Source organism: Thalassophryne amazonica, chromosome 18, assembly GCF_902500255.1.
Source record: "Thalassophryne amazonica chromosome 18, fThaAma1.1, whole genome shotgun sequence".
In the NCBI taxonomy this organism is placed as follows: domain Eukaryota; kingdom Metazoa; phylum Chordata; class Actinopteri; order Batrachoidiformes; family Batrachoididae; genus Thalassophryne; species Thalassophryne amazonica.
The window spans coordinates 38,658,353-38,802,531 of NC_047120.1; the positions used below are offsets into that span (position 1 = coordinate 38,658,353).

General features: G+C 41.1%; 1 protein-coding gene across 1 annotated transcript; it reads left to right on the forward strand.

Annotated features, from left to right (window-relative positions):
* The first annotated feature begins 19,099 nt into the window (after positions 1 to 19,099).
* LOC117531318 (heparan sulfate glucosamine 3-O-sulfotransferase 3A1-like) lies at positions 19,100 to 105,547 on the forward strand. Its single transcript, XM_034194389.1, has 2 exons — positions 19,100 to 19,664; positions 104,001 to 105,547. The coding sequence occupies exons 1-2, from the start codon at positions 19,183 to 19,185 to the stop codon at positions 104,620 to 104,622; spliced, it is 1,104 nt and encodes a 367-aa protein (XP_034050280.1). The 5' UTR covers positions 19,100 to 19,182; the 3' UTR covers positions 104,623 to 105,547.
* Positions 105,548 to 144,179: the final 38,632 nt, after the last annotated feature.

Sequence of the window (144,179 nt, forward strand, 5' to 3'; positions counted from 1 at the left end):
AACGTTTTTCTAATGTTTTAAAATATCTCTGAATAAAATATCAGTAAAATAATCAAAAGATAATTTGGGTATTCAATGTCATGCAACTGTTGTGATTTTTTTAAACAAAATGTAGTTGTCCCACACTATTGCCGTAATTTCCACCACAACACTGTAATGTCCCTAAACAGTTTGTATGAAAGATTGTTTGGGTAGTTTCTATGGAGATAAACAGTGACATCAGAGCACATGTATATAGCGCCAAATCACAACAAACAGTTGCCCCAAGGCGCTTTATATTGTAAGGCAATGGTGTGGTGGAAATTACATTTACAAGGCCAATAGTGCCCGTAGTTAAAGAATCACCCTTTAGCTGAGGAAGCTTCTGTGATTTGAAGCGAAACGTCCTCGCGTCAAGCAACCCAGTCCAGTCGAAGATTCAAGCTTCTCTACTATGGAACCCACTTAGATGTGCATTCATCTCATGATGAGGCCAGTTTATTTGACTCTCTTTTCCTGTTCACAACAAGGCCGGCCAATGACGCTGAAGAATCCAAACTCAACGGCTGGCCAACAGCTGTGGAGACAAAATGTTTCACTGAAGTGGAAGAAGCACCTTGTTTTCATGAAACAGTGATTGTCCTGTAAAACGTGGCTATGTGGTGTTATCATATAACTATAAATGATACACCAATATGAGTGGATAAAACACTAAAGAATAAATAGCGGTACACCCTTTTCGCGGACGGGTAATATTTTTTATACCACCAGAGTAATCAGCCAATCCAGACAGCGGAGCGGCGCCACGACGAAGAGGCGCAGTCAGAGGAACTGTGAAACACTGGTGAGTCACTATTAATAATTTCTTATGTGTCCAACCTCGTAGGTTGATTGTTAAATTTAAATTCGTTAGTTCTAAAAGCCATCATAATTATTTATAGGAAAATGTTCTTTTTTTCTACTAAGGTTTGAACTTGAGTGTTTACACAGGAGAGAAAAGTGAGAAAATGTTAATGCCTGTTTGAGAAAAGTGTATAAAGTGTGTAGAGAGGGGTTTTACATCCTTAAAACATCTATAATAATTGTAAAAAATAACGCAGACTACTTCGCGGATTTCGCCTATCGTGGGTTATTTTTAGAACGTAACTCCCTTTCATGGCCTTGCAGTTTCGCGGATTTTTTTAGTGAAATTTTGCATGCTTCTTTTTTTTTTTTTTTAAACAGCGCATTGTGTTCTGCGTCCTTATCAGGTGGGCCTGTGTCGCGGCACAGGTCGGCATCACTGCGATTGCTCTCACTGCCTCCGATTCGCTTACTGAGTCTGCGGACTCAGTAAGCGCCACAGCGGGCCACTCACACCGCCCCCGTCTGCTGTGCTGATCCGCATGCAGCAACAGGTCCAGAGACTACGCTCGCTGTTTTGATGCGCAGCGCCTGCTGCATGGTCTCGGTAACCGCAGCCGCAGAGCTCCGTGGCCATGACTTGGATTCTTTGCGGGTCCCGCATCCATACCCCCGGAGGCAGTGAGCGAAGGGAGAGCATGCGCATTGTGTTCTGCGTGCATTTATAGGTATATGATAAAATCATTCAAAAATCGAAAACCATACACCCTTCGGCCTCAGAGTGTATGGTTTTCTTCAGGGTATATAAAGCCATAGTCATTGGTGAAGAACTTGATAACTGATAATGTTCATACGTCAGTATGTACACTGAGCTACAAACTATTTTTTATGCCTGTTAGATGTAATGGACTACTAAGCTAACGTCAAGTCAGATGATCTCTGTCGCCCGAGTGGTGAACAATCAGTCCCCATTAAGGCAACCCAAAGCCAGAAGGAAATATGTAGCGTTTTGAAAGAAATTCTCATTAGCACAAACAATATGATATATTCACATATTCTATGAGATGGCAATGTAAAGAAGAGCAATCAGAGATTTCTGACATCTGCCAATCCAGATCCAGATCACCTCCAAAATACAGTGGGGTCTTCCATGTCATAATATCTATCTGTGGTGCAAATTTGGTGAGAATCCATGAAGCAGTTTTGAAGTAATCCTTCAAAGCCTATATAAAGTGAAATCTTGATCCAGAATCTGGCTCTGGATCCAGATCACCTCCAAAATTCAGTGGAGTCTTCCATGCCCTAATATCTGGTACAAATTTGGTGAAAATCCGTGAAGTAGTTTTGAAGTAATCCTTCAAAGCCTATATAAAGTGATACAGAATGATCCAGAATCCGGATCCACATTCAGATCACCTCCAAAATTTAGTGGAGTCTTCCATGTCCTAATATCTATCTGTGGTGCAAATTTGGTGAGAATCCATGCAGTCGTTTTGAAGTAATCCTTCAAAGCATATATAAAGGGGAATCTTGATCCAGACTCCAGATCCAGAGTCAGATTCTTAACTGAGTATAAAAATTTCTAAGTTAGTCATGGGTGAACTTTTTTGATCAAATACAAAAAAACAAAAAAAAAACCAGCAAAAAACCACCATTGATTTTCATTGTTGTCTAGCAAAAGCTCATCAGAATATAATACAGGACTATAGGGTTGCAAAAACACAATACATGGACATTTATGCTGCGCTAACAGGATGAAAAACAGTAGGCTGCTTCTTCTACTCTACACGTTCTGCTACTCTATATGATACTGCCCCCTGTGGTGAACAAAGAGGATGAGCACAGGCACCGGCAATGTATTGCAGCACAGCAGTAAAAACATGAAGCGTTACCTGTTCTTTCATTAAATATGTATTTGAAGGTGAGCAATGCCGCTTTTGGTTTATCCTGATAAGTCGTGGAAAATAAATGACTAAGGTCAACATTAAACAAAGAAACATATCAGATTCCACCTTATGGTACCGAATAAAATTGTTCCATAATAACGAGCATCGTGTCTCTCCACGTATTGGATTGTTTTATCATCGTGAGATTTACACTCCCAGTAAATAGCAAAGTGTAATTGGACATGACCCAAATACATTTGAGCGATGCATTTCAGAATGTGTACCATAGATCATCAAGAGCAGCCGGTCTGCTCTGTGTCAGCCTGATCCCATCAGATCTCAGAAGCTAAGCAGAGCAGCATCTGGTTAGTACTTGGATGGGAGGCCTCTTTGGAACACCAGCGGCTGTGTGTGTTTCGCCAGGTGAGAATGGAGTTGCGTCAAGAAGGGCATCTGGCATAAAACTTGTGCCAAATTCCAATGCAGATCTGGTTGTATCCGCTAACGGGAGCAGCTGAAATGACAACTACGACCATAGATCATCAAGGTAGAGCTCATAGTCTCCCTGAAAGAGACGCAATGATAAAATTCATCTTGTGCAAAAATTTAATGCTGAATACAGTGAAAGCATGAGAAACATCTAAATATATTTGTACCATTTCGGCATGCAAATCTTTTTTTTTTTTAATCATACATGTGTTTTTAACTATACTTTCACTGCACAATATTTGAAACTCCTGCACAGAATGTAGGGACCTATGAAATTTATACACTATTAAAAGAGACTAATTGTCCAAATCTGGAGATGACTAGATCACAAAAAAGCATGTATTTATCAATGTGAATTTCAGGTCGAAAAACGTAAAGCTGTAATATTGGCAGTAAAGATGTCTCCTTCATACTGACGGCTCCCAAACCTCAGTTCATAAACCTGTCTGGAGATTATGTACATGGCTGAGACACACAGTCTAACTACTTGGCCAGCTCAGCAATGGAAAACATTTCACCGCAACTATCTGCTCAGTGTTGACAATGCATTTGAGAGGGTAGGTACAGTTTATGAATGTCTACAAATCAACACACAGAAAATTAATTCATCTGCTCCATGTGAGGCTTCGTCTTGTACTCACTTTCCCATAGCAGTATTTTAATAGACAAAGCAAGAAAAAACGACTGTAAAAGCCTGTTTTCGAAGGATAAGAAGCATGTGTTAAATTTAAAACCACAAAATCTATGTTGAAGACTCAAAAACAGCTATGTCAGTGTAATCACAGTACAGTGATTTGTAGGGGTGTAACAATTAACCAATACAAATCAAAAATCAAAATATTTTAAAGTAATAGGTGTGACAACAATGATATATGGATCCCTGAATTGATCTTTATGTCCTTTATCTTCCGGACTACACATTTATTCACATTTATTTTACTACACACAATCACATTTATTTTAAAAGTGTATGTTTCACAAGAATTCAAGAAATAACATTTTGTAACAATCTGGAAAGACCATTCAGTAACACACTAGCCTAAAGAACATCAGTTCTTTAGGCTAGTTCATATCTTTATTGTGGTGGTGGTGTTTTTTGTGTTTCCATTGTAATGAAAATATGCTGAACCGTGATTGTGGAGTGCTACACACCTAGTTTTTGATGTGCAAGTCCCTTCAAAATATAAATTGCACAACCTCCCAACCTAGTTAAAAATGAATGTGACAAATACAGTACTAAAAAAAAGAAGATGTCTAGATTTTAAAGTTGTAAATTGTTATGTTTAGTTTGTTTTTCTGCTACTTCTATATCTTCAAACGCTTATAGAAGTTCAAAGATCGGTGAAAAGCTCTCTCTTTTCATGAGGTTAAAACTAATAGGTCATATAGGTGTAGGTAGTATAACATATAAATGTACCCATATGAACTTTACATTTGGTTCACAATTTGTTAATACAGTATGATCTTGCTGGTCCACAACAGGAAACAAACTCAAGTGGTAAACGTCATTTGACACCTTCATGGAAGTCAAAATACTGCAGCTCCATGACTGACCAGTTGAGGCTGCTCCAAAACAAAGCACATTCCCAAAAGACTTTGTGTTAAAAAGTCCAACTTTAAAGCAGAAATAAACATGTTAATAATATCGCTGCGACGCTACGTGCACTCTGACTGACTGATGTGCGATCTGATATTTTCCCATATCAGACCGGTTACCATGACAATTGGTCCAAAACTCGTAAACCATTCGTTACAAACCAGAAAGGTAACCAGAGGCATTTATCACGAAATGCCACACACAGTACTATTTTCCATGTAAAGTGCAATAATATGTACATGTGTGGGGTAGGTATTTGGTTGAACCCTCATGTGTTTGATGTAAACTGGGATACAAAATGGAAAAATTGGAGATTGACATTATATTTATTTAGAGGATGTGGCCAACAGTGACCATAAAAAGTCGGTAGCCTTCGAACAAATGCAACTATTTGTTGTGAAGGTGTCGTAGCACGGACCCACAACAGGGGGCGCAAATGAACGGACAATGAGTAAGCCAAAAAGTAACAATTTAATGTTGTGATAATACACAACTAAAATCACAGAATTTGCACAGTCAATTAACACCAGGTGACGTGTGGGCAGGCTCGAAGATAGAAGACCCCTGACGAGAGAGAAGCCGCGTCCCACAAGGCTTCCACCACCAACGGTCTGAAGAACACCGGAGCCGCCAAGTCCCGAGTCCCCAGGTGGCCTCTGTCTTCGGCTGTCGACCCTGGTACTGCTGGCAGAAAGCAGAGATATGATGTATGAGTGTGAGTCCGCACACTCAGTAATTCATAGTCCATACACAGTTAGGAGGGAGCTCCTCCACCTCCAATCACACACACTCGTACAGCTCCTGGTTTAACCACTTATCTGGGTTGGGATGTGAGGCGAAGCCGTCGCTGTCACACCAAACGCCAATCCCTCAGACAAGGAAACACTCCAGGAAAACGGCTGTAACAGAAATTCAGGTTAAACACACAAAGTGTCTGTCAGTAGAGAAATTACCTTGTTAATGGTAGTCGATTTCTCGGCAGGGAGGTGGAGTTGCAGTCCGGCTTAAATAGTGGTGTAGATGAGTGACAGCTGGTGTGATGAGTGACAGCTGTCACTTCCTCTGGGTCTGGCGCCCTCTCGTGCTTGGAGCCCGCACTCCAAGCAGGGCGCCCTCTGGTGGTAGTGGGCCAGCAGTACCTCCTCTTCAGCGGCCCACATAACACTATTGGTAATTTTTAAAGTAGGTCAAGGTCACCAGCCTTCGAACCCATGCTGTTATGTGCCGACGCGGGTTGAGGAGCGGACCTGCGTCTGACTGAACCCAGCGCTAAATAACCAGAAAGCAGTTCCAAAAAACAAAACATTTATTTCCCTTTCTGTGCAATAATTGTGTACAACATAATATATAGCTTGTCCGGCGGAGTGAAGGACGGCGCGCTCTCCAGCGCCCAAAGGGATCGAAGCCCAGCGCTTCTGGATTCAAATTCACCGCCAAACACCCCCCAGGTGGACACGACAAACTGACTCTGTAAAGGATAGAAGAGGTGAGGTAAGTCAACAGCTACAACTAATATCCTACAAAGGCACACGCTATCAGCAACACATTCAGGTCTGACTTTAAGCTTTATGTAAATGAGCAGCTTCTCACAACAGGTGGAGGATCATCAGTCCGCACGCCACGGCCGTGAGAAGTGAGCTGCACAATTCTCATCAATGTTCAAATATACTGCGTAACAAAATACCAAATTACTATTAACACTTATTCAGACAATCAATCACCTCTGATGTGTGCTGACAGCATGTGTCCCTCACCCGTCCTCCTTCACAGGCACGATGTGTCAAATCCAGGCGCGGTCCTCAGCGTCTCACAAACGAATGTCACAAGGTTGAGTTCCCGGCAATTCTGCTTGAACCACTCATGGCTTAAATGCAGAACGCCATCTAATTATCTGCTTCAGCTGAAAGTCCTTAAGTCTGCACATGAGCATCATCCACAGGTGCTGCGAGTCATTAGGCCTGCACGTGGACATCCTCCACAAGTGCAGCCAATAATGTTGATGAGGGTGAAGGATTCTTCTGCCAGTACCTTCTCCACAGACAAAAACCAGTTCGCATACCACCTGGAGAGCAAAGAAAAGAAAACAACACAAAAACATCCAGCCAAACCCCCCAACACACAACACATGCAAAGTACTCCTCCAAGGCATGTACCCACCAAATATTAAGTTTTTGCAAGCAATAGATGCCGAGGTACATTGCTGCAAACAGATTTCAGGCGAAGGATTTGACAGTTGTGACCATTGGTGACCTTGAAAAGTAAGTCATGGTCCCCGGCCTTCAAACCCATGCAAAATACTCCTCCAAGGCATGTACCCACCAAATATGAAGTTTCTGCGAGCAATAGGCGCCGAGCTATGTTGCGGCGAAGGATTTGACAGTGTGACCACTGGTGACCTTGAAAAGTAGGTCATGGTCCCCGGCCTTCAAACCCATGCGAAATACTCCTCCAAGGCATGGACCTACCAAATATGAAGTTTTTGCTAGCAATAGGTGCCGAGCTATGTTGCAGCGAACAAATTGTGGCCGGACAGACAGACGGACAGACAGAAGGACGGACAACCCGGACGCTATATGCCCCGCCTCGCGGCACAAGCGCTGTGCGGGGCATAAAAACACAATTAGAAAAACCAAGTCAGACATGAACATACTCCATAAATATCTAAGCAGCATCAGAAATAACACACAGATTGAAAGCTTACAAGCTAACGACGGGACCACCTGTTAGCAAATTCTTCACAGAGGTGAAGTGAACAGCTCTGACTACAAGCCCAAAACCGTCACCATAAGTTTGCATGCGTGTTTACATATATGTAAGGATTAAACAATGAGAAGCCGTGCATTATACGGTTTGAATGCACAACCCGGAGTCTAAAACACCACGATGCGAAGCGGAGTGCATTCAAACCGTATAATGCACAGCTTCTCATTGTTTAATTCGCTTATACCATGGTCCCACACAGTGAGCTAACACACAAATATTTATTTAAGTTACCAGAACTTGATAACAATGTGTGATTATTTTGGACTATTTTATATTTTGTCTCCGATGCGCATACCGAGTCTGCGGGCTCGCGCCGCAGTGGGCCACTCACACCGCCCCCCTCTTTGCTTTGTGGAGCTGTGGCAAATTCTGGCAACAGGTCCAGAAACTATGCTCGCTGTTTTGAGGCGGAGCGCTCGGCAGCCCGCAAAGATAGAACTGCTCTCTTCTTCTTTCCCATCTTCAATCTTGTCCAGTTCGTCCGATGTTAAATCTTTATGCCGCTGCTTTTGATGTTCTTCTCATATGATCTCCTCCTCTTTCCATTCCTCAAACTTTTTATTTTGGCCAAAAATATTAAAATTCACTTGAAAATCCATGTTTTATCACGTTTCTGTCATTCACCTGTCAAAACACAGCTGATCTGCGCTAACTGATTTGTGCATTGCTATGGTGACAACCACAGCGGAGTGATTATAACAGTGACTTAACTCGCCAACTACGTGTGCGTATACACGAAAATAATGCATGCCAGTTAGACATGGAATTCTCACTGACCATGGTGTATACACACACACACACACACACATATATATATATATATATATATAAATAAATAAAATAGCCATATAATAAACGAATTATTAATCTCGCTTGCTTGGTTAAAAATCCTTTATTACAACCTGACACACACAAAAAAATGGTTTTGGTCTCTAGATTGCTTCCACCTCCATGACAACTGTACTAACTTCTAACTTCTAAGACCTTTTCTGGATAATTGTGGTCATGGTTACTTTGAGTGACAGCAGCTGAGCCCAGCGTCTCCACCTCTCGTACCGTCCGGCAGTGACTATATTTACATGCAGCCAATAACCCTTTCATAACCGGAATATTAGCAATAACCCGGTTGCGCACAGCCATGTAAACACCCGCAAAAACCCGAATATCCTCATATTCTGGTTTTTAAAAACCCAAATGTGACCCCTGTGTTACTCCTTTTCTAACCCGAATATCGGGTCATACAAACGCGCATCGGGATATCCCCATAGAAAGGAACATTATTTTGTGCTCTGCGCATGTTCTATCCGCAAGGAATCTTGGTCTTTTGAGTACAGCAACTACTTGTATGTGGTGCGCGCAACCCACCGGACACCACAGTAGCAGAGATAAACAGCGCATTGTGTTCTGCGTCCGTATCAGGCGGGCCGGTCGCGGCCCTGGTCTGCATCACCGCGACTGCTCTCACTGCCCCGGTGCGCTTACTGAGTCTGCGGGCCCGGTAAACGCCACAGCAGGCCACTCACACCGCTCCCCTCTCTGCTGTGCGGAGCTGCGCCAATTCTGGAAACAGGTCTACGCTAGCTGTTTTGATGCAGAGTGCTCCAGCAGCCTGCAAGGATAGATCTCTTGCGGAAAAATCCACAGCGCCGCAGGGTCTCGGTATACAGCAGCCACAGAGCTCCGTGGCCATGACTTGGATTCTTTGCAGGTCCCGCATCCGTACCCCTGGAGGCAGTGAGCGAAGGGACAAGACGCGCATTGTGTTCTGTGTGTGTCTATTGATAATCTTCTCGCCCAGAAGAAAAAAGAGAGTGTTTACACAGGAGAGAAAAGTGAGAAAATGTTAATGCCTGTTTGAGAAAAGTGTATAAAGTGTGTAGTGAGGGGTTTTACAGCCTTAAAACATCTATAATAATTGTAAAATCTAACGCTGACTACTTTGCGGATTTCGCCTATTGCGGGTTATTTTTAGAACGTAACTCCCGCGATAAACGAGGGACCACTGTACTTCATTAGTATCATGAAAGACATGAATATAATGTCTTTTATTGACAGAAGAAAGTACCGAGATAGTGACATTTACGAGAAGGTGGCAGAAAAGTTACACGAAGCAGGATTTGCACGAACACCAGACCAAATCAAGCACTGGTGGAAGACGTGCGTCGCTGTTTAGATGGGGATATTCCAAATGATACCAATGACCATGTATACAACCCCTGACAAAAAATATGGAATCACCGGCCTCGGAGGATGTTCATTCAGTTGTTTAATTTTGTAGAAAAAAAGCAGATCACAGACATGACACAAAACTAAAGTCATTTCAAATGGCAACTTTCTGGCTTTAAGAAACACTATAAGAAATCAGGAAAAAAAAATTGTGGCAGTCAGTAACGGTTACTTTTTTAGACCAAGCAGAGGGAAAAAAATATGGAATCACTCAATTCTGAGGAATGGAGGATGGAATCATGAAAAACAAAAGAACGCGCCAACACATCCAACACACAATTCCATAATTTATTCCTCAGAATTGAGTGAGTCCATATTTTTTTCCCTCTGTTTGGTCTAAAAAAGTAACCGTTACTGACTGCCACAATTTTTTTTCTTGATTTCTTATAGTGTTTCTTAAAGCCAGAAAGTTGCCATTTGAAATGACTTTAGTTTTGTGTCATGTCTGTGATCTGCTTTTTTCTACAAAATTAAACAACTGAATGAACATCCTCCGAGGCCAGTGATTCCCTAATTATTGCCAGGGGTTGTACAGGAGTAACTCTGTCTGCTTAAGCATGTAAATGGGTTATTCCTAATGATTCAGAAACCGGAATATTGACCTTAACCCGAATATTAACGGCATGTAAACGTAGTCTATTAATCAGAGTCCGCTGGATGGGGCTACTCACTGCTGTGGAGGTTGTGTCTGTTTGTTTGGAGTATTTTATTACAAACATCTGGAATAATATAGCTTGTTGTGTGGTGAAACATCAAAATGCATCTAATCTAAGACGTCTCTGTTGTAATATTCATACTGAGTGAAACTCTCATGTTATTTAATGTTGTATGTGAACTTGTTAGCACTTTAACAGCTGTCAATAGCTTCAATTATTTGGTCCACTTAAGGTACGATTACTGAGAAAATAAGAGGCTCATAATATTTAGTGTCCATAACAAAGCAAATTCTTAGAACACCTGCATCATCTGCAAAAATATTGTTTAATAAACACCCGAACCAAAGCTAGCCTGGTAATTGATAGAGCGGTCTGCTTTTTGTTTTTCGAGGAAGATTTTTGCGAATGGATTTTAAAAAAATTGTTATTATTGATTTCCTGCTTATATTTTTAATGGAAAACCCATAGGGGTGAGAGTAGATGTCTCAACCCCTATGTCTTGAAATGTAAGACAAGCATAGTTGGGCAGTGACTGAATTTTGGTAGTTCTCCTCTGTCCACCACAATGGAGTTGAATGAACAATCAAGCTGCAATTGTGGTGTAGAATTTTAGTTTTAACTCAAGAGGTTTAACAAAAATATTGCATTTACCATTTAGGAATTACAGTCATTTGTGTACAGAATCCCTCCATATTTAAAGCCCATAAGTAATTGGACCCACTAAATATAGTAAATATTATTATTCAACATTATCACTTTTACAACCAGTTGTCTTCAGACAAGTCAGAGGATGGATAAATGTGCATTTCCACATCACTGAATGTCTCTTGGACAATCAATCCTTAAGCTCCAGTATGGAGGATTTAGTGTCACCTGGTAATGAGCAGTGGTGGCTTGTCCCTAGAGGCGATGGTACCGATGCACCACCAGACAATAAAGAAGAAAAGACATAAGGGAATTTGTCTGTCACATTCTGCCACACATTTCAGTCAATCTGTACAGTTGATTTCTGTCTCTGACTTGTCATCCAATCGTTGAAGTTGTGCTTCGTGAAGGACTGCCTTTTTAAGATGACTTCCACAATGCTGAATGATCGCTGACTGCTCTCATAGATTTCTTCTAAAACCGGTAAAAGAAAGTGACTCACCTCAAGACGCCATTCAAGGAATTGCAAGAATTTCCAATTACATGTGGGCATAATTTTTCAGTACCAGAGGATGGGGATTGGTGCAATCACTTTCTGCTGCCTCGTGATAGCAAATCACCATCACAGTGCCTGACTACATATCATTTTAAGAGCAACATACCCATCGGTCCACAAATGAGTACAAGTACACTCGCTACTCACACAGTGTGGGGGCTGAGCATAAAAATGACAATTGCATTGGTTATAAACTATCAGTGACACATGGGCCATGCACTGCTTTGCACCATATGCAAAGTACCGCACTCAATGTTTATCCCACATTCATGTGGGGGATGACGTGTTCCATCCTTGAGCGTTTCAATGTTTTGCTCAAAGTCACTTTGACAGTATGCTGCCGCTATAGGCTTGTGTAGGAATAAAAATCCAAGCCTAAGGACTTTTCCTTGAAACCTGACTGAGATGTGAAGGATGTGGAGCCATTTGAGGTAGGTTTCACAGATAATTGGCAAAGCTTCTGGGGGAAACCTGGTCTTGTTAAGAGAGACGGCATCCATCCCACTTTGGATGGAGCAGCTCTCATTTCTAGAAATCTGGCCAATTTTCTTAAATCCTCCAAACTGTGACTATCCAGGGTTGGGACCAGGAAGCAGAGTTGTAGTCTTACACACCTCTCTGCAGCTTCTCTCCCCCTGCCATCCCCTCATTACCTCATCCCTGTAGAGACGGTGCCTGCTCCCAGACCACCAATAACCAGTAAAAATCTATTTAAGCATAAAAATTCAAAAAGAAAAAAATAATATAGCACCTTCAACTGCACCACAGACTAAAACAGTTAAATGTGGTCTATTAAACATTAGGTCTCTCTCTTCTAAGTCCCTGTTAGTAAATTATATAATAATTGATCAACATATTGATTTATTTTGCCTTACAGAAACCTGGTTACAGCAGGATGAATATGTTAGTTTAAATGAGTCAACACCCCCGAGTCACACTAACTGCCAGAACGCTCGTAGCACGGGCCGAGGCAGAGGATTAGCAGCAATCTTCCATTCCAGCTTATTAATTAATCCAAAACCCAGACAGAGCTTTAATTCATTTGAAAGCTTGACTCTTAGTCTTGTCCATCCAAATTGGAAGTCCAAAAACCAGTTTATTTGTTATTATCTATCGTCCACCTGGTCGTTACTGTGAGTTTCTCTGTGAATTTTCAGACCTTTTGTCTGACATAGTGCTTAGCTCAGATAAGATAATTATACTGGGCAATTTTAACATCCACACAGATGCTGAGAATGACAGCCTCAACACTGCATTTAATCTATTATTAGACTCAACTGGCTTTGCTCAAAATGTAAATGAGTCCACCCACCACTTTAATCATATCTTAGATCTTGTTCTGACTTATGGTATGGAAATTGAAGACTTAACAGTATTCCCTGAAAACGCCCTTCTGTCTGACTATTTCTTAATAACATTTACATTTACTCTGATGGACTACCCAGCAGTGGGGAATAAGTTTCATTACACTAGAAGTCTTTCAGAAAGCGCTGTAACTAGGTTTAAGGATATGATTCCTTCTTTATGTTCTCTAATGCCATATACCAACACAGTGCAGAGTAGCTACCTAAACTCTGTGAGTGAGATAGAGTATCTCGTCAATAGTTTTACATCCGCATTGAAGACAACTTTGGATGCTGTAGCTCCTCTGAAAAAGAGAGCCTTAAATCAGAAGTGCCTGACTCTGTGGTATAACTCACAAACTCGCAGCTTAAAGCAGATAACCCGTAAGTTGGAGAGGAAATGGCGTCTCACTAATTTAGAAGATCTTCACTTAGCCTGGAAAAAGAGTCTGTTGCTCTATAAAAAAGCCCTCCGTAAAGCTAGGACATCTTACTACTCATCACTAATTGAAGAAAATAAGAACAACCCCAGGTTTCTTTTCAGCACTGTAGCCAGGCTGACAAAGAGTCAGAGCTCTATTGAGCCGAGTATTCCTTTAACTTTAACTAGTAATGACTTCATGACTTTCTTTGCTAATAAAATTTTAACTATTAGAGAAAAAAAAATTACTCATAACCATCCCAAAGACATATCGTTATCTTTGGCCGCTTTCAGTGATGCCGGTATTTGGTTAGACTCTTTCTCTCCGATTGTTCTGAGTTATTTTCATTAGTTACTTCATCCAAACCATCAACATGTCTATTAGACCCCATTCCTACCAGGCTGCTCAAGGAAGCCCTACCATTAATTAATGCTTCGATCTTAAATATGATCAATCTATCTTTATTAGTTGGCTATGTACCACAGACTTTTAAGGTGGCAGTAATTAAAACATTACTTAAAAAGCCATCACTTGACCCAGCTATCTTAGCTAATTATAGGCCAATCTCCAACCTTCCTTTTCTCTCAAAAATTCTTGAAAGGGTAGTTGTAAAACAGCTAACTGATCATCTGCAGAGGAATGGTCTATTTGAAGAGTTTCAGTCAGGTTTCAGAATTCATCATAGTACAGAAACAGCATTAGTGAAGGTTACAAATTATCTTCTTATGGCCTCAGACAGTGGACTCATCTCTGTGCTTGTTCTGTTAGACCTCAGTGCTGCTTTTGATACTGTTGACCATAAAATTTTATTACAGAGATTAGAGCATGCCATAGGTATTAAAGGCACTGCACTGCGGTGGTTTGAATCATATTTATCTAATAGATTACAATTTGTTCATGTAAATGGGGAAATCTTCTTCACAGACTAAGGTTAATTATGGAGTTCCACAAGGTTCTGTGCTAGGACCAATTTTATTCACTTTATACATATTTCCCTTAGGCAGTATTATTAGACAGCATTGCTTAAATTTTCATTGTTACGCAGATGATACCCAGCTTTATCTATCCATGAAGCCAGAGGACACACACCAATTAGCTAAACTGCAGGATTGTCTTACAGACATAAAGACATGGATGACCTCTAATTTCCTGCTTTTAAACTCAGATAAAACTGAAGTTATTGTACTTGGCCCCACAAATCCTAGAAACATGGTGTCTAACCAGATCCTTACTCTGGATGGCATTACCCTGACCTCTAGTAATACTGTGAGAAATCTTGGAGTCATTTTTGATCAGGATATGTCATTCAATACGCATATTAAACAAATATGTAGGACTGCTTTTTTGTATTTGCGCAATATCTCTAAAATTAGAAAGGTCTTGTCTCAGAGTAATGCTGAAAAACTAATTCATGCATTTATTTCCTCTAAGCCTTCAGTTAATTCAAAATGCTGCAGCTAGAGTACTGACAGGGACTAGAAGGAGAAAGCATATATCACCCATATTGGCCTCTCTTCATTGGCTTCCTGTTAATTCTTGAATAGAATTTAAACTTCTTCTTCTTACTTATAAGATTTTGAATAATCAGGTCCCATCTTATCTTATGGACCTCTTAGTACCATATCACCCCAATAGAGCGCTTCGCTCTCAGACTGCAGGCTTACTTGTAGTTCCTAGGGTTTGTAAGAGTAGAATGGGAGGCAGAGCCTTCAGCTTTCAGGCTCCTCTCCTGTGGAACCAGCTCCCAATTCAGATCAGGGAGACAGACACCCTCTCTACTTTTAAGATTAGGCTTAAAACTTTCCTTTTTGCTAAATCGTATAGTTAGGGCTGGATCAGGTGACCCTGAACCATCCCTTAGTTATGCTGCTATAGACTTAGACTGCTGGGGTGTTCCCATGATGCACTGAGTGTTTCTTTCTCTTTTTGCTCTGTATGCACCACTCTGCATTTAATCATTAGTGATTGATCTCTGCTCCCCTCCACAGCATGTCTTTTTCCTGGTTCTCTCCCTCAGCCCCAACCAGTCCCAGCAGAAGACTGCCCCTCCCTGAGCCTGGTTCTGCTGGAGGTTTCTTCCTGTTAAAAGGGAGTTTTTCCTTCCCACTGTCGCCAAGTGCTTGCTCACAGGGGGTCGTTTTGACCGTTGGGGTTTTTCCGTAATTATTGTATGGCCTTGCCTTACAATATAAAGTACCTTGGGGCAACTGTTTGTTGTGATTTGTCGCTATATAAATAAAATTGATTTGATTTGATTTGACGAATGTCAGGGAATGCTGGGCATCATCATGGTTGGATGGCAAATGCGACAGAGAAAATACAAGGGGTGTGTGATTTGTTAAATGCAGGACACCCCCCGTATTGTTCTGACAACATGAGGAGACATCTGGCATTGGCAATGCAACCCAGTGTTAAGGTCTCCATCCTCTTTCTCGAGCAGTGAGCTGTGCAGCATTGAAGCACTTGCTGTGCATTCTCATGCTAATACCCAAAAGCCAGGAGCAGATGTGAAACATTTGGTTCTGTTCTTGTTCACTTGTAAAGAAATAATGTGTTCCATTGTCATTATTTCACTTTTTTTGTTCTTCAATATATCATAAAATAAAGAGTTGACTCTTTAATCTGACACACACATTACTCATCCTGTGCAATCATGCTTCTTTCAATTACGGAACATTGTCCACTTTAGAAACATAGTGTCTCAAGCTGAGCTGGAATAGATCATTCATGCCTTTATTTCTTCACCTCTTGATTACTGTATGAGTAATTCACTGTTCCCTAGTCTCAGTAAGTCTTCGCTGGACCACCTACAAATGGTCCAGAATGCAGCTGCAAGGCTCTTTACAAGTTCATCTAAGTGGTCTCATGTAACTCCCATTCTGTCCTCTTTGCACTGGCTCCCAATTCAGTTCAGACTGCAATTTAAAATACTTGTGATGACTTTTAGAGCTCTGCACAGTCAAATACCACGTTATATCAATGAACTCTTGCATCCTTATGTGACAAGCATTGTGCCAAGGTCAAGGCTGAAGACCAAAGGAGACCATGCATTTGAGGTTGTGGCACCCATATCTTTGATATGATTTAAGCTTTTTTTGTTTGTTTTTAAAAATGCATTTAAAGTTATCCAGATTGGGAACTTCTAACCAAAATATTGTCAGATATCTTGATAAAACATTTGATCTGTGAATTTGGCTACAAATGCTAGTGTGGCTCAAGGAAACAAACTGTGGCCAAAGAGAAAATATGTCATTTAGCCACATAAGCCAAATAAAACATGACAATATTATAGCAGTAGCCCAGATGTTGTGGACACTGTTACCTATAATAAGGACATCGCAAAAGTAAATTTATGGATTTCAAAGAAATTTGATGGAGAGATAGGTCTTGGGTCAAGGGACTGAGATCAAGGTGGATCATGCCTATCTTTCCTTGATGGTAATTTGTTGTATCCTGATCCTGCCTTTAGTCTCTGATCCCAATTTCTTTAATCCTGCAAATAAGATTGCTGTAACCAGAATAACAATCAAAGGTCTTTTGAGATATTTGCCAGCACAGTGGATTAGTGGTTAGCACTGTTGCCTCCGAGCAAGAAGGTTCTAGGATCGTTTCCTGTCTGGTTCTTTCTGTGTGGAGTTTGCATGTTCTCCCTGTGTCTGCACGGGTTTCCTCTAGGCACTCCGGTTTTCTCCCACAATCAGAAACATGGCTATTTAGGCTCGGTGCCTTTCTCTTCCCTTGAACAAGGCAGTGTCTCTACATCTGGAGTTGGGCACCGGACTGTTATTGGATTGTGTCCTTCTGTAATTAGGATGGATTAAATACAAAGGACAAATTTCATTGTCTGTACAATGAAAAATAGGCACCTTCTTCTTCTTCATATCCTTTTGACAACCCAGCAATAAACAAATCAAGCTCTAAATTCAGTCATTCATTTCAAAACTTTGTGATATGATCAAAGACAAAGCCATCAAACAGAGGACTATAGGCAATTTTCATATGATGTCACAAACTAAGAAGTTGGTCATATTGGATTCACCCATTATATGCAATAAACAACACAAAATAAAAGTAAAAACCAACCATGTGGGGTTCAGGTGGAAACTGGTGCAAGTATTTGCCTGGTACGGCCTGACACGAGTGCAGCCGGAGGAGCAGCGCTCTCTCATGGTTGAGCCATGATGATAGAGCCCAGAGGCGTGGCACTCGCTAGCAGTGAAGCTGACATTATCGAGCCACCCGCAGTTTATGGGAACATAGTAGGGAATGTCCCAAATGCCAAACGTGACAGAAGGGGAATGCGCCAAATGACAGACATTCCCCTTCCGTCACGTTCAGTATTTGGTACATTCCCCTTCCGTCGGAATCTGTCATTTGTAAATGTGTTTTGGCACTGCTTGTAAGTGTTCTTGCACTTCTCAGCCACCATATATCCTCCGGGTTTGCTGATTACGTCCACCAAGGATGTAATAAAATCATTTATTTATTTATTTGTCTGTCTGTTAGTAAGATTACATCAAAACTACTGCATCTGGGATCAAAATTTCATTTTATATATGCTTTAAAGGATTACGTCAAAACTACTCCATGGATTCTCATAAAATTTTCATGACAGATAGATATTGGGGCATGGAAGACTCCACTGAATTTTGGAGGTGATCTGGTGTCACAGACCGAACGGCCCACCCCTAAAATTCGGTCTGCCTTTTGCATCTGCGCATGGGTCATTTCACAGACAGCAGCATGTCTGAGTCAGTCTCTTCACCCAAAGCAATCAAATGGATTAATGGGATTATTAACCATCAGATGATAAAGGTAAAACCTCCTAAATCTTTCAGCGCTCTGATGGCTTCGGCCACCTTTTATGATGAAATAATGGTGAATTTATGTGGAACTGACTGTTGTACAAAAGCTTCAGATATCTGTCGCTGAGATAGATGATGACTGGAGTGCAGTTTGAAGTAGAAACGAGGTGTTAATCCATGAACCGCATCATCGGGGGACAGATTTTTAGGGGGACCGTTCGGTGTGGGGATGGATTCTGGTTCAAGATTTCCCTTTATATAGGCTTTGAAGGATTACTTCAAAACTATACTTCACGGATTCTCACCAAATATGCACCACAGATAGATATTAGGGCATGCAAGACTCCACTGAATTTTGGAGGTGATCCAGAACTGGATTGGTGGACGTCAGAAATCTCTGATTGTTCTTGTTCAGAATCGAAACACTCCATTAGACATTGGTGGATGTAGGACAGGTTCTTTCTGAGTGTGCTACTAGGTTTATACTGTCATTAATTAATGGTTGTTAATAAACTGCTTACTTCACACTAAACAGTTAATATAAAGAGGCTCGGTTTGGCAGACAACATAAAAATTCCCTCTAATTTGGTTGAGGTGAGAAATGCGTCGACGTTCCCGCCCACATCCAAGATCATTGGCTCGCATCACAGCTATGTCTCCGCCTACCTTCTTCTCATTGGCCGTTGGCGGTGTCTGTCAAAGAAGGTGACATGCGGCACAAGTTTACAACTCTGCACACGTGCGGTTAGGACATCAAAGCAGGCGGTGACATCAAAGCGAGGAACCACCTGTATGCTTCCGTCTCTGTGGGATTTATTCCGCATTATTTAAACACAGGTTTGAGTTTATACTCTTAAATCGTCAGGTATTTGTGTGCGATTTGGAGGAGTTTGTGGGTGAGACTCCTGTTCATGGCAGGGACACTCCACTATGTGGGTCTAACATGGCTCAGGCTCCTGTGGTGGGACCGCTATGGCTTTTAGCCGCATCCGTAAACTGGACCCCCCGTCCAGAAGCACCTACAGGAAAGTGTGGGTCATGCTGTGTTGCCTCCTCACCTCCTTTCTGCTCCTGCACTGCCTCACCGAGCGCTGCGGCACCTCCGCACCGGCTTCATCCTCCTCTTCCAGCCGAGCCGCGGGACTTCTTGGGGACCTGAGGTCGCTGAGGACCAAGAGGCTGCTGCGCGGATGGATATCCAGCTCCGAAGCGGAGGGTTTCCTACATCCGCCGGATTTAACGGCTCCGAGGAAAGTGTCGTCGAGGCTGGCAGGTCACCTCAGCGCGCTCGGGGAAGGAAGCAAGAAGCTGCCCCAGGCTCTTATCATCGGGGTGAAGAAAGGAGGCACCCGGGCTCTGCTGGAGTTCCTCCGGGTTCATCCGGACATCCGAGCCGTGGGAGCGGAGCCGCACTTCTTCGACCGTAACTATGACAACGGCCTGGAGTGGTACAGGTGAATGTTTATAATTATCAAGTGTTTATCGTCAATAAAACCACGATACATTGTGACCGTTTTCACACCAAAACAAAATTCAGATTTGTTTCCACTTTTGAAATGACATAATACTATATAACAACGTAGAACAATTCACCTTATTTAACGCATAAAATGAAAATTTACACAACTGTAAGACCGCAAAAAGTAACACAAAATGTTCAAAATAAAAGCACTTTTTTGTCGAGCAATTTAAAAAAGTTTTATTCTAACGAAAGTAACTTTTAAATTTTGTCAGACTATTTTGAGATTATGAAGTATTTTAATTTGTATCACTTAACTTTGTAAATGTTTTAATAACTTGATTGGAAGCACCGGCATTAATGAAGAATTAACTACATTTGTTTAACTCCGACAATAATTTTATTGTCGGAATTGAACAAATGTAGTTCAAAAGTAATCTACCTTAGAGTAAAAAAACAAACTAGCATTCATGCCAAGCATAAACGTGAATGGAAAATATCGTTGAAGAAAACTAAGCATTGTCACTTGTTTTAAGTCTGGTAGCATTTGTGACAACACGTTGAATAAATTAATTTGAAAGGTGTTTAAAGGAGTTTTGATTGAAGAAAAGTGGTATTGTCATTAAAAATTATTTTTGCTGTTTTTAGGTTTGGTGTCCATACTTGTGACAGCAAAATTATGATTTTTTTAAGGATGTTTATACACTTCTCACATATCAAACCGAGGTGAAGCTAGGTATACAGCTTTTTTTGCAACCCTATAGTCCTGTATCGTATTCTGATGAGCTTTTGCTAGAATACTATGAAAATCATTGTTTTTGTATTTGATCAAAAAAGTTCACCCATGACTAACTTTTTTGAAATTGTTGTACTCATTTGTGTGGATTTCCAAAAACGAGAATCCAGGTTGAATAATAAACAAAAACAAAAAAAAAGGGGGGGAAGTACAATGACTCAGTAATAGACCATTTCACATACATTCCCCATGCAATCCCAATGTGCACCGCACCAAGTCCAAAATGGAGGTATCCGTGAAACGATCTATACAATCTAATCACCACTGAAGTCTTACAAATGCTAAGAATTTATTGAAAGCCAAGAGTGTTATGCAACCTTGCCCACATTCAAACAAGTTTTGCATAAGAGCACAAACATGGGTTCGTGGGTGAACCTTTTTAGAGTTCGCTCAAACGTGAGTTCACTTTAGTTATTTACTTATAAAAGCTCATCTATATGTGATGCAGGAACCTGCTTTTGAGGAAAAAGAATTGACAAGTTGTATCCCCATTGCACTCTCCATAAGACTAAAATTAGCAGACTAATTAATGTTCCCTGGTAATTCTGACGATGGATCATGTTTATCCAACTTTTGTTTGTCCTACTACTGCATAATCACTCATAAATTTCATCTGCCCTGAAATCTTTATTAACATCTCAACTTTACAGAAGTAATTTGGCTTGGAGGAGCCCATATGTGGACAGCCTGCTGATTTATTATGCTACATTAGGTCTGCTTTCATTAGATGTTATCAGCTTGCTCACTTAATTTCAGATTTTAGGGTTCACTGACTTAAAGTTGGAACAGTTTTGCTCAGGACCTGTGTTGGATTGAGGTCTACAGATTGATTTAGATAAGACATAATTATAAGAACCAAACAAACCATAATTTTAAAATGTGAAGCATACTCTGTCTAAAGCCTATGCCAAGTCGACATGCAGGATTTGTTGTGATGACCCGAGTAAAAGAAAAAATCAGGAGCAGGAAAAAGCATCACACATGGTCAACTTTTTCTCAGTTCATCCTTCATGTCCTTTATTCCTAACCCTACCACAGACCATGCAGATTTCACATTTTCTAAAACAAACTTTTATTTCACACAAAACGTGAAATTCTGTCTTTACATATTTTTTTTCAATATTACATGAATAAATTTGTGATACCAAGACCTCAAATGTGATTTAGTTTTCTCAGTAATTATTTTGTTTATTGTTTTACACAACCCTTATCAGTACTCTTCAGTCCGTTTTCCATTCTACCTCACTTGTTCAGTGTGTAATTACAGTAAAAAAAAAAAACACACTCAAGTCTGGGGTATTGTGTTTTTAATGGATGCGGGGGGCAAAACAGATCCAGGACAGTGTTAAGCGATGACAAAATACTGATTGTACTAATAGTATTGAAATAATAAGATCATTTGATCAAACAGAAACCTCTGCCAAGGTACTCTTCAACCATATGAACCCCAACCCAACTTTTAAAATTGTACAGCCTTTCAAATTTCACAAAACTGATTAGTTTATAGTTTAGTTTATACTGAAATACAGACAGTGTAATAGGTTTATTTTTGTAGCACATTGCAAAATTACAGCTCATTTTAATGAAGAGAACATAGTTACCTAGGGGGAACTCTGTAACAAAAAGATTTTCTTTTTCTTCATCGTGCAGACTAACTGCAGGAGGAAGTGCGTGTGCAAATGCATGAGATTATGAAATTACCTGTGACCTGACCCACTTGCTTGATGCACATTCCCAGGGAGTGCATGCTAACGTCCATAAGATGTCTTGTCACTTCAGAGATGTTATCTGGTGACAAAAACAACAGTTTTAGATTTAGACCTGGGTAACAATTTCACATTTTAATGATGTTATGAGAACATTTGGTTAACATTAGTTGATAACGTTATTGTGTGGAGTTTTTCTTGGTTATTAGAATGCTTTGGAAAAACATTACCAAGTAATGTTCTGTGAGCATTCCTCTAACGTTCTTAGTAGGGATGGGACTGATCCGATCCAATATTGGTATCTGGTTCTGATACCAACATAATTCACGGATCTGCTCGTCTGTGTGTTTTCTACTTAAATGTCTCCACAAGTGCTGCTGGCTGGCTGCGGAGTGTGTGTGTGTGTGTGTGTGTGTGTGTGTGTGTGTGTGTGTGTGTGTGTGTGTGTGTGTGTGTGTGTGTGTGTGTGTGTGTGTGTGTGTGTGTGTGTGTGTGTGTGTGTGTGTGTGTGTGCGCGGCCCCTAAACGGAGACGTGTTTCAATGAGACACGGAGTAATGAGACATGCCTCCATTCAGGAAATCTCTTCCGCAGTTTGCAGCCAGCTAACAGGCGAGCATTTAGGTGTACTGTCCTTTTGCTGACCAACTTTTCATAATGTATCCGCTGGTTGGAAATATTTTATATTAGAAATACCGCAAAGCAAGACAACAATGTGTAATGTTTGCTAAGCTGTTGTACCAAGAGGTAGAAGCTCTGTTACGACCTACAATACAAAAAACTTAAACATTTGACAAAGCACCACAATAAAGAGCACAAGGATTTTTTTTTTAGCCGGGGGCAGATAGACGAAAGTAGCCGGGAAGAAGGGTGTGACCATTTACCCAGATTGACTCCAAATATGAGTAAATTAAGTACTTTTATTTATTTTTTTGGTGGTTTCTTGTGGTATTTTGGAAATGCGCCCCGTCCTCAAAATGGTATATGTATTCGGGGCGGGTGTGCCATACGGTGTTCCAGAGATGAAACTTCAGCCACTGACCCAACAGTGGCCTTGTTTACATGTGCATAAACATGTGTACCATTAATCAGATTTGTTTCATTATTTTGCATTTGCACATGTTTCAGCATTCTAAAGAGCTAATGTCTTGGAGTGAGAGAGAGAGAGAGAGTGCCGTCTTTATGTTAAAAAGCATACATTATATATAGTCTCTTTTTTTTTTTTTCAAAGACCTGCCCTTTCTCATCAATCAAGATTTGATTGATTCGATTTTTTTCACAGGGGCACACCCCAGAAATTGCATACAAGTACATGTACCTTTTGAGGAAGGATTTATATGGAAATAAGCTGTTTCAGAGTGTTTTCCCCATTTTCGTTTTATTTTGTTCATGCAAACAGGAGTCACTCTGTCTTTCTTTACTTAAGTTGGTTATTACCATGTCCTTCCCAGCATTCCTTGCACGGATTGAGGGAAGCTCCCCATGTGATTGTATGATGTTGCTACCAAATGTAGGTCACAGTGTCTGATCACATGAATTTCCCCCCTTCATGGGTAGAAATTCAAAATTGTTTCCAAACAGCACAATTTTTGATCATACCGGCATTATCATATTGTGAATCCTCTATTTAAATGCTAAGTAATAAAATTATAGTGTTGCCAAAGAAAATTATTTTTATGATTTAATCTTAAAAAGCCCAAAGGCCATACAGCTTTAACTATGCAGCTGCAGGTATGATGTTCATGGTGGCCTGCCTTATTCAATTTCTTGATTGATTGACTGAAAGTGCTGCAGAATACTGTATTTAACAATGTTGATAGAAGTGGGATTTAAAAAAAATCCTGGATTTGGATCCACACAAATTTTAATGGGTTCTTTCATGGCCCATGTCCCATCAGTCCATCAAGTTACTTGAAAATCAGTATGTTAAAAACAGTCATGGGTTCACTCCCTAGACTCAGACCTGCACTGAAATTTAATTGGTTTCTTGACCTGTGCTTTACCTTTCCACCAAATCTCAGGAAAATTGGTCTGTACATTTGAGTAATCCTGGTAACAATCATGTTTAAAAATATATATGAAAATTCAGTAAGGTGTGTCTTCTATAATACATTCCAATTCTAAGGTAGAACTCTACGAGTATATAGTAAACTATATCTAAATATCTTTAAAAAAAAAAGAGTAGAGTAGAGCCACTTAGGTGCCTGGTCTGGAGAACCTAGGATGGTAGGTTGAAAAGCTTTTTTATCCCATGGGAACTCTCCCTACCCATCTAAGTGGCTCAAGAAAAAGGACATCATGTATATAAGTGATATTTACACAAAAAGGGTAATAAACCACATATGCAATAAACAACATATACAAGAAATATAGTTACTACATAATATTATAGGAGTTAGCTTCTAAAAACCTAAATATTAATACAGGAGAAGATTGTAGCATACATATATCTAGTCTGTAGACTTGTCGTAAAACTAAATTATAGCTAGTAGGCTAAGCTATAAATATTAGGGGAGTCGGAAAAAATCGATTCACGTCCGAATCGCGATTCTTATTTATTACAATTCTGAATCGAATCGATTTTTAAAAAGCATTTTTTTTAAACATTTTCTTGCTTACTCGCTGCGTCTATTGTTTGTCGGGCAACGGCTTCCGTACTACAGCGTCCCCGCGAGGGGTGGGGGGTCCAGCGTGCTTCAAACACTCGTGAGCTGCAGAGTTCAGTGGCTGCAGCTTAGCATGGCGGATGAAGAGCTAATTCAGCCAGCACCGTCTTTGCTGAAGGCAAATGTTTGGGCGCATTTTGGATTTTATGATTTGCTGCATAAGAAGGAGCTTGACATGACTTATGCAGCGTGCAAAATCTGCAAAATGAAAGTCAAGTACTTCGGAAACACTTCAAATCCGCAAGCCCACATGCTACGCCATCACCCGGAGCTAAAAGAGGGGAGCAGTGGTATCTGCCGACTACTGACCAACACTTCGCTAAACTGCCAGCCAACGCCGAAAGAGCAAAGCAGATAAGTAAATTTACATCTAGAATCACTTGATTAACCTTGTAAAGCTGCATTTTCTTAAACACAAACATTTTTTAAGTAATATAACTATTTCTCAGAGCTCTTTGAATCGAAAATCGATTCTGAATCGAATCGTCACCCCAAGAATCGGAATCGAATTGAATCGTGAGTTGTTGAACGATTCACATCCCTAATAAATATGGTTATATTATTATAGAAACAAGCTATGATGTAATATGTTTTAATATATACATCCTGGCTATGCCCCTAGATCCATGTCCACACCACATCCTAATGGATTTGTTGTTAGCCCCTCCCCCAGGTTTGTTAAAGTCAGTCCATATATTTGAGTTGTGGGGACAATGCAGAGCAGGTAGCGCAGTGGATCAGCTTTAGGTTACCAATAGATAGATTAGGGTTTACTTCCTGTCATGCTACCTGCCTGTGTCCTCAGACAAAACACTTCATATCCAATGTTCCAGTCCATGCAGCTGTAAATGGGTGCTGGTCTGGGCTGGAGAAGTAATCAGCAAATGTTTGGCATCCCATCCGGGGGAGTTAGATCCTTAGACACTTCACCAAGTGGGCCTATATATAGGATATAGGTGAAGGCAATTGTCAGAAATTTAGAAATTCTCCTCTAGCTCTGGTTGACACCAAAATGTAATTGAATCCTTCACGATTCATGCCACACCCCTTCACCCCTTGAAAATTGGTCTGCAAATGAATGAATAATCATGAATCCTGGTTTCCCCCCTACATTTATCTGCACCAAAATTTCACCCATTCTTGCTTGACCAGGACTAAACCCCACTACCAAACTTCATGGATTTGAGTAGTGTTGGTAAACTTAACAGCGTAAACATGTAATGCTCTCTTTTAAAGGTTTGAGAAGAATTTTAAGCATAAATAATTGTTTGCATAGAAACTTTAAGGCACAAATCCCAAGTACACTCCCTTTGTTGAGGTAGTTATATTCTGCATTTGCTTTCACTGACTTGGGGTCAGTATCCTCTGAAATAAGTGATACTTTTGAGAAACTCTGATCCCATATAAACATACATTTACTCTCCCTCAATGTCTTCATCTCCTGCCAGAGGACTGCACTACGTTCTCAAGTCTCATTTGTGATTGATTTCATCTGTCACCGTGTGTGTGTGTGTTGTGCGTTCACATTTCCACAGCCCTTTGGGAATAATGGCTCTCCCTCACAGTGGTTCTGTGTCTAATGGGGCATTGCCAACATTGCAGCTCTGTTATTAAGAAGGATTAGGGCTATAATGAAAGGTTACCTGAGTGTCTCAGGAGGTATAATTCACCTTTTGATTGAGTTAACACTGCACACAGCACCCACTAAAAGCCAGGAGACAGAACTTTTACTCTCGCTCAGTGCTGACTCCCTCCAGACCTTCTCAGCCCTTCCACCCTCCAAACACTCTGGCTCTCTCCCATCTCCCACTCACACACCTCCCTCTTTGTGCCTCTCTGAGAGCGAACATTCTCTTTTCGCCATCCGTCTTTCACACCCTTCTGTTTACCTATTCATCCATTGTGGGGTTTTTATATCCATGAGGGTCCCATCTATGCCGAGGAGTTGCCAAGATTCTCTGGAATTTGGACCGTCCCTCGGAGGACAGACCTCAGTGCCGGTTTCCCCTTAATGGCGTCCATTTAAAACAGAAGGACTCTTGAAGTGAAAGGGGGAATAACTAAGTGTTACAACAGCATGGCCCACTCTACTGGAGTTCATCTTCTTCGTGGAGGAACGCTCTTGTCAGAATGGATCATTTTGATCGGCTTTGTGCATTTGTGGAAGCTTTTGATTGTGCCCGATTCATTTGAACTTGAGGTCATAGATGTGTTTTTTTTTTGCTTCAGAAGTGCTTGTCAAGCAGGAAACAAGTCTGATTGAATTGCTAAATGTAAATGTTCCTCCTTCAGGAGCATTAAAATGCCAGTCTGCAACAACTACACTTTTAAATATTGTCCTTTTTAAAAAGTTATTTTATAGCAGGACTTCATGTTAAAGGGTTAAACTGAAGGAGCATTTTTTTTTTTTTTTATGTCACACTAACTTCAGAGTCAAGTTCTTTTGGCTGAACACTCATGAGAGCCACTTCTTTTAGTTTCAAAAAAGGCATCATTTTTCATTTCTTTTGAAAGTTGAGCTTTTCACTTTTCAAAATTTTTTCCAGCATACGAGGTCTATTAGAAAAGTATCTGACCTTATTATTTTTTTCAAAAACCATATGGATTTGAATCCCGTGTGATTACATCAGACATGCTTGAACCCTCGTGGGCATGCGAGAGTTTGTTCACGCCTGTCGGTTACGTCATTCGCCTGTGGGCAGTCTTTGAGTGAGGAGTCGTCCACCCTCTCGTCGATTTTTTTTTTTTTTCATTGTTTAGGAATGTCTCAGAGACTGCTGCTTTGTTTGATCAAATTTTTTTCAAAATTGTAAGGCACAACTGAGTGGACACCATTCGATAAATTCAGCTGGTTTTCGGTAAAAATTTTAACGGCTGATGAGAGATTTTGGTCTGGTAGTGTCGCTTTAAGGATGGCCCACGGCGCCTGACGGCGATCTGCGCTTCGAGGTGGCAGCGTCTCGCTGTTTCAAGTTGAAAACTTCCACATTTCAGGCTCTGTTGACCCAGGAAGTTGTCAGAGAACAGAGAACTTTCAGAAGAAGTCGGTATGAGGAGTTTATTCGGACATTCCATTGTTAACGGACATTTTGTAATGAAAGAACGTGCGGGCAGAGTCGCATGTCGGGCCGGACCCGACCGCGGGGGGTCGCGACAGGAAAAACACCTCAGTTGGAAACCTTAACGGGCAAGTTGGAACATGCCCAAGCTGTTAAACAATTTCTCAGTTACTCACTTGTTGAAAGCCATCAAAAGCCGCCTGAATTTTACAAATGGTTTTCAACACGGAGGTGTTTTTCCTGTCGTGGCGCACACAGATTTGCCGAGTCGTCACGGAAACGACTCGGCGAATTTGCGCGCACGTCTTTCATTACAAAATGTCCTTAAACAGTGGAATGTCCGCATAAAGTCCTCATGCCGGCCTCTTCTGAATCTTCTCTGTTCTCTCACGACATCCTGGGTGAATTAAGCCTTAAATTAGGATGTTTTCAGGTCGAAACAGGCCGACAACGGCGCCTGGAAGCGCTGCACGACGTCCCGCTGTGTGGGAAGTCCTTACACCGACAGAAACACCCCATAATCTCTCATCAGCCCTTAAACATTTCACCGAAAACCATCTTAATTTCTCGAATAGTGTCCACTCGGATATTCCTGACAGGTCCAGAAAAATTTTGATAAAGCAACGCGCGCCGTCTCGAGCAGCGTGTGAAACAAAGGAATTCAGCCGAGAGGGCGGAACCACATCTCAGTCAAGGCCTGCCCACAGGGAAATGACGTCACCGACACGCGTGAAAAAACTCACGCATGCGCACGAGGGTTCAAGCATGATTGGTGTAATCGCACGTCATTCAAATCCATTTAGTTAAAAAAAAATAAAAGTGTCGATTTATTATCTAATAGACCTCGTACTTCCTTGGTGTCAAATGGTGTTAAATGTCAGAGTGCAGCCCCCCCCCCCCCCCCCCCCCCACACACACACACACACAAACCGGATAAATCTTCTGCAGCATGAGAAGAATTGATATACATATGAAAAATAAGCTAAATTTTCAAAAACAGTTTGGTGTAGGATGTTAGTCCTTTGGGCCCTGTCACACCTTGACAATTTAGCCAGCGTATGCCGACTGTATTAAAAATGCTGGCGTAGGCTGGCCTACGTCTGATATGTTATGCAGCTGTCACACCATGATGATTTTACCAGCGTATGCCGACCGTATTAAAATGCTGGCGTATGTCTAATATATTATGCAGCGTATTAAAAATGCTGCTGTGTGTCTAATATGTTATGCGGCTGTCACACCATGATGATTTAGCTAACGTGTGCTAACAGCCCTGTGTCCACCGAGTGGTTCAGGTCGGTACTGCACGGTGGGAACAGTTAAGTCTGGCTTGGTTTGCGTTTCCACTGCCGGCAAAACCCTTTTGTTTGGCAGGTGGTGCACATAATATTGACAAGCACGTCACTGAGTTTAGGTACGCTGTCACGTGGCCTCGGCCCCTCCACATGGAAGCCAAACAGAGTAGGTTAATGTTTTATAAATCTTATTTTATTTTTGTCTAGGTGGATCATGGGATTTATTTTCATCACGGAAGAGTCGACTGATGCCTGTGGTAAATGCTGACGTGAATGAATGAGGCGCTGTGACTCTTTCAACTTTTAAAATAAGTTAATTTTCTTGTTGTGGAACAAAACGCTGGTGTTCTCTGGTTCAGGCTGAAAATACAGAGGGGCTTCTTTTAAAATGCTACGTTTCTTCAGCCATGACAAGGAACTATTTTCAGACATTGTTTTCCAAAATCAGAACGCTTTATGTGGATATGTTTTCATCAGGCTGTGATGATGAATCTGACTGAAACAAAGAGGTAAGATTAAGATTTTATATTTACTCCTTGTGTGAATGGCTTTAATATTTGTAACAGTCTGAACTGTTCGGATGAGGACTGCAGCTCAGTTGTTCAACCAATCAATAGACAGCTTTAATGGACGTATTTCGACTTATGAGTAACTTACAAAAAAACGTATCATCACATAACTTACCTACAACTTATGGTCCACATGTGGGACGTATGAGCCATACGCTGGCATACGTCAAAAATACTGTGCATGCCCAAAACCTTTCGATGTACTATGACGTACATCGACGCGCTTCAGCGTGCTGTTAACTTACACAAAACTTAACCATAACTTACTAGACGTACAGCTGCGTCTGCCCAGCAAATACCAGCGATTTTAATATGGCTGACATATGCTGGCTAAATTGTCAAGGTGTGACAGGGGTGTTTGTTGACAGATAACAGATAACTAGTTTGGAGCATGTTTGAAGCTTGTATTTACTCCATCTGCTCAAAAATATTTTTGATTTAAAATGGTAAATAATACAATGAAAACATAGTCACATAATAAAGAAGTTTATAGTTTATCAAACAATCTGTAAGGGCACACTGTGAAAAGAATTCATCCACCAATGTATGACTTGAGCTCTGTCAGTGCTGAGCCATAGTTCAAGTCCAGTCGGTTAACCAATCAACTAATCAAATCTGCATGAAACTGTTTCTAAACATTAAAATTGTCTATTTGTCTGATTTTTAAAGTTAATATCATGTCTTTATTTTATAAGAAGCCAATGAAACTGATCGATCATGCAATGTTGATGAAAATGAAACTGATTTTCTTGGATTTAAAGCTGCTCAAAAATTTAATGAGTGCTTTGGATACCGAGTTATCCATGTAAAAAACGATTGAAACCCAAAAACCAACACGCACGGTTATACACATTGTGTCTCTAATGGAGATAATAAGGCAAATCAAAATGTTTAACCTTGACTTATAAAGAAATCTTCACAAACTGAGTTTGTTTTGGTGTCTTTACAGTTCAGAGTGCTTAATACTGCCACTGATAATAATGAATACTTTCTTCTGAGTAACAAGTGAAAATTTAACTTTTTTGAAATACCATTCTTTAAAATAAAAGTAGAGACTTTGCTTTTCAATCAGTAAAACAATTGACATCCTTTAAAAAATCACAAAAGGTGTGCATTAGTGTCTTTTGAATTTAGACAAAAATCAGTCTTCAATTTTCCTAACACTGTCTGTGGACTGTTTTTAATAGCAAGTATTTAGAAAATATTCTTGTATTAAAATCCAATCTGTCTTTTTTAATTACTGTTGTAATGAAAAACTGTCAGAATGTGGAAAAACACCAGCACCATCATATAGTATTATGCAAAATTTAGTTGCTTAAATTTATTTAAAAGCAAATCTTATTCTAGAAATGTTCCAGGTATTTACAGTGTGGGCCATACTGTCTCAAACAAATTATTCCAAACAATAGCTATGTTGTTATGTCTGGTTATAGGAAGCTGTGAATACTCAGAAGTTCATATAAACTTCTAGTTCCCATTTTGGTTAAGTGTAGAAAACATTAATAAATCTGTTTAAATAAATAAATGAATCTTGTTTTGAAATGGCCGATCTGCTAAGAAGAAGCTCCGTAATATCACATGGCTGATACATGTTGAATACTCAACAGCACCTTCCTTAAAAAATAAATCAGATTTTCTGTGACTAATCACCATATCCAATTTGCTTGAATGATGCGCTTCTTTTCATTACCAGCTGTGAGCGAATACTTAAAACACAGAGGCTTCCATCTCAGGAGACCCTTTGTTTATTGTTGAGGCCGATACGTGTCCTCAGCGTGAATCACTTGGCTCTGTCCCTCTGGGAATGTCTGCAATTTTAACATTTCTAAGCTCTTAATGTGACATGGCAACATTTTCTTTCTAGCTTTGTCAGAATTATACGTATGTGGTTGGTTGTGGAAACATCCTTCAACTGTCTCAAAGCTGTTGCACACCCAAAGCCATGACAAAATTCAGAAATTTATGGAAAAATTTAAATGAACAGATTTGAGCGTACAGCTGTCAGTGCATGACATATGAACTTACTTCTGGATTTCCAGTCACTCTAAGTCGTAGGAGTTTTTGTATAATGCTGTAATAGTAGCTCATACAGAGTTGAGTGCAATAGTTTTAGGCGCATAATGTGTACAAATCTTTTTTTTTAAATCCTATATCATTTTCCACCTTTAAAATACACTTTTTTTAGGTTATAAAAGTATATAATTTCTTTTTGGTGACAAAAAAATGTATTTTTGTTGTTGTTCAGGTGGTCTCCTGCAGTTAAAAAGAAAATTGTTATGTTTGAGAATTTTGTAATTTTATTCATGAGTAATGAAAATTAATTAATTATTATTATTATAATTATTATGTGTATAGACTGACCAGTTGGTTAATTTGGGTGTTTCCTTACAAAAGATTTACAACCACCAACTTCTAATGTATCCAAGCACCTAGTAAGGCACAGCGTAGGCTATCATTTTGTGAGTGTGAGGGTTTTTTAAATGAATTTATTTTCTGAATTATGTGTCTTTAGTTGTTGTTATTCAAAGACATATTTAAGACATTCCACTTGTGTAGTCTTGGTAAGTCCAGGCCTATTGTTAAATAGAAAACCAACATCCACCCCAGTCGCCCCATAAGTCAGTGTTACATTTCACTACACATTTCTTAATGGTGTATCCGTATAATCCACACAACCTGTTGTGTGGGCTTTTGTTGTGGAAATGGACACTTGGTGAACAAGGAGGTCAAGCACACCACTGAAGTAAGGCGGAGGTCCTTCCTATAGAATGTTTTAGGACTATATTAGGTTACGCCACAGCCAGCTTTCACCTGTCTAGACCAGGACATGGTACTTGTTTGATGTTTGGAGATCAAGTGGATTAAGCTTCACCAGATCCCTTAATGGGTTAATTACCCCTCATCAAAACATGTGTGACCTTTTTAAATGCTCGGCCACCAAGCCTTCAGCTCCATTGCACACGCTTGAGTCGATAAACGCAACCAGTAGTTGATGCAGTCATGCATTTTTATACAGTGCAAATGAACACCCCCACATCAACACACAATATACAGTGTATTCCTCTTAGATATAGGCACATCAGAATAAATAAAGGCTGAAAATGGGTGGGTAGCAGCTTTAAAAAATTGCAGTGCAGTTATTCAAATGTTCTTGTGTTCCATGATTACTTACACTTACAGGTATTACTGGATATTATTAACTTCTATTGGAGCAGTTTAACCACCAGTGGCAATCATAAAGTTTTTTTTTTTCTTTTTTTTTAACAAGTTTTACCTGAGCAGAACGAGTTGGTCTACCTTGTACCTTAAAGTAAGTCCCTTCAGCTGCTCCCTTGTTTGCACTAACAGTCGCCACAGCAAATCCAAAGTGGATCTGCATGTTGAATTGGCACAGGTTTTATGCCGAAAGCCCTTCCTGACACAACGCCACATTATATGGAGAATTGTGGGTTTGAACCGGAAACCTTCCGCACTGAAACCAAGTGCCCTTACCACTTGGCCACCACCTCTCCCTTGTACCTTATTACAATAGCATGAATAAAATAAAAAGATGCTACTTTCTCAGGTAATGGACAATGTTTGTTTCCAGTCTTGCCTGGCACTAAGGGCTATCGGAACCATTTCCATGGAAATGGTGAAATGGTGTCAGTGCTGGCTGTTTTTAAAGTGCTTTATAAATAAAGTTGGTAAGAATTGATATTGTGTTACTGTAAGCTACTTTGGCAAGTTGCCTCTTAGAAAAAATGCTGTGTGCTATTGTGACAATTTGGGATGAAAGGAGTGTTTTTTTTACTTCACCTTGCAGGTTGCTGTTTTCATTTGGTTATCCTGTTCTACTTAAATGCACAACTATAAATGCTTGATTACCTTACCTTTTGTTTTGTCAAGAATTTCCTCAACTTTAGACCATGACACCAGGTAACTTTTGTGTAACTTTTGCTCCCTTGCCTGTTCCACTTTACTCTACACCCTTTCATGTCACCACAGTGGTGGCCCCGAGCTACTAAGAAGAAAAAAAAACCCTTGGGAGAAGCCAAAATTACTTGGTTTCAAGAACTTTCTTCACCACAAAAAAAAAAAAAAACCTTTGCAGTGCACATTATAACTTGCAAGCCAAAATGCCCAAAGTTCATCAATGTTGCCACCGTATTTTTTTTACCACGTTATAATAATTTTGTCTCTATACACTGTTAATATATTTTTAATAAAGTAAAAATAAAGAAAATAAAAAAATGTATTATACAGGAACTGCAAGAACTATATCTTGTAAGACAAAAAAAAAAAAAAAACATCCAGCTCGCCATATTTCATGAGACATTGTGCTACTAATGGCTAAGCAAATACCCAATGATTGATTTCCATATGAATTAGTTTGTTTATATTTTGAGCGTGTGATGGATTTTTGTTACTTCCATGCTGGTTGCCCGTTTCAGTCTTATGCATTGAATGCTAAACTAATTTTTAAAAACAAGATTCATTGTAACGGACGTGAATACAAGGACTTGGAGGCTCGATTGCTTATAATGTTTAAAGATGATGATGGTAGTAAGAAATGGCTATGTTTTACTTAGCAGTATTTTGTGTAAGCCCACTTGGGGTTGCTTCTGTTTTTATGTTTTTAAACGTTAACATCATGAGGGCAAATCAGAAGTGTGTGCACAACTAGAAAAACAGTAAAAGCATATTAAATTTGGGCTTTCTCTGCTCATGAATCTGGCCTTGATTGAAAGGAAATTCTGTAATGGCAATAAAAATATATAAAAGCAGTCTTAATCATAAAAGCAGTGATCCAGTGGGGACTTGTGGTATAAAACAGAAGTATTCTGTATCCTGCTCCGTGATTCTGTGCCGGCCTCCAGATCAAGGTTTTTTTTTTTTTTTTCTCCTTGTGTTCAAATACATTTCAAGGTACATTTGAAATTGTGTGTAATTGTGACTTTTGTATTTTAATTCTGAGAACACTATTTTTATTTACATTAGAATAGTCACTTGGATTTATTGACACACTATATCTAAAACAAAAAAAGAAGAAGAAAAACACAAAGCAGCAAGCGTCATGTGCCAGGAGCCAGCGATGAAAATCCGTTTCACTTTGCAGAGTTTATAACCTCTGTGTTTTCTGTAGGAGTCAGTTAATTAGGTGCAGAGTTTAAAGGGTTAGCTAGTTTGCTGCTGCCTGACTTTTTATGTCGCTCTGAGTCCAGACAAGTTTGGAGAACCAGTGGAAAGCATGACACAACTTTTAAATGGGAGCGGCTCCACATTAATAATAAAGAGGCCACTCTTCTCTCGTGTACGGGGCAACACTTGCTGTAACACCGGTGTCACTTAACTGATTAATTTTTAAAAAATCAAATTATTTGTGATCAGAATTTGTAACAACATTTTTAATGTTGTTTGAAAATTTTGTAACATGCAGAACAAGTTATAACTTTGGATACACTAGTGTTTTTTTCCCCTTAATTCTACAGTTTGTCACAATTTTTGTCACAATTTTGCAACTTTTATCTGATAACAAATGAGTTAAATGAAAAGTCAGATTTAGAACCCTGAGCTGCTAATTAAAAAAAAAAAATATATATATATATATATAATGTGTGTGTGTGTGTATATATATATGTGTATATATATATATATGTGTGTGTATATATATATATGTGTGTGTATATATATATATATATGTATATATATATATATATGTTAAAACTAAAATTTATTGTAATTTTAAAAAAAAAGTTGTTCTTCAGGAAAAAAAAGGAGTCTCACGGTACTTCACACAGAAAAATGGACCTAATTACAAATCACTGCAATTGTGGTCCTTCATCCAGCATTGATTGTAGGGTGTTGAAATTATAATTCAAAATAATTTTGAAAAAAAAGTTAAGTTCAAAACAGATTAATGAAATGCATTCAACAAAAATGTTTTTTTTAAAGTACTACACACACTAATGAATGATTGAGATGTATGTGTGTGTGTGTATATATATATATATATATATATATATATATATATATATATATATATATGTATGTGTGTGTGTGAAACCTATGCAATTTTTTTTCAGTTGTAAAGCTACTTCAAGAAGTTATTAATTACACCAGTATACAAAATTCTGTATCTTGAATGCTCAAAAATTATTTGATTTCCACGCCTGTATCTTTAGCTGGAGCCATCTAGAATGTACCAGAAATGTGGCTCAGTCCTTTCCTGTGATTTTGTAACTGATTCATCAGTTTTTGAGCAACACTGCTAAAAATGTAACAAACCAATTAACAGATACTACAAAAATGCATGTACTAAAATGCATTTCTTTTACATTATTCGCAGTGCACCGGTGGAAAACGTCACACCCAGATATATTAATATTTGAAGAGAATTAGTTGTGAAACACTTTTGTTCCACATGAGCTCAGCTACATTTACTAAGACGGATACAGGTTTGTGGTGGCAGGTGGATTGGGGATGACTGGCAGAGGTGGAGGGGTCATGGGGGAGGCCGTAGAGGGCACGCACACACAGGACGTAACGTGATCGCCAGAGACCTCCTGAGCACGAGCTCGGAGCTGCCTTTGGATTGTGAAAGTGATTATCGTTGTGCATAATTGTCGGACATGGACTGAAGGGGCTCATTCACCTCCTGCTGAAGGCATGCAGCTCTCCATCGACTGTAGTCCCCCCACCGCCCACAACTCCTTGACCTCCGCCACCCCCACTAACATCTTGGCATGCTCTCAGCAGCTGAACCTTGGAGGCCCCACACTGGGGAGGTAGACTGAAGGAATGGGACCATCCAAAGTACTGCCTGTCAGCAGCTGCCCTCTGGCATGCTGGGAATCTGCCCCCCGATGGGTGGGTGAGGACAGGCAGCAGGTGCAGGGTGTTCTGCACTCACCACCTGGATCTCCAGCCGGCACTCACACCTGATCTATTCACCTGACATGCCAAAAATAAGAGCTGTGTGTTGTCTCCTTGTAAACTAGCAAAATGAACAAAGCTTAGTGGTTATTTTTGCGCACATCTTTCAGGCGGCAGAGAGCAGGAACTCCAAGATGTTGAACACGCAGAAACAGAGTGTGATTGATTACGGTCAGCAAGGTCAGAGAATGTGGCACCTTGAGGGTTCACAGTGCCAACAGATGGTACTGTAACAGTGGGTTCAGGTTACACTTGTTTCTAGCATTCTGCTTATGCACATTTGGGTTTTTGTTTTCGGGTCAGTTTTTTTTTTCACCGTGTCGTACCTTAACTCCTTTCAGCTTGGCAGCTGTTAGTCTTTTTAAAGGTGCTCAATCATTTCTATTTTATGGACATTTTCTCCTGCTATCAGTTCATTTTAGCTTATGGTCCAGTCACACGGCAACGACGATTCCTGAACGAAGGGGAAAAAATTGGTCGAGAAACGGTCGACGAATGAGCTTTTGAGTTTTCCCATCACCAACTAGCCTGCAAATCAAGAGCGCAAAAGGGATGAAAGAGTAACAAACCGAAGCTAACGCTGATCTCCACGCTTTAAACGAAACGCGCCTGGAGCCACTGCTGGAGCAGCGTGTATGTCTGCATCTTTGCGTTCCAGGACTCGGCGCTGGGACGGAGCTCAGCAACAAACAGAAGCTTGTGAGCCGACCCACTGCGGAGATTTGTGTGCAGGTCGGTGGGTCCACCTGCCCTGTTTCCTCATCCAGAACAAAAAGAGGGATCATCTCCATCGTCAGAATCCTCACTGTCTGACAACACGCTACGTGCTCCGTCTTGCTCCAATTTATAAAAAAAAAAAAAGCTGGTGTGCCGTGGTGACTGCTGTGTCACTGTATTACATTACTAAGGCATATATATAGATTTATAACAGAAAACTGTCAAAAGGGGGAATAAATATAAGTGTAAAGATAACTGAATATATCAGAGCAGTAAATTGATCACTCCGTGTGTGCAGTTATTTTCACCAGCTGATCACTGAGCAGCAGATCTACAACGTGAATTCTGTCTTCCAGAGCAGCTCTTGTATAATGAATCATCTAGATGTTGCCACGTGTACATAAGGGCTGGATTGTCATTCCTACACTCATATTATTACATTTAATAAAAAATAATAAGCGCACGCAGGAGGCGATTGCGGCTGCTGATGCTGCGTTTAAGTACTGTTGGAAATTACACAACTTTTTTGTTGTTTCAAATTCAGCAGTTGCTTGTGGCAAAATAATTAATTGTATCCACACAAAAGATTAATTCTGGCCTATATAAGGTGCCTGAACTCAGTGAAGCTGACCCACCACCCAGATAAAAAAAAATCCAAGCAAACAGGCTGAGTTTGCTCTGTAATTTCCAGTGGTACATGAATGCAGCAGTGGCAGCACTGACTTCTGCACTGTATGAAAACATTCAGCTGGTCGAACGAAGTCAAACTAAATGCTAACATTACAAAAATTAAGCAAACGATTAAAAAAAAAAAAAAATCAAGAACGACCGCAAAACGAAATACGGACGAACTGAGGTTTTCGGTGACATTCATTCAAATTTCTCAACAGTTTAAAAAACCTGACGAAGCGCCAGCTGCAGGAACGAAGCTGCGCAAAGGTTAAACGATGTCAGCGAAAGTCCAGATTTCTTGTTTTGTTATGGCTTCTTTGCCCTTCGTTAAGTGTCGTGTAAAAAGCCTGTAAAAATCCATAAATTAGCCACATCATTGTTTAAGCTGCAGTGTTCAAAACATATGAAAAAAGTACAACCCCAATTCCAATAAGGAAAGGTGATGTAACAGTGGTAAACATGCCACTGTCCCAGCTTTTTGAAACATGTTGCAGGCATCCATTTCAAAATGAGCAAATATTTGCACAAAACAATAAAGTTTATCAGTTTGAACATTGAATATCTTGTCTTTGTGGTGTATTCAATTGAATATAGGTTGAAGTGGATTTGCAAATCATTGTGTTCTGTTTTTATTTACATTTTACACAATGTCCCAACTTCATTGGAATTGGGGTTGTAGCAGCTTATAGTCTGGAAATTACAGAGCATGTGTGTGAAAATCCCCCATTGAAAGGTTGACATCACGCTGTTATAAAGGGGTATCGGGTGTCGTAGTATCAAAGTTTTTTGATTACAAGTAAATGAATACGGGATCGGCTCGATACTTACCATGCCAGTATCGTTTGCATGGTAAATAAATTATTTTAACGACCCAAAACTTGACATTGCCTCTGAAATGGCTCCTCCAATGCGCCCACAATCATGAATTTGTGGTATTGTAATGTTAAATGAGTACACAAGCACAAAATAATTAGTTTTCAGTTATTTCTTTCACATCAACGTGTATATAATACATCTTCAATTCATATTGACTCATCACTTATCAAATTGTATGCCATGAATCACAAATAAATGTTTTTAATTGGCCAAAAATGAATGTTTTAATTTGACATCTGTCACTGCTAACCTTATCTGTGTCTGTGTCTTACTGCAGTGCTGCCATCAGATGGTGTTTGTGTGTGTGTGCTATGTTATGTTTTGTTGATCGCGTCTGGTCCGGTGGAAGTGGTTTTTTCACTTCGCATGAATTTAAGGAAAATGCTTCAGAGTGAAATCTTGGCAGATATCATTATTTGTGGGACAAAACATGTTGACTTAATATACTATGAAAAGGATTGGGCCAATCTGTTTCCACAAATCCTGTTTCAAAATGAGCGCTCAAGGTGTGTTTTTGTTGATTGTGCTCCAGTGCATGCACGGCTGTGAGCGACTGTAACCATTTCCAGCGTCTATCATTTCCGAAGATGAAAGTTGAGACATTTGACCTTTTCAAGACATTAGCTTTAAAGCTGCAGCACAGTGGGTTTTTTTTTTTTTTTTTCAGGCAGTACCCGAAGACCTTTAGTGGCTCGATGGGACTCCAGGCAGTGCCCATGAATGTCAGTGATGTTTATTTGTGCTGGAAACATCACAGGTAATATTTTTTAATGTCGCAGCACTTTAAACCTTCAAGGCATTTTCCACACTGAAATGAAGAAAGTGGAACATGTGCAATTTTCTTCTTCTTATTCCGGACTTTCATTTCTTCACCGTTGTAGTATTTTGTTCTTGGCAGCTCAAGGTTGATGGCAGTTAAGTGTTATCCTTTCATAAACAAGGCGAGTGTAACCCTATCATTTGGCACGGGAGAGTGATGTGCAAGAAGAGGCTGCAGAGTAGCCCGTTTCATCTCTGTTCACAACTAACACAAACCACAAAACAACCTCCAGAATTCATGCATATCCAGACTTTCAGAGGATTTGCCAGAGCACTTCAGGATTTTAGAAGCGTGCATCCAAGCTTGTGTTATTTGGGCACAGCAGAGCTCGGTAAATGATGCATGCATGTGTTGCAGCCCTCAACGGTGCGGATTGGCAGAATAAACCCACGCTTCTGCGTGATGGATCTCTCTTTCCCATCTCGCAGGCAACAGCTTCATCACAGGACGGGGAGCCTGCTGCATTTTCCACCAGAGAGAAAGAGACTGAGACAGACAGAGCGAGAGGCAGAACCAGAGCTGTGGAAAGCCTGGGAACCAATAAAAATAAGGAAGCCTGCATCTCTTGGGCCCTGCATTTTCTTTTCCTTTCCAACTGTAGTGTTTTCTTTAAAATACTGCGTGATTCTTTTTTTTCTGGCACACATCCTTGTCCTATATTTCAAGTCCCCAGTAAAATTAAAAATCGTTCAAGTATTTACTGCTTAAGGAAGTTGGAAGTCCAAATTCCAGCTTTTGCTCTTTTGAAGGCTTGTTGTATTTGTGCAGACTGGCTAAAGACAGAGTAGCTTCTCTCCCCCTTTGCAGGACTGCTGCCTCATTGCTTAAAGTCATGGACTCTGACACACTCGCTGTGCTATCTGCAGCTGCCTGTGTGGCGATAGGATGGCAGCTAACCTCCTTTGTGCACTTGCTCCATCGCAGCAGCACCATTCATGCCAGTCAGCTTGGCAGAGTTCACCCCACAGAAGCCTTGCTAGACAGCACCTGGGGCATTGCCTCTATTTGGCTGCCTAACCTCTGTCTCCATGCAAAACAGAGTTATACCGTAGCTAAGCCAGAGGCATAAGAGTGTGTGTGTGTCTCTTGGAGTTCATCTGCAATGTGGGGTTGGTGTTTTTTATTTTTTTTCTTGTGTGTGTGTGTGTGTGTGTGTGTGTGTGTGTGTGTGACTGAGAGAGGCCAACACATTACAGTACTGCAAAAGTTTGTGCTTTCATTTAACGGATAATAAAATGCTTCTTTGTATTAATAAGTCTAAAATTATGCCCTTTAAACTCAAGACTGAAAATAGCTCTTTTCAACCAGACATAATTTAAATAAAAATATCAAAGCCAAAATGATGGCATGTGTGTCCTGAGTATGTGACCCCATTAGCAGAACACAAATCATGATTTTTGCAGTGAATTTTCCTTAACCAAGTCAGGGGATGAAAATGACCGTCTCCAAGGGCCCCTTCACACATAGTTTGAATTTGGTTGAATCAAACCATCTCGCGACAAGTGTTGGCCAAATTCCAGGTGACACGCATGAACATCTAACACCGCTCGGATGGCACTTAGACAGATTTCACTGTCAGTATGAGAATGATTGCCTGCAGACTGTTGTTGTGCCAAGAATGCGTATGGCCACACATTTTCTAAGTGCCTCACAAATGTGGCTTTGGTGTGTGCGCTAAAAACTGACAGGAGGTGTGGCCGCCCACTGAAGCAGCTGTGGAGATCTGTCATTCTGGACATCCCAGCTGGACAGTACTGTTTGGACAGACATGGACTAACAACTGACCAGTGTGATGCGCGTTTGTTTGCTGTCATCAGGTGGACATAAATAAAAATATATATCACTGTGGCGATAGGCTGCAGCGAGCGAGCATGCATGGCGCGCACATGGAAAGGCTGCCCCCAGGCTGAAACGGACCATCAGACCATAACACGTAGCAGGCGATCTGACTGTCACGCCACCCATGTGAGCTCTGTTCCACATGACCCGGAATCCTGCGGCTCACCGTCCACAAGACACGTGTCGGCAGGACATATGCGCAGGCCGGCAGGACATGCGCCAGCAGATATGGACATGAATGAGATGAGCGAACTGCTTCTCATTTGTGTCATTTTATGACTGTGCGTCAGTGACCATGGATCATCTGCAGAGGAACAGATGGATCATATTTGTATTGCCTGCTTGATGAGAGGGATTTAATACAATGTGACGTTTTTATAGGGTACGTCATTTTTATTTTTTTTAAATACGTCCATGTGCTTCCTGATATGAGGCAGTTTACAACACCTGTCACAGGACAGTGATGGTAGCTAACTGGTAAAGTTTTCAACTGGCAATCAGAGCAATGCACAATGTTACACATTGTGCAGCTGCTGGTGGCACTGTGTTCCCGCATGCACGAACCGTCACACCAGCATCGTGCACGCCTGCACGTCTGTGCGATGTTTCGTGGTACACATAATTTGAACTGTTTCGTACTGTTTCGCCGTATTTGACAAAACTTCGTACTATGTGTGAAGGGGCCCTTATGGATGTTAACGAAAGATGGGTCACATGTAATCTCAAAACATCACACGAGCTTCCTCCTGTAGTTAGTCTGCATGATGCCGATGGAGGAAAAAACAATATTTACTATGGAATTTTTCTCCAAATAAGTATGTCCTCTTTATTAAAATGAGCTGTAATTTTGCAGCATGTTACAAAAACACATTTTGTGAAATTTGAAAGGTGCCATAGCTTTAAAAACCCCAGGGATTACTTTGATATCTGAAAATCATCTGGGGCCACCCAAAACCTTTAAATCTTAGTTTTAATCAACATATGAGTCTCTGATTAATTATTTCCATTTCCATATACACAATATGTTAATCTAGGTCAAGTAGACAAAAATAACACATTGCTTTATGATGTCTAATTCAATTTTAAAAATAGTACTACTTTTTAGGTCATTTTTAAACTGGACTAAACTGTGGTCTTGATTTAACTGAACTTTGACATACTTTGGGAATGCCCTGCATTTCTGTTTCACCTGTAATGTTGCACTTGCTGTGACATCACCACAGGTTTATCTATAAGCACCTGGGTTAAGATAAACTTATGCTGTAGTTGTCTTCGAGTCACATGGTACAAATTCAGTTTGGTATTTTTATTTTAGTCATGTTGTCTGTCAAACGAGCAGTGACTTAGAGAGGGCTCAGATGAGGAGTACCACTTGTATTGTGAAGGAGCATCAGCTATAACATTTGGGCCATGTGGCATGTTTATCTGGGCATGATCCAGCACATAGGTGCATCAGTGTTGAGGACCTCACAGGATCCACGTTTCACCCGACTGCAACAGATCGGCAGCTGGTTGTGAGAGGTGGGGATGGACAGGTCATCTGCCTGGGTGGTTGCCACCCAGGACGAATACGAATACAGTGACGTCAACACGTTCCCAGATGACTTGATGTTGTGCTGTTCACATTTGTTTTTACTGTGAATTTAAAGGTTATAATTACTTGTATATGGATTCTTTTCTAAAAAAAAAAAAAAAATTGCCATAAAAAGCATAAAATTACACAAATTTTCATTTATTATTTTCAGTTTTTGTGTAGCCATAATGTTGTGTGTACTGAAAAGAGGAATGCTGAACAAAGAGCTACAGAGTTGTCAGGAATGAAATAAAACTTATTAGATTAGGGTTTGGCACTTCATAGCCCATGACCAGAAATCCTACGCAATTTATAAAATGACTAATAATGGAGATGGTGAATGGAGAGAATGACAGAGTGGCAGACTTAAGAGCTCTTTTATTTATTTATTTTTTTTTAATTTGTTTTTTATGACAGAAGCACCCAGATCATGTAGCTTTAGAAAGGCTACCTGGTTGCTCAAATAGAAAAGCAGCTGTTCAAACAAATACTTTATGACTTCCATTGTGTTTCAAAATTGAAAGTTTGCTCAGCACAAAAGACACTTTAGGCCAGGATTTCTTTTCAAAAATTCCCCCCTTTTTTTTTTTTTTTTTTGTAACAGAGGTGTTTATTTTGTGCCACAAAAATAGAAGCACTCTGAGTACTTACGGTGTTGATTATGCCTCATGCTGGGGTGTTGCTTTATTTGGGGAAATTCTAGTGTGGACCTTTTTATAGAAGTCCATGTTTAAAGACAAACTAAATGCACTGGATTTAATGGGTAAATTGAGCTTTTCAGAAGGGTAGTTGCAAATCCTGACCTGTTTTTCCTTCAGAGAGTACTGTGTTTAATGAAACAGTAAGTGGACTGGGTTTGTCTGATGAAGAATCACATCGAATAGAGACATTTATGATGATTGGTTATAAGAACAGCAGACCGTACATTGGGGGAGCGTGTTGCACTGATGCAAACAGAAGTTGAAACAATCCCAGATCACCTGTGTTGCGCATGGTAGCACATGCTAGGATCTGATATGGATCAAACTTTGTGGAATGATCGAGAGATGGCCAAGTACAAGTTACTTTAAAATTCAGGGTCACTGACCAAGCTCAAATTGTTGTGTGGGCCGCTGAAGAGGAGGTACTGCTGGCCCACCACCACCTGAGGGCGCCCTGCCTGAAATGCGGGCTTCAGGCACGAGAGGGCGCTGCCGCCTCACGGGAACAGCCGGGAGTGACAGCTGTCACTCATCAACTCATGACAGCTGTCACCTATCTACACTTCATCAACCACTCCATAAAAACCGGACGACATCTCCACCCCGCTGCCGAGATATCGCCTACCATTGGAGGTAATTCTCTCAGCCGTTTTTCTGTGCAGTATCACACGTAACAGTTTGTTATCCATTTCAGAAGGACCTAAGTGCTTGTGTCAGCTGGAGGCTGAACCAGTCGTTGACGGCAAGGTGACGGAGCTCACCCTTCACGACTTGTAAGACAAGTAACTGGTCGGGTTAGTGGACTGACTGTGTTCAGTATTGTGGAGGTGCAATTCCCACCTACTTTGCTGACTGTGTTACTGGGTGTGCACACACCCACACCTAACTGTTTCTGCTTCCTGCCAGCAGTACCAGATCTGACAGCCGGAGACGGTGGCCACCTGGGGACTGAGGACTTGGCGGCTCCAGTATCCTCCGGGTTCGGTGGCAGTGGAAATCGTGTGGGATCCGGTTCTTCTCTGGACAGACGTCTTCTATCCTCGAGCCTGCCCACACGTCACCACTGTAGATTGACTGCATACAAATTCTGTAACCGTCTGTATTTTGTTGTGCACATTCACAACAGTAAAATGTTCTATTTTCGGCTCATTCATTGTCCATTCATTTACGCCCCCTGTTGTGGGTCCATGTCACTACACTTTCACAACACAAATTCTGGGATCAACAGGGAATATTCAGAATGGCTACTTTAAGGAATTAGTTAAAGAAACACCTGTGATTACAATTAAATCCTCAAGTCATATGTCAATTTTCTATTGCGCTAGGACGGCCGCAATTAGGCGACGTAATTGATTACATCAATGCTGAAAATGCATCAACATCAACTTTGTTATTCTTGGTATGAATTTACCTTCTTATTTTCTGTTAGTGGTAGTCAAGTGGTTAGGGCGATTGGGTTCAGTGCCGAAGGTTCCCGGTTCAAACCCCACCCCTGCTGGTTTCTCCATGTAATGTGTGGGTGCGTCAGGAAGGGTATCCGATGTGAAACTTCTGCCAATTCAATATGCAAATCCACATCAGATCTGCTGTGGAAAAACAAGGGAGCAGCCGAAGGGTCTTACTGTTTTCTGTTATGCTTCATTTCAAATGACATGTTAATCCCCATGCGGCAAGTTGTTGTCTCCAGTCTTTGGTTGGCTCCCAGTTTAAAAAAAAAAGCAACATGCCAGCTGCAAAAAACACATCAAAGTGTGGGATTATTTCAGATGATCTGAAAACAAGTTGGTTTGTATGTTGTACAAGTTTTCTTTGGCAAACCGCAACAGCATTCATGCTACGCACAGACACCTGAAGAGGAACAGACAGGCACAATTCTGGTTGATGGATGGATGACCTTAAGAATGTATGCAGGTAAGGAGGGGTTATGCTGAGAGACTGAAGTGTGTGTGTGTGTGTGTGTATGTATGTATATACACACACAGAGAGAGAGAGAGTGAGGTGCATATAGAGTTAGTCAGGCTACTTTACAAAATGTGACTAACATTTTTTTATTCAAAATATCTACTTTTGGAGCTTAAATATAGAGAAATTCAATTGATTGACAAATGCTCTGTTGCATAATTTGTTATTCTTGGCATGTGAGTGGTTGTCAAGGCTAGAAAAAAGTCATGAAATATTACAGAAAGTCAGCAATGTCGCAAACCCTTACTGTAGTGCAGGAGCAGTTTTGTGAAGTCTGTGGTTTTGTCTGGAATTGGACTACTGTAGTAGTTTTGCAAATTATACTCCCCTTTTTTTTAAGGAAAAATAAGATTAATCAGCAAAAAATAGTCAATCAATTAATTGATGGTGAAGTAGTCATTCACAGCAGCCTGATAAACGTAGATCATATTTTTGTTTTCGGGTTACATTTAAAGGACAAACTCCAGGTCATAACTATTTCACTCACAGTTTTAAAATTAAACATGGTGGAAGCGTGTTAAAGATAAAGTGATGAAATTTCCAACAAAGATGTAACTTGCATGACTGTTGAACATTTTGTGTGTGCATTTGTCGCTCTGAGTGCCCCTTCATGGTTTATCTGTCTTTTCCCATTGGAGGAAATATGTACAGTTTTCACTAACCACTGCAAGTGCCAGGTTGCTTGATTAAAGAGAAGAACATGTTTGAAAATGAGTTTGCCATCCAAGACTTGTTTATTGATAGATGGAGTGCAACAGCACGGCCTGCGTCTTTTTACATAAAGATGGAAGAGGGTGATAAAGGGTCTGTGTCATGCAGAGCTAGTGATTGATTTGCCCACAGCAAAGTGCAGGGAAGCCACTCAGTAATTCAATTAATCTTAACCTCAACACTAGTAATTACAAGTGTAACTGTTTCTGACCATGCGTTGGACAGGAAGCAGATTTCTGTCCAGCTACTGGAAGTAATAAGGAATGTCTCCTGCATCCAGCGATCACACCAAACCATCTCTTTCAGCATTTTTAGCCTTTCTCGTAAAGATAAGGATTTGCATGTTAATGAACAGAAGGAAGAACAGATTTCTACACCGTCAACCAATCAGGACAGTAAGATGAGCCGCAGCGAAAATATCACACGCAATATCTCCTTGAAATTAGTAACTACCGTTCTTGCAAGCAGAGGCAGCTCATGTTCACTTCAGGCTGACATTTGCAGGCTTTGCCTGAAACACAACCTGAGGTATTGATCCTATTGTTTCTTGGGTGATTATAACTGTGGTTTGGAGGTGTTGACCCAGAAAGACTATTTTATTGCCTCCTCTTGAAACTGGGCACCTCGAAAGCAACAAATAAATCAGGCTTACACTAAAATCTATTTTACTTACAATCCTTTTTTTAACAACACTGAGGTTGCAGTAGGTCATGGAACACCAGACCCAGAGCATTTCTACAAAATGACACTATCTAATCAGTGCCTTCAGTTTAAAGCTACAGTGTGCAGGATGTATGTGACTTTTTTTAGCAGAAATCGAACATAACATTCTAGGGCTAAAACAATTAGTAGAGTAACTTGAATAATTAGACTACAAAAAATGTTCGAGGCAAATTTTGTACCTCGAAGTTCCATTTAACATTGTAGTACATATGCCAGGCCTTTGTGTGGTGCTGTAACATCCCCAGAAAAAAAACAGAAGGAAGACTAGAGCATGCGCATAAGCATAAGAGTAAAATAAAGCCTTTTAAGAGAAAGACGGTCCACGCTGATCATCCGAAATAGACTGACTGCGCATTTAAAGTGAAGCATTGTGTCTCTGTTTAAAAAAAAAAACACATCGTTTGGTCCGCTGACTGCTCTCCGCTCTATGTGGGGAGTGGCTATTGACCCTGCGGCAGGCTGCTGATTCTCTGCGTGTTGTGAGGGGTTCAGCACTCCCACCACACCGGGCAAGTCACAGCTCCGACGCCAGCCACACTGACAAACAGTCTTTGAAAGAAGATCCTCTCAGCAGAAGTCCACTCTTACTTCTATGTTTTGCTCAGACTCGCACTGAGTGTTTCACTTTTTAATTTTCGCTTTTTTGGGCAACACACAACGATTCACAAACACGGTACCTTAAATAAAATAATGTCTAAAAAAAAAAATTAACTCACTGTGAGGCTTGCATGTTCAAACTCCAAATGCATCTGCTGAATCACAGAGAAAGAGGGATAAAAAAATTCATGCAGGGACCCAGTTCACCAACCTTTTTTATTTTGTTAAAAAAAAAAAAAAGAAAATAACTTAAAACTTGTAAAATTTTACAAATTGGGGAAAATAAAATGCAGAAAGCCACATCCCATCGCCATTTCAGCAAAATGTCAAGACTTTGGCCTGACCAAGAAAGATCCAAAACTTGAAAAGATGTTAAAAAATAAATAATTACCCAGGAAAACAGAAAGGGATACATTCATTTGACAATCTGTGTGATGGCGCAACGACATTGTGCCATTGCTTAGGGAAAGCTGGACTGTTGATGTTGTTTAAAAAGGCAAAAGTACTTTTTATCCGATTACTCGATTCATCACCAGAATAATCAATAGAATACTCGATTACTAAAATAATCGATAGCTGCAGCCCTATAACATTTGTCTCTTCATTCATGTGTAATTTACCTGCAACAATGAATTGATGTGTTCATGATCTTAGAATAAGCCCTTCATATCTTCATGGGAGTCGGCCTCCTCGTTGCGCTGTAGTGTTAACACAGTAGCCTAAAAGTACATCCCTATACTCCGGCTTTTGCATTTTGCAGTGCAGCTGGAAGACAGAAGAAAAAAGAGGAATAAGTGTGTGTGCTCCTTTATTCTTTGGCTTCTGGTTGCTCACTTAAAAACCACCATTTGTGTGAAATTGAGGGCCATACATATTGTTTATCACAAGAGCAGGTAAAGGAACACAAATCCCCATCAACAAAGAAGTGAAAACACGAAGGGAAACAAAATCATGACTGGCAATAATATAATCTGCAACTTCACCATTAGGTGACACTACCTCCTACACACTGTAGCTTTAATTGTTCCATGTAATGTGGACTTGCAACAGGAAGGGCATCCAGTGTAAAATGTGTTGCTAAATCAACATGCAGATCCACCTCTAAGCTGTTGTGGCATCCCACAGTTAAACAAGGCGGAAGCTAAAGGGAACATACTTTTGACTTTTTTTCCCCCCAGTTTGGACTGTGGGTGTAACCTTGTGTAGCCTGTGGGACAGGACAAGTTCCCAAGCCATTGTAATTGTCAACCATGTGGTGGGGCAGGAGCTTATTATATCATTATGTTGTCAAGGCACTTGTTTATTCTGTCATCTTCATCTCGCACGACAACATCCTCCCCTACAGTTCTATCCATACCGTCAATAGACAGAGGAAGCCGGCTATTAGTCTACAAGGATCAACAAGATATGACATTGAAAGTCCTCTCTAACAAGATGGCTGTCTGTCCTTTATCCACTGTGGCTAACAACACAGTGTCCTCGAACATGCCCCCCATCAATTATTAATCCAGCCAATTAGCAGGGATGCATTATTCACCAGGAAGATGTGATCACATCCATTAACAGCGCTGCCATGTCTCATTGTGAGTGTCCCATGTGACGCTTGTTCGACCCCCAATCTCTGATCCAGTCTACATATTTGAATAAAACTCACTGGCGTGTGCACCTTAATTGTGCACCATAGGTTTTAATAATTTCACCAGGAGTTACAGCTATTATTTACTTTCATAATTGCATATTTTATTTCTTTGTAACAAATAATCCATAAAGATTAAAGTGTTTTTGTTCAATCACTGGAATAAAAGAATGTAATAATTACTTTTTCACATTGAAGCATGCATCGAATCTTCTGTACCCTCCCTATGTAAATGATTGATTCAAGAGCCACATATTGTCATTTATTTGATGCACACAACTCACACTTATAGCTGGCACACAGTTGGAAATTTGCGTTAGATACAGTGAAGTCTTAGAGTCAGCAACTGATGATAATCACTTGAGGAGGCAATATATGTCACTGTATTTTATCAAAACACACACATGCAATTTAATTTTAAATCAAGGAGGGATTCCCTGCTTTTTATTTAGTTTTAACATTTTATTTTAACATTTAATACCATAGTCAAAGCATAGCCTGCTCCAAGGAGAAGCAGGTTTGATACCTGTTATAGTTTTTATACTGTTATAACTCATATTTTTATACCTTTTTCTGCTCAGGAGCTCTGCACAAGAATTCCAATGTACTCAAACCTTGCGTGCGAATACAAATGGCAAAGTCTCTGTTGCTATACCTGTCTGTTGACTCATTTGTTCCATTCAGGTTAGAGTGTTTGCTGCTGATCAAACCCAGGTTGACATTATTCACACGTCCTGCATCTGAAAACTACAGTTTTGCTTCTTCACTGTCAATTTCAGCAAAGTTTATTTATATACTCGTGCGATGGATTATTTGTTAGCACGGTTCCCTCACAGTGAGAAGGTCCCAGGTTTGAATCATACCTGGCCCTTTATAAAAGGATTTGGCATTTTGCATTTGAATCTGGCTGGAGCACCTGTTGTATTATCACTGTCAATAAAATATATTTTTTTTCCCTCCACAGTTTATAAGATAAAGTAATGTTTGGTGTTTTTCCCACTAAGAAACAGAGCACTGGTTCCAATTGCTTGTCAGTGGAATTTATGGACCTTCAAATTGTTGAAGAAAATTACTTCCTGTTTTTCTCGTATTTACTGGACACACAGTCGGGAGCATATGATAAAAATTGATGTATTTTTTTGCTTATCTATTTAATTGATGTCCCCCAGGCCTCCCTGACAACCATAATTTGATTACACAAAACAATTTACAGAAGTTTGATTAACACAAATGAGAGCTAACATGTTTGTGAACATTTGGAGCCGTATTTTTCTTCACTTTGACTCTATCTGGCTCAGTCCTAGTTGCAGAATATAGGAAATGTATGAATGCCATTTTTGAAAGCGTATTTCATTTAATCCTGTTAATTAGCATGTATTTCACATGTCACTGGGCTTTAGCTCATTGGAATGAGCCAACATGTGTCTGATTTATAATCCTTACCTTCACCCTAATTCTCATTATGGCCATTGAGACGCCATTGTATTGATTTTGCCGTTTCAGATTCAACAGAAGCATTGATTTATGGGCTGTCTGAGACAACTGTGTGTAATTAGGCTCATACTGTCAAGGGTTCATCCCAGTGTCCCCTCAGCTGTTGTGGCGTTCATTGATGATTCTGCACTTTGATTCTCTATGAAATGTTACAACCCCAATTCCAATGAAGTTGGGACATTGTGTAAAATGTAAATAAAAACAGAATACAATGATTTGCAAATCCTCTCCACCCTATATTCAATTGAATACACCACAAAGACAAGATATTTAATGTTGAAACTGATAAACTTTATTGTTTTTGTGTAAATATTTGCTCGTTTTGAAATGGATGCCTGCAACATTTTTCAAAAAAGCTGGGACTATGTTTACCACTGTGTTACATCACCTTTCCTTCTAACAACACTCAATAAGTGTTTGGGAACTGAGGACACTCATGATTGGATATAAAAGGAGCATCCCCAAAGTCTCAGCTATTCACAAGCAAAGATGGGGCGAGGATCACCACTTTGTGAACAACTTCATGATAAAATAGTTCAGCAGTTTAAGAACAATGTTTCTCAATAGGGATTCCATCATCTACAGTCCATAATATAAGAAGAAGATTCAGAGAATCTGGAGAACGTTCTACATGTAAGCAGGAAGGCTGAAACCCAACATTGAATGCCCGTGAGCTTAGATCCCTCAGGTGGCACTGCATTAAAAACCGACATCATTGTGTAAAGGATCTTACTGCATAGGCTCAGGAACACTTAGAAAACCATTGTCAGTTAACACACTTTGTCGCTATATCTACAAGTGCAAGTTAAAACTTTACCATGCAAAGTGAAAACCAAACATCAACAACATCTAGAAACGCCGCCACCTTCTCTGGGTCCGAGCTCATTTGAAATGGACAGATGCAAAGTGGAAAAGTGTGCTGTGGTCTGATGAGTCTACATTTCAAAATGTTTTTGGAAATCATAGACGTCATGTCCTCCAGACAAAAGGAAAAAGACCATCCAGATTGTTACCAGCTCAAAGTTCAAAAGTCAGTATCTGTGATGGTATGGGGGTGTGTTAGTGCCCATGGCATGGGCAACTTACACATCTGTGATGACACCATCAATGCTGAAAGGTGCATCCAGGTTTTGGAGCAACACATGCTGCCATCTAAGCAATGTCTTTTTCAGGGACGTCCCTACTTATTTCAGCAAGACAATGCCAAGCCACATTCTGCACGTGTTACAACAGCGTGGCTTCATAGTAAAAGAGTACGGGTACTAGACTGGCCTGTCTGCAGTCCAGACCTGTCGCCCATTGAAAATGTGTGGCGCATTATGAAGTGCAAAATACGACAGCGGAGACCCCCGGACTGTTGAACAACTGAAGTCGTACATCAAGCAAGAATGGGAAAGAATTCCACCTACAAAGCATCACCAATTAATGTCCTCAGTTCCCAAACACTTATTGAGTGTTGTTAGAAGGAAAGGTGATGTAACACAGTGGTAAACATACCACTGCCCCAGCTTTTTTGAAACATGTTGCAGGCATCCATTTCAAAATGAGCAAATACTTGCACAAAAACAATAAAGTCTATCAGTTTGAACATTAAATATCTTGACTTTGTGGTGTATTAAATTGAATATAGATTGAAGAGATTTGTACATCATAGTATTCTGTTTTCATTTACATTTTACACAACACCCCAACTTCACTGGAATTGGGGTTGCATTTGTCTGATTGTATAGACAGATACACACAATGCCACGAAAAAAGATTTGCTTTCTGTTGATTTGTTTGTTGGTGTGTATCTTGTTTTTGTTGTTTTTGTAATTGATCCAGATATTCAGACAAATTAAACACAAACTATAACTTTGAACTGAACCAAACACTTTTGAGATCAGTCTTCCACATGTTGGCCCACAGCCACATTGGAGGGTTTTCCAGCATGAATCGGTCATTTAAACATCCTACAACAGCATAAATTTTTTTTGTACCATTGACAAGTGGAGTTGCTGTTCTGCTTTAGATCATTTTCTTGCTTTATAATCCAGTTTAACTCATGGACCACAGGTGCTTCTTGAGGATTTTTTTGTAAAGTGCTGAAATGATGTATCTCTCAATTATGGTGCGAACCAGTAAAGCGTCCCTGCGCATCACACTGCTGCCACGATGCTTCAGGTCAGGTCTGAGATCATGCGCTAGTGTCACACTTTACCATGCACACCATAATATGGAACTGCCTTTGGTCCTGGACAGCAATCATCCAGGTATATAACTGGTCCATCCTTACGTCCTAAAAAAAAAAAAAAAATCATCTATGTGCTGCATCCCTGAATCCCCTTGGCCTTCTCCAGCCACTAAGGTTCTCAACACTTGGGGCACCTACATGCTGGACCATGTCCAGGAAATCACACCACATGACCAAAATGTTATACCTCATGCTCCCTCACAATGCAAGTGATAATCCTTACCTGAATCTCGCTAAGTAACTATCCATTTGACCTGAAGTAATTCCTGAAGGATCAGAATACACAGAATACTAAAGAGATCCAGGCATTGCCTTAGAATACTGGTTAGGATCCAAGACCTAGACCTTCATTCTCCTGCTAGCATATCAACAGGGCCAAACACCTTGGTCTATAAACCTCATGACTCTTAAGATCTTTTCAAACATCTTTCTATCTGAAATCCCATGAATGCCACTACCAGCCATGAATGTCCCTGCCCAATATGTTGGTCAGTACATTGTTCTTTTTTGGAATAGTATGTCTGATTCATGTCAGATGAAATGGGACCCTTGTTTGGCCAAACAGCTCCACTCTTAACGCAACATTCTTTCATGGTTTGAGGGCCATCAGTGTGGGATTGGACAGAATTCAGATGACACTTAAGGTCCTGTGTTGACTATTTATGGTGCATGGTCTAAAGTGCATTTGGAACATGTCAACTCCACTTCGCTGCAAACAGAGCAATGTAAGGTGAGCACAGGCTAAGGCATAGGTCAGGTCACTTAATCAGTCACAAGTGTGCTTTGGGCATAACATGAAACACTCCAATCAAACTGTTCCCTTTTAAGAAGTGTGATATGCTGGAATACAATAGCATAATGCTCATTCAGTTGTAGACTCTAGAGGTTTTCTGGCAAGTTCACAGATCTATGCACAATGCATCTAAGCATGAATAGAGAACAGCCACCAAAGCTCCCTGAGGTGAAGCAGCACTAAGATGATGTTTAGTAGTTTTTTCATCAGTGTTTACTGTTATTTAGTGTAATTGTTTTTCCATTTAGTTTTGTTGTGTGTACATGTAAAGTGTATGTGCATCATGAACCCACCTCTTGTAAGGTGTATCTGATTATTGCACCAAATAAATAACAGAAAAACGGTCCACTCTATCGTATATCAGGTTGTTTAGCGTCTATGATGCAATCCCTTCATGCTGCCTCACAATCAGTGGTGGGCACAGATAACCAAAAAATTAACTTCGATAACAGATATCTTGTTATTTATTGTTTTATCTTCGATAAAGATAAAACAATAAACCATCCAAAAATGTATCGGAAGTTACAGATAACCGGTAACAGATAAATTCCAATATTGTCTCTGGTACATTTACAACTACTAATAAAACAAATTTAAGTTTTAATGCCACAGTAGCTTCTAGTAATATTGAAAGTAACAACAGACCCAAACAATGAAACCACACTTTCGTCTTTGAACATTCTGCCCCTGCTGGAAGCGCTTGTTTACTACAGAGCTCCCAGCACAGAGGCACTCTGAGAGCAGCCATAAAGCCAACTCTCTATCAATCACAACGCTCCGGTCAGGCGGAGGTCTTGAAAAATAAAGTCATGCTGACTTATGGTTTTGATTTATAAATAACATTAATACCGATAGAATAACTCCATTAATGTCAATTCTGTCATTTGTACAAAGTTAAAATATAGCATATATCTTTTCAGACAGATCGCAAAGGATTCTGGGTAAAAGTGCCTCTGCTAAACACTGATTGGTTCAGTCATTCATTATGTAAACTAACACGTTAATGTGACGTCTGTCGTGTGTTGGTGTTTACAGATAAATTTGCTTTTGTAAAATATTCAATTTTTTTTATTTGTAAAAACAGGTATTTTTACGGAGCCCTGGAAGTGTCATCGCAAAATATTTTGCATGTGGAGAGAGTATGCGTTTTATGATGTTGTAAAACGTGCTTTACATGTGTGAGATGATTTTTCATGCAGGAATTTTTTGGACCGAGTTTCAGGTTAATCGAGCATCCTGCATTGTGTAGTGTACATGGAGTAACAAGCTGCATTTAACATCGCACGACCACCTCCTGATCGCCGATCGTATGGTCCAATGAAAATCAAACCTGTTTGATATTATTCTGGTCGGCCGTCGTGAGGGTATCCTGCTGCTGAAAAGCTATAAGCATCTAACCACTCGCACTGTGCCTGTGCAAACACTGCAGAGCTGTCTTGTAATGTTATTATTATTATTTTTTTTTTTTTTTGCTTTTGTTTTGTTTTTAAACTTCATTTGTAAAAAAAAAAAAAAAAAAAAAAAAGCCATTTGCAAAGCTGACAATCATCTGATATAACCGGGGTCAAAATAAATAGAACACTGCTTAGTACTTTAGTACTGCTTAGTACTTAGGTGGAATACTGCCATGAACTCTATTGGCCAGTAGATGGAAGTAGAGGCCTTGAAAACAAAATTCCAGATAATCCCTGTCTGCTACATTTAAAATGCGTGGAATTTAACAAACGCAAATACAATAACAATGTCTATAAACCCAGAGAATATATTCATGAGAGTTTTAGGCACTAGAGTTTAATGCTGTTGTCCGTGGAGCCTGAACAGAGTGTCTGAAATGCATTTGTCCTGTCGTGAACGTACTGAGATTACATCATCCTACCCATAATGCACTGCTGGGCACAGCATGTGCTCACAAAACCGTAAAAATTAGCACATTACTTTAAAACTAAAACATATATCTGATATTTTCACTTTATAAAACTTCAGACATGACAGTAATTTTAAATAACTTGCCCAAAATTTGTTTGGTTAAAATTTGAACCATAAGTTAAAAATGTATGCCTCTGGATGACTTAGGTGATATTGCCAGCATATCGGTATGGTGTTAAAGGAAGTGTTTTTTTTTTTTTTTTTTTTTGGCCATTTCTCCTTTGTCTACAGAGGATAGACATGCTTTTCATAGAAGCAGCTCTCTTCTGTTAACAGAGGGTATAACTGTCCATCTGTTAAAAAACTTTTAACAGGTTGGTGCTGAACTGATTTTAAATTGTAAAAATGCTTGTCGCTGTTCAGTTTTGTTTACTTTGTTTATCGGTCTAAAAGTTATAGGACAAAAATTAATCGGAAGATAATTGGTCTGATAATGGTTTTTAAAGTTATCTAAAAAGATAATCCGATAATGAAAACATTATCTTCGATAATTATCTGTTATCGGATTATCGGAAGTGTGCCCACCACTGCTCACAATAGCAGTGCATCAACACTGTAACTAACCACAACTCATTTTAAGATTGCCACAGTGATTAATAGAATGCAGTTGTCATTTTAAGCATGTAAGTGCTTTGCATGGAAATGATGACAGCATCTGTTGAAAATGGCCAACACTTTCAATGTGCTGTGTGGGCAGTATGGTCTTCAATGTTCTTCTGAGTTAGCAGTGGTTTTCACCTCACCACCCTCTCATGTTTGCCTTGTCTGTTTCTGGTAAAGCTGCCATCAGTAGTACCTGCTACTGAGATGAGAGACCTGCATTTGTTGGCGTGCTCTTGGAGGAATTTTAGAAGGCCAGTTGCTTCTGCAAAGGTTTGCTGTTAAGCCAAGACCTATCCATTTTCAAATAATGGCTCTCACTGTGATTCTTAAAAGATCTTGGACTTTAAAATGAGTCTTATAAGAATTCCCCGACTAATTGTATTTGCTTCCTCATCTGGAAGTTTTTATCCTTGGCATAGTGTTCTATCTACACCAGGGGTGGGCACCTTGTTCCAGAGGGCCAAGAGGGTGCTGGATTTCTTTGCAGCCCCTGACTCCACCAGGTGATTTCACTGAATATCACTTTGAGCAGATGGAATCAGTTTGAAATCACCTGGTGGAATCACTAGCTGCAAAGAAATCCTGCACCCTCTTGGCCCTTTCTGGAACACGTTGCCCACCCCTGATCTACACAGTAAGACATTTTTTTAAGTCACAATCACACTGCAGAAACAGCTGTGTTTAAATGATGATTTGATTAAACATGTTTGCACTTTGGTGTATTTATGGCTTTAGTAACATTTTATGTCTATATATCTAATTACGGTATAAAAGTTTTTAGTTTTTACTTGGCTTACTTTTGCTTTATGGTACGTTTTGTTTGAATATCTGAAAAATTTTAAAAGGTATGCAAACCAGAAAAGAAGAAATTTGGATGGGGTAGATACCAAATCCACGTTACTGTGCGCGCGCACACACACACACACACGCATGCACACACACTCGCATGCAGAAACCCTTTGGGCAGGTCTGTTTCTGACATACCGTTTATTACATCATATTATTTTCCACTCGCCCCGGCGGCAGCAGTGAATATTCCCTTTCACTGCCCTGTTATTGCTCTTATGTTTCTCCTCTCTTTCCTGAGTCCAACTGGCTTTTTAAACCGGGCTGATGCTGGCAACAGGGATTTCCCCCTCACCCACAAAGCTTTCACATCTGCCAGCTGGGTGCCAGCGTGTTCCGAGCTCTCCCTCATGAATACTCGTGGAGGCACATTATGGTGAAATCAGCCTTTAGAAGAGCTCTGCAGCGTCTCTAGGTGGATCTAACAGCATGACAGACGCACACTCAAAGGCAACAACACACCCAGCCAAATGCATACATACAGATACACACTTTGACTGCATCTAGTTTACTTTCACACACTCTCTTGCAACTGTGTTAAACCCAGGAGTCCCTCAGTGTGTGCATTTGCAAAGTATTTTAGTTGTACTTCACCGCTATTGATTATGTACGCTTACAACTGCATTGCAGGATCATATTGTAAATGCTAATGTGATTCTAAGTGGTTCATAATAGCTTCTGTTCTAGTGTCTTGAATATGAATGGCATTAATATGCCTTTCATTTTAGTTTGCTTCTTTGTGCTCTCTTGAATGATCGTACACACCCAGTCCCACCTCGTCATTGTCTTTATACTCTATTTATTTATTTTCTAATTGCGATTCGGATAGCCCATATTAATTCAAGCCACAATCTCTCACTTTCTCTCTCTCTGTATGTGCAGCACATCCATCATTCAAGCCTGGCAGAGTTTGACTCCATAAAGGCACAAATATCCAGCCATTATCTCTCTGCGGAGTTCTCCCTCAATGTTAATGTGTTTTTAGGACAATTACATCAATGTGAAATATTGAAAAATAACCCCGAGATTGATAACATGAATCATCACCCCACCCCACCCCACCCCACCGAGCACATCATTTACCATCTCCTTGGCAACATGCTGAGGAGCTGCCGATGTGCAATCACCTGCTCACCAGAGACGTGGTTATAGGGCCAACATGGGGAATTGGGACATTCGTTATTAGACTAACGTGTGCAAACAGTTGCAAGGGCCATGACTCTCTAATTCCACAAAAAAACAAAAAGGCACAGACTTACCCATAAAAGAATAAAGTGCAGCACTCTTCCAGCATGGGAGTATTTCAGTCAACTTTCAGGCTCAGGTTTAAAGTTTAACTGAAAGCTGTAAGTGAAGTGTTGAAAGTCACCGCTTCATTTGGGTGTCGTTATAAGATGTCGGGTGCCGAAACTTTATCGTATGACGTATATCGTATTAATTTCAACTAACGTGTACTTAAATGGCCAATCAAAAGCACTTACTGATCTTTAATTGAATATGTTAGTAATGTCCAAATGCAGTTACCTCCAAAACAAAAGGGCCTTGTTCAAGACCATCCTTGGCCCATTCTCCATGTACATCTGAGGGGCATTCAGTGTAAAAGCTGTGCCAAATCAACAAACAATAAAATATCTTTAAATGTTACAACCCCAATTCAAATTAAAACTGGGATGTTGTGTAAAATGTAAATAAAAACAGAACACAATGATTTGCAAATCCTCTTCAATCTATGAGGTCTGTGAGAAAACTATCCGACCTTTTTATTTTTTTCAAAAACTATATGGATTTGAATCGTGCGCTTGCATCAGACAAGCTTGAACCTTCGTGCGCATGCGTGAGTTTTCACGCCTGTCGGTTGCATCATTCGCCTGTGGGCAGGCTTTGAGTGAGCACTGGTCCACCCCCCTTGTCGGATTTTTATTGTTTAGGAATGGCGGAGTGACTGCCGCTTTGTTCCATGAAAATTTTTTCAGAAACTCTGCCAGACTGTTGGGAAAGTGTAGTGACACGGACCCACAACAGGGGGCGCAAATGAACGGTCAATAGATGAGCCAAAATATAACAATTTCATGTTGTGAATGTGCACAACGAACATACAGACAATCTCAGAATATCACAACAGTCAATACACAAAGGTGACGTGTGGGCAGGCTCGAGGATAGAAGACGTCTGTCCTGAGGAGAGCCGGAACCACACGACTTCCGCCGCCCCAGAACCTGGTGAATACTGGAGCCGCCAAGTCCCGAATTCCCAGGTGATCACCGTCCCCGACTGTCGGATCTGGTACTGCTGGCGAAGAACAAAGACAGTCAAGTGTGGGTGTGTGTACACCCAGTAACAATAACGGTGGGAATGCCACCTCCACCTCACACTCAGCGCGTTGCAGCGGTCTCAGCTGAAAAGGAGCGCCGTCTTGCACAGCCTCCTCAAAAACGACCGGTTCTCCTGCAAACACTCACAATAAACAGATTTACAAAAGGCTGAGGATATTACCTCCAATGAAGTATGATATCTCGGCAACGAGGTGGAGATGACGTCTGGTCTTTATACAGTGAGATGATGTTGAGTAGATGGGTGACAGCTGTCAAGAGGTAATGAGCGACAGCTGTCACTGAAATGGATGCCTGCAACATGTTTCAAAAAAGCTGGGACAGTGGTATGTTTACCACTGTGTTACATCACCTTTCCTTCTAACAACACTCAATAAGCGTTTGGGAACTGAAGACACTCATGATTGGGTATAAAAAGAGCACCAAAAAATAATTTTAAAAAGTCTGCACACTTACTCCTGACCAGAGGAAGATCTAGTGGGATCGAAACGTTGTCGCATTAAAGGAAGTAACAAAGGAGTAAGTGTGCAAGCCTTTTTATTATTTTTTTGTTGTATGTTTACTGCAGTAGCTTTGCACCTGGTGATGTGCGTATATATACCCTGACTGACTGTTATAAAAAGAGCATCCCCAAAGTCTCAGCCGTTAACATGCAAAGATGGGGCGAGGATCACCACTTTGTGAACAACTGCGTGAAAAAATAGTCCAACAGTTTAAGAACAATGTTTCTCAACATTCAATTACAAGGAATTGGGTAGGGATGTGAATCGTACAACAACTCACGATTCAATTTGATTCCGATTCTTGGGGTGACGATTCGATTCAGAATCGATTTTTGATTCAAAGAGCTCTGAGAAATAGTTATATTACTTAAAAATTGTTTGTTTCAGAAAATGCAGCTTTACAAGGTTAATCAAGCGATTCTAGATGTAAATTTACTTATCTACTTTGCTCGTTCGGAGTTGGCTGGCAGGTTAGCGAAGCGCTGGTCAGTAGTCGGCAGAGACCGCTGCTCCCCTCTTTTAGCTCCGGGTGATAGCGTAGCATGTGGGCTTGCAGATTTGAAGTGTTTCTGAAGTACTTGGCTTTCATTTTGCAGATTCTGCACACTACATAAGTCATGTCAAGCTCCTTCTTACGCAGCAAATAATAAAATCCAAAATGCGCCCAAACATTTGCCTTCAGCAAAGACGGTGATGGCTGAATTAGCTCTTCGTCCACCATGCTAAGCTACAGCCACTGAACTCTGCAGCGCACGAGTGTTTGAAGCACGCTGGACCACCACCCCCACCCCCCTGGGGACGCTGTAGTACGGAAGCCATTGCCTGACAAACAGTACACGCAGCGAGTAAGCAAGATTATGTTTAAAAAATGCTTTTAAAAAAATCGATTCTTGGAAATTTTGGATCGATTCAGAATCGTAATAAATAAGAATCGCGATTCGGACGTGAATCAATTATTTCCGACACCCCTAGAATTTGGGGATTCCGTCATATACAGTCCATAGTATAATCAGACGATTCAAAGAACCTGGAGAACTTTCTACATGTAAGCAGCAAGGCCGAAAACCAGCATTGATTGCCCGTGACCTTCGATCCCTCATCATTGTGTAAATGATCTTACCGCATGGGTTCAGGAACACTTCAGAAAACCACTGTCAGTTAACACACTTCGTCGCTACATCTACAAGTGCAAGTTAAAACTTTACCATGCAAAGCGAAAGCCATACATCAGCAACATCCAGAAACGCCACCGCCTTCTCTGGGCCCGAGATCATTTGAAATGGACAGAGAAAGTGGAAAAGTGTGCTGTGGTCTGATGAGTTCACATTTCAAATTGCTTTTGGAAATCATGGATGTCATGTCCTCTAGACAAAAGAGGAAAAGACCATCCAGATTGTTACCAGCGCTAAGTTCAAAAGCCAGCATCTGTGATGGTATGGGGATTTGTTAGTGCCCATGGCATGGGCAGCTTATACATCTGTGATGACACCATCAATGCTGAAAGGTACATCCAGGTTTTGGAGGAACACATGCTGTCATCCAAGTAACATCTTTTTTCAGGGACGTCCCTGCTTATTTCAGCAAGACAATGCCAAGCCACATTCTGCACGTGTTACAACAGCGTGGCTTCATAGTAAAAGAGTGCGGGTACTAGACTGGCCTGTCTGCAGTCCAGACCTGTCGCCCATTGAAAATGTGTGGCGCATTATGAAGTGCAAAATACGACAGCGGAGACCCCCGGACTGTTGAACAACTGAAGTCGTACTTTGAACTCATGTTCTTTCTAAAATACTTCAAGCCAAAACAATTATTCAACACCTATAGTAAATTACCCAGGTGAAAAACTGGGTAACTGCCTCACCAATCTTAACAGCTGGTTGTCAACTTTTAGCAATAATAACTGGAACCAAACACTTTTGAGATCAGTCTTCCACATGTTGGCACACAGCCACATTAGAGGGTTTTCCAGCATGAATCGGTCATTTAAACATCCTACAATAGCATCTTCTTTTTTTTTTGTACCGTTGACAAGTGGAGTTGCTTTTCTGCTTTAGATCATTTTTTTGCTTTATAATCCAGTTTAACTTATGGACTGATGACCACAGGTGCTTCTTGAGGATTATTTTGTAAAGAGCTGAAATTATGTATCTCTCACTTATGGTGCGAACCAGTAAAGCGTCCATGCACATCACACTGCTGCCACGATGCTTCAGGTCAGGTCTGAGATCACGCGCTAGTGTCACCCTTTACCATGTACACCATAATATGGAACTGCCTTTGGTCCTGGACAGCAATCATCCAAGTATGTAACTGGTCCATCCTTACCTCCTAAAAAAAAAAGTAACCATCTATGTGCTGCAACCATGTAAAACATGGGAATCCCCTTGGCCTTTTCCAGCCACTGAGGTTCTCAACACTTGGGGCACCTACATGCTGGACCATGTCCAGGAAATCACACCACAACATGGTAAACATACGTTGAGGAAAATAAGTATTTGAACACCCTGCAGTTTTGCAAGTTCTCCCACTTACAAATCATGGAGGTGTCTGAAATTTTCATCTTAGGTGCATGTCCGCTGTGAGAGACATAATCTAAAACAAACAAAAAAAATTGGAAATCACAATGTGTGATTTTTTTTTTTTTTTTTTTTTTTGTTTTATAATTTATTTGTATGTTACTGCTGCAAATAAGTATTTCAACATCTGTAAAAATCAATGTTAATATTTGGTGCAGTAGCCTTTGTTTGCAATTACAGTGGTCAAATGTTTCCTGTAATTTTTCACCAGGTTTGCACACACTGCAGCAGGGATTTTGGTCCACTCCTCCATACAGATCTTCTCCAAATCTTTCAGGTTTGGAGTTTCAGCTCCCTCCAAAGATTTTCTATTGAGTTCAGGTCTGGAGACTGGCCAGGCCACTCCAGGACCTTGAAATGCTTCTTACAGAGCCCCTCCTTAGTTGCCCTGGTTGTGTGTTTGGGGTCATTGTCATGCTGGAAGATCCAGCCATGACCCATCTTCAATGCTCTTACTGAGGGAAGGAGGTTGTTTACCAAATTCTCGCAATACATGACCCCATCCATCCTCCCTTCAATACGGTGCAGTCGTCATGTCCCCTTTGCAGAAGAGCACCCCCAGAGTATGATGTTTCCACTCCCACGCTTCACAGTTGGGATGGTTTTCTTGGGGTTGTTCTCATCCTCTAAACATGGTAAGTGGAGTTGATTCCAAAAAGCTCTATTCTCATCTCATCTGACCACATGATCTTCTTCCATGCCTCCTCTGGATCATCCAGATGGTCACTGGTAAACTTCAAATGGGCCTGGGCATGTGCTGGCTTGCTGCCCTGCAGGATTTTAAACCATGACAGCATCATGTGTTACTAATATAATCTTTGTGACTGTGGTCCCAGCTCTCTTCAGGTCATTGACCAGGTCCTCCTGTGTAGTTGAGCTTTCTCAGAATCATCCTTACCCCACAAAGTGAGATCTTGCATGGAATCCCAGCCCGAGGGAGATTAACAGTCATCTTGTGTTTCTTCCACTTTCTAAACATAACAGTTGTTGTCTTCTACCAAGCTGCTTGCCTGTTGTCCTGTAGTGCATCCCAGCCTTGTGCAGGTCTACAGTTTTGTCCCTGGTGTCCTTAGACAGCTCTTTGGTCTTGGCTATGGTGGACAGGTTGGAGTGTGATTGATTGAGTGTGTGAACAGGTGTCTTTTATACAGGTAACAAGTTCAAACATGTGCAATTAATACAGGTAAAGAGTGCAGAATAAGAGGGCTTCTTAAAGAAAAATTAACAGGTCTGTGTGAGCCAGAATTCTTGCTGGTTGGTAGGGGATTAAATACTTATTTGCAGCAGTAACATACAAATAAATTATTAAAAAAATCATACATTGCGATTTCTGGATTTTTATTTCTTTTTGTTAGATTATGTCTCTCACAGTGGACATGCACCTAAGATGAAAATTTCAGACCCCTCCGTGATTTCTAAGTGGGAGAACTTGCAAAATTGCAGGTTGTTCAAATACTTATTTTCCTCACTGTACCACTGTCCCAGCTTTTTTGAAACGTGTTCCAGGCATCCATTTCAAAATGAGCAAATATTTGCACAAAAACAATAAAGTCTATCAGTTTGAACATTAAATATCTTGTCTTTGTGGTGTAGTCAGTTGAATATGTATAGGTTGAAGAGGATTTGCAAATCATTGTATTCTGTTTTTATTTACATTTTACACAACATCCCAACTTCATTAGAATTGGGGTTGTACTTACAAGGTGGTGCCAGTAGCATGTAAGGAACATTTAAAGATGTTTTATGATTACTGTTTCTTTTTTCAACATACTAGTAATGTATGAATACCTGCAGAATGCTTACCTTCTCCACACCAAAATTATCATAAGCGTGACATTTTATGAGTGTGATTGAGTAAAATCCAACAAAAGTACAAGATACCCTCCAGGCTAAAGCACCATCTGAGCTTTAATTTTTAAAGTCTTTCAGTGTAAGTCAACAGCAGACAAGCAGAGGATTTAACTGATGGGTCAGTGGCCTTGTCAGCTTTGGTTTAGCCGTGAAACTAGCCATGGTTTTCCATCTATAAAATATGGGTTAAAAAGCTCTTGTCACTTGGAGGGACAAACTGTTGTGTATAAAGGGTACAAGGCAAAGCGTTTCATTCTCTCACTCTAATGTGTGGGAAGTGGTGTGAATTTGCTGTTGCATTATTTCGATCTTTGTCATGGTTCACTTTTTGATCACTTCCTCCAATGCTTTCATTCTGATGCGCTCATGTTTTTTGTGTATTTCTGTGGCTTTACTTACTTTTGTTATGCACTTAGGCTTTTGGATTCATGCAGATGCTCTTTTACTTGTTTATTGAGTCCTGCACTCTTTAGCCATTCACAGCCCCTCTTGCCAGTGCCAGAACATCTACTGTATCTCCCATGCTCATCTTCTTGTAGTGGTGGTGGCCAAGCAGTTAAGTGTGCTTGTTGCTAGTGCGGAAGATTCCCGGTTCAAGACCACTTGTCCATTCTCTGTCACGTGGAATTCCATCCATAAACACATCTGGTGTAGAACATGTGCCAAATCAACATGCAGACCCTGCATGAAACAAGTGATAAGCTGAAAGGGCTTACGGTGCATCCAGAAAGTATTCACAGCGCTTCAATTTAACATAATAAAATGTGGAAACATTTTATTATGTTACAGCCTTATTCCAAAATGGATGAAATTATTTGTTTTCCTCAAAATTTGACACACAGTACCCCATAATGACAATGTGAAAAAGTTTTTTTTTTGGAGATTTCTGCAAATTTATAAAAAAAATTAAAAACTGAGCAATTACACATGTACATAAGTATTCACACACTTTGCCCAAAATTGAGCTCAGGTGCATCCTGTTTCCACTGATCATCCTTGAGATGTTTCTACAGCTTAATTGGAGTCCACCTGGGGTAAATTCAGTTGATTGAACATGATTTGGAAAGACACACACCTGTCTACATATAAGGTCCCACAGCTGACAGTGCATGTCAGAGCACAAACCAAACATGAAGTCCAAGGAATTGGCTGTAGACCTCTGAGACAGGATTGTCTCGAGGCACAAATCTGGGGAAGAGTATAGAAACATTTCTGCTGCTTTGAAGGTCCCAATGAGCAGAGTGGCCTCCATCATCCCGAAATGTACGAATTTCAGATCAACCGGGACTCTTTCTAGTGCTGGCCACCCATCTGAACTGAGCAACTGGGGGAAGGAGGGCCCGATGGTCACTCTTTCAGAGCTCCAGCATTCCTCTGTGGAGAGAGGAGAACCTTCCAGAAGGACAACCATCTCTACAGCAAGCCAACAATCAGTATGGTAGAGCGGCCAGACGGAAGCTACTCCCTAGTAAATGACACATGGCAGCCCACCTGGAGTTTGCCAAAGGCACCTGAAGGTCTCTGACAATGAGAAACAGTAGTCTCTGGTCTGATGAGACAAAGATTGAACTCTTTGGCGTGAATGCCAGGCAGGAATCACTGCAGTGAAGCACGGTGGTGGCAGCATCATGCTGTGGGGATGTTTTTCAGCAGCAGGAACTGGGAGACTAGTCAGGATTGAGGGAAAGATTAAATGCAGCAACGTAGAGACATCCTGGATGAAAACCTGCTCCAGAGCACTCTTGACCTCAGGACGACTGTTCATCTTTCTGCAGGACAGTGACCCTAAGCACACAGCCAAGATATCAAAGGAGTGGCTTCAGGACAACTCTGTGAATGTCCTTGAGTGGCCCAGTCAGAGTCCAGACCTGAATCCCATTGAACATCTCTGGAGAGATCTAAAAATAGCTGTGCACCAACGCTCCCCATCCAACCTGATGGGTCTTGAGAGGTGCTGCAAAGAGGAATGGCTAAAACTGGCCAAAGATAGGTATACCAAGCTTGTGGCATCATATTCAAGAAGACTTGAGGCTGCAGTTGCTGTCAAAGGTGCAACAACAAAGTATTGCACAAATGGTGTGAATACTTATGCATATGTGATTTATATATATATATATATATATATATATATATATATATATATATATATATATATATATATATATATATAATATAAATTTACAATAATTTCCAAAAAAAAAAAAAACTTTATGTTGTCATTATGGGGTGTTGTGAGTAGAATGTTTAGAGAAAAAATTACATTACTCCATTTTGGACTAAGACTGTAATGTAATAAAATGTGGAAAAGGTGAAGTGCTGTGAATACTTTCCGGATGCACTCAACTTTTGGTTGCACAGTGGGTTAGTGGTTAGTATAGATGCCTCACAGTAAAAAGGCTCCTGGGATCGCTTCTCGCCTGTTCCTTTCTGTGTGGAGTTTGCATGTTCTCCCCATGTGTGTGTGGGGTTCCTGGGGACCCGTTTCCTCCCACAATAAAAAAAAACATACTTACTTATTTAGGGTCTGGTCCTTTCTGTTTGCCCGGATGCCCACTTTTCCTAGTGAGTGGATTGTGTCTAACTGTAATTTGGACAGGTTAAATGCAAAGGATGAATTTTGTTATATGTATGTACAATAACAGTAAAAGCCCTCCTTCTTCTTTGACTTCCTGCTACAGGCCATTGTGTTCTCATCGTGTCTCCTGAATTTAACCTGCCATCTTTGGACACTGTTAACTGGTACGCTTGCTGTGTTTTGACTCTGCTTCATTTGGCCATTCCCACAAGCACACTTTTGCCACACAGACTCCTCTCTGTGTACCTGAACCTTCTGCCTGTTTGCCATTTGCCAACACCCTCAAGTGCTCTGTGTTTCTGTGGACTGCTGTCCTGTTGCCAACTGATGATTACATGCTCTGTACCTGCAAATAAAGGTGGTTACCTATTTGTGTGGTTCTCTTCCCTGGGGTCACCTATCATGCTTTAAACAATCACAGATTTTTGTGTGTGCAAAACAGACACCATGTTAATTTTGTACCAAAACAACAGTGTGTGCCCAGTTCTGCAACTTTTTTCTGTTAGTTTAGTAATCCTAATTCATTTTGCAGTTATCCTTTTTTTAGCAACCTAACACATGTTAAGTGCACTTAAAAAGCTTGTGTTCTTGGAATAACCATTGAAAAATTTATATAACTTGAAATATGATCCGTGTGTTTGCCTAAATATTCAAATATTGTTGAGTCTGAAAAAATCTAAACTTAAAACCAACTCATTTTCATGAAATTTCATAAGGTTTGAAATGGTGTAAAATGAATGACTCATTTATCATGTGTTCAGAAGTAATAAATCTTTACTTTTGGTTATGTCATTTAGGTGAACATTTCTCTAGAACACCCACAGGTCATAAACGGTTAACTCCCAGCTCCAAACTCAAATAAATCCAAATAGCGGAGATTACTTGAATGTGCAGACAGAGCTGAATATGATTACTTTTTCATACAAAGGCACATCATTTGCGTTGGTGGGTTCTGTCAGTTTTCTCTTGGTGCTCAAACTCCATTTTCAGTGTCTGTTTTAGCAGAGAAGTGGGGGGGAGCTTTGACTACACTATACGCATTGTCCTAACTCTGACAATGAGGTTCTGCCCTGTAATTATATTCCATTTCAAAAACCATTTGTCTTTGCTCACGGAGAGCTGACAGGCTAAGACATTAGCACACTGTCAGCAGCTCCTCAGACGCTGCACTTCCTCATTACACTTCATATTATCTTGCACTTTCAACGGATTTCCAGTTTTCCCAGATGGGGTTACATCTGTGCACTCGGTGGAGGCAGAGGAGGTGTTCTTCCTGTTGCATAGTCGCTCCAGCTCTTCCACGGTGGGGCCTCCTGGTTTCTCGCTGGGGGGGTCTGTTAAATTCTGGGTCATAGCCCAGCCCCGGGCAACCGCTGGCTGTGTATTATCTCCTGCTATTAGTTAATTTTGGTTTAATCCAAGTTTCCCACTGAAATCACCCTGACTTATATGCTTAGTATCTCTTATCCCTCCATTTACACACTGCTTTGGTTTTATGTGATTGCAAACAAAGCTGCAAATAAGGACACTAGCAGTTTAAAAACACCAATTTGTTTTCATCAAAAGAAAGCAGAAATTTAAGAGATAAAGTGTTAAAAACTGAATGACCTCACTTTCAAGAGGGATAAATCAACAGTAGCACCTGGAGGAGAATATGAACTTTGGAGTCCCCCAAAGCCCAAGCTGATGTTGCGTAATCATTACGATTCCGCTGCTAAGCTCATGGAAGTCTGGGCATTTATTTCAATTATTTTCATGTATATAAGTATTCACAGCCTTTGCCATGAAGCTCAAAATTGAGTTCAGGTGCATCCTGTTTCCACTGATCATCCTTGAGATGTTTCTACAGTTTAATTGGAGTCCACCTGGGGTAAATTCAGTTGATTGGACATGACTTGGAAAAGCACACACCTGTCTACATATAAGGTCAGACAGGTGACAGTGCACGTCAGAGAACAAACCAAGCATGAAGTCAAAGGAATTGTCTAAACTGAGCGATCAGGGAGAAGGGCCTTAGACAGGGAGGTGACCAACAAGTGGTCACTTTGTCAGAGCTCCAGCATTCCTCTGTGGAGAGAGGAGAACCTTCCAGAAGGACAACCATCTCCACTGGCCAGATGGAAGCCACTCCTTAGTAAAAGGCACGTAGCAGCACACCTGGAGTTTGCCAAAAGGCACCTAAAGGACTCTCAGACCATGAGAAACTAAATTCTCTGGTCTGTTGAGAAAAAGATTGAACTCTTTGGCGTGAATGCCAGGTGTCATGTTTGGAGGAAACATTGGCATGGTGATGGACAGGGGGACCAAAACAAAAAACAAGAAGAAATTGTAATGAAGTAATGTCAAAAGTGGAGATTGGGGGGTGGGGAGCAGAGGGTGCAGGCTCTCCTATGTACCGGGTGTGACTTGGCATGAAGGTGAGGGAATCGATGTGTTTGTGCCAGGAGCTTTGTATTCTGAGCCTGGCAGAAGGAGGGAAGGAGAAGGAAAATGATGAAACATGGAGGAGATGGAAGGCGGGGGGGATGATAGAGGGAGGCAGCATGAGATAGGAGAATTGAAAGTGAGCAGAGAAAGCAGAGGGAGTGAGGCGGCAGACTGAGAGGAAGAGCGCACCGAGACAGTGTAATCACTTTTACACTCACTGATACCGCTGCCTGCCGATGCTTGACTCTTATCCCCAGCCTTCCCCGTGCTCCCCCTCTCCCAGTATCTCACAGCAGGAATTCTTTTCCTCCGCTCTTCCTTTATTCACTCCAAACCCGAACCTGAGCACCCCGATTTGTGCATGTGTTCCGTGCTGTTTTTCTATCTTGTTAACTTTCTTTCCAGCTTCATTTCAGCTCTTTGACATCATGTGCTCCAGAAACTCTCAACTTGTCACTTATTTTGCTTTCATTATGTTACCACCATCAAACCTCATGGAGTTCCTCTTTTATAGCCTCCTACGTATCCGCTTTGAGACAGGACACGTTGTGCTGAAAGTAAAAGCGTTGAGAGTTGAACTGGACGGCAGCTGAACACGTCACTCTGCGTCTGCAGCGAGGTTCCTCCATGACATCTGACGCTCTGAGGTCACACTGAGAAGATCTGGCAGCTCAGCTGGCAAACACAGGGCTTTGCTAATTTTGGCTCCACTGTATGCGCGCGTTTGAATAGAACAATGAGCCCTTTTTCAAAAGTTGTTCTATTTTCAAAAATCCCAGGCGGTTTGTAATCAGAGCGTTCAGCGAGACTGTCAAACTCTTATTTTTTAGGTGTGTGTGTGTGTGTGTGCGCGTGTGCAGCTGCATGATGCCATATGGTTATAAAATATTACTGATGTTGAAGATGAAAACAGATCTGATATTGTTTGCACATATATGCAAAGTGATATTTTAAACGATCGAAATTAAACCATGCTTCCTCAGTCAGTTGCTAAATTTCAACATTTACTTAAAGGGGAACATGACACAGTGAAAAATGCTGTACTTTCTTATAAGAAACATACCAAAGAGCTGATATTCCACACTTTTTACACTAGTCCCACAAGTACATACCTTTATCAGACATTTGAACTCCACGCTCTCCCGAGCGCCCCTGGGCCGCCATCTTTGTAGAATATCCGGGTACTTCCCGCTCGGCGCTGACGTCATTGACGAAAAACTGTACAAACGCGCCAATGTCCAATGTGGGAATTACAGTTTTGTACATGGTCCATGTCAAGCAAGCGTTACTTCTGTACATTAATTGAAGTCTCCGTTGCTGTGTTGCAAAACACAGGGCATGACGTCGGGTGTTTGTGGCCAATTAACGAGTGAAGTTTGAATTCAAGGTACTTTTCGCGCGTGCCAAATGTGGCATCAGCCTGCAGTTTCCGCATCTGCACCAAAGAATGTTGTTCATGCACCAAGTTTCTGTCTGATGGCATGTTTGGCATGTGCGAAAAGGACCTTGAATTTGTCGTGCAAGTGTCAGTGAGCCTTAAGCCACAGCACATCCAAAACTAGTTTAAAAAAAATAACAAACAAAACAAAATTGCAAAATACAGCAAGTACACTGTTAAATAGCTGGGTTACTCAATAACACCAAACACTACAATTTTTGAATGCGTTTAAATAAAACTTATATAAGTAGTATCAACCACATAAATGCATCTATCATGATGCATATCAAAAAACCTAATCCACATTGGGGTTTAGCTCGAATTTTATGCAGGATGCCCTTTATGGCACAACTCCAGTTTTACCTGGAGAAACACACACAGCTCCTGGTCTTAGAAAGATGTCCTCCATCCAAGTACCAACCAGGACCCACAGCGCTTATTCTCTGAGATTTGACGGGATCAGGCTAACACAAAGCAGGATAGCTACACTATTGGATTACGTCGTACCACCTCAAAATAAATTGTTCCATATTACTAAGTATTGTATTCTATTATACATATGTATGAAAGGTTTTTTCTGAATATGTGATTCATCCAATATGTAATCATCCAATTAATCGATTTATGAAAATATTAGTGCAGCCTCCCTAAATGGTACATGGAAGTGAAGCTTGCTTACATACTTACATCTCTGTGGGCAACCATGACATGTAATTCATTCATTTTCACAGGAGCAGCATGCTGCACGGACGAGCTGAAACACAAGCCTCGGCAAGTCCTCCTGCTACGTCTCCAATAATGGAAAACAGATGCAGGCAAACACTGCAACCGCTCAGGATTAAAAGTGGCCAGGAATTGTTGATTGTACATTTGCCAGAGTTCGAAATAAGCTTCAATTTATCATCGCCCCAAGTGTCTTAGCGTGCGAGTTAATGGAGCGTTGCTTGATAAGGATTTAGTGTATGCTGCGCTGACAAAAAGAATGGCGCTGCTTTTAACGTGATGCGATAGCAGACACGCACGTTGCTGCACCATTAATTCCATATTGCATCTATGTAATAGATGCATGTTTTAGCTTCTCGTTCCTCAAGACCTCCTTGCACACGTTTGTGCTTGGCGAGCAAACGGTAGCATTTAAAGTCACTCCTAGGAGTTAAATGACGGAATGCTCTTTGTGTAATAAGACACGTTTCCTTGCACTGATAACTGTAATGAAAGCATCATCCCTGGTTTTACAAGACTGTTTAATAAGCTGTCCAGTGGAATACTTATTAGAGCATAGAGGAGGGAGTAAAGAGGCATCCGAGCACTAAAGCTTTATTTCAGAACAGCGGGGTGGAATAACGTAAAAATACAATCCAGCACGTGTCCTCACAGAGAGGGTCGAGTTTGAACGCACACAAAACAGATAAATTTGGCAATGTTTGCCTGTTTGTTCTTGTACTCCTTCCAGGTGATTTGGTGGATTTGCACTAAACATGGTGTGTGCATGATGGACGACCCTGGAATTGCTCTGAAAGGGTTTGTCTTGGAAAAGGTCAAGGTTATTGCAATCAAAGGTCAAAATTTTGGATTGTCTGTTTGTTTTCCTGCTTCTCTCAGGTACTTTAGCCGATTTCCACCAAATAGGGTTTGTTTTGGCAAAAGTCAAGGTTATTGAGGTCAAAGGTCAATTAATGTGTTTATTTATGTATTTATTTCCACTCCAATGTCCACCAAACTTGAACAGATCTGGTGAGATTAAATTGACCAAAGCTCAATCATGGGTAAAATGTCAAAATTAAAGATTTTGACTGATTTGAACCTAATGTGACACACATCTGGAGGGTGGGTCCTGGAATTGATCAGGAGAGATAACATTTCCAAAAAAAGGTCAGTCATTGAGGTCAAGGTCATTGGAGTCAGTGGATAATATTTAAGCTTTTCACTCCAATTCACACCATATTTGTGGCACACATCTGGAGTTGGAGTCTGGAATTGCCCAACAAGGACAAATTTGCCAAAGGTCAATCATTGAGCCCAAGGTCATGTCTACCTGTGTGGTGACCTACTCCTCCCAGGTCCTTCTTGCTGATTTTATTCAGACTTGGTGTGTCAGTGAAGGTTGACCCTGAAATTAATATTTTAAATAATTACTTTTGGCAGCGATCAAGAGAGTCAATTTTCAACCCGGTTTAGACCAAATGTGGCACTCAAATGTTGCCCTGACAAGGTAAGCCAGAGGTCAATCATTTGGGTGAAGGTCAAGGTCACTGGGCTCAAATCGGATTACTTTAACCCTTTCTGTCTTCAATTACCTATCATGATCATCATAATAAAGACAAAATAAAAGTGCAGCACAGCTCTGTCCATGAGAGGTTGCTCTTTTAGTTTTCACCTCAATAAGAGAAAATGAGATAAATGTTTGCTTTTGAAATCAGTATCACTGCTGTCGAGCTGGAGGAATATTTAGGACATCTCATGCCAGTGTGTCTCTGAGAGACAAGCGGGATGGGATTGTCTTTTTTTTTTTTTTTGCCAGCCCAGTCATCTTGTGTTTGCAGAAGGATATGAAACTGGGCTCAACTTATCAGACTTTATCCCTTATATTTTTAAACTGCAAGCTTTTACGTCTGTCTCTGAGCTCTGAGATTCAAGTTGTCTCTTCTCTGAACAAGAGCTCCTGCAGCCGCGGATGTGCAGGGCTGGGTGCCAGCGCGAGCGTGTCTCCAAACTGTTATCTTTGTAGCAACCGCCTCGGCAGTCTGAAATGTTTATATTGAATGTTTCAGCAGCTTGACAGTCACCGTGGTAATGGTCTCAAAGACAAAAACCGTCGCCTTTTTTCATGGGTAATTATCATAGAGCCGTCCCCTCAAAGCCTTCCATTTGGCTCTGGACAAATTTACATTTAATTTTCCTCTCATAAATATGACTAGCCGCTTTAGTTTTCTAATCACGTCAGAATTGAATCTAGACTTTAGATACGAAGTGAAACATTTTCTTCTTTTTTTCTTTTTCAAACCCTTGGATTACTTCAGTAGTGGAACAGAGCGACAAGCAGAAAAGCTGTTGAAAGGCCACTTGAAATGTCCAACTGAAGCCACCTTCAGAAAACAAACTGAAGTTCTAGAAACACAATAAGAGAGAAAATGAGCTTTGGAATTAAGTCCAACTTTCAGTGTCTTATCGGCCATAAGCTGTTGAGACATTCAAAGACTGATTTGGCAGAAAGAAAAATAGCAATGAGCTGTCACCAAAAGCCACTACTGTGGAGATCTGCATGTAACTCTGAACAAGTGGGTCAGAGGAACATGAAAAAGTAATGTGAGCACTCCGTCTGAGAACCGACTGTGATGATATTCATATACAGTGGTACTGTACAGACGTCCTCTTTGAGTTATGTTTAGTGTTTATGTCGTATGGTGATTGCATTTGGTGAAAAAAGAATTTTAAGTATTAAAAGTTGAAATCATCATACATTCAGCCTTGTAGCCAGACAGGGTTTGATTAGGCTCAGTCTGACCACATTTGCGCCAAGCACTAAAATGCGTCGTTGATCAGTTGGTAATGTGACCGCACACTATCCATCTGAAAAATCCAGCTGTAAATTCACCCAGTGCACATTATAGCTGGATTAATATTCATCTCAGGTCACCCAAAGATGGAGGTTTTGGGAATCTATAGAAAAAGCAACTTTCTCCTGCAACATCCTGACCCTCCTCAACTGTGTGTCAACACTGTTAAACACAACCTAACAGGACATAGTTACCTGCGCCTCGTGAACAGCCTGGAACCCACAGTTTTTCCATATATCATTATGAAATTTTTACATAGCATTCATATTCTGATAGGCAAGAATTGATTAAATTTTCAAGGTCGTAGGTCAAAGTCAGGAAAAATCCCTATCCTTTAACATTGAATGAATTTTCAGAAATTCATAACTCTGTCAAAAAACATTGAATTTCTTTCATATTTGAGAACATTATGTGGGATAGTATCCTTTGTTGACTGACATATCGAGTTCATTTTTAATCCAGTTAGGTACATTGGCTTTTACGAACCATAGGCACTAGTAATAGGTGGATTGACATATTTATGGTTTATGATGACACTGACCATCAATCTACTGCAAAAATATGCATGTTGCATGATGATATATTATTTTCATGTTCAGTTAGCTCTGTTTTCAAATGGGTTTCTTTAATCTTTTTAATCTTTAACTTTTTATATTCAGTTCACTCTTCACATTTATTTTGCTTTCTATTGCATTAACGTTATAATAACTTAGTTTTGTTGCCAAATTTGTTTTTTTTTTAAAGTCTTCATTTAGATTTATATTTAGTTAATTTTTCCAAGACCTTGTGGCCTATGGACTCCCTGGACAAAAATTATGTTTTGGATTTGCTTGCGAAGGTGCACAGGAGCCACCTCACATTTTCAAGTGGCCTCTTGTGCTGCAGAAATTATTTACATATTTATTTCATGCACAAATTAGTATAAACATAGAAATTAATAAAATATTGCATGTACACAGTGAAATTGCGGACACAGTACTTTTCCCCCCTACTTTTTCAGCTCTATGGACACTCTGTGCCAACTTTACTTCAGCAGCTGAAACGTGCATTGCATGTCCTTGCCACACTTTGGCCCCTATCATTGTCAAGTTGTTGACTTTGTACCAAAGTACCGCTTCTCATGACATCATCATCAAATAGCATTTAATGCACACAAGATATTATTTCATGTGCATCACATAGTTTCTTAACAACAGAAGCTCTTTGTGGGGCTGTGACGATGCAGCAGATTTCCACATACTCTGGAGACGGACAAGTTTGCCATCTTGAGAATGCAAAATAGGCAAGAAAATATCACCAAAAGCAAAATTATGAGGCATTTATTTGTTTGTTTATTTATTTATTTTTTCCTTCCCCTTAATGTGCCCTCATTATTCTGTACTGTCTGCAGGTATGCCATCTGGACGTTGCAACTCAAAAATGTTTTGACTCGTCAGATGGCTGGAATGAGCCATCTTCAGCTCACTCAGTAAAACTCTTTCACCACAGTTAGAGAGGCTGAATAATTCAAAAGAGAGTTGGCGTTAAGATGAAGCTTATTTTTTTCACCTTACGCAATAAACCGGGGACCTTACACTCAGCACAGAGGAAAAAGAGGTTCTGGTAAAAACACTGCTGATATATTTATAAGAACATAGTGCAAAGCTAATTCCATAAATTTTTGAGTCAGTTGCACAGTGGTTGTTGTATTGAAAGGTTAAAAAAATAAGCAGTGGAAGAACTCCACCGCTCACTGCTCAGGCAAGTGTCCAGCAGGGAGATATATTTCTGTGACAGTTGATTAAAAAAAGTTTTTACTGGACTATGAGATACAGTTTTATTGTTGTACTCCCATTTATAATCAATTTTCTCCCAGTAACAAATTGCAGACGATTGATTTATTTTTCTTTTCCAGACATTATTTACAAGGTCTCTAATGTTTCAGCATGAATGGGGAAAAAAAAGAGAAGGAAAGAAGTGTTCCAAGTTGAGCCAGATATATCAACACAGATGAATTGCAGTGGCAAGAATCCAGCAGGTTTTTTTTTCTTAAGTCTGTGTTTCAGCTTTTTTGCTTCATTGCTCGCGATGTCTTGTAATGTCAGTCTCAAGAAAACAACTTGTCTGTTCACCCGATCAGAGGCCTACATGCTGTGTTTCTGTCGTCTCTTCTTGTGGTGTTGCATAACTTTACTTCATGTTTTTACCTGTGTCGCTGAAGGCAGAGCAAGTCGATTCACTGTTTGACGGCATGCGCGTGTGTGTGTGTGTGTGTGTGTGTGTGTGTTATCCTGATAATGACGCTGTGTATCAAGGTTAAAACTTGGTATACAGGGTCACAGCACTAAGACCTTTGATTGTTGGGCTCGGTGCAGGTTAGGGAAAGCATTGCCCTCATTTCCCTTCTGTTTACTCAAGGTTGGAACTTTCACAATTTCCCTCATTTGGTGCAATTAATGATGGCTTACGTCTTACAGATTGAGCTATTCCTTGGCAGTATACTGGCGGACAGAAGCGGCAACCAATAACTTACACGGTAAGGTAAGCGGCTAACTGTATATTTGGTTGTCTTAAAAAGCATGTTTACATGTAGTGAGATAAACATAGACATGTTTACCTCCATAGGGATCCCGTCTGTACTACAGGACACTTCTAATTTAGTTGTCACCTGTTCAGTAGTAAGAAGAAACTGTTTACCTTGCGTGTTTGTTTGGGATTGCCCCATCCAATGACATTAGTTAGGCTCCTTAGGCAGGATACTTAGTATGTGGAGCATAGTGTTGTTTACAGTGTATTCTTGCCTTTCACCTGACTGCAGCAGATTGATGGATAGTTTTGAGAGGTGGGGATGGATTGGTTGCCATCCAGGACCCACAGCAGTTCCATGGTGTGGTGGGCATGGCAGTGTGTGGTACCGGTGTCACAGACCGAATGGTCCCTCCTAAAAATTGATCCACCCTACCTTCATTGCGCATCGTTCACAGATTATCACCTCATTTCTGCTTAAAACTGCACTCCAGTCATCATCTATCTCAGCTATGGATATCTGAAGGTTTTGTACAACAATCCTTTACCATATAAATTCAATATTATTTCATCATAAAAGACAGAGGAAGCGATCAGAGCACCGAGCTGCTAACCGATGCGTTCACTGCGCATCAGTCATTTCAAAGCGTCATCAAGTATTGCCTCGTTTCTGCTTAAAACTGACTTGAGAATGATTTAAAAGGTTTTACTTTGTCATTTCAATTTCAATTTATTTTCATTTGTATAGCGCCAAATCACAACAGAGTTGCCTCAAGGTGCTTCACACAAGTAAGGTCTAACCTTACTAACCCCCAGAGCAGCAGTGGTAAGAAAAAACTCCCCCTGAGGAAGAAACCTCAAGCAGACCAGACTCAAAGGGGTGACCCTCTGCTTGGGCCATGCTACAGACATAAATTACAGAACATTCACAAAAGGAATATACAGGAAATGCTGTTGGTGCAAAGGTCAGGAGGGTCTCCAGCACAAATACCACACCCATCTCTAGATGGAGCTGCACCTTAAACAGAGAGGAAAAAAAACAGAATCAGGCATCAGAAAGACAAGAAATACAGTATCATTTACCAGCATTAAACAACAACAAAACAGAAGAAATACTAAGGTGATTGCTGGCCACTAGCCCTAAGCTTCACTAAAAGACCCAGAATTTAGGTAAAGTTAAGGCTGCGGCCCACTCCGTTTGGGAATTCGTATGGGAATTCGATTCTGAGTCTGCATAGTTCGGTTGGCTTGTTTTACGCCGGATGCCCTTCCTGACACAACCCTCCTCATTTATCCGGGCTTGGGACCGGCACTCACAATGTACTGGCTGCACACCCCATGTGGCTGAGTTAAAACCCCGGCTGGTACGTAGGGTTTAATTAGGTCAGCTAGGTAGGGAGGTGCCAGTCCGTGAACAAGTTCATAGGCTAGTAGCAGAACCTTAAAATTTGATCTCACTGGTACAGGAAGCCAGTGAAGGAATGCCAAAATGGGTGTAATGTGGTAAACATTCTGCTTCGTGTCAAAAGTCTGGCAGCAGCATTTTGAACCAATTGGAGAGCTCAAATGCTGGACTGCGGTAAACCAGAAAAAAAAAAAAACATTGCAGTAGTCCAATCTAGAAGAGATAAACGCATGGATCAGAGTCTCAGCATCAGCCATAGACAAGATGGGACAAATATTCCCTACATTTCGCAGGTGGAAGAAAGCAGTCCTCATAATATTTCTAATATGGAAGTCAAAGGACAATGTAGGATCAAAAATTACCCCAAGGTTCCTCACTTTGTCAGTGTGATGTATGACACACGAGCCGAGGCTAAGCGTTAACTGGTCAAATTGATGCTGATGTCTCACTGAACCAAGAACCGTCATTTTAGTCTTATCAGAGTTTAAAAGTAGGAAGTTTCTAGACATCCACCTTCTCACTGATGCAAGGCAATCATCTAAGGATTTTATGTGAATGAGATTGCCAGCAGTTATCGGTATGTATAACTGAGTATCATCAGCACAGCAGTGAAAGGTAATCCCAAAACGCTGCAATTTGTGCCCAAGGGGTGCTATACAAAGGGAGAAAAGCAGGGGGCTTAAGACGGACCCTGTGGAACCCAAAATTTCATGACACTAAGGTTAGAGGTAGTGCTATGCTACAAAACACAGTGAGAACGACTGGTCAAGTATGACGTCAGCCATGCAAGGACACTCCCAGTAATCTCAAAATGATTTTCCAGCCTATCAAGTAGAATATGATGATCCACGGTATCAAATGCAGCACTGAGAGCTAACAGCACAAGAACCATAGTGGTGCGAATCCATTGCAAGCAGAAGATCATTCACCACTTTAGTGAGAGCCGTCTCTGTGGAATGGTATTTTCTAAAAGCAGACTGCAGTGGCTCAGAGAGATTATTCTCATTAAGATAGTCCACGAGCTGCCGTGACACCACTTTTTCTAGAATTTTAGAGCAAAATGATAGATTTGATATCGGCCGATAGTTTTTCAATACACTAGGGTCAAGATTAGGTTTCTTAAGTAATGGTTTAATCACTGCAGATTTGAAACATTTAGGAACAGATCCAGAAGTTAAAGAAAGATTAATAATTTCCAGCACAGTCGGCCCAAGAGTGGGCCACAGGTCCTTAAACAGTTTTGTTGGTATAGGATCAAATAAGCAGGTTGTGCTTTTTGTTGACATTACAAGTTTCATCAGCATGCCTAGAGAGATACTCTCAAATTCTGTAAATCTAGGTAATACCTCAGTAATGGCGCCCACCTCAATAGCAGGGTGTAGTGGCTGGATTAAGGCATGCTGGGATATGTTTAACCTAATGTCTTCTATTTTCTTCTCAAAGTAATCCAGGAAATCTTGTGTTGTGAAAGGAGAGCGAACTACAGGTGGTTGTCCATGAATAAGTGTAGCCACCGTGTTGAACAAGAACTTCGAGTTATGCTTGTTTTTGTTGATCGTATCAGAGTAATGGGTCCGCTTTGTAGCCAGTAATGCATGCTTATAGTCTAAGATAGCATCACACCATGCAAGGTGGAATACCTCTAATTTTGAACTACACCATTTCCGTTCTAGACCTCTAGCCTTATGTTTGAGGTCATGCAGGTAATCTTTGAACCAAGGTGACTGTGTTTTGGGGGAGCGCGGTTTTAACAAAGGTGGCGCAATCATGTCGAGTGTAGTTTTGAGCACTGAGTTTTAACCATCCACAAGACTGTCTACTGATTGGGTATTTGACAAATGTCAAGCTAAGACATCAGGCAGTCTAACTTCGAGTTTAGTCTTAGTTGAGGAGTTGATGCATCGCCGTAGTGATATATAAGATTGTTGTTCTACTAAACACGGCAGCGAAACTGTAAACTTAATAAGTGAGTGATCAGAGACCACTGATGTAAGAGGCATGATGTCAATATTCATGACAGTAATACCATGTGCAAGAACCAAATCCAGGGTATTTCCACTAATGTGCGTCAAGTCCCGAATGCATTGCCGAAATCCTAATGCATCCACAATTTCCATAAATGATTTGCAGAGGGGATCAGAAGTCTTATTTATATGAACGTTAAAGTCACCAATGATCAGAATGTTATCTGCACTAGTTGACAAGTTAGAGATGAACGCACCAAATTTATCTAAGAATTCAGAATATGGGCCAGGAGACCTATATACAGTGACAAAGTAATATGGCTTATTTTTATTCTTCTGACCTTGGCAATGCATAATATCCTGAGCAGAGCGGAGAATCAAATGCTCAGACGAGTTATATTTGTGACCCCCAACATCTAATAAGCTAAACCTAGATTTATGAATAAGACCAACACCCCCACCTTGCTTCGCATCACGCGGGACGTGACAAAATGTATATGCTGGTGGGTAGGCCTCATTTAAGGGGAGGACAGCTGTAGGTTTAAGCCAGGTTTCACATAACCCAATCATATCTAAGTGATGATCAATAATAAGATCATTAATCATCAATGATTTTGAGGATACTGATGTTATGTAAATAAAAACCAGATTAAGGACCTCAATGGGATTGACAGTTGAACTGTTTGGGTTTAGGAGTGGTTTCACAGTAGCATATATAAGATGCGTAGAAGTAGGTTTAGGTTTGAGACATTCCACGTGAGTTGTAGGTAGCAGACATGAAATCTTTGATATGGTTGGAACAACCAGTGGGCCATCCTCAATTTCAACATCATCCAATGTAGTAATGGGTATTAAGTTTGCAAAGCATATCCCTCTATGACTTTTATGGACAGCAGGCCACAGTCTGAACTTGTTGAATTTCCCTCCCTGGCAGATAAACTGCACTATCACCTTAGTGGATTTTCTGCACTAATTTCCCCACTAAACTAATGGATTCCACACCCACATTTGTCATACGCCTTGCAGGGTCTCTAATCTAATCACCATGGCCTGCTGTAAATTCCTAATGTTACCCTCTGTGTCATCTGATGGTTAATAATCCCATTCATCCATGTGATTGCTTTGGATGAAAAGACTGTCCCAGAACTCTGAAATGACACATGCGCAGTGGCGGCAGGGCGGACCATTCAGTCTGTGACACCGGTGCAAGCTCTCAGACTTGACTGTTACATTGATGCTTCATGTTGGATTTCTGATGGACCTTGTTATTGAAAACACTAACTAACCTTTGGTGTTGGCTCACACTAATCCACTTTTAGTGTTTCATATGATCTGTCAGTAGTCACACAAGCCATGTCACCGTGGCAAGGTTCATTGTAATGGCAGTACACATCACACAGTGGTCCACATCTGGAAAGCTAGTTATTCTTATCTCTGTAAGTCAAATTATTCTTCTGGATTTGGTGCATAGAAGTGAATATTTTCATGAATTCATAATAAAATCTTACAAGATGTAATCAGGAATATTAAGTATAGATCGTATTTTTGAACAGTCATCCTGATTCCAGTCCAGTTTCCTGTTTTCAACACATATTTAATAATGTCATCCTCTCCTGGACTGGGTAGTTTGGAAAACAGCTTATGCACTTTTTAATTTAACAATTAAAAATGATTTTTCTACTTTTTTTTTTTCACAATACCTTTTTATCTCAGGTGTCTCTTGTGTCATGCAGGGTTCCATTACCTTTCCACATATTCTTATTCTTTTTTCTTTTTTTTAACCTTGTCATTTCCCTGAGGAAAACAGTCTGCTCTGTCCTCCACATTTTCCAGGAGCAGACGACTCTCTTATCTAGTAATTGTATGTTTCTCAAAAAATTGCTTCCTACCCCCTACAGTTCCCGTGTGCAACTCCAGTTCAGCTCTCTGTTCCCACCAACTCCTTGTGGATCACTTCTCTTTAACTCCCAAGTGCCAGTTGTTGCACAGTTAACTTTTGTTTCAGCAGTTAAATATCTGCAGGTCCTTTGTTCATATTAACACTTATATTCCAGCATTTTATTTTAAACTGAACCCTTTTAATTCTTTCAAAACAAGGTTATACAACACATTAACAGTTGGTAGCTTGCTGTCAGGATCAGAATATGCAAGTCAAGTTACTGTGATTAATATGATGATTTAAGAATGTTTTGTATGAATATATAGGGAGCAAAATATATGCTCAATCATTTGTGGAAAATGCTATTTTAACTATCCAGATGTCTCAGGAAAGCTTCTCAAAGATTGCTGATAGCTGCTAATAATCTGCTTGTGCAGATATAACACAATTCTTAAGTGCAAGTAGGCTCCTTCTAAACAGAGCTAGCTGACAGGATATTCTGTGAAAGGTTTATGGGTAATAGAAGGCATGCAGAATTTTGATTATTAGATTTGATACAGTATAGAAATAAATCTAAAGACTATTTATGGTTGTTAATTTTAGAATCAAGAAGTGTGATTTAATTGTAACTGTATTCGGGAATTTGTTGAATTTTTTGAGCAAGTTATCTAAAGTGTAGATGGATCGCAAAAAGGAGCTGGACCTTGACTAGCTCCTGTTGTTTTTTTTTTTTGTTTGTTTTGTTTTTTTTTTTTTTTAAAGGAGCGATGAGGAGAGCCAGCTGCACTCTTTTGGACAGGAGCAAAGCGAGAGCAGCTCCAAAATTAGTGGAGCATGTAATGGCCCGCAAGTTCAATCTATAAGAAAAGTATTTAGCAGGAGTTTTGACTCCTGCTAAATACTAAACTAGAGCAGGGGGGAGAAAAAATATATAACGCAATGCTAAACCGCCCTCAGCTGTATGAGCATTGTCTTCTTTATAATTTGCAGTTTTTTAATTGGTATCCCAGTGCAAAGTGTACATAATTCTTGTTATTTACAGTAAGTATTAAGATCCTATTGTCTTGCTTACAATTTGTACATGTTCAATAAAGTCCCTCTATCAATCATTTATAAACAATATTTATGTTTATGAGCTTTTGACAAGAGTGGAAGTTAGCTTTGAGTTAGCGGAAGTTAGCATACACGCTGACTTCCATGAAATGTCTTGTAAATCAGTCTAGAGGCGTTATCAGGTTACAAAAACAGCATTTTCAGTTTTAGAAGTGTTCATTTCTTGCTAGTTTTTACATAATATGAGGTCTGTTAGAAAAGTATTGGACCTTTTTATTTTTTTCAAAAACCATATGAATTTGAATCACGTGTGATTGTATCAGCCAAGCTTGAACCTTCGTGCGCATGCGTGAGTTTTTTCACGCATGTCGGTTGCGTCATTCGCCTGTGAGCAGGCTTTGTGTGAGCAGTGGTCCACCCCTCTCGTCGGATTTTTATTGTGATTTTTATTATCCGCCCACAGCTGCTGAGAGCGCGCCGCGCTCTGAGCGCCGATCGACAGGCTGAATCAACCAGATCATGTCCAACGTGAAGGCTTTGTTGATCCGGGACATCGTCTGACTTACACAAAAATGGCAGAAGAAGACGTGGACATCAGTACTTTTTTGGCACATTCCACTGTTACAGGAGTTTTTTTCATGGAAAGAGAAGCGGAGGGATGCACAACGGAGCCGTTCATGGCGCGGGACAAAACCACCTCTGTGTTGGTCTCACAGGACGGGTTTCAGATGGCTTTCAGACGGCTTTTCAGTCGTGTGACTATCCGAGAAATTGTGGATGAGCCTGGACATGCCAGAACATATCCTGTGAGGCTTCATCACGGCGTTGCTTTGCGCAATGCGGCACCGCTGCGACGCGCGGAATTCCTCCGCTCCTCTTTCCATGAAAAAAACTCCTGTAACAGTGGAATGTGCCGAAAAAGTACTGATGTCCACGTCTTCTGCCATTTTTGTGTAAGTCAGACGACGTCCCGGATCAACAAAGCCTTCACGTTGGAAATGATCTGGTTAATTTAGCCTGTCGATCGGCGCTCGGAGCGCGGCGCGCTCTCAGATGCTGTGGGCGGTCTTTAAACCGGCTGGAGCACTCCTTAATCTGTGTAATCCCCATAAAATCGTCCCTGAAAGCCATCTGAATTTTCCGAATGGTTACCACCTGGAGGTCTCACAGTTTCTGGAAAGAATTGATGCAGCAAAGCTCCAAATCGTTCAGACATTTTATTCGCAATAAAAATCCGACAAGAGGGGTGGACCACTGCTCACACAAAGCCTGCTCACAGGCGAATGACGCAACCGACAGGCATGAAAAAACTCACGCATGCACACGAAGGTTCCAGCTTGGCTGATGCAATCACACGTGATTCAAATCCATATGGTTTTTGAAAAAAATAAAAAGGTCCGATACTTTTCTAACAGACCTCGTATATGACAAAGAGGTTAGTTTGCAGCTCGCTACCAGCCTGCGACATCACCATGCTAACGTCCGCTAAATGTCTTGTAAATAACTTTAGAGGTGTTAATAGTTTCAAAAGCAGCGTTTTCAGTTTTAGAAGTGTTTATTTCTCGTGAGCTTTTGCAGAATATATGAGAAACATGCTATACAAACACATAAATAAAGTGTTTTTAGATGGATCTGCCACTGAAGTCATGGTACAGCTCTACTCTGATTGGATGTTACCTCCGCCACTCAAAAAAAAAAAAAAAACAACAGAACAGATTGAAACAGAATGTGTCTTTTTAACCTCTTAAAATACCTCTTAAAATAGTTCAAGGTTAGCTGTCTTTGAACTTGTCTGAGGTCTGTGTCCAAAGAATGGTCCCTGTGAATTTGAAGACTGGCAGTAATAGGACTGGACTTATACTGAACACAGACAGACAGATGGCTGGACAGACAGACACAACGTCTTTGCAGTACCCGATGGCTGTATTTGATGGTAGAGGTGGGCGGATCGATCCTAATATCGATAATGTCGATACCAACGCTGGTATTGATATTGAACGATCCTCGTGTAAAAAGATCGATACTCAAGCTTTTTTCTCTCCCGCATGCACTGACTGCTGCGCACGCAGATTCATCAAAGTCTACTCTCTGTCTGTAAGAGCAGCGCTGCGCTGTGTCACACAACACGGAGCAGCGCACCCTTGTATTGTGGTTTGTCAGCCCTCTACCTCAGGAGATTTTGTTGTAAGTTGTGTTGAGTGATATTTTTTAAACAAAAATGTTGATTTTGATAATAAAGTATTTTGTTGTCACGTACAATGTTTGGCGAAATTCTATCCTCTGTCTTTTGGATCCTTTGAATCTATGAAGCTTAAATATGAAAAAGTATTGGTATCGATATCGGTGATACTGGGCCTGTATTTACTTGGTATCGGATCAATACCAAAATTCCCGGTATCGCCCACCTCTATTTGATGGCCTTATTGGGTAATGAATGACCACACAGACTCCTTCTGTCTCATGTGTGCATTGTAGTGCTGATCAGAGCTGTACTGAATTGATTACTGATCTCCAAATTAATGGATACTTCATTATTTTGTTGACCACATTTTTCTTGGGCATCGCTGAAAAATGTTCCTGGTGTGGATTCTGTGCTATAATAAAGGAAAAACAGAATTTTCATGATGGTATGGCACAATTCATATTGTGGTGCACTATCAAACTTGTTTCGACTGTGACAGCAGTGCACCTCCCAACCCAGTTTTCAATCCAAGGGTCGTGGACTCATTGTGGCACATTTGATGCCATTTGTAGCTGATGTCTGCGGTTATCTCAGAGTAGTGTTATAAACATGTCAACACTGGACATCATCTTTCCACTCGCGTGGCATTACGTATAAAGCCGTACCTCTGCTATTTGCTGCCCTGTGAGGCAGGTGAAGTGATGTGCAGTTCTCCCCTCGCCACACAGCAGCCATTACTCTAAATCACCCCCTTTTCCTCCTCCGCCTCCTTCTTTTCTCCCTGACCTCCGCTCGCATCCACTGACCTGGAAAATATCTGGTGAGTCCAAGCCACCGAGAGCAACAGCGGCCCATACTGCGCATGCAAACAGCAGAAATATTGAGCCAATTACAAGATTATTATCTGGTGGTAGTGGCAGGGGAGCGCCGTGGGAGTGTATTTATGTCTGCCAGGGCTCCCTGCTGGAAGAGTAAAAATGATTCAAAGGCTTGTGGGAGAGAAGTGGACGGCACTCATGCCCACTTGCCTCTGTGTCTTTACAACTCCTGTCAATTGACAGACTTTGGCTTGGATCCAAGCCCCCTTTTAAAGGATCCCAGGGAACACCAGGAAACGGTCTGTTCTCAGCTGATTGCCTCCTAGCTTCTGTTTTTATATTTTGTGACTCCGTAAATCATATGTTACGCTGTTGTCTTCTGCAGGCACTCTACTTGTAGTGAATAAGACCGTATGGTGCATTTAGGCTTGAACTTGTTTTGCTCAGTGTTTATATTACAGGCAGACGTGACTCACAGCTTGTATACTGGGTGAGTTTGTGAGTGAAGAGCATTCTGCGGGGAAACGAAAGCAATGATGCATCAGATGTTATGTTACTTTATGGAAGAACATACAAAGCACGCACTTCGTGACGCACTGGCCGACGCACTGCCCATTACTGTATACATGGGATTGACTGTGTTTAATGTGGACTATTGAGTTGCCTGAAGGAGTCTCAACATCACGTTCCACTGATTTAGTCCCATATGAAAGGAATGACATTACAATTAAGCGTGCGTCATGACCTACTTGGTTACAATTATCCGGTGTACTTTGTAGTCATGTTAATGCTATTTTTTTTTTCTGTTTTATTATTTCAGAACTGAAGTACACACCAATTGAAATTCGGGAACACGCGCTGTGTTTCGGTCGGCCTCCCCTCATATTTGTATCCTGCAGCCTGCGTTTCACACTTCGGTGTGCTTACAAAGTTGCATGTTAGCGACATGATGAAGCCATCAAAGCAGAGTCTGGAACCACAGCAAATCTCAGCCACTTGGAAGGTTTGTCACCTGTTACATCACCTATCCAGCCAATAAACTTTCATTACAAAGAGCTGCACGCTTCTGCTGCAGAATGGAAAGAAATTGACTCCACTCTGGTTCACATACTATAAAACCAACTGTTCCTGGCTCCTTTGGCCCTCAAATATAAGAGCTGAGAATTGAGGTCCTTTGTGTATATGACATCAGCTTTTCTATATGTTTTTATTCTTTTTTCAGTAAGAAGCAGAAGCTGAAAAGATAAGTTCACCTTTTTAGAACTCTCATCATTTTAAAACATTTCTCGCAGTAAAGTCTCTCAGTGCACTGCTCACCTTTGTTGATTGCTTATTGGAAATCCGTTTTTGAGCAAAGGTGATGACTGGATTTTTGGTGGGGGGGCGGGAGGGTTGGTGATGTGCATTTTCAGAGGATCCTTGGGTATCGCTGGAATGACTGTGTCTGTGTCAGTTGAACAATTATTTAGAGAGATTAGGATGATGAGTACTGCTTGGATTGTAAGGGAACATCAGCTACAACATTTTAGCCATCTGCCAAGTTTTTCTGGGCATGATCCCAAGGAATGAGAAAAACCCAAGGTCACGTAAAAAATTTACAAATAAGGTTTAGGGGTTGGGGATAGACTGATTGTCTGCCCAGGTGGTTTCCATCCAGGACCCTAAGGCTGTTCCATGTTGTGGTGGTATGGTGATACACTGCACCAGCACATACTCCCAGACCTGAACTGGCCTTTTCTGAAAAATTAATTGTCTAATCTTTGACAGACAACAGTATAACATTCATAATAGCAGTGAAAGAACACAGGCACCATACTTTCTTAATTGTTGACATGATATAGGTACTAAACATCTTAAGAAATACTGGTAGCTAGGTGCATTTGTTTTCACAATATAGCAGTTACTATCAATCTTTCATCGGTGTTAGCATATAAATTAGCTTGACTAAGATGATATTGTGCTTAGTCAACATTGCCTTTTGTTAATTTAAAAACGATACCAGCATTATGCGGCAGTAAAATAAGTATTGAACACATCACCATTTTTCTCAGTAAATATACTTTTAGGGGCCTGCGCATCCATCAGGCGAAGATGAAGTGTGGCGGAGTAAGCCAGATGCAATCTTGCACTGCCCCGGCAGATCAGACAAGCAGGAGACAGAGCCTGGTTGAGCACCACAATGTTGCTGTTTCCAATGTTGCAGATGGCCAGAGGGGAGAAGAGTACCTTTCCCAGCAGCAGGAGCACCAGGTATATCAGGAGCCTATTCCCCATAATGAGCAGTATGAGGATATCCCCCGCAGCGAAACCCCGACAAGAATAAGGAGGGAGAACCCCATTCAACAGCCCAAAGTGATGTGGCCTACAGCCAATGACAAAGAGGCATGGAGAGGGTTCGATCATGATCTGTATGTCAGCCTGAAGTCAGTGCGAGGCAATGTGTCCACCAAGCTGAACCTCTTTGGTAACATCATATATGAAGTGGGTAGGGCAAGGTTTGGGGAGGCTGCCTGTGAAAGGAAGAGAGATAAATACACCGACTTGGTAGCGGAGTGTCGGGAAGCGGGATGGTCCGCAGTTATCTATCCCGTGGAGGTTGGCTGTAGGGGGTTCATCGGAACATCCATTCAGCACCTCCTTAGGAAGATCGGAGTGTCTGGAATAAGGCTGAAGAGGGTATGTAGGGAGCTGGCAGAGGAGGCAGAAAGAGCCAGTTTCTGGCTGTGGTTGCGTAGGAAGGATAGGTCGTGGGGGAAAGAGGGGTCCTAGGGGTGGCTGCAGGGGGCGGCAGGGAGACGTCCCTGCCGTTGCTCCACCACCGTGAGATGTTCCGGGATTAATGGAGCGAAACATCAATGAAGGGTGGCTCCCGGCTGATGACCCTGCAGTTACCCCACCGGCACTGGTGGAGGTGCGTCAGGCGGAAACGCCAGGCAGGTAGAAATTACCTGTGTTTCCAACTAAAGGTGCTATTGACATGAAATTTCAACAGATGTAGAAAACAACCCAAGTAATCTACATATAGAAAGAAATCAAACCAAAGATGTCCACAAATTAAGTTATGTGTAATGATGGGAAATGACGCAGGGAAAAAGTAGTAGGCACCTGAAGAAAGGGAGGAACAAAAAGGCATGGAATGGCAAGACACCGGCTGAAATCGATCAGTAGTTAGAAAACAATCCTGCCCCTTTACAGTGCAAATTAATGTGAGCTGGCTCGATCCCAATTGATGGCCTATATAATTGTGTCTCATTACCAAGGTGTCACACAAGAAACATCTCATGATGAGTAAAAGCAAAGAGCTCTCTCAAGATCTTTGCAACCTAATTGTTGCAAAACATACTGATGGCATTGGTCACAGAAGGATTTGAACTTCTGGATGTTCCAGTGAGCACTGTGGGGTGGCCACAATCTGAAAGTGGAAAGAACATAGTTTCACCATAAACCGGCCACGACCAGGTGCTCCTCACAAGATTTCTGACAGAGGTGTGAAAAGAATTATCAGAAGAGTTGTCCAAGAGCTCTCCACCACTTGCATGTTGAAACGCCTTTAAAGTTTTCTGCACAACATTTAGATAAGCCAGTGAAATACTGGGAGAATATAGTCTGGTCAGATGAGACCAAAACTGAACTCGTTGGATGCCATAATACACACCATGCTTGGAGGTCAGATGGCACTGAACATCACCCCAAAAACACCAGACCATTAGTGAGGTTTGGAGTTGGGAACACCATGGTGTGAGGCTGTTTTTCAGCATACAGCACTGGTAAACTTCATATCATTGAAGGAAAGATGAATGGCAAAATGTATTGAGACGTTTATTGATAAAAATCTGCTGCCATCTACCAGGATGATGAAGATGAAACGAGGGTGGGTATTTCAGCAAGACAATGATCCCAGTAAGCTCGCATTTGGTTTTAGAGAATGAAAATAAAGCTGCTTGAATGGTGCAGCCAGTCCCCTGACTTGAATGTAATAAAAATTCATGGAAAGAACTAAAGACTGTTTGTGTGGAACAATGGGCCAAAATCACACCTGAGCAATGTGACTAGTTTCTCCATACAGGAGGCATCTTCAAGCTGTCATTACCAACAAAGGCTTTTGTACAGAGTATTAAATGAATTTCACCATGTTCAATACTTTTCCTTGTGTTATTCCATTTTACTACACATAACCTATCTGTACTTATTATCCACAACTAGCTGAATGCCCGAAGGGGGATTATGTTGTGGTGATTTACGTCTGTCCATATGGCTGTCTGTCCATCCCAAAAATGGTATAAGCATTCTGAAATCAAGTCCTCTCACATTTAGGAGAAATTTTGTGAAACTTGGCACATATCCTTGTTACAGATTGGAAATATGCATATTATCATACCGTTCTAGTTGGGCCAATTTTTCCAGAGTTATGGCCCTTGATTAACAAATCTAGACTGTCAGTTTCATGACTGGTTGCCTGCATTCTGAAATCAACTCCTCTCATATTTTTAGGAGGAATTTTGGGAAACCTGGTACAGTTCCTTCTTGTGGGTTGGTAATACGCATATTGTAATATTGCACAGGACTGACGCATTTTGGTGGAGTTATGGCCCTTGATTAACAAACCTAGACAATGCCAGTTTCATGACTTGGTGTCTGCATTCTGAAATCAAATATCACATACCATGAAATGTCAGAATGTAGCAAGTACTAGTACCAAAGCAGCATTTGGCGGTGAGGGATGTTGTGCTCTCAGAACACTGTTGTTTCTTTTGATTTGTGTGTGTGCATACGTTACTTGCATTACGAGGTCTGTCCATAAAGTATGGTACCTTTTTATTTTTTATTTTTAAACTATATGGATTTGATTCATATGTTTTCACGTCAGACAAGCTTGAACCCTTGTGCGCATGCGTGAGTTTTTCCACGCCTGCCGGTGACGTCATTCGCCTGTGAGCACGCCTTGTGGAAGGAGTGGTCCCGCCCCGTCGTCGGATTTTCATTGTCTGGAAATGGCGGAATGAAAAGGACTTTTTTTCCCCATCAGAATTTTTTCAGAAGCTGTTAGAGACTGGCACCTGGAAACCAGTCGAAAAATGTATCTGGCTTTCGGTGAAAATTTTACGGGCTTCACAGAGAATAAGGTCTGGTAGTACAGCTTTAAGGACCCCTTTAAGGACGCTCAGCACGCTGCGCTCCGAACTGCGACGACACGGCACAAGCCACTGGACCATTTCTGAGCTGATGGGTCTGTGGATACGAGACCGTCGTGTGCTCTTTCTCTGGTTATCACAAGAGCTGGACATCAGCCATTTCCCAGCAGATTTCACTTTTAACAAGAGATTTTGTCATGGAAAGCTGCGCGGAGGCTTCGCGCGTCACGACCGATTCGCTTTGGAAGCGAGACAAAGGAACACCTCCATTTCGGCGTGTCAGAGGACAAGTTTGGACATGTCTATCTCGGCTTTCAATGCTTACCAGTCCAGTAAGTATCAGTGAAATTGTGGAGAGCTGGACATGTCCAAACTTGTCCTCTGACACGCCGGAACGGAGGTGTTCCTTTGTCTCACTTCCAAAGCGAATCGGTCGTGACGCGCGAAGCCTCCGCGCAGCTTTCCATGACAAAATCTCTTGTTAAAAGTGAAATCTGCTGGGAAATGGCTGATGTCCAGCTCTTGTGATAACCAGAGAAAGAGCACACGACGGTCTCGTATCCACAGACCCATCAGCTCAGAAATGGTCCAGTGGCTTGTGCCGTGTCGTCGCAGTTCGGAGCGCGGCGCGCTGACCGTCCTTAAAGGGGTCTTTAAAGCTGTACTACCAGACCTTATTCTCTGTGAAGCCCGTAAAATGTTCACCGAAAGCCAGATACATTTTTCAAATGGTTTCCAGGTGCCAGTCTCTAACAGCTTCTGAAAAAATTCTGATGGGGAAAAAAAGTCCTTTTCATTCCGCCATTTCCAGACAATGAAAATCCGACGACGGGGCGGGACCACTCCTTCCACAAGGCGTGCTCACAGGCGAATGACGTCACCGACAGGCGTGGAAAAACTCACGCATGCGCACAAGGGTTCAAGCTTGTCTGACGTGAAAACATATGAATCAAATCCATACAGTTTAAAAAAAAAATAAAAAGGTACGATACTTTATGGACAGACCTCGTATTGACATCTGGTGAAAATTTCATGTCAATAGCACCTTTAGAAATATATTTACTGAGAAAAGTGGTGATGTACCTCACGCAGTTTTTTTAGGTTCAGAAAAATGCAATTTTGAATTAATTTAAAGCTCCACTAGTGGTGCTCTTTCAAATGTGGACTTCTAAAAACATTACCAATAGGTGACTCATGATGTCAGTTTCAATTTATTTCAATTTATTTTTTATTCATATAGCACCAAATCACAACAAAGTTGCCTCAAAGCACTTCACACAAGTAAGGTCTAACCTTACGAACTCTATTTGACCAACGTCCATTTGAGACAACCTGTCTACCCAGTTGCACCCCAGTCCTGCAGAGTGTAATTGTCTCAGCTCTGTCAGGATAGCTGTTGATTCTAAGCAAAAATAACACAGTATCTCAAAAATATCCAGACTTGCTGCATTCACATGTTGACATCTAAACTTCTAAACATGGACGGTTTCATGTTGTACACCAAACCACACACCTCACTGACCCTGAAAATGGCCCCAGAGAGTTTGTGCACCGCCACAGTACGCTCGCTGTGAATGCACTGACCTACGCATCAAATATGGATGTTACGTCATATCTTTTTCATAGGTTTTTTTTTTTTTTTGCTGTTATCAGGTTTGTTTCAAAATCCTTGTGCTTTCCAAAGCAGAAGTGTCTGGATTCCCCATAATCTTGGTATCAATAATTGGTCTCCACATGCTTTATTATTGATTTGAGTTTACTGATTGTGTTCCCATGTGGTATTAGTGTGACTTGCAAATCTCCACTTTACCATCCTGCTGTGACTCTTCGCATGTATTCCTCAGTCGATGGGACACGACTAATATGAGAGGATGAGACTCTGTCTGGCTTTATCTTTATACAGCTAAGGAGAAGTCACGGATATGAAGATGACTCGGGGTCAGGTGACGGTTAATGTTACGGATGTTTGACATTAGCGCAGCCATGTTGGCGCTCCCACTCTTATCGACCAGTTCCTCTGTGTCCAGCTCATGCAGACCAGATTAGATCCACTCTGTGTACTCGGCCACATAACCTGGATGTATTTTGCCATTAACGCAAACATGTTGACTCATATCTTTTACGTGTAGACTGCAAATGAAGATGGGCGCAGTACTTCCCATTCACTTGGATATAAAAGCAACATGAGCAAGTAAAGTACAAGACAAAAAAAAGATTAGACAAAATCTATTTGATCAACTAAGAGCCTACCTATATAAGGGTCCACGAGTCTCTTTACCATCATCCTGATTGCTGAGCTTTGATCCTGATCTTTGATCCTAATTGTTGAATTGTGATCTTTGAACTTCACCAAGGAGGGTACGTTTGTGTTTGATGTTCAAATATCAAAGATCAAACGCAGGATCAAGATTAAAGGAAAAACAAAGACAAAAGGCAGGATATGCCCCTTGATCAGGATCAATGACAGGATGGTTCTATTTATTTATATCAGATATAGGATCAGCCTGAAAGGAATTAGGATTAAAAAAAAATCTAAATTAGGATTAGCCCCATTCATCAGAATTAAATTATACAGTGTCAAACTTGGATCTGAAATGTTATTTGCTTTAATCATGTCATCGAGACTAAATGATTTAGGTTCAAACATCAAATATCAAAGGCAGGATCAAAAATATAGGAATCAGAACCAAAGACCAAAGGAAAGAGATCATCTGGATCAATGGCAGTATCAGCCTCAAATGAATCAGGGTTAAAGATCAAATTCAGGATTTTCCCCTTTGATCATAATCAATTTAGACCATATCAAAGATTAGTGGCAAAATCAAGACCAAATGAATCAGGATCAAGGCTCAGAGGCAGGATTCACCACTGGAGCAAAATCAAATGAGTCATGATCACAGGTCCAAGGAATGATCAAAATCAGATGACATGACAACAAAGATTAAAAACAATCCGCTCATTGATTCGGATCCACACCAAAATTTAACTCACTCTTTAGCTAAAACAGACAGAAAAAAAACATCAATGAAAATCTAACCTGGTCCTGTTTTTGGCTCAGTGATAGTCCTTTAATATTGTCTTCTTTTTTTTAAAGCCATGTGGCCTTTCAAGTTTCACAAAACTGACAAAATTATAATGTTGGTTTATTCTTGTAACATGTTGAAAAATTACAGCTCATTTTAATGAAGAGAACATATTTACCTGCAGTTCCATAGCAAATAGATTCTATATCCTTCTTGCAGCATCATGCAGATGAACTACAGGAGGAAATGCCTGTGCGCATGTGTGAGGTTCTGAGGTGACCTTTGACCTGGGGTGTGCATGCTAACATCCATAAGATGTCTTGTAAATCATTTCCGCCATCTTGATTTATTTTGTTAGATCGAGCAGCCAGCTGACATCATGCTGCCTTTCCTTATTCTGATTGGCAGTCGCCGTGTCCTTTCCAGCATCCTTTGGGCAGATGTGGGGAAGACTCCGCGTGATCTGACATCGTTACCAAATGTGATTGCTTGGAATTTCTCCCATTGTGTGAGAGAAATTCCAAATTGTTTCCAGGTGGCATGAATTTTGATCATATTGTCAATATCATATTATGAATCTGTTATTTAAATCTTAAGGAATAAAATTATAGTGGTGCCAGAGAAAGTTCCTTTTATGACTGTAATCTTAAAAACCCCAGAGGCCATACAGCATTAAATTTTCTTTGGCTGGCTATGTTTTTAAATTGACTGTTTTTATGCAGAATAAGTACCAAATGCACCCCCCCCCCCCCCCCCCCCACAAAAAAAAAAAAAATCATGGATCTATTTATTGTACTGAAGAATAATCACTGTCAATTAAATGCAAAGAGTGAAAGCAGCCGTCACATTCATCCTGATAGTTGGTGTCCTTTTCAAAGTGCTTCCTCTGTATGTCTCTCATTTGGTTCTGTGCATCTTAAGTAGGGCTGAACAATTGCGATTTTTCTCCTCAATATTGCAATTGCGATTTAATATACGATTATTTTTCCCCTTCTTGTGCATTAAAAAAAACCACACACGCACACACAACAGAATTAATTAATCCGTTTCATAATAAACAATATATTTTTTAAAGTGCAAACAACACAATGCAACACAACAGCAATGCAAACAAACTGACTTTACTTGTTCAACTTTAGTTTTTTGTAAGCCTATGTAGGCCTACTCTTTTTAAACACTGAACTTTAAACACTGAACCTTATACATTTATAACAATCTATAAATAAATACAATTACAGGTATAAAACAAATAAAGCTTACTGATCTCAACGTGGTGTTGCCTCGTGAGGTAGCAACTGTAGCAAGGCAGGTTCTGCACAATACCTGACGCTGCGCTGCATCTTCATTTTCAAAGCCAAAATAATTCCACACAACTGACGTACTGCCCCTCTTTGGTTCCAAACTTTGAGCTGAGTCCGCTTCAGTCGAGCCTGAAGCCATTGTACAACAGGTTAGCGCAGTGCTACTGCTAACTACACTTTGTGGCTGCTTTCTTTGCTCGGCTTGCACTCAACTCTCGTGCGTTACGAGATCACGTTTCAAATCGCGTCCTTTGCGATTAGGAAATCTCGTTCTATGATATCGCGATATTATTGTAAATGCGATTAATCGTTCAGCCCTAATCTTAAGCAGTGCATGATTGTTTACCAGTCTGTTTCCAAGGCAGGAAAACGGTGTCTGTCAAATCAGGACAGTCTGCGTGAGGTTTGTGATGTAGGTGTGTTACGGCCCTGCAAGCAGCAAAGAGCTTGATGTCGTGTCTAGTCTCTACATTCTGCAAACGTTTCAGAGGACCTGCATGTGTTTTTAAGGGTTTCAATATTTCTGTCACAGTCGGCAAACTGCTTCCACACTCTGAGCAGGCCGGGCCACTTTGTCAGCGCCGGGTCTCGTTTTAAGCAGCACCAACCAAGCAGATGAATAATTGACACGTGCATTCTGTTCTTTGGTGAATTTTAAAGCTGTTTTCTGCTCAGGCTCTAAATGGTAGAGGAAGGGCGTGTTAATCATTCATGGGCTGCTTTTACCCACTTTGCTTAAGGTCACTGTCCTTAAGGTGGCTGGAAGGAAGCAAAGTGAAAGTTGAAGGAAAATGGCTGAATGGCTTCCCATCTTTAAAGAAAAGTGGGATTGAATTTAATTAAGGAAGGGGAAAATAGAGCATATTTAAGTACCTTCAGATTACACTGGTCAACAATTTTTTTTTTCTTGCATGGACTTTAAAACTGTTTTAGGCTAATTTTGAGGTGCTGAATCTGAATCTGAGCTCAGATTTCCTCGATCACATCACATTTATTTGCAATCTACATGTTCCATATTGATGAATTACGCAAAAGTTGCTCATTCACTCACGAGTTTGACGCCACTAATCATGCACAAAAGCAGCTTTAAAAGCATAATTTTTGAACCAAGGTCGCGAAATGTGAACAAGAGCCGTAATATCGTTTATGGCGCTAAAGAGGTCAGGTTCACTATGTTTGGATTTTAACTTTCGTTGGATTTTTGTGGAGAGTATGAAAAGTATACATTTTTGGAAACCTTATAGTATAAGCAATCAGAAAAACAATGTTTCCATTTGCCCCAAGTCCTATATGGCCGCCATCTTGGATTTTACAATATGGCTGCCGTGAAAAAGGTTTTTGTCAATATCTCAGCTTCTAAATAACCTAGAGCTTTCATTTTGACAGCTAAATTACCATTTTCAGGGCCATGGAATCCAATGCTCCTAGTTGTAGATGTATTGGGACATTTATTACAGTAGTTCTTGCAAGTACTTACTAATTTCATAAGACAAATTGGTCATTAGTCGTACTAAGCACCAAACACAGGGACATTTTTATCTAGTGGTCTGATTATTGTAGTAAGCCTATATTATGTATGTTGAACATTTCAGGCAGGCAGCTTGTCTTATTCATAGAAGGCCAGCAGAGCTCTCCCAGTGAGGCAACTAGGGAGAACCTTGATAAATAAATATGAAATGTGGGACTCAAGGTTATATTGGAAACCATCCTTGATAAAAAGTGAAATGTGAAGTCCAGTAAAAATGCCTTTGTTGCCCCAGATTGCAGTAAATTGTATTATTTAATACTTCAATTTATAAATTTTCTGGGGGAGGGTGCCCCCAAACCCCCTTTCCTAAAAGGGACATGCCTAGAGCATGCACTTCTTACTCATCGCCCCCCCACCCCCACACACACACACACACTTCAAAATACCTTCCTACACCTATGCTGTACCCTACATGTAAGTTGGTGGTGGTTGTATTGTCGTATATAGTATATATAGGAAAGGAACCACCCATGCAACGATTACTGATGTATACCAGAAGGCAGAGGTTTCTGGAGAACCAATGGCACCACCCTTGAAGATAGGGGATGCCCAGAGTCTATCTATCACTCCATACCATGTAGATATGCTGCATTGTGACAAGCCAAGACCACAGCTTGTCAAGAGAACAGAACACTTTGTCACCAGCAAGGGAATCTCAGTATCCTACCAGCTGACACAACTAGGATGGATTGTTGCTACTGCTTTATCCAGAATGGAAGCAGGGGAAGCATCAAGCAATATTCCAGGCTGGGCAGGATACAACTCATTGTTGTCTGAAAGCAAGCCACTGACCCAGGTCGGAGTCCTACCACTACTCCCAGAGGTGGCACATGAGTGGTCAACCCTGCTGACTGTGATCATGCAAGCAAGTCAGCTGAAAACTGAAAACTGGCTGTTGGTGAAGATCACCCCACTGTAATTTCATTTGACATGGCTCTTTATGAGAAGGTGGTCCAACTGCTAGATGCCAGACCTGACCTGAAACGTACTGTTGTCCCACGACTGGGAGAGCTACATGTTGTCATGGCTGCCCTCCGTGCTCTTGGTGCCTCCATGGAGAACTCTGGTATTGATGATGCCTGGATAGAAGCTGATGTCTATGGGTCTGCAACAACAAGGCAAATCCTGAAATGTACCCATTACAAGCGTGCTTGTCATGCCCACATTTATTCATATGTAGCTCTCTATGAAATGGCACTGGAGGAGTCCTTCAAGGACAACCCACAACTGAAAAAGGTCTGTCTGAAGGCAACAGAGGGAGTTGAAGCTGCCTGTTCTGAGGGGAGCAAGCACACAAAAGCTGAGTCTGTGAAACAAGCAAATACCACCCTACTTGAGGCCTTGACCACTGCTGATCTCATCAGAGTTTTCCAAGAATGGGAGCAACAAAGATCCAAGAATGCAATGTTCAAGGCAATGATTAACTACCTACATCGAGTAGAAGCAATCCTGTTCTTTGTTGCTGCAACCCGGAATGCTGACCTGGAGCTTCATCTCCAAGCCGGAGAGCAGCTGAGCAAGCTCTTCTTTGCCTTTGACCGGATTGGATACAAGCGACTGTGGCCCAGATACATCACAGACATGCATGATCTGAGGACCAATCAGCCTGAAACCTGGGAAGAGCTGCAAGCAGGCAACATTGCAATCACGAAGAATGACATTCCCTTTGTATCCATCGGGGCAGACCATGCATGTGAGCATCTGAACAAGCTGATGAAAATTCATTCTGGACTCATCGGCATCTCAAACAATGCCAATGCCAGACAGAGGTTCTTCATGGTCACACCAGAACTCTCCCGTGTTGCAAAAGAGTTCAAGAGTCAGTTTGACTTGGAACCTGACAAAACAAGAGAGCATTATGACCTTGGGCCAAGTGCTGTCAAGAAGGAGCACGATGTTATCAACAAGATCAAGGCAGCCATACTGAAACATGGAAACCCATTTGCTGCTGAAGGTGACAAGCTGCACAATGTGATCACTCATGTCTATATCCCTGATGAGTATGTACCAACAATCTTGAATGCAGATGTGACTGGTCAGAAGCTGTATGAAGACTATGTGTCAGAGCGAATCAATGGAGATGTCAGCCTATGGGCACCCGTAAAGAAGGAGAACAACAAGATGTTCATGTCTGCAAACAAGAAAACCACAGTAAAACTCCGGGACAAGAATGTGGATCTAAAGGAGACCAAGAACTTGTATGGCAGACTGATGGTCCTGGCCAGGTCTAGCAGAGACATCAACCAGAAAGAGGCCATTGGGAACCACAAATTCACTCTGACACCAAGAGTCCTTTTCGCTCCAGATGGTACAATCCTGCCATGCCTGGACAAATCAAAGTTGATCCACCTCCTCAACAAGTTGGCTACAGCAGAAACTGAACAGGAAGATCAGCAGCCAGAAGATGGGATGGACACCACACCAGATGCTCCAAGTCGCAAGATAGCCCTGGTATCAGAATGGTTCTTCTGCAGAAGAAAGCCAAGAAACCAGCAACAATAGTTACAGTCAAACATCTCAGTGAATGCTTCAGTGACAGGCTAATGTCCCTCACACGAGATTATGACGAAATCATCCTTGTGTTTGACACATACAGGGATGATTCTCTGAAGCGTGTTACTAGGGATAAAAGAAGGCAAGGAAGAATACCAATCCAGTATCAGGTCCAAGATGACACAAACATAAAACACATCTCAATGAGCAGGTTCCTTTCACATGACAAGACGAAGGCTGATCTGACCACCTATCTTGCTGAAAAGACTCTAGAGTACAATAGTACATCACACAAACTGGTCATCACCTCTTCTTCAGGGCATACCAGGAGCAACAAAGACTTGCTTTTCCAGGACAACAATCATGAAGAAGCAGACACACTGTTGATCTACCAGGCTGTCCTGGCATCACAGCGAAACCCACCGGATGCACAGATGGTTTTCTTCTCCCCAGACACAGATGTCCTAGTGTTAGTCATAACAAACTGTGACCTCATGCTGAAGAACACGTCCATTTCCATGGCCTCTGGGGTTATGGGGATAGAGCCAATATGGAGAGCAATAGGGGTAGAAAGAGCAAAGGCTTTGCCAGCATTCCATGCATTCACTGGCACTGACAACACTGGAAGGTTCTCTCGTATAGGCAAAGCAACCTGGCTGCAAGTCTACATGAAGGCAGATAAAGATGTAATCAGTTGTCTGCAGATGCTTTCAACAGAGGCACAAGTGACTGAAACTATGTTGGCCACTCTGGCTAGCTTTGTGTGTGCAACCTACTCCCCTACAGGCATCAACATCAAGACCATCTCTGAACTGCGATGGCATCTCTTCTGCAAGCATATGGCAGAAAGTGACAAACTACCTCCTACCCTTGGAGCTCTGAGACAACATGTCCTGAGAGTCCATATCCAAGCTAGAGTGTGGGGACAGGCCAGCATTGCTCTGCAGGATTCTCAAATGGATCCCCTGCAGAATGGCTACCACAAGGAGTCTGATGGCCAGCTGAAACCAACCATGACAGATGCCCTTCCAGCTCCAGAGGCCATCATTGAGATGGTTAGCTGTCAGTGCAAAAGAGACTGTTCTTCTGCCAGATGTTCTTGCAGAACAAAGAACTTATCCTGCACTGATCTTTGCCAGTGCGGCAGTGCATGTCAGAATGATGAGGACACACAGAACAAGTATGAGACTGATGATGATGATGATGGTGATGATATGTAAAGACTCCTTGATTGCCTTTAAGATTAAACACATTTCTGTCATGAGGAGCATGTTGGCTCTTAATAGACATTAATTTAGTGGAACATTCATGTCTCATCACTTGTAAAACATTCAAAAAAAAGGAAAATTTCAGTCAATTAAGTTTGTGGTTGATTCTAGCTTATCTATTTTGATACCATTGGATTCCTTGGCCCTGAAAATGGTAGTTTAGCTGTCAAAATAAAACCTCTAGGTTATTTAGAAGCTAAAATATTGACGAAAACCTTTATCACGGCAGCCATTTTGTAAAATCCAAGATGGCGGACATATAGGTATCAGGGCAAATGGAAACATTATTTTTCTGATTGCTTATACAATAAAGTTTCCAAAAATGTATAGTTTTGATACGCTCCACAAAAATCTGGCGAAATTACATAATGAACTAGACTATGTGTGAGACTGCAGCTTTTGCATCAATGCTTGATATGAGAAATGTGTTTTCATATCTCAAAAAAGTGATGTCATTGGCAAAAACTGGCATGAGATTCGGATTCATTACCCCCAAATTAACCAAAATCCATTGAAAAACTCCACACAAGAAAAAACGTGTTGACCATATTCAAATAACATGTACTCCTTCAAGTAACAGGAAGACAGAGGATGGGAAGGAGAGGAACAGTAATTTCCAGTAAACCCGTAGGGATCAGTATGTCTGGTATTTATATTTGTGTATTTATATTTATGTGTGCAAATTGCTTTTGTTTGTTTGTTTTACTTTCACTTTTGATACTTTGTGTGCTTCTTACCCTGTGTGCTGCTATGCAATGCTGCTGGAACCTCAATTTCCCTGAGGGAGTCTTCCCAAGGGATTAATGAAGTTCTGTGTAATCTAACTCTATCTAAAGTGAGACTGTTTATGATCCTGATGACTGCTGTTGTCCTCATGTTTCAAATAAATATGTTAATCTGTATTATAGTGAGTGAATAATAGGCTTGAGCATCAATACTTTATAAAGGCCAGAGACTGACTTTGGCTTGGGTGTTTAAAGGTGTGATTCTTCTGGTCTTACTGTATTGATTTTGAGACAGTAACTTCAACCATCTACTGGGTGCCTTTGGTACTACATCTCTCCAGTGTGTCACTGGAACAACTTCATGTCAAATGAGAGGTTACTTGGGGAAACCCAGATGAGGCTTACTTTTTGCAGTGTCAGGGAAGGTCATTTACAACACAATAGCCATGTTGCGTTCTCCCTGGAGCTTGATTCAATTTAAATTTATTCAGTTTGTAGAACGCCAACTCACCACAGTGTAAACAACCCAAAAACAAATTAAAAGATTAAACGCACAATTAAAGATATAATTAAAAGAGTAAAAGAAATATAAATATTAAAAGAAATAAAACATAAGAACAACAATAAAAAGCATAGTAACAATTATGCTAACTAAACAAAATATACAACAAATGCGTGTTCAATATGGCTTTAAAAATGTCCACAGAATCTGACTGCTTTATAAACGCTGGAAGACTGTTCCACAGAAAGGGGGCCCGATAAGAGAAAGCTCGTTGCCCTGCAGGCTTTTTATTCACCCTCGGAACACAAAATAGTCCTGCATCCTAGGAGCACAAGGCCCAGGCCAGAACGTAGGGTTTTATTAAGTCAGCCAGGTAAGAAGGTGCCAGTCCGTGAACAATTTCATAAGATAGTAGGAGAACCTTAAAATCTGCTCTCACAGAAACAGGCAGCCAGTGAAGAGATGCCAGAATGGGTGTAATGTGGTCAAATTTCCTGCTTCGTGTCAAAAGTCTGGCAGCAGCATACTGAACCAGTTGGAGACCCCTAATGCTGGAATGCGGTAATCCTGAAACTAGGACATTGCAATAATCCCATCTAGAGAGAAACAAAAGCATGAATCAGGGTCTCACCATCAGCCATTGACAGGATGGGGTGGATTTTCTCTATATTTTGCAGATGGAAGAAAGCTGTCCTCGTGATGTCCCTGATGTGGGGGTCAAAAGACAACGCAGGATCAAAAATTACCCCAAGATTCCTCACTTTGTCCGTATGATGTATAACACACAAACCCAAGCTAAGCACTAGCCAATCAAACTGATGCCAATGCCTAGCCGGACCAAGAACCATCATTTCAGTCTTATCAGAGTTTAAAAGTAGGAAGTTCCTCGACATCCAACTTCTCACTGTTGCAAGCCAATCTTCTAAAGATTTTATTTGACTGAGATTACCAGCAGTTACTGGCATGTACAATTGAGTATTATTAGCATTGCAATGAAAGTCAATCCCAAAACCCAGCAGTATACACCCAAGGGGTGCTACATACAGGGAAAATAGCAGGGGGCCCAAAACAGATCCCTGTGGAACCCCAAACTTCATATCACTAAGAGTACAAGTAGTGTTATTGTACAAAACACGAGAGCAACTGGACAGGTATGACGTCAACCACACAAGCACATAAATACCTCGAAGACCCCAGCAACAGGATAAGGCCAAGTAAACACCAAAGTATCATCAGCTTTTAGAGCTAAAAAGTTGAAGTTCATCTCTTCAAATAAGTCCAGATGAGAATCCGTCCTGATTTCATGAGACCTAAAGCCACAGTAAAAAGCACCTCTTCAGTGCCCGAGTATGGCACACATCTGAAAGACGACTTTATTCTTTAGCATCACCTCTTGATAGTTAGACTGAGGAAAAAGAAAAGGAAACACATCATTTCCAGTGTTACTCTTGATTGATTGGGTTCTACATTTAATAAGTTGTAACATTTCGTGTAGTGTCGCTTCACCAGCATCACAGGTCAAACAAATGTTTCATGCCTTTTCTTTCTGTCTCCAATTTCTCTTCATAGAGAGCTGATGCCCAAAACACTGGAGGGTCAGATCACTATGGAGAAAACCCCAAGCTACTTTGTGACCAGAGAAGCTCCAGCCAGGATTTCCGCCATGTCCCGAAACACCAAGCTGATCGTCGTAGTGAGAGATCCAGTCACCAGGGCGATCTCGGACTACACACAGACTCTGTCTAAGAAGCCTGACATTCCCTCTTTTGAGAGCCTCACCTTCAAAAACAGGACTACAGGGCTCATCGACACCTCGTGGAGCGCCATCCAGATCGGCATCTACGCCAAACACCTGGACAACTGGCTGCAGTACTTCCCCATGGAGCAGATCCTGTTTGTGAGCGGCGAGCGTTTGATCAGCGACCCGGCCGGAGAGCTGGGCCGCGTGCAGGACTTCCTGGGTCTCAAGAGGATCATCACGGACAAACACTTTTACTTCAACCAGACTAAGGGCTTCCCGTGCCTCAAGAAGGCAGAGGGCAGCAGCAAGCCCCACTGCCTGGGCAAAACCAAAGGGCGGACCCATCCAAACATTGACCCCGAGGTGGTGCAGAGACTACGGGACTTCTACAGACCCTTCAACATGAAGTTCTACCAGATGACGGGACGTGTTTTTGGCTGGGATGACTGAATGTGATGGTTTTCACACTGACAGGGGGGAATCGGCTCAATCTCCCCTCAGTGGCTCACCAGATATGCAATATTTTATTTTTCACCATGAGAGCTGCCTCAAATCCACAGTGGTGGAGATACGTTAAAATGAAAAGATTTGCATAACATTTCCCTGCACTATCAGAATTTTTATTTAATTTTATTTTGTTTGGACTTCCATGATTGTGACACTTATTAATGTGTGCAGCATTTCATATCAGATGGGTAAAATCAGCAGCTTTTGATGAAAGTTGATCGTAAGCGATTTATTGCCATATTTTAAACACACAGCTGCTTTTCAATTTGATCTTTTTTTCTACTGAGAGAAGGCAAAAAACATAAATTGTATTTTTGAAATGTATTTATTCACAAGTGCATAAGCAGTATATAAGTATTTTGAATGGAGTTAATTTCATCGTACATGGACAAGTGGGAAGTCATTTGTTTCTACTTAACTGTCATTTCCAGTTTGGCGTTTATTCTCCACCTGAATGAAGTTACGAGCTTCGATGACACTCACTGTTGTTCAAACCACAGAAGCTTCAGCACAGGGGAAAAGGTCTTCAAAGGGAACACGACTCAAATTTCCTCAACATGCCTCCTCGTGAATTGAATACACTTGATGTCACTGGCCTCCTTGCCTCCAGGCAATGTGTGCATGGAAGTCTTTTTTTTTTTTTTTTATGAATCCAGGAAGCCTGAGAACAATGGCTAAGTTGTGTTCCTAATTTGTGTCCACTAAAGCAGATGTGCCTCTAAAGACACAAATTAACCAGTGTGTTTTTGCAGGGTGAGCATCACAAAGGAATATAAAATTGATTTTTAAACTATCTAAAAATGTTGTTGTGCTGATAGCTGTTGGAATTTCTATGGTTCACTTTTGAATAAAAGATGTTATATGCAAAGTGTTTGCTTGAGACTGGAGCGTATATACTGCACAGCGTCTAATAGCTCAACGATAATTCCACAACAGCCAACAGAATGTAAAAGGGTCTTCATAAAATGTCTGTGCTTACTTTTGTCCAAGCTTGCAATTTTGTGTCCCTGTGGTCAATGACCTGTTGAGGACTTTGTATTGCAACCTTTGGAAGATGATCTTCAGCAAGCTCTTGAGAATTCCGACACCCGACTATCCTAATTTGTGCCAAGACTGGTATCCCTTTGCAGTTACGATGATTGGTGAGGGAGGACAAGTGTAGGAGCTACAAGCTAACAGTCGCAACTGTTTGATAAGAAGCTGTACATAAAATATCAGTTCCCCAACTTTGAAATGGTTGTTTTTACAGGTCTTCAAATGCTACTGGAGGTCAGACAGTCGCATTCATTCATTCATTTTCTGTACCTGCTTATTCCAATGAAGGGTCACGGGGAGCTGCAGCCTATCCCAGCGGTCACTGGTCCAGAGGTAGGGTACACCCTGGACAGGCCGCCAAGCTATCACATGGCTGCTAATTGTGTTTGAGAAAACATGATAACTGATACCTGAAATGTTCTTTTCTTCAGGACTACGTCTTCCACCTCGATTCTAGTCACACGAATCTGAAATAATGTGATGATGGCGTGTTTGGTGATCAAACAAGAACAAAGGTCCAAGTCCTGGAGCTTCCCGTCTTCCTGTGTGGTATGAGACTTTGACACCAACCACAAACAGAGAGAGCTGCAACCCTGTTCCAAAAGAGCACCAGCGCTGCATATTTTCCATGTCAACCTGCTCAACTCACACCAGATTAATTAACGCTAGTGTTTCCCAGCACTTGATTGGTTGGGCACACCTGACTTAGCTAATTAGAAAGGTCAAGTTAGAAAATATGCAGGGAAGGCTCTCTCCAGAAATACCTTTGGAGGTCATTGCAATAACCAAAAGTGACAACTCACCATCTTGGGTATAGGTTTTTTCAGTGAATCCTTGGGTACTTTTGGAATGACTTTGTGTCAAACCAACAGATGCTTCTGGACACTCAAATGAAGAGTATTGCTTGCATTGTGAGGAAATGTCAGTTACATTTTAGCCATGTGTCGCATTTCTCTGAACTTCATCCAGTGCACAGGTGTCTCCTTCCTGAAGACCCAAGCAACTAAAAAAGGCCAAGGAGACACCCACATATCACTTGGCTGAAACAGAAAGTTGGCTTTTTTTTTCCTGAACCAAAGACAGACTGCTTGTCTGCTTCAGTGGCTGCCATTCAGGACCCAGCGTGGTTCTGTAGTGTGGTGGATCTGGTGACTTGGCACCAAGGCATACTCTGAGACCCATTGGTGCTGGTGCTTACCCCCAAATTCCATAGGATGGACAGGCCAAAGTAGGTGACATCCCAAGCCAAGGCCAGTACTATTTACAACTGGGTTGACTGGGACAATGCAGATGAAGTGTTATGTTCAAAGACAGGTAGCATGCCTGGAAAATGAACCCAGTTCTACACATTGACCTGACCTGAAATCGGACATGGTCATAGTTAAAAACAATAAACCGAGATGGAATGAGTTTCACCTTCATTGCAAGTAAAGCCGTTTGGCTGTACAACAATCAGCATGGTGCGCCCTCCAAGTTCTTCAGTCGATACTTTCACAGTCCACTGCACAAAACTTTCACATAGTGCCAACATACACAACAATGGCGAAACAGCAAATGTTTAACCACAACAGTGCATTACGTCATCACCTTAAATGATGCTGCTGGCCAATCAGATTGCGCTACATGGACATCGTGATGAGTAAACGTACCTTTCTCGATAAGAAAAATAGAATGTCTTTGTCTCCATAATATCCATCTCGTCATCTTTTCCATACAGATGTCTACTTCTGAAACTTTTACCACTTCTTCACTTCTATTTCTTTTCCATTACGCTTGTATGTTTTTGTTGGCTTAAAAAAAGTCTTTCCAGCTGCTGTCTGCTGACTGCCTTGAAATCTGCACTAACGTGCACTTATAGGTGAACCACAGGAAAGAGGAAGCTTGTTGAAATTTGAATCATATTCACTCTCATCCTCGATGTGCTGAAACGATGGTCAGGCTTCACTGACACAGGAGGTGCTGATGTGCTTATTTGTTGACTTGTGGACTTTTCAGGTTTTTCCTTCCTGAGTGGTTGAGTGGGACATCTTAGGTGGAGGCTCCTCAGAAATAAACAGTTTCCATCCCGTCGCTCGATCCTCTGAAGAGCAGCAGTTGAAAGGCAACATCTGCTGCGGGACGGCACACAGGCCACCCTTGTCAGAGCTCATTCAGCTCGGCGTGGGCCTGGAGAGAAGATGAAGCCTATGGGGGAAAAAAATTATATAAAAAAAAAAAAACAACACAACTGACCGCACGTGGCAGTTTCCCTGATGGTGGGACGCTGCAGACAGACAGGCATTTCTGGAAGCCTCTCAAATCTTTCATCTATTCTTTCCTTCTTTTATGCACGCTTAGCACACCTGTGTAGTGTCACCTGCATTTATTTACCTCCACCCAAAGTAGAACTGTGCTGACATTACCACAGTAAAACAATGTTTAGCACGCGTCTCATCCATTGCTATTGTCAAGGTCGGGCCATCCGGGTTTTTAACCTCGAGCGGTGGTTTTTCTCTGTGAAAACATCTCCAAGCTCAATATAAATACATGTAATTTGGTCACTTTTCAAAGGGGTCAGACTCCTCAATAAAGTCAATTTAATATGCAATGGTTCATTTCAGGTCATCTTATTGTATAAATCTCACCGTTCGAGGCAATGAAGCAAGTTAGAGACAATAAAATACAGGTTGGTTTCAATAAAACAGCAAACAGCCCGAGTGTGTTGTCACCAAGCGGACAGTCACGGAAGCACAAATTCACACCTTCGGATTGGCTACTTTGCCGAAGTGACATTGCGTCGACCTTGAGAATCTATGATGTGGTGTTTTTCAACAATCTTGCATAGAGGAACGCAACACGAATTGCAAATATATTACAAATATGTTAAATCACGCAAACACACTGACCTATGTATGTGCAGTCAACAAATCTGGATTAGTGCGGTGAATGTATTCACAAAGAAGGCTAATGCTAATATTGGCTAATAAAGGCTCATAGCTGTCTGAATTTGAGCAACAAGAAAATCCATTTTGCAATGTGTTTCATGTTGGAGCTGTTATTTATATGGCCTGATTTGACCTTTAATTCACTGCTTACAATAATGTGTGTTTAACATGTTAATTTAAATAATAAAAAAAAAGAAGCCCACACCAGATCCATGTGTAACATCCGAAATGAAAAAATTATTACATAATCTGTTATATTCAGAATAAGCACCTAGCTGGCTGTATGGCTTCAGATGGAGCTCTACCACTAACATGATGATGCTATCTACCATGATTTCTTTGCTATTTTCAAAGTAGGCTATCACCGAAAGCATGTGTCACGTTGACTCATCGCGTCATATGCCTTGGTCTTGTACATCACTAAGCAGCTAAACCACTGCTAACGCATTAATAAATCTGCTGAGTCTGCTGCCATGATGTCAAATCAGTGTTTGGTAACACCCCTGTTCCACACAGCGCCATTCTAATAAGCTAGCCCATGATACAAAAAAGGGCAATAACGGAATAAAACTGCTTGATTCGGCTTGCCTCCTAACAGGCTGGCTTATAAAGTGCAGAACTAGCAATTGGCTGGCTTATAAAATGCCGACCTGGCAACTGGCTGGCTTATAAAGTGCATACCTGGCGCCCCTTCCAAAAACGAAAGAAAGGAGCTGCACCTTTTCTTCAAATTCAAATTTTTACCCCGACAGAGCATGATGGCCGTACTTGCTAGGAATACCCCATTTAAAGATGTTTGAACATGATTCAAGCAGGTAAGACTACGAACACCCAGAAGTTGCTACATGCTAGCAATGATTTTGCAAATCGGGATGAAATGTTTGAACAGTTTGAAAATTTGACCTCAATTTCAAAACTACTGCTGATGATGTCCGTAACTACTACATATATCAAGTTTGTTCAAGATTGACAAAGATGGATCAAGAAGCTACAGTGACGCTTCAAAACGTGGGATTAAACAGGAAGGAACGGCAATCTGTGGAATTTCTGTGTGATTTGATGACAGTTGTTGTCCAGGAGGTTTAAAAGTTACCAAACAGCAATATGACGCCATGGCAACAGTGCTTACAGTGACTCAGCAGATTTAAAGTGTTAGCGGTGGTTTAGCTGTTTATTGACGTGCAAGTCCAGTGTGTCGCACCAATTTGACACATGCTTTCGGTCATAGCCTTTAAAATACAGTTTATTTTTGTAACAGCCTTATTTATTCTCATTAATTCCTTTTGAAACAAATAATTCACAAACAGAACAGCCATCACAGGTGAATACAGCACTCAGGGATGTGATTGACTTGGATTCTTTCCCTTACCAAAAAATAGTACTGATAAGTATATAAAAAGTAAACTAGAAGTATACTTGAAACATACTTGCATATACTACTTTTTGGTAAGGGTTTTTCTGAAGTGCTGATTTGCCAGCAGACTTTCAAGAAGCACGATGAGAGATGGGAAGGCTGCACAATAACAGCCTCCAGCGTGTTTGGTGATCAAGGATCCGAGCTTGTGTTCACTCCTTGAAAATCACACTCCTGAGTAAAACGGCAGAGTTAAGGAGTCAGACATCGCTTTGAAGAAGAGGCCAACAGGAAGTGGAATTCTGGCTTGCACACGCAGCGAGCCAAAGGGCTCTAATGTCGTCTGTCACACCGCTTCTGCCCTGTGAAGGCACACGGAGGAGCACAAGCCTGTTTTTTCTATGGATCCCAAAAGAGAAGCCCTTAATCCCGGGTCTAGTCTGAGCAAATATCTCAGGCGGGTGCGCTCCGTGCACAGCCTCGACTGAGAAACCTCAAGACTTCTCTGAAGGACTTGTTTGATTACATTGATTTATTTGCTGAAGCGTCACTGTGAGGAAATATTTCAAATTCATCAAGACACCACAGAGTCGATTTTCACCGTGTCCCGACAGGCTTGTGGCCTGTAAAAGACGTGCACAACAAAACGTTGGTTTAAACTTAAAAGGCATTTGTTCCCATGAAAGCCTCCTATTGTTTTCCTGATGACATCTTACCAATGGTTTGCGTGCTCATATTAAAACAAGAGACTGGGCTTTGAAGTGTCACTTCTGCGGTCCAGAGCACAACATACGACATGCAAAATTAACAGTTAAGGTTTGACCTCTTTGCAGACGTGTGCGTTTGGACTCGGAGGTTTTCACGCATCTTTCCTTAAGAGCAGCATCTTCAAAGAGCTGCTGCTTCTCCGAGGGCGGTAATCTATCCTGACGTGATTAAAGATGTGTGCATGTTAAACTCAAATTTTCCTTCTCATGGATGAAAAGCAGGGTGACAGCGCTCTAAACAAGTCAGCCAGATTGTCTGATTCTGTTACCGTATGTCACTACTGGAACCTTTTAGTCACTCGGTCACAGATTATGCTTCGCACATGTAGCTCAATTATTACAAAGACAAGGAACCTCTTGTTTATGTGCTTCAAATCGCATTTCATGCAGTTCTTATACTGCTCAAAACAGTAAGTGAACCAACTGTTCCGATTAAAATGCACAAAACGCTGAACCAACTGCTTCAGACAATGATTCACCTTCACAAATGAAACAAATGCTTCACATGATCCGCTGATATAAATGTCAAATGACCAAGTTGCTTCAGACACTTCAGTTTGAAAATGATGAAACTGTTAAAGGAACCAATTGGTTCATATAATTCACTTTGAAAATGATTAAACCATTAAATGATTCAAACATTGATTCATTAATTCAAAATGCTTGAAAAAGTAAACCAATTGGTTAGTGATTCACTGATTAACATCACAAAACACTAAAGAAACTAAACGCTTCTGCCAATGGTTCACTTTCAAAATGCTAAAAATATTAAATGAACCAAATGCTTCACACCATACACTGATATAAATGTCAAAAATGAAATCAACCAATTGCTTCATACAGTTTATTGTGAAATTGATTAAACAACAAAATGAACTAATTGATTCAAACATTGATTCATTCAGTGAGCCAGAAAAGTAAACCAAAATGTGAACCAATTGCTCAGTGACTCATTGATTAAAAAAAAAAAATCACAAAACACTAAATGAACCAATTACTTGGCCGGTGGTTCACTTTCAAAATGCTGAAAGCATTAAATGAACCAAATGCTTCATACAATTCATTTTGAAAATATCCACTAAATGAACCAATTATTTCATAAAATTCACTGAAAATGATTAAACCATTAGAACTAACTGATTCAAAAATCTAAAGTGCTTGAAAAAGTGAAACAATTGGTCAGTGATTCACTGCCTGAAATCACAAAACAGTTAAAAACAACCAATTGTTTCAGTCAGTGGGTCACTTTCAAAATGGCAAAAGCATTAAATGAACCAAATGCTTCACATGATACTCTCAAAAATGAATTGAGCCAAATTCTTCACACAACCATTTGATGATTCAAAATGCCAAAAAGCTAAATAAACTAATTAAATTCAATTAATTTTATTTATCTGGTACCAAATTACAACATAAGTCACTCCAAAGTGCTTCATAAGGGTAAGATCTAACCTTACCAGCCTCCCTGAGCAAGCACGTTAGCAACAGTGGTAAGAAAAAAACTCCCTCAAGCAAGGTTTGCAGAAAAAAAACCTCAAACAAACCAGACTCAGGGGAGCGACTAACTGTTTTAGCCATACCAACAATAACAAAGATCAAACAGAGCACAACATAGAGTTTCCAAACATGCAAATAGGAACAAAAAATAAACAAAATTCAAGTTCTCACCCTTAAGCAGACTTCATCCAAAATCTTCCTCAAATAGGCAGAACTAATTCATACAACAATTCACTTTGAAAATGATCAAAACACTAAATGAGTCAATTCATTCAGGCAATGATTTACTGTTTAAAATGTACAAAAAAAAAACAAAAACAAAACCATATAGTTTCAAATATTGATTCCTTAATTCAAAATGAACAAAAACTCAAAGAACAAATTACTTCAAAAATCAGTTCACTCTTTTGAAATGTTGAAAGTATCAAATGAATCCATACTTCCCAAATTGATTCACTGAAAACACAAAATCAAACAATTACTGCATAAAATGGGTCACTGTTTCAAAAATCTCAAAGCACCAGATGAACCATTTACTTTGAAGAGTGATTATTTGCTTTGCAGCACTTTAAACTACATAGCCAGTTACATCACATTAACTTTTTGAAATTCTTTAAAGTTTTTTTATTTCCTTTGGCTATCCGGTGGGTGCTGCTAATGGCAAATGCTCACACATCAATTTTGTGTTTTCATGCAAAAGGCATTTAGAATTTAGGATTACATTTTACCAAAAAGTGGCAGCAAATCATCAAAAGGTACAAAATAAAAAAATAATTTTTTGTGTTTCTTATCCAACGTGTTCACTTTTAGAAGTTTAATAAATATCACAAATATGCTGAAAACCAGTCTATGGGAAACTAATATGTGATTAAATGTATTTAGAGTACATGCGTGAACACTCCATCAAATTTTCTTTGCTGTTTTTTAAGAAAATGTGAATATAAATCAAAGCCTTAAAAATATTATTTGTCATATAAATTTATTTTTCATACTCATTAGTCAGGATTGTGTACATTAGCATTAAACGTTGGCAGCAAAATGACTGTACAAATAGTTCTTTATATTTTGAGAAAATAAAACAGCCAGAGCCAGGAGGGAACAGCGGCGGATAAAAACGTACCAGTTGGCTTTGAGGGAAATTAGCCTGTGAGACCTGAAACAAATTGCTGTAAATAAATCATTGCATACTTATTCCCATTCGCTGCACACTTTCTGTTTTGTCTTATGAATAAATCAGATGTGGTCCTGTTTACCTCCCACTCATTACAGATGGCAGCCCGGTGGGCTCGGAGGTCGCACACAAACACATGCACCCATTGCACTGCCTGCTGCTGAAGGCCTGCTGCTGAAGACCTGCAGAGTCTGGTTCCTCTGTTCTTACACCAAAATGTTTTTTAGTTCTTTACTTGTTTTGTTTTGTAAAAACAGGCTTTTGGTGACGTTATACACTTGGCCATCAGAAGTGTACCTGTACGCTGTGAACGTGCTAAACTTCTAGAGGCATTCACTTGTCTTGTGTCTTGTGATGTGTCTTATGGAGTTGTGAGGTCGCGGTTGTGGCATTTAGCAATACCGATACAGTTGCAGGTAAATGAAGGTTCAAGTCTTCAGAGATCTGCTGCTTCCTGTTTTATTTGTGGTTGCGTGACTTGGATGCTAACCAATGACCTATGGCCAAGACAGGGTACCACTCCTGTCCATTTTGGAGACGGAAATGATCACTTGCATTGTGAGGGTACCTGAGTTAAGACATTTTATCTATGTGGCAGGTTTCTCAGGGTGTTATCCACTGCACAGGTACCTCAGTGTTGAACCACTGTTCAGTGATTACGTTTTGCCTGACTGAGGCAAATGGATGGGTACACTTTTGAGAAGCGAGGATGAACCAGTTGTATGCCTTGGTGGTTGCCCTCCAGGACAGTTCCATAGTGGCATTGATGTGGTGGAATGGATCACACCAGCACATCCTAGCAGTTACACAATTTAGCTTTTTCTAGTTATTCCATCTTTCTGTACACCAAATCCAAACAAATGTTTCCATTTAGAATGAGATTTTCACAGAGTTACCAAGGTTTCTGGATGTGGATCACTGTGTGACGTGTCCCACCATTTATAATGGAAAGCATTATGGTGATATGCCATGTTTGACTACGAATGAGTCATATTAAAAGCTGAAAGTGTTTTAACATTAGCTGAGACCAATGGTTACCATGTGTGTCCAAATATGCTAACATTAATCCAAGACATATTCAGTAATTTGGAAATATTTGTGAATCCACTCCCCTACTTAAAGGAACTGGCCATAAAAGTGACAGTTTGCATTAACAGTAATTCTTATGTTTAGTTTGTCCACTAAGGATCTAAAAATGGAAGGACTGTGTGTGGAAGTGGCTGGAATGCCTAAATGGTTATAGTGTATGTGCCAAGAGGGGTAATAACAACTGCTTGGGGGAGGGGGGCAAATATTAACAATATATCTCTGAACCTGCATGTCTTGAGAGTAAATTTCAACATGACAGCGATCAATATTACTCCAATTTTGGATATTGGCTGCAATATTGGGTTTAGTACTTTGTGTGTGTAAAACTAAACATCAAATATGATATTTAGTATGTGACTAGAATCAGTGGTGGGCACAGTTCAGCTAATCCTTTAACCAATCATTATCGAAGCTAATGTTTTTGCTAGCGGATTAGCTTTTCAGATAAGTTTTAAAACCATCATTAGACCAATTATCTTCCGATAAATTTAGTTCAGATAACTTTCAGTTCGCTAACATTTTTTTGCTGGTAAAGTGAGCAAAGTTTAACGGTCAAAAACCTTTGTAAAACCTAAAATCAAACATTTTAGTCCATCTGTTGTGTGTCTATCGTTTGCTGATAACGTCATCATTAAGTGCAAAACATGAACATGCCATAGAACATGGTCGACACAGGGAGCATTGTGGGTAGTGTAGTTCAGGCTCACTGGTCATTACAGTAAGTGTTACCATCGGCTCGACGTAGAAACCAAACAGATTCATTTTAACATTATTTTTTTTATTTCTTTGTGGCTGATGGCGTAATTTAATCACCAAGACTCGGTGGGAGAGAGAAGCTCTCACGGTGCAGCTATGTTACAGAGAGACTTTTCTTAGACACCGTTTTGGATAATCAGGATGCTTTATGTGGATTATTTCTTCACAATTTAATAAATCCCACTGAAACTAACAGGTAAGAATTTATATTTACTACGTGTCTTTTAATTTGCCAATCAATGCATGAATGGACGTATGTTGGTTGTTTAAGCTGCAGGGTTCAAAGCGTGTGAAAAAATCAGCAGCTTTTAGTTCGTAAATGACGGTGTATATACTACCGAGGTAAACTGTGACTTCTAATACTGTGTTTTACTGCTTTTGAAAGATGATAACAGGGTTTGGGGGTTTACTGCAGTCCAGTATTAGGGCTCTCCAATTGGTTCAAAATACTGCAGCCAGACTTACACGAAGCAGAAAGTTCGACCACATTACACCCATTTTGGCATCCCTTCACTGGCTTCCTGTTCCAGTGAGGTTCTGCTGCTAGTCTATAAAATTGTTCATGGACTGGCACCTCCCTACTTAGCTGACCTAATTAAACCTTACGTACCGGCCGGGGCTTTGCTTTCTCAGAGTGCAGGACTACTTTGTGTCCCTAGGGTGAATAAAAAGTCTGCAGGTCATAGAGCTTTCTCTTGTCGTGCCCCTGTTCTGTGGAATGGTCTCCCTGCATCAATAAAACAGTCTGATTCTGTGGAGATTTTCAAGTCCAGACTTAAGACGCACTTATTTTCTCTTTCGTATGGCTAGCTTACTGGTATAGTTTTGTTTTACACTTTTTACTCTTTTAATTAATTTTATTAGTAAACGGAGCATGCCGCGGCCTCAACTTTACCTAAATTCTGGGTCTTTTAGTGAAGTTTAGGGCTAGTGGCTGGCGATCACCTTAGTATTTCTTCTGTTTTTCTTGTTGTTTAATGCTGGCAAATTATACAGTAATTGTTGTCTTTCTGATGCCTGTTTCTGTTTTTTCTCTCTTTAAGGTGCAGCTCCATCCAGAAATGGGAGTTGTATTTGTGCTGGAGACCCTCCTGTCCTGTGCACCAACAGCATTTCCTGTATATTTGTTTTGTGAATTGTTCTGTAATTTGTGTCTGTAGCATGACCCAAGCAGAGGGTCACGCTTGAGGTTTTTTCCTCAGAGGGAGTTTTTCCTTACCACTGTTGCTCTGGGGGTTAGTAAGGTTAGACCTTACTTGTGTGAAGCGCATTCAGGCAACTCTGTTGTGATTTGGTGCTATATAAATGAAAATAAATTGAAAATTGAATTTTTTTTAATTCATTCATTTTTTGTGCATTCTTTTTTGTGTTTGTGATCCTTGAATTTACCCAGCAGCCCCTGCGGTGCTTAAAGTGAACCTGGTTTATCAGAAGCTGACAGTGTAATCTGATGTGGCTGCATCAGAATCAATACTAAAAGTTATCAGTTATCTATAATAATGATACATTTTTTAGCAGTTTATCGATTTAGTGTTATAAAAGATAACTTTTCAGTTATTGGCTTAATGGTTATCCAAGCTAACCTTTTGGTTAGCTGTGCCCACCACTGACTAGAATGATATTTAATATTCTATTCAATATCTATGTGTTTAAAGGCAAAATTTCCTAAATAAAATTTTGTTTTCTATGGGGTCACCGTGAAAGGCTGTAAAATCAAGAACGATACACAATAATGGATTGCTGTCACGCTGAAATGAACTTGAGAAATACATACCTTTTAGAAAAATATAGTAAGCATTTTCCCCTCTAAACCTAGTGGAATTTATACACACATACAAGTAATTTCAATCTATGAGGGATTCCACTTATAAATCACAAAGGGTCAGATTACCTTCCAATTATGACTTTTCCCAGTCACTTCCAGCAATTACTGTAGGCTTGATCTGGCTCCAGCACACCACAAAATTGCAAGCAGACAGAATAAAGTACACAGCAAAGCAAAAGGGGCTCATTAATAATTGACACATTTGGAGTGCCATAGTGCTGAGCAAAGGGACAGCACGCAAACACTACCGATGAAAAGTCAAGACGCCAAAGAGTAATTATTTATCACCCAAGGCTATAGCTGTGGAGGCATAGTGTTTGTGGGGGAGCCAACATGATGAAGGAGCCTGGAGGAGAGCATTACGAGGTGTTCTAGACAGATTCAATATTAGCTATTGGTGCTGTGTAGTTTGGTGGAACAGGTCATGGCGGGAGTGATGTTCAGATCAAGAACCGGCAATGGGAAAACAAAGTCATTGGTCTCCATGGCAGCCAAGTGAGGCAAATCCGTCCCTTTGGTTTAAACGTATTTGATTTAGTCAATCAATCGTTGGCACGTAACAGTGCGCGTTATCCAGTTTCTTGCCCAACCTGTGTGTGTGTGGGGTGGGGGGTCTGGCTCCATTGTTCAGTCACTACTTAAGGTACAGTATGTCTGTGACAAATGTGAGAGCCACAAGGACCATTGTGTGACAAATGTAGCACTGTAACAGTTACGACTCATTCATAGGATCTCTCACTCATAACGATCACTTAAATAACAGTACAGTATACTCCAAAGGAGAGTGTTTGTCGAGAGTTATGGGTTTAATCAAGTGGTGGCTTTCTTTTTGGGGATACCACTGTAATCAGAGAGCTTGAAAACACCGGATGTAGTAAAGTATGCTTGAGTGCTATGAACTAGACAGTCAAGTCCAAAAGTAGTTGAGCATTAATACTTGTTTTCACCCATTTGCTTCTGTACACCACCACAATGAGGTTGAAATTAAACAAACAAGTGTAACCATTTAGGAATTTAAAAGGTTTTTATGCACAGTCAGTCAGTTTTCAGAGTCACCACCACAAGATGGAACTGCATTGGATTCTGGATCTAAGCAGACAACCATCCCCACCTCTCAAAAGTAACCACCTGTCTGTCATAGGCACGCAAAACATGGGTGTCCCCTTAATGGCCTTCTCCACCCACTGGGTTCCTCAGCACTGAGGCACCTGCACCCTGGATCTTGTGCACTACTTATTAGGAAAACTATTGGCAATGAGCATCACTTTTACAGCCAGGTTTCTTTAGCGAAGTCATAGAATGGATACATGAGCATTTCTAAGACACTGAATCTGTGTTGCACTTCATTTGCATCAATTGTTAAGCAATACAAACAGGATGTCATTCTATGGTAAATCTGTCTGAAGTAGGCAGTTCTGAAAAACTGAGTGACGGTGCAAGGAGTATAGTAATGAGGCTACACAACACCCATGACAACTCTGAAGTAGTTACATGCTCTGGCATACATAGGGATACTTTGGGGAAATAGAAATGGACCAGTTATGTGCCTGCATGGTTACTATCCAGTTGTGTGTTATGGTGTATATGGCAACACGTGGCATTGGTGCATGCTCCCAGACTTGACCTGACAATCCTGAGGACCCCAGAAACTGGAAAAGGCCAAGTATCACCTAGTTGTCAGATTGTTGGCTACTTTTGAGAGTTGCGGTGGGACAATGGTCTGTCTGGATAACTGCAAACCAGGACTTTGGGTGGTGCGTCGGTGCTGTGGCTGCAGGGATGTATTACAGTAGCACATGCTCCCAGACCTGTCCTGCACATTTGACAGATTGCTTTTATACTCTGCTGGCCACAGGCCGGAAGGGGGATTATGTCATGGCAATTTTTGTCCGTCCATCCCAAAAAGTGTATTAGCGTTCTGAAATCAACTCCTCTCAGATTTTTAGGAGGAAACCTTTGTGAAACTTGGTACAAGTCCTTGTTATAGTTTGGTAATATGCATATTATCATATCGTTCAAGTTGGGCCCATTTTACCAGAGTAATGACCCTTGATTAACAAATACAGACTACGTCAGTTACATAAGTGGGTGCCTGCATTCTGAAATCAACTCCTCATATGTTTGTAGGAGGAATTTCATGAAACTTGGTATTAGTCCATGTTATAGATTGTAATATGCATATTATCATATCAATCAAGTTGGTAAAAAAAATGGTAAATGGACTGCATTTATATTGCGCTTTTCCATCTGCATTAGATGCTCAAAACGCTTTACAATAATCCCTCACATTCACCCCAATGTCAGGGTGCTGCCATACACGGTACTCACTACACACCGTGAGCAACTAGGGAATTAAGGACCTTGCCCAAGAGCCCTTAGTGATTTTCCAGTCAGGCTGGTATTTGAACCGAGGATCCTCTGGTCTCAAGCCCAACCCTTTAACCACTAGACCATCATCTCCACTGTTGGGCCCATTTTACCTGTGTTATGGCCCTTGATTAAGAAATCTAGACTCTGTCAGTGGGTGCCTGCATTCTGAAACCAACTCCTCTCACATTTTTAATTGGAAGTTTGGGAAACTTGATACAATTCCCTATTATAGGTTGGTAATACGCATATTGTAATATTGTACAAGACTGACACATTTTAGCAGAGTTACGGCCCTTGATTAACAAACCCGGACACTGCCAGTTTCATGACTTGGTGTCTGCATTTTGAAATCAAATATCACATACTTGAGATGTCAGAATGTAGAAAGCACTTGTACCAAAGCAGTATTTGCCAGTGGGGGATCTTGTGCTCTCAGAACACTCTTGAAAACTTATTTGAACAGCAATGGAAAAACCTCTCACACTACAGCAACCTGATAAATAGTCTTATTCCTCTCATTAGAAACCCTTAATATGCAGGATTCTTTGCACTTTTTATAAACCCACAAACTGAGTGCAGTGTGCAGTTTCACCAAAGGTATATATGTGTTCTTGTATTGGCATCTGTGCCTGCAGGTTCTCTATATGCGTGTCAGGTGAGCAGTCCAGGTGGACTGCTGCTGAAGGCTTCGGGTGTCTCATTTCACATGGCAGCTGGTGAGCAAAGCCTGGTTGAGGTCACCCTGAGGGACCCTACCTCCTCCCGTGCTCAGCACCACGCTCGCTCTGTCATCGTCATCTGATCTCCATCCATCACACATGGGAACAGCGGCTCTGCCACATGACAGTGGAGCTCTTTTAATTATCAGGGACGGCAGCGTGCAGACGTGATGGCCGCTCGCTAAAATGTATTTGCTCCAGTCATGAGATGAGCAGTTCAAGCATTCAGGCGTGCAGCCTTAGAGGTATGGTGATAATTGCTTGCACTGTAGAGACGTGTACACATGATACAAAGGCTATGTAGGTAAGCAATGCTACTTTTATCCTGCGTTACCCCAATGCCAAAGCCTCAGTGCGCATCTTTGATACAGCTGAAACTGAATCTTATCCAGTTCTACACAAAGTAGCATTTGTGGGCAATATGTTAAGCCACAGATAATCAGCTATGACATTTCTATATGGTTCACTTTCTGGGCATGATCCTGGATGCAGATGCTTGAGTGTTGAGGACCCACAGTGGCTTGAGAAGACCAAGGGGACACCCATAGTTCACCTAGCTGTGGCAGATAAATGGTTATTTTCAAGACGCAGGGATGGATTTGTTGTCTGCCTAGGTGGTTGCCAGCCAGGACTGAAGGTGGTTCTGTGGTGTAGTGGATGCAGCGATACACAATGTGCTAATTTCTCTTATAACAACTGCTACTTCCAACAGATAGCATAAAAATCATTGTATTACTTCTTGAATACTGGCTCTGAAGCAAGCAGGAAATTTTGACCTTCGGTGGCTGATAAGGCTGCTGTGTTTGGTTTAGGCAGAGAAACACAGCCAAATGCGGCTTCTCTTAACTGTCCAGATCCAGTTGTGTAAATGAATATTCACTGCTCTCCAACATCAATGCCTTTGCAGGGCAGACAGCTGCTCCGAGATGCATTTCAACTTGCGTTTCAGTTCAAGAGTCAACACAGTCTGAGACTGTACAGCCTTGCCAACCTCGATAATCATGATGGACAGATGTGGGGTTATGGTTTTGGTGGCAGCCGTCTTGCCAATTTTCTGGTAGATCATAGCGCATAATCCTGACAGCAGAAGGCCAACTACCATGAAGACAAATAAGAATAAATCCTCAACATCTTCCATGGAGAGTGGTGCCAAACACACCACGCGTCACTCCTTCCAGGCATTGAGAACGTAGCCCACTGGATAGGTTCCTTCTGGGCACACAGGGTCCCCCAGCCCTGATTTCCTTGTTGAAAAGATGGTATCAGTAGTGTTGAGGGACCAGCTTATCAATTCCATGGTTATTCCGAATGCAATTCGAAGAATTCACAGTCTGGTGAAGTCAGGACTTTGAAGGTTGGAGACAGAAATAGAGACAATAGGAGGACAGGAGGGAGGATGAGATATGACCGCCCTCTCTGGAGTCCCAAGCTGGTCTGCTTGAGGTTTCTTCCTAAAATTATCAGAGGGTTTTTTTTTTTCTTAACACTGTCATCTGTGTGCTTGCTCTAGGGGTTGGTAAGGTTAGAACATACTTGTGTGAAGCACCTTGAAGCAGCCTTGCTGTAATTTGGAGCTATATAAATGAAATAAATAAATTAAAAATAAACAAAATTATTTAATTAATTAATACCATATTTTGGACTAATAGTCACTTTTTTCTTTTGGTTTTTTCTTTGTTTGTTTGTTTGTTGGGGAGGATCTGTGACTTACAACCCCAATTCCAATGAAGTTAGGACGTTGTGTGAAATGTAAATAAAAACAGAATACAATGATTTGCAAATCCTCTTCAACCTATATTCAACTGAATACACCACAAAGACAAGATATTTAATGTTCAAACTGATAAACTTTATTGTTTTTGTGGAAATATTTGCTCATTTGAAATGGATGCCTGCAACACGTTTCAAAAAAGCTGGGACAGGGGTATGTTTACCACTGTGTTGCAGCACCTTTCCTTCTAACAACACTCAATAAGTGTTTGGGAACTGAGGACACTAATTGTGTCATGATTGGGTATAACAGGAGCATCCCCAAAAGGCTCAGCCGTTCACAAGCAAAGATGTGGCAAGTATCACCACTTTGTGAACAACTGCATGAAAAAACAGTCCAACATTTTAAGAACAATATTTCTCAATGTTTAATTGCAAGCAATGTAGGGATTCCATCATCTACAGTCTATAATATAATCAGAAGATTTAGAGAATCTGGAGAACTTTCTACACGTAAGCGGCAAGGCCAAAAACCAACATTGAATGCCCGTGACCATTGATCTCTCAGGCAGCACTGCATTAAAACCAACATCATTGTGTAAAGGATCTTACCACGTGGGCTCAGGAACACTTCAGAAAACCATTGTCAGTTAACACAGTTCGTCGCTACATCTACAAGTGTAAGTTAAAACTCTACCATGCAAAGTGAAAGCCATACATCAACAACATCCAGCAACACCGCCACCTTCTCTGGGCCCGAGCTCATTTGAAATGGACAGACGCAAAGTGGAAAAGTGTGCTGTGGTCTGATGAGTCTACATTTCAAATTGTTTTTGGAAATCATGGACATCGTGTTCTCCAGACAAAAGAGGAAAAAGACCATCCAGATTGTTACCAGCGCAAAGTTCAAAAGCCATCATCTGTGATGGTATGGGGGTGTGTTAGTGCCTATGGCATGGGCAACTTACAATCTGTGATGGCACCATCAATGCTGAAAAGTACATCCAGGTTTTGGAGCAACACATGCTGCCATCCAAGCAACATCTTTTTTCAGGGACGTCCCTGCTTATTTCAGCAAGACAATGCCAAGCCACATTCTGCACATGTTACAACAGCGTGGTTTCATAGTAAAAGAGTGCGGGTACTAGACTGGCCTGCCTGCAGTCCAGACCTGTCACCCACTGAAAATGTGTGGCTCATTATGAAGCGCAAAACACGACAACGGAGACCCCGGACTGTTGAACAACTGAAGTCGTACATCAAGCAAGAATGGGAAAGAATTCCACCTACAAAGCTTCAACAGTTAGTGTCCTCAGTTCCCAAATGCTTATTGAGTGTTGTTAGAAGGAAAGGTGATGTAACACAGTGGTAAACATACCACTGTCCCAGCTTTTTTTTTTTTAAATGTGTTGCAGGCATCCATTTGAAATGAGCAAATATTTGCACAAAAACAAAGTTTATCAGTTTGAACATTAAATATCTTGTCTTTCTGGTGTATTCAATTGAATATAGGTTGAAGAGGATTTGCAAATCATTGTATTCTGTTTTTATTTACATTTTACACAATGTCCCAACTTCATTGGAATTGGGGTTGTATATTTAGAAGTAACGTCTATGTCAAGGAGCAGGACTGAAACAGTACAAAAAATAATGGTTTGGTACATTTTGAGTACAGTAGAAACAAGAAACATAACATTAAAGATAATTAGCCTACATTCTTTGGGCAAGTGTGTGAGTGAATAATCTTTCCAGATTGCAACAAAATGTTTTTTCTTGAATTCTTGTGAAATAAATGTTTCAAAAATAAAACCAACTTATACTTCAGTGCAACTTATAGTCAGGAAAATATGGTAACCTTGCTAAAAGTAAAATGATGTACTGAACGTTGTGTCTCTTCAACAGTAGATTTCATTTTTTGTGCACTGGAAAGGGACTTCTGGCATCTTATCAAAAAACAGAAAAGGACACAACAAAATGTGGTAAGGAAAATTTTCTGAAAGAAATGTGTGCAGTTTTAGCATTCAGATAATGCATTAAACTACAGCTGTGCACACAGACACATGCACAAATCCTCTGGGATCTACAGTGGTCGGCGTGTTCTTCAGTATCAGTTATCAGTATTATAGAGCTAAAACAATTACATCACCATTGCATCCTTCTTTACAGGTGCACACATAATCCCGTGCTTTAGAAACAGTCCACAGACTCTAATGAATTCTCCAGTGCTACTAAAAAGTGAGCACTAAGATACATAAGAGTTCCTCCACTTTCCTATTCTAATTTTACATTACAGACCTGTTCCACTGACCATAAAACCATAAAAGTCACTGCAATATAAAATAGGATATACTGATAGGTTTGCCAATATGGAGACAACAGGTACCACCAGCACTGAGCTTCTAGCAATCAATGGGCCTTCTAATTTTAAGGGAGAACAAATAATTTGCAATCAAAACCAAACCAGATATTTTTCCCAGAGGATGTCAATGGCCTAGATATACCTGTTTTTAATGGGTTTTCACATACTGCTGTTCAGGCCCCAGCCATGATTATACTAAATTCTTAATGATGTGGGACTTTTGTTGGTAATTCCAATGAGCTGCTAATATTAACATTAGCATTAGCACCTTTGCTTATGAACATAACCTTGAGGTGAACAAACCTTTTTTGGTCCCGATGTTTACCTATTTGTAGTATCTATGGCAGGTCCCATCTCTCACTTTCCAATCATACTCCTATTCCACAGGCCACTGAACGTTCTATTATGATCCCCTACTATCCAGAAAAAGTGGCTTACTCTGGCATGCCTCCTATCAGGCTGACTTATAAAGTGCAGACATGCCAACAAACTGGCTCATAAAGTGCATACCTGGCAACCCGCTCAAAAATGAAAGTAAATTTGCGCCCAGCTGCATTCTCAGCCAGAACCACTATAAACACTGTTTTTGTTTCAAATTTTTACCCCCGATGGAGCACAATCAAACAAGTATCAAGCTGTACTCATAGTTACAGATAGTTTTACATCCTCATTGAAGACAACTTTGGATGCTGTAGCTCCTCTGAAAAAGAGAGCTTTAAATCAGAAGTGCCTGACTCGTGGTATAACTCACAAACTCGTAGCTTAAAGCAGATAACCCGTAAGTTGGAGAGGAAATGGCGTCTCACTAATTTAGAAGATCTTCACTTAGCCTGGAAAAAGAGTCTGTTGCTCTATAAAAAAGCCCTCCGTAAAGCTAGGACATCTTCTACTCATCACTAATTGAAGAAATAAGAACAACCCCAGGTTTCTTTTCAGCACTGTAGCCAGGCTGACAAAGAGTCAGAGCTCTATTGAGCCTGAGTATTCCATTAACTTTAACTAGTAATGACTTCATGACTTTCTTTGCTAACAAAATTTTAAACTATTAGAGAAAAAATTACTCATAACCATCCCAAAGACGTATCGTTATCTTTGGCTGCTTTCAGTGATGCCTGTATTTGTTAGACTCTTTCTCTCCGATTGTTCTGTCTGAGTTATTTTTCATTAGTTACTTCATCAAACCATCAACATGTTTATTAGACCCCATTCCTACCAGGCTGCTCAAGGAAGCCCTACCATTAGTTAATGCTTCGATCTTAAATATGATCATCTATCTTTGTTAGTTGGCTATGTACCACAGGCTTTTAAGGTGCAGTAATTAAACCATTACTTAAAAAGCCATCACTTGACCCAGCTATCTTAGCTAATTATAGGCCAATCTCCAACCTCCTTTTCTCTCAAAATTCTTGAAAGGGTAGTTGTAAAACAGCTACTGATCATCTGCAGAGGAATGGTCTATTTGAAGAGTTTCAGTCAGGTTTTAGAATTCATCATAGTACAGAAACAGCATTAGTGAAGGTTACAAATGATCTTCTTATGGCCTCGGACAGTGGACTCATCTCTGTGCTTGTTCTGTTAGACCTCAGTGCTGCTTTTGATACTGTTGACCATAAAATTGTATTACAGAGATTAGAGCATGCCATAGGTATTAAAGGCACTGCGCTGCGGTGGTTTGAATCATATTTGTCTAATAGATTACAATTTGTTCATGTAAATGGGGAATCTTCTTCACAGACTAAAGTTAATTATGGAGTTCCACAAGGTTCTGTGCTAGGACCAATTTTATTCACTTTATACATGCTTCCCTTAGGCAGTATTATTAGACGGTATTGCTTAAATTTTCATTGTTACGCAGATGATACACAGCTTTATCTATCCATGAAGCCAGAAGGCACACACCAATTAGCTAAACTGCAGGATTGTCTTACAGACATAAAGACATGGATGACCTCTAATTCCTGCTTTTAAACTCAGATAAAACTGAAGTTATTGTACTTGGCCCCACAAATCTTAGAAACATGGTGTCTAACCAGATCCTTACTGTGGATGGCATTACCCTGACCTCTAGTAATACTGTGAGAAATCTTGGAGTCATTTTTGATCAGGATATGTCATTCAAAGCGCATATTAAACAAATATGTAGGACTGCTTTTTTGCATTTACGCAATATCTCTAAAATCAGAAAGGTCTTGTCTCAGAGTGATGCTGAAAAACTAATTCATGCATTTATTTCCTCTAGGCTGGACTATTGTAATTCATTATTATCAGGTTGTCCTAAACGTTCCCTAAAAAGCCTTCAGTTAATTCAAAATGCTGCAGCTAGAGTACTGACGGGGACTAGAAGGAGAGAGCATATCTCACCCATATTGGCCTCTCTTCATTGGCTTCCTGTTAATTCTAGAATAGAATTTAAAATTCTTCTTCTTACTTATAAGGTTTTGAATAATCAGGTCCCATCTTATCTTAGGGACCTCGTAGTACCATATCACCCCAATAGAGCGCTTCGCTCTCAGACTGCAGGCTTACTTGTAGTTCCTAGGGTTTGTAAGAGTAGAATGGGAGGCAGAGCCTTCAGCTTTCAGGCTCCTCTCCTGTGGAACCAGCTCCCAATTCAGATCAGGGAGACAGACACCCTCTCTACTTTTAAGATTAGGCTTAAAACTTTCCTTTTTGCTAAAGCTTATAGTTAGGGCTGGATCAGGTGACCCTGAACCATCCCTTAGTTATGCTGCTATAGACGTAGACTGCTGGGGGGTTCCCATGATGCACTGTTTCTTTCTCTTTTTGCTTTGTATGCACCACTCTGCATTTAATCATTAGTGATCGATCTCTGCTCCCCTCCACAGCATGTCTTTTTCCTGGTTCTCTCCCTCAGCCCCAACCAGTCCCAGCAGAAGACTGCCCCTCCCTGAGCCTGGTTCTGCTGGAGGTTTCTTCCTGTTAAAAGGGAGTTTTTCCTTCCCACTGTAGCCAAGTGCTTGCTCACAGGGGGTCGTTTTGACCGCTGGGGTTTTACATAATTATTGTATGGCCTTGCCTTACAATATAAAGCGCCTTGGGGCAACTGTTTGTTGTGATTTGGCGCTATATAAAAAAATTGATTGATTGATTGATTGACTAGGACTACCCCGTTTAAAGATGCTTGAACATGACTGAAACGGTTCAGGAGTGATCGCAAAAAATGTGTCAATGTGGAGAATCGGGATGACATTTTTGAGCAGCTCAAAAATTTCACCTCGATTTCAGTACTGGTGTCGATGATGGCCAGAATTACTGCGTATACTAAATTTGTTCAAGATTGACAAAAGATGGATCAAGAAGTTACTGTGATGCTTCAAAACACATTTGCTATTTGGGATGAAATGGGAAGGAACAGCACTCAATAGGGTTATTACCTAACTAGCTCATGCCATAAGTTACCTGACAAGTCAGCAAAGAAGCTAAACATTTAGATCACTAGTAATTTTACATGCGTTTCCTGGATAGGTAAATATAACAGGTCATCTTATGATAAAACTGCATTAGGGTAAACCCTAATTATTTTTATCCACCAGACGGTAGCTACAGCCCAGCACCTGGGGATCAGACCAACTCCAGATCTAGACATGCTGACTTGCTCAAGAGCAAAAATCCTAGTGTGCATGTTTTTGAGGGTGGGAGGAAACCCACGCAGACATGAGGAGAACATGCAAACTCCATACACAAAGGAACTGGGCATGTGTGGAATCAAACGCAAGACCTTGCTGTGAGGGACCGTGCTGCCCTGATTTATGCAAAACCGCTTGTATCCATGTCAGAAATTGCTCATAACGACTTAGCGCAAAGCCAACATACGGCGCCTGTCCTCCTGGGTTGATTAGTTTCTCCTCATTTTCCAAAGCTTCCACATAAAAGAACAGGATAATTGCAGGATGACACTAATACATGAAGAAGCGGTTTGATGCAAGGTTTTATTCTGGCCACACCACGTCAAAACAGGACGTTTTTTACTTTTGGTTCCTCGGCTCATCGAAGCGGGGCTCCATCCGTTCACACCAGAGGGAGAGCTTTAAGATGATACAGTACGTGGGACAAATTAAACAGGCTTTATGATCCGGGTTTTAAAGCGTGGCCTCTTCAGCTCACCAAGGAAATTGAGTTTGTGACCGAAAAAATGCACTTTCCTCTTAACCCCCTGACCAGCCGTTACAGATACACAAACTTTCGCTTTGAAGGCTAAACGGGCAGAAATAAGGGAGGATTGGCTGTTCTGGGGAGTTATGGAAGCCCTGATCCTATTACCCACCGCCCTGAAAAATGTGTCTGCAGGCCCCAGGAGCTTTTAACCTTTCGCTGCTCCGCACTTTGGTTCAGGAGGAGTGGCGACGCACTTGTGTGTGTTATTTATTTATTTATTTTTTGTAAGTGCTAGACTATCTGAGGCTAGTGCATTTTCTCCAGATGTTAAGGCTCCTGATACCCAACCCAGAAAAAAAAAAATTAAGGAAATCAAATCCCAATGGCAACAACAACACAAATAACGAAGCACAGAATTCCAGAGGGATCAAACCATAATTGAGTCGTCAGACATCTCGAACGTAACCGGGAAGACTGAAAAAAAATTGCCTGTTCTCTGGAAAGCAGAGGACTTTACTCTGCAGAGACATCGACAGTATGCAAATCACCATCATGTTTATTTGATAAGATTTCTGCTTCATTTCACTCACAATGGGCCTCATGTATCAACGTTGCGTACAGTGATATGTGAGCGTATATGGGGTGTACGCCAAAACGGCTGCGCTACTTGGTATTTATCAATGTGGTCGTTGGCATACGCTGCGCTGAAAATATACACCAGGTCGAGAGGTGGCGTAAATTATACACCAAAATGAACCAGCGCTGGAATCCACATAAAAATGAAGATGATCAACATGATAAACAGTGACATTATACAAATCAATGCATATGTTACATAAATAACACTTTCCTGATTATACTACATAATAATCAATACAAATCCCGCCTTTGCGGGATTGTTATGGAGCACGATCCGTGGCCACAGCGCTGACTGCAAAGACAGCACTGCTCGCCTTTTTCTCCAGACTTCGAGCCTGGAGCCAGAGCAGCGCTGAGCTTAACTTCATGTGGTGTGATCGTTTTAGACTATGGAATTGATAATAACAACTGTAGTTTCGTCATTCCCTTAATTCACCCGTGCTGCAACCAGGTTTTGTCTCCATTCGGTTGTCACAATAAAATAAATACAGAAATACATTTAAAAAATAAAGAAATCTGACAGATTAGGCGTGTCTTATTAATTGAGCGAGCAAATATCCACATGTCAAGAATTATTGACATGTGAAAAGAGAATACAGTGGTCCCTCGCTATAACGCCGTTCACCTGTCGTGGCCTCGGAGTCTCGCGGAGTATTTAGTCCAATTTTGCATGCCTTTTTTTTTACAGTGTTCTGTGTTCTGCGTATCTGTTTATAAGAATCTTGTTGCCCAGAAGAGAAAAGAGCGCCAACAACTACTCATAACTGTGTTTGTCACACAGAAACAAACACCTGCTGCAGCCAGGTGTGAGTGGGAAAAGGCGCAACGTCAGGACGCAGAGGCCCGACCTGTGAAATACTGATGAGTCACTATTAATAGTTTCTTATGTGTCCGACCTCGTTCGTTGATCGTTAATCAACTTTGAGAGTGTTTACACACGAGAGAAAAGTGAGAAAATGTTCATGCCTGATTGAGAAAGTGTATAAACTGTGTAGTGAGGGGTTTTACAGCTTTAAAACGTCTATAATAATTGTAAAAAATAACGCTGACTACATCGCGGTTTTGCGTATTATGGGCTATTTTTTAGAACGTAACTCCAGCGATTAATGAGGGACCACTGTAACACTTATATACTACAAAACAATTGATATGACAGCCACTTTTGACGCTCTATTGGCACGCGTCATGATTGGTGGAGTTCTTTTTCATTGCCGTCTTCCCGGCTTCCATGTCGTAAAATGAGGGTGTGTCTGAAGCGGAGTCTGAATATTTATGGGCGTGTTTATTATAATTATGATCGTTTCCACCCGCCGCATTTATCAAGATCACGTCAGGCGTACGCTGGAAATGGGCAGGTGCGCACTGCTTGATACATGTCACGGCGACTTTGGTGTATTTCAAGTTTACGCCGTAAATTTACGCCACAAGTGCGCAACATTGATACATGAGGCCCAATGTCTCAGGACTTTGGAGAGCAACAAACTGTTTACAAACAAAGACGTCTCTCAGTCAGACAGTACTACAGAGGGGAGTGTAACTCGAAACAAGTAGCTTGTTTTATCAAACTTTCATGTTTACTTAATCAGGTTAAAAATTTAATTTGAGTCAAACAATGAGCCATCAGCACCCGCACACATCCTCAGCTTTCTTAAAAATAGTTTATTTTTTATTGTCAGACAAGAATTCTGTGTCTGTTCCCATAACAACGGATCCACACTGCTCATATTTACGTATTACGCAGTGTTACACGCGTCTTGTTTTCGTGCATTTATTCGCTTTTTAATGTTTCATTTTCCCAAAGATCCTTCTTGGCACCAATCAGTTCTGGGAGCATATCCTGGTGCTGCACCTCTCTGCATTCACCAGGCTGCAGGACCACCTCGGATCCTAGATGGCAACCACCCAGGCAGACAGCCGGTACATCTCCACTGACTAAAAGTAACCATCTATCTTGCACAGCCAGGTGAAATGTGGGAATCCGCCGGTGGGGTCCTCAACAGTGAGGCATCTGAACTGCTGGACCATGCTGAAAGAAATGTGCTACATGTCCAAAATATTGCAGCTGATGCTTCTTCACAATATTCTTGATATCTGAGTCTCCCGAAGTAATTCAGTTAATTTGTACAGTGCCAAATCACAAAATAGGTCAATCCCAAGGGGCTTTAGAAGTGTAAGGTCTAACCTTGCCCCGCCCCTGAGCAAGCACACTGGCAACAGTGGTAAGGAAAAATTACGTCAGACATTTTTTTTTTTATTGCAGTAAAAACCTCAAGACCAGAGTAAATTGGGTGACCATCTGCTTTGGCTGTACTATCAACTAGAGGTGGGACGAAGTCACCATCAAGTCACTCTCAATCATGAATCAGAAAGTCCCACGTCAAGTCATAAGTCATAATGAAGACCAATTGTTTGTAAGCTGACTTGAGACTTGACTTGGGACTTGCAGATTTATGACTTGAGAATGACATGACAGTGACTTCGTCCCACCTCTGCTATCAACAGCAGAATAACAATGAACATGGCATCATAAATGCAGAGACGGTAAAGCAACCGTATACTTAGAGTCCAGTATTTACAAAAACCTGTTGACTTAAAAACAAAATGAAACCGACAAACAGACTGTTAGTGTTTCATTCCATTTCCCATAAAGTCTTAAGCCCCGTTTACACATAGACGGTTTTGTCGGCTGGTAGTACGTAGACCGAAGTTTGCGGTAGTTCCGGCTGTTTTCGCAGTGGAAAAGGGCGGAGCATTTCGCCGGCGTTTTGACCGCCATACTAGCCGCAAATACACGGATAAAACGCCGCTAAATCCGCCGAATAAAGCAGCATTTTGATGCCGTAGCATCCGGCACACGTCAGGCAACGGGGGTTAATACCCAGTTCTATCCTTTACAATCGCAGGTTAAGATGCTAGTGAGAACGGCAGTGTTCTGCTGCCGCCGATAATGCCCTGTGTACCGTTGGTTTTATCCAGGCAAATCCTGCGTTACTCCAGGAACTTTTGCATATAGGCACAGCCCCCAGAGTATAATAGGCTGAAGCAGCAGGAAATATGCCTCTGTCACTGCAGGGGGAGGGAGATCATCCTCAGCCTTTTCTTCTCCTTTCCTTTTCCACCTCCTCAACGTGTTGCGCCGTCTCCACCTCCCCTCTGCTTCTGAACCAGACCTCTTGGTAAGTCCTTGCCGCTGCCAATTTTCTTTTAGGAGGCATACTGGAGCTTCTCTGCAAAAAATATCTGGAGCTGGCCGCGAGTGAGAGGCCTGCATGCAGCGCGCTAGCATTTTTATACTGACTGCCGCCTATCGACCGTTTGGAACGCCGTTAATAACCGGGAGGTGGCGTTTAGAACGGCGTACTGTCCGCTAGCGCCGCTGTTTTGTCTGCCTCTGTCGCCGGTTAAAACGCCCTTGAGGACGCCGATGTGGGCTCTATCGCCGTTTTACATGCCGTTGATTAGGGATACAACACCGGGCGCCAATTACAGCGGTGTAAGCTGCGGCACTACAGGAAGGGGCAGGATGAAACGGCGATTAAAAAGTATCAAATGCCGTTCGCGTTGTCTCCGTCGTCATGTGAATTCTCCGGGAGCGCTCCCGGAATTATTCGACATGTTGAATAATGTTTTCGACGATTCCCGGTAAAGCCGGAACTAAGCCAGGCCCCCTAGTGCTGCCGTTAACAACGGCGTTTGATCCTTAAGACGGACAAAAACTCTTCCGGGACGCTTCCGGGAGCTCTTACCGTCTTTGTGTAAACGGGGCTTAAGTCTGACTTGCTCCAGTACATGAAGGATTCATAATATTTCTCTGAGACATCCAAGCATCATCAAACACTGCACTTTCCCAGACGTATCCCAGTCTCAAAAACCAATGACCGAGAGACATGAATGTCATTGATGATGTAAGTGATTGTCTCTGCTGCAGCATGCACATACACATCTGATGTTATCTGAAGTCCAGCAAGTCATTGAAAAATCTGAGCTCAGTCTTGATAAATGCATTGCATTGCTATAACATTTTTTCCAATTGTTGCAGACATTAAAAGAAGATTCACACATGCAGCCTCACACACACACACACACACACACACACACACACACACACACACACACACACACACACACACACACACACACACACACACACACACCAATGTAAGCATGATGCCATGAAAAGCATTCATCCAGATACTGGGAACAACTTGGGGAGTTCTTGTTCTGGTTTAGGGATGTGGGTTGTATCAGGAGAAGGATACTGATGATGGAGATGCCAGGGTGGAAGAGAAAAGGAAGGTCAAAGAGACGTTTAAGCATGTGCTGACATGGTGGTGGTTGGTGAGATGGAGATGGTTGATCCATTGCAAAGTCAAGTCAAATCTGGGAGCATGCGATGATGCTGTGCTTTGCCACATCCACAACACCACAGACGTGTCTTGGTTCCTGGATGGCGCCAACCCAGGCAGACATCTGGCCCATTCCCACATCTTTAAAATAACCATCTCTCTGCTGTAGCCAGGTGAAACATGGGCATCCTCTTGGCCTTCTCCAGCTACTGGAATCGACAACACTCAGGCACTTGTGTGCTGGATGGATCATGCACAGAGAACTGGTCCGCATGGCCAAAATGTCATAGGGGATGCTCCCTCACAATGCAGCTGATACTCCTTATCCTTGTCTGTCTTAGTAACTGCTCATCTGATACAAAGTCATTCCAGCATTACCCAAGGATCCTCCGAAGAGACCTAGTACCATAGACATCCAGTCATTGTTTTAGCTCAGTGTGGCAACCACTAAAGGCAGAAGCTATAAGATACCTGATAACACACATGCAGCATGCTGCCAAAACTGAAATAAACTTGTGTTCGGAGGTGAATATGAATATATTACAGATTTCACAAAAAAGTTTTGCTTTCATTTAAGGCCTCTCTTGGTACTTTTGCCTTTAACACTTCACAATTCTGTCTAACAGAGCTGAAACTTGTACTGGTCCCAACAGTAGCTGCAACGTGGACTGTTTGTTTGCAGAAACGTGACCCCTGACCTGTTCCTGCAGGCTCGCGACCTTTTTCAGTGACCCATCAAAAAACTAATTTGGCAACAGTGACCTTTGCTATGAGTTCTGGGCAGACACTGCTCTCCACACACGATCAATAACACAACTTTGTAAGTACCTGAACAAGAGAAAAGATTAGAGCCCGTGGTGCTGACCCATAAATATTAATGCACAGTGTTACCTTTGTTTTATACACATTTGGTTCCAAAAGTTAATGTGCTGTTTAACATTCAGGTTTGTGCAACACTCAGCAGTTTTAGTGCATAATGGCATACTGTTTTTTGAACAATGCCTTTAATTACTATCAACTTGTGTGCATTCAGTTGACTCTTTATGAGTTTTGAATTATTGTCCTCATGAAACAGAACAGAATCAATCATATTAACATACACTCAACAAAAATATAAACACAACACTTTTGGTTTTACTCCCATTTTGTATGAGATGAACTCAAAGATCTAAAACTTTTTCCACATACACAATATCACCATTCCCCTCAAATATTGTTCACAAACCAGTCTAAATCTGTGATAGTGAGCATTTCTCCTTTGCTGAGATAATCCATCCCACCTCACAGGTGTGCCATATCAAGATGCTGATTAGACACCATGATTAGTGCACAGGTGTGCCTTAGACTGTCCACAATAAAAGGCCACTCTGAAAGGTGCAGTTTTATCACACAGCACAATGGCACAGATGTCGCAAGATTTGAGGGAGCGTGCAGTTGGCATGCTGACAGCAGGAATGTCAACTAGAGCTGTTGCTCGTGTATTGAATGTTCATTTCTCTACCATAAGCCGTCTCCAAAGGCGTTTCAGAGAATTTGGCAGTACATCCAACCAGCCTCACAACTGCAGATCACGTGTAACCACACCAGCCCAGGCCATCCACATCCAGCATGTTCACCTCCAAGATCGTCTGAGACCAGCCAGTCGGACAGCTGCTGAAACAATCGGTTTGCATAACCAAAGAATTTCTGCACAAACTGTCAGAAACCGTCTCAGGGAAGCTCATCTGCATGCTCGTCGTCCTCATCGGGGTCTCGACCTGACTCCAGTTCGTCGTCGTAACCGACTTGAGTGGGCAAATGCTCACATTCGCTGGCATTTGGCACGTTGGAGAGGTGTTCTCTTCACGGATGAATCCCGGTTCACACTGTCCAGAGCAGATGGCAGACAGCGTGTGTGGCGTCGTGTGGGTGAGCGGTTTTCTGATGTCAATGTTGTGGATCGAGTGGCCCATGGTGGCGGTGGGGTTATGGTATGGGCAGGCGTCTGTTATGGACAAAGAACACAGGTGCATTTTATTGATGGCATTTTGAATGCACAGAGATACCGTGACGAGATCCTGAGGCCCATTGTTGTGCCATACATCCAAGAACATCACCTCATGTTGCAGCAGGATAATGCACGGCCCCATGTTGCAAGGATCTGTACACAATTCTTGGAAGCTGAAAATGTCCCACTTCTTGCATGGCCGGCATACTCACCGGACATGTCACCCCATTGAGCATGTTTGGGATGCTCTGGACCGGCGTATACGACAACGTGTACCAGTTCCTGCCAATACCCAGCAACTTTGCACAGCCATTGAAGAGGAGTGGACCAACATTCCACAGGCCACAATTGACAACCTGATCAACTCTATGTGAAGGAGATGTTTTGCACTGCATGAGGCAAATGGTGGTCACACCAGATACTGACTGGTATCCCCCCCTAATAAAACAAAACTGCACCTTTCAGAGTGGCCTTTTATTGTGGACAGTCTAAGGCACACCTGTGCACTAATCATGGTGTCTAATCAACATCTTGATATGGCACACCTGTGAGGTGGGATGGATTATCGCAGCAAAGGAGAAGTGCTCACTATCACAGATTTAGACTGGTTTGTGAACAATATTTGAGGGAAATGGTGATATTGTGTATGTGGAAAACGTTTTAGATCTTTGAGTTCATCTCATACAAAATGGGAGAAAAACCAAAAGTGTTGCGTTTATATTTTTGTTGAGTGTAAAAGCATGATTAGGAGCTTTACAAATTGTTACATGTATAATCATAAGTACAGTGGCGGGCACGCTGATGCTAATCAGCTAACAACAAATTAGCAAAGCTAACATTTTCATTAGCAGATTAGCTTTTCAGATACCTTCAAAAAGCATTAGCAGACCGATTAGCTACCTTTAAATTTAGTTCTGGTAACTTTAGGTCAGCAAACATATTTTTGGATGAGGTTTAACAGTCATATTTCTTTAATACTTTCTGTATTGTGAACAAACTGTGTTGAATGTAAACTGTATGTCCATTTAATAATTTTGTACATCATCTGATCTTGACAAACTAAATCTATTTGAGAAACTCCATGTTTATGCTTCAACATATCAACTTCAGCTTTTTAAATCATTTTAGAGGTTTTGGGGGGGGGGGGCATGCAACATTTGCCTCAAGCTACCAGCTTGAGGCAAATGTTGCAGATTAGTGGCTATCGAAGCTAACTTTTAGATTAGCAGTGTTGTATAGTAACAAAGTAAAAATACTTCAGTACTGTACTTAAGTACGTTTTGGCAGACTTTGTACTTGAGCTTTTTTTTATTCAGCTTACTTTCATTTTTACTTCACTACATTTCCGACCTTAATTGCATACTTCTACTCCGATACATTTTCTATGCGCCATGCCGTTACTCGTTACAAAAACAAAAACCACACACACACACACACACAAAAAAGTCGTGTTTTCACCCAGAGACAGCACTGATTACTAGAGACTGCAACAAAGTCAGGCCGATTTGTCATGAGGCATGTCCGGTAGGCTTTTTTGCAGTTGCGCACTTGGGGGATGTTTGTCAGGAAATGATCATTTCTCTATATTGATTACAGACCTGCAGCGGGTCTGTAATCAACTTTTCTGCAGTGCGGCTTTGCTTTGAACCTTGAACCAATCGAAGCAGAGCTTCGATCTACGATTCATGGATTTTATTTCGCTTTATCCTAATTTTTCCCCACTAAAACTCTGAAGAGCATATGTCTGTGAGTAATATTTAATATTTTTATGTTAAATCGACCTGTTATGATCTTCTGAAACAGTTGATAGATGTATTTTATAACTTAAAAACGGGACCGATGCTAATGCGTTAGCATGTCTATGGCGTTTTCTATGTTAAAGTTAGCATTAAGCTATTCGCATCAGCACGTTTGTGTTGATTTGTTTAATGTATAATTAATGGCTCAGCGTTCGTTGTCGTAAAAGAGTCAAATTGTAATTTTTTTAATTTATTTTTATTCATATATTATAGCAACAACAACAGTCTACATAATAGACAATAATAGTCAATAATAATAGACTAATAATGTTACAATACAATTTTAGAGAAAGAGACAAAAAATAACCTAATGAAACAAAACACAACAGAAAAGATAAAACCATGTAACATGAAAATAAATAATACATATAGAAATAATAACTTAAATAACCTGTGAACACCTAATGAGTAGCCTACTCTCGTTTAGGTTTTGAAACCTTGTTTCTGAAGTGTTTTGTGTGATGTGCACAATTTTCAGTATTTTGACTATACTACCAGTCATTTACAAGCCTAGATAAACTCTTATTTGAAAAAATCAGTCCGTTTTGATTATTAACATTTACTTGTACTTTTATTTTCAATACTTGAGTACACTTAGTTGTACATTACTTGTCATACTTAAGTACAATAAATATTACATACTTTAAGACTTTTACTTGAGTAGCATTTCAATCAGTGACTTGAACTTCTACTAAAGTCATTTTTTTAATGGGTATCTGTACTTTTACTTAAGTGTCATTTTCCGGTACTTTATACAACACTGTAGATTAGCTTTGTCCACCACTGTACTGTACATTATAGTGAAGTAGTTGCTTCCTTATTATGAATGTATGTAGATTCAGGCTCATCAGAGCAAAAGTCAAAGTTTTTTTTTTTTTAAGAGGCCTGGAGATCACGTGCGTCCTCGAGGGGAGCTAAGCGTATTTGCGCGTGTTGCTAATGACTGATCATAGATCCTGTGGTGTGGCTGCAATCCACCTCATCACACCTCAGCGTGTAGCCAGCTGTGAAAACACTTTCCAGCACATTTTTTCGTGTCTGCTATGACCAACATATTAGCAGCGTCCATGTTAAGAATGCGCGTCACACACGAAAACCAAAGCAAGAAATCTCAGTCGTCCTGTTCGGTTTCTTTGAGGACACTTTTGTTGATCATAATCCTCTTAAAATTGTGCCTATCAATTTTTCTCCTCTCACACTTCCTTTAATTTATGCTCCACCAGCAGATCACATCAGAGCGAGGGAGCGTGTGCTTTCAGTTGTGCGTTTCTGCATCCCAATGGGGACGACACCTTAGCACCATATCAAGCTCCAGCCTTGTGGTTTTCTGGATGAACGTTTTCACCGTGACTGTAGTGTCAAACTTTCCCTTTACCCCTGATGGGAGGTGAAACGATTCCGCCCGTTCAGATGGTGGGAAGAAACAGTCAGATAAGGCATCACTAAAATGCAAGTACAAGCTTCTACATTAATTAATATTATTAATGCTTTACTTATAAACTCCGGGTTGCAGGTTATGAGTAAAGGTGTCTGCTGTCACATGATCTTGACCAGTGGCTTCTGGGCATGTTGCTGGTTCCCATCCATTTATTTTCCTCACATATCTCCAAGAATACTCAGGATGCACCAATACACCGTATTCAATACATATACATGGTTTTTGAACATTTAAAAAAAAAAGGTTTGGTAGATTTTTTTTCCTCCCAGCCCATGACAACACATCATGACCTACCATGACATCGGCAAGATATCAACAGGACCCTTTAAGTCTTAGATAGACCTAGTTTGGTGCATATCGCGTTAAAATATGAAGGTGGGCACTCATCTCAGAGTGAACAGGGGGTTCCCTTAACTCTGATATAAGAAGTTGCTCAAGTCAAAAATAAGTATTTCCCATCCAGTGCAGGTTCTAGTGTCAGGTCGAGTGGGGATAGTTTTGATGAAGTGTTGATGATTTTATCTGCTTGGAGTTGGTCTATTTTTGGTCAAACTGGACACCATTCCAAACGCTGGATATATGAACAGTGCATGTGTGTGTTCAGCGATGTACCATTTTGTTTGTGGGGTCCACAGCACCTCTCTGGCATGCGTTAACTCTTTGGACAGCACACAGAGAGTGGCTGCATTAACGGTGATGGTGCTGTAATTCTCCAAGGCCTTGTTTGTCCTTTTTTTCCTCATTTCAAACAGTATGAACAAAAGCAGCATTTGAAAGTTGTTAATGCAGCTGGAGGGATTGTGCAAAAGTGTGATAAGACAAAATGACTGTGCTAAGCTGCCGGGCCTAAAGGAAATTCGGAAAGGTAGGGCAACAGATGGCTCAGGGTTGGACTCTTGACAGTTTAAGTGAACAAAAACAACGACACTGAACTGGAAGGGCACTCAGATAATGTATACCTGTGACAAGAAAGAATTCTTCCTCTTAGCCAAGTGGCATCATTAGCCTGTGACCTCCAGCACTCACTGGATCAGCTCACAGCCGAGTGTGGAGTGGTTGGGATGAGAATCAGCACCTCTAAATCTGAGGCCATTGTTCTCAGCAGGAAACTGATGGATTTCCTACTCCAGGTAGGGAATGAGGTCTTGCCCCAAGTGAAGGAATTCAAGTACCTTGGGGTCTTGTTCAGGAGTGAGGGGACAATGGAGCGTGAGATTGGCCAGAGAATCGGTGCAGCAGGGGCGGTATTGCATTCACTCTACTGGTGTGATGCAAAGGGAGCTGAACCAAAAGGCAAAGCTCTCGATCTGCTGGTCAGTGTTCGTTCCTACTCTCACCTGTGGTGGGTCATGACCGAAAGAACCTGATCGCGGGCACAAGCGGCTGAACTGGGTTTCCTCAGGAGGGTGGCTGGAGTCTTCTTTCGAGATAAGGTGAGAAGCGCGGTCATCCGTGGGGAGCCTGGAGGAGAGCCACTGCTCCTTGTTGTTGAAAGGTAAAGATGTCCTCTGGCTGCCTCCCTAGGGAGGTGTTCCAGGCATGTCCAGCTGGGAGGAGACCCAGGAATAAGTGAGAGATTATGTCTCCACACTGGCCTGGGAATGCCTCGGGATCCCCCAGTCAGAGGTGGTCAATGTGGCCCGGGAAAGGGAAGTTTGGGGTCTCCTGCTATAGAGCTGTTGCCCCCTTGACCCGATCCCAGCGCGTACAAACTTTCCTCAAAATTGTTTGCAATTTGGCTGAAATCGCCATGTGTAATCTTGCTAACAAACAATTCAAACCTCTTGGTGAATTTATATAAAAAAAGATGTAAGTCTTGTACAGACTCTGAGGCCCATTGATGCTGGTGCTTATCACTGGATTCTGTAGCGTGAAGCAGATGAGTCTCCCACTCCCCTTGGAGTGATGCCAGTCCACTATAGGTTACTTCCCCAGACAAGGCCAGTGCCCATTTACAGCTGTGTAGACTGGGACAGTATGGTTTAAGTGTTTTATCCAAAGACACAGAAAGGTAGCATGACTGAGACTCAAACTACATATTGATAGTCCGATAAGCCTCTGACCCAATTACCCTCTCTCCCACATACACAAAGAGGTGTCACCTTTTGTCAATTTCATTTATTTGTGCTGGAATGTTCTGTCCCTTTATCAACTAGTGGATTTGTTTCAAAATGAACACTTGCATGTGTCCAACAAAATGGCAAAAGAACTGTTAAATTGTTGAAAGGTTGTTGAAGGGAACATATAGATGAGGAGGTCAAGGGAAGGCAAGAAGAACATTAAACTCTATTATAAGTGTAGTTTTCAAGGTGTGGTTGGTTGGAGCAGAGTCGACGCAGGCTAAGAGTCAGTGCTGTGGCACTGCACACAGTCCATTTGTTCATGGTACAGGCATTAAAGGCTGAGCAGCTCAGAGCCAAAAGACATAAGGGAGTGCTTTAATCAAATCTTGCACGCATTACCTTCGCAGATCCAAGTGAATGTTTGTGGAGTGCACAAGAAAAGTGTGAGGGAAATGTCCTTTGGGGTTGGTCTACTTTGGGGATGATGGGGGTGTAAGTCTCAAAACAACTGTGCACGGACCACATGTCCGGGGGAAATGAGGAACGTGTGCAGTATCAGAATGGTGTCAGGCGACGGAGGCTTGAACACGGAGGTGGGATTAAGGCTGTCAATAGCCCACAGTGTGGCTGATCCTGTCAAGGCTGTGCTGGGGTTAAAGACCAGGAAATCAGCACACACACATGCACCCACACACACTGAGTTAATGCCATGTTAGTCCGAGCCCTCACAGACCTTCTTCTGGTGGCTGATGAGGTGCCTTAGCTGATTAATGCAGCCCAGAACTTTGGAGGTCATTTCCAGGACTTTAATTAGACCAGGCACTAACTAAATCACACTTCAACAATTGAGTTCTCAGTTGAGTATCTTCAATTAGGCTTCGGTCGAGGACTGGGAACCCTGATTAGTGTGTTTACTTGAGCAGCAGCTCCAAATTGAAAGGTCAAGGGGGACTATAAGAACATGGGTTACCTACTGTAGATACAGTAAATCCGCATAAAATGAAAAGTTACGCTGACTCTTTACTGCAAGATCTGGGAGACTCGCATTAAGGGCAGACACAACCAAATGGGATTAGCAAGACAGATTTAAGCAATTTTACTAAATCTATGGAGAGATTAATCCCATTATAGTGGTGTCCCCGCCTCTACAAGCCAACAGGAAATGCCTTTTTCGGGGCTGTAATTAATTGACCATCAAATCTGCCCACCATCACATCTGTGACTAGTTATCTTATTTGCTGATTCATAGCTCTTCCTGTTTAGATTGTTCTCATAAACTGGGCTTGTCATCTAATACCACAGAGCAGAGGTCAAGGGTCCGTCGCGCCCGAGGCTTCAATGGAATAAACATACAAAGCAACTGATCAAACTTCTTAGATGTTACAGGTCAACACTGATTCATGTCAAAGTCATGAGGCATGATATACAGTATCGAGAAAATGTTGAATGTCTTCAAATCCCCCCCCCCCCCCCCCCCCCCCACACACACACAAAATCCAAATATCTACATTGTGCTCTAAATTAAATAAAACTATAAAGCACAAAACATTCAATAGGGACTCGTCCAATCCAAATTGGTATTTTCTTTGTCCACCTTTAACAGCAACATATTTAGTCAGTGTGAGAACATCTTGTTCTACTTTGGGAAACCATTTTAAATTCTGTCATGTTGTACATGGATCGCAAACCAAACAGCCCATTTGTCCAGCCACAGATTCCCAGAGGTTGGTATTTGGACTGAGATTTGGCCACTGCAGGACATTAACATTGATTTTAAGACATTCCTGAGTAGATTTGGCTTTATACTTGTGATTGGCATTTTACTGGAAAACAAATGGAGAGTTTGTTTGCAAAAACAGATCAATCCAAATTTGCTATTTTCTGAAAAAAAAAAAAAAACCTTGACTCCTGTTGAAATCAATCTGAGTGCAGGTAGTTAACAGTATACAAGTGTTAGGAAAAATCCCATGTTACTGAACCATCGGCAGTGTTTGTCAGGGTTGTATCAATCAATCAATCAATTTTTTTATATAGCGCCAAATCACAACAAACAGTTGCCCCAAGGCGCTTTATATTGTAAGGCAAGGCCATACAATAATTATGTAAAACCCCAACGGTCAAAACGACCCCCTGTGAGCAAGCACTTGGCTACAGTGGGAAGGAAAAACTCCCTTTTAACAGGAAGAAACCTCCAGCAGAACCAGGCTCAGGGAGGGGCAGTCTTCTGCTGGGACTGGTTGGGGCTGAGGGAGAGAACCAGGAAAAACACATGCTGTGGAGGGGAGCAGAGATCGATCACTAATGATTAAATGCAGAGTGGTGCATACAGAGCAAAAAGAGAAAGAAACAGTGCATCATGGGAACCCCCCAGCAGTCTACGTCTATAGCAGCATAACTAAGGGATGGTTCAGGGTCACCTGATCCAGCCCTAACTATAAGCTTTAGCAAAAAGGAAAGTTTTAAGCCTAATCTTAAAAGTAGAGAGGGTGTCTGTCTCCCTGATCTAAATTGGGAGCTGGTTCCACAGGAGAGGAGCCTGAAAGCTGAAGGCTCTGCCTCCCATTCTACTCTTACAAACCCTAGGAACTACAAGTAAGCCTGCAGTCTGAGAGCGAAGCGCTCTATTGGGGTGATATGGTACTACGAGGTCCCTAAGATAAGATGGGACCTGATTATTCAAAACCTTATAAGTAAGAAGAAGAATTTTAAATTCTATTCTAGAATTAACAGGAAGCCAATGAAGAGAGGCCAATATGGGTGAGATATGCTCTCTCCTTCTAGTCCCCGTCAGTACTCTAGCTGCAGCATTTTGAATTAACTGAAGGCTTTTTAGGGAACTTTTAGGACAACCTGATAATAATGAATTACAGTAGTCCAGCCTAGAGGAAATAAATGCATGAATTAGTTTTTCAGCATCACTCTGAGACAGTCCTACATATTTGTTTAATATGCGCTTTGAATGACATATCCTGATCAAAAATGACTCCAAGATTTCTCACAGTATTACTAGAGGTCAGGGTGATGCCATCCAGAGTAAGGATCTGGTTAGACACCATGTTTCTAAGATTTGTGGGGCCAAGTACAATAACTTCAGTTTTATCTGAGTTTAAAAGCAGGAAATTAGAGGTCATCCATGTCTTTATGTCTGTAAGACAATCCTGCAGTTTAGCTAATTGGTGTGTGTCCTCTGGCTTCATGGATAGATAAAGCTGGGTATCATCTGCGTAACAATGAAAATTTAAGCATTACCGTCTAATAATACTGCCTAAGGGAAGCATGTATAAAGTGAATAAAATTGGTCCTAGCACAGAACCTTGTGGAACTCCATAATTAACTTTAGTCTGTGAAGAAGATTCCCCATTTACATGAACAAATTGTAATCTATTAGACAAATATGATTCAAACCACCGCAGCGCAGTGCCTTTAATACCTATGGCAAGCTTTGCTTTTAGTCCCAAACATGGACGAGTCATCAGCAATACAAGGATGTTAGATTCAGCTCATCGGAGCTTTAGTTAATGATCCATTCAGATTTC

Bases quoted from the DNA above. Each gene is read 5' to 3' on its own strand.
- LOC117531318 (XM_034194389.1), top strand. From the start codon at position 19,183: ATGGCTTTTAGCCGCATCCGTAAACTGGACCCCCCGTCCAGAAGCACC. The intron at 19,665-104,000 runs GTGAATGTTTAT...TTCTCTTCATAG, and splicing joins AACGGCCTGGAGTGGTACAG to AGAGCTGATGCCCAAAACAC.